The sequence below is a fragment of the Colossoma macropomum genome, unplaced genomic scaffold, assembly GCF_904425465.1.
Source record: "Colossoma macropomum unplaced genomic scaffold, Colossoma_macropomum, whole genome shotgun sequence".
In the NCBI taxonomy this organism is placed as follows: domain Eukaryota; kingdom Metazoa; phylum Chordata; class Actinopteri; order Characiformes; family Serrasalmidae; genus Colossoma; species Colossoma macropomum.
This window is the reverse complement of record NW_023495456.1, coordinates 520,339-664,517: the sequence shown is the minus strand read 5'-3', so window position 1 is coordinate 664,517 and position 144,179 is coordinate 520,339. Positions and strand designations below refer to the sequence as shown.

The following is a 144,179-nucleotide window of genomic DNA, read 5'->3' as shown; positions in this document are numbered from 1 at the left end:
CCATTTCACACCAAACCACTCTGAATCACTCTGTTTACATCTCACACACTGGATTCTGCAGAGATTCTGGGTTCCACCTTACTTGCGTAAAATATTCTATAACCTATAAAATCATTCAAACATTTGTGTAAAGGGGCCTAAAACATGATCCCTTCTGTGTCAAACCTTAAATATCCAGGAGATGGAGACGCCTTTAGTGTAGCTCACAACATATCCGAGCATAATCTACTGTTGTGCTAATTTAGCCATTACCAAATTACTACTTGATGTGTTACGGTAAAAACCATCACTCACGCTGTGGTTGTGCTACAACTGTTTGTACTGGGGAGACATTTTCCAAACACTTATGAATCCCTGTTTGATTCCTCATTTTCTGATCACACCCTTTGTGGCTTTGATTCACTAGTTAAAATAACATCCCTTAGGAATGAGGGCCGATTCCACAGCAGTGGTTCTATGACACATAACCAAGTCACTGCGTTTATGAGCTGACCAGTAACCAACAGTATATGACATCTATGCCAAAAAATGACATTAATACTGCAGTTGCAGGCAAAAGTGTGGTCAAATTTTATGGTTTTATGAGGTGAAAATAACATTTCTGCACATTTAAATGCAGTATTACTGTGTATTTGCTACATTTAGAATATTGGTGGAAAAAAATTAAAACAATATGTAATAAAAATTCAAAAACATTAGCAGAAAAAATGGCATATTTAAGTGTGTTCCCTGTAGAGGATGTGTTAACTTATTTTCACTTAGAAAATCCACAACAACATGTAATTTGATGTGTGTTCAGCTGAATGACAGTGGACAGAAGAACAATCAGCAGAAGAACGATGGCAGATTCATTACTCACGTACAGTCAAAACAGAGTTGAGCACTTTTGTTCACAAGGAAATGATGTAAAATGATCTCATTAATCTCGTAAAAATATATTAGAAGATTACTGTAAAGGTCTACATCACTGAAGGGTTAACTGAAGTGTTTTTGCATCGTGGTTTATTGGCTGAACTGATGTCTTGTGGATATTTGTTACTGAGCATATTAAGGCTCTGGGCCTCACAAATTTTAATTGGAAACCACTGGACTACTTTAATAAGGGAATCGTAGAATACAGGCCCGATAGCAACTGCTGGAAATTAAATAAATAAATAATTTAATTAAATAAAGATAGAAAATCTGCATATTCATCTAGCTCAGAGCACAAAAGTTTGCACTTGTGAGAAATTTGGCTCTGTTCATTGTGTAAAAAATGAGAAGGAACAGTGCACTTTGCTATTATAATAACTAATAAAAAAGTGTTTCTTTTTTTCTCCATCCATCTCAGGCTTGTGCGGCAATCAGCATCATCAAGCACAACGACAGACACAGCAAGTGATTTTCTGCCGGTTTGTCCTGAGTAATCCACTGGACAATAATCCACTCTCCTAATATTGTAATCTGTGAATATTTCTTCTATAATCTTGTATAACCAGAAATAAAACAGGCTTCATGGAGATGAGAGTCCTCGAGTACCTTCAGTAAAAACATCTATGGTTGCTATACAACCTGAAAGAACCTTACAAGGGCTCCCGTGTGGTGCAGCCGTCTAAGCCAGGGATCGCCAACATGCAGCTCCGGAGCAACAAGTGGCTCGTTTACTGCCCTGTTGCTCCACAGCTGAATTAGATTAGTAGGTAAAAATAAAATAATCCTCCTTTACAGTAAAATAAAGCTCTGCTGATCGTTCAACACAGTTTAACAATAAATGATCTTAAACTCTGGAGTTAATGTAGAACTGCTAATAGATCTTTCCCACAGTCACTGTGTTGTCACATCTGGCTGTAAATAGTAACTTATCGAACGTCCCCTGCACCGTTTAACAGCACAGCAATGGAGGGTGGCCAGTTTTTAGCCTCCCTCAAAAATTTTTTCTTCAGCCTCAGTGTGGTAGAGCAGTTTGTGTGTTTGGTAGCTCCTCCAAAATGGACAGAAAGGCTAGTTTGACTTTGCCAAAGTGTCGCGCAAAACTTTTTGTATGACCCTGCACGTCTGTGGACGCTTTGTGGACCTCATGGGCAGCCCGGCAAACAGAGTAGACTGAGGTAGATGACTGTGCCGCACATCTGAAACTGCCACGTTCAGATGGAGGAACATATTCAGCAAAAACATGTGCCTGAATTGTGAGCCACCAAGCAAAGTTTATTTATATAGTGCTTTTTACAACAGGTGTTGTCACAAAGCAGCTTTACAGAAAAATCCAGATCCGAGCCCCCATGAGCGTCGCCAATGGCAACAGTGGCAAGGAAAAACTCCCTAAGAGTAAGAGGACGAAACACTGAGAGGAACCAAGACTCAAAAGGGGAACCCATCCTCTTCTGGTCGACACCGAATAGCAAACAGTGTTACAATAAAATATTAGAATACAAAACAGGGAAAAATAGGCGGAGCAACGGTTAATTAGATTAGTTTTCGTTTATGCAGCAGCAGCATCGGGAGGGTCAGTTCGTGAGGGTGAGATTTGCACAGTGTTGTACAGCATGAAGCTCAATGGTGGTCAAGCCGGTCCAGAAGGCTGGCGAGCAGTGGCACCTGATCAAGGCAGAAGAAGCAACAGCATCAGACGCACAGGATGGGCAGCTGTTCAACTCGGCAAAGAAGGGAAAAACACAGAGAGTCAGTTCTGTAAAGAGCAGATTACAGTGTTGCAGTGTTACAGATTAGTGTTACAGTGTTACAGATTACAGTGTTAAGTGTTGCAGATTACAGTGTTAACAGTGTTACAGATTACAGTGTTAAGTGTTACAGATTACAGTGTTAACAGTGTTACAGATTACAGTGTTAAGTGTTGCAGATTACAGTGTTAACAGTGTTACAGATTACAGTGTTCACAGTGTTAGATTACAGTGTTAAGTGTTGCAGATTACAGTGTTAACAGTGTTACAGATTACAGTGTTACAGTGTTACAGATTACAGTGTTACAGATTACAGTGTTACAGATTACAGTGTTAGTGTTACAGATTACCGTGTTACAGTGTTACAGATTACAGTGTTAACAGTGTTGCAGATTACAGTGTTACAGATTACAGTGTTACAGTGTTACAGATTACAGTGTTATGTGAGAAAGTTTTGCGAGGTACAGAAGGAGCTGAGTGGCTATTTATGTTTAACAGATTTGCACTTACTCTGCTTCAGTTCGGAGAAAAATTCCACCAGGTTTAATTAGGTGTCCTAAACAACACAACTAGCAAAGAGACACAGCGTCGTATTTCTACATTACAGTAAACTTACCACCAAGCTACCAGTAGTGACGAGTCTTTTTTTCAGGGCTTTTTAAGAAGCCTCTGTGATGACCACCTCCAGGATTGTACATACGCCAGTGAATAAGCATTTGTCTTGGAGCTGAGGAGCATTTTTAATCACAGATGTGGGTGAATCTGTCCTGCCGTACGGGCCACGTTCACTCTCCAGTTCAGTTCTGTTTAATGCTACTATTTACTCTTCTGCATTAATGAACACGGAAGTGTGGAAATGGTCTGTTTACCAGCATTTAACCCTGAGGATCGGCGCCCAGACTGCTGGTCACCATAACAACAGACGACAGTCTCACCTAGCTAGTAGCTAACTTCTCGTTTGCCAGCCTCTCATTCAAATTGTCCCATTCCACCTTAAATGGTGCAACAGTGACATTCTGGCGCCTCAGCCCCATTTAAGGTGGAACGGGAATATTATAACAAGAAGCTGGTGAATGAGAAGCGACTTCAGCCTCGTAAAAAGTCAAACGCTGAGAGACATTTTACAAGAAAATATTCCACTTTTGGAAAAGTTTCCTGCTGGAGATGAGAGAAAAGCAGCTATAGCTGAGCTAAAGATTAAAGCAGAGCAAAGTAAGTCTGTGTCTTCGATACTAATACATCAGCACAGACTGAGACATATTTACAGCCAAGATGGTAAAATGTTGTGGCTCCCAAAATGGCTCTTCTTAACATTTGGCATGGTTTTCATTGATTCGCACCCTCATGTGCACCTGGTACACTATGGTTTCATCACAGGTTCCTCTGAAATGAAGGTGTTAATAGTGAGTTTGTGCTGCAGTAACAGCCTCTACTCTTCTGGGAGGGCTTTACGCTAGATGTTGGAACATTGCTGTGAGCATTTGATTGAGTTTTACTGAGGTCAGGTACTGATGTTGAATGGTTTTCTGGATCACAACTCATCCCATAGGTATTGGATGGAGCTCCATCACTCCAATGCTGGGAGTCTTTATACCCCTCTAGCTGATGGGCATGGTGACCTCTGGTTCAGAGGATTCCATTTTATTGGTCAAAGCTTTTCTATGGAGATTAGACAAGATGTGTCAGCACCTTAAAGTAGCTGAATTCACTCATTAGAAAGACTGTCTGAATATACAGTGTAGGTGTATCTGATGAAATGGCCAGGGAGTGTAGGGCAACTCGATGTAACTCAGTGTAAAACTCTTGTCAAATCTATTTAATTTCAGACTTTACTTGTACAAGTAGATATAAATATACAGTGCTTTGTAAAAGTCAGAGACCACCTTTCATACTTAATTTCCAGTCAAAACAGCCAATAAGTACAAGTTATTTATTTTCCCAGAGATATTTTTGAGAATATAAGATCATCCACCTACATAAAGAAAGAGAAAGTCAAGGAGAAAAAACAGAGTTTCCAAAACTGGACTTTAAAATTTTATTAAAAGCTACAGAGAAAGTGTTCCTCCTAACAACCACCTGGAAGACCAGTTAGACACCAAAACTGCCCACATCAGATAAACAGCACTTAAAGCTTTCATCTCTGAGAGAGAGGAGAAAATCAAGCTGCTTCAGATCTGAAAACATCCACAGGTGTTTCTGTCCATCCTTCCACTGTGAGAAGACGACTCAGCGCTGTGGGTCTGAAAGGATGTGTAGCTGATCAAGAAGAACCTCACTGAGAAAAGGAGACGGACACATCAAACAAAGAAGCTGAACGATGGACTGACCACCCCAGAGTCCAGACCTCAACACCACTGAATGTGTTTGATTACTTCAGAAAATGATCAACCAGCTTCTAAGACTGAACTTTGGAGGTGTGTCTGCAGATTCTTTGAGGAGCTGAAAGAGAGTCTCCTGAAAAGAATGGAAGCTGGAATAAAGGGAAAGAGAGACACACTGACTAGAGTTGAGATGAAGGGCGGTCAGTGCTGTAAGTACATATTTAGGAGTCTTCGTCATTAGAGATGTCAGACAGCCAGTAAAGCTGCCTGAATGTGAGTGTTAGACATTTTGCTCTCTCTCTCTCTCTCTCTCTCTCTCTCTCTCTCTCTCTCTCTCTCTCTCTGTGTCTATCTATCTTTCAGCAGGCCGTGTGAAGAGGCTGGAGAGCGGAGATTCTCATCTGTTTGATGGATAATTTGAGTCCAGCGTTTACGATCAGGAGGAGAGAGGAAGAGAAACCTCGCTCTCCCTCTGTTCAGATTCTCACTGCTTTCAGAACGTGTGTGCGTGTGTGTCTTTGAAACCCAAAGGCTTTAAGCTCCTTCAAAAGCAAAGCCATTTGAAGTTCTCCAATAGAAGCCTTTTTATTGTGAATTCTTCCTTTCACTGCACACACACACACACACACACACACACACACACACACACACACACACAAAAACCTTCATATACTGTCACCAGTGATGCACAGAAATGAAATTTCTTGGCTGAAATTCAGGACAGGCTCGGCTGAAAACCGAAAGAAAGATTTATTTATATTTATAATTTGTCATTTTATTTATGTCTTCATTCTCTTTTGCTGTCAAAAAAGATGACTATGGGGTATTAATACATCATTAGACTAAGGTGAATTAAACATCCTGATATTGTTGGCCTGTTACAATCATGAGATTTCATTCCCATCATATACAGTGATAAGAAAACGTACGTGAACCCTTTGGAATTGTCTACATTTATTAATAAAGTTGTCTTAAAATATGGTCTGGTCTTCATCTAAGTTACAATAAATTAACACAAAAAATGATAGATTGTTCTTACCCTGAATACATAACTCAAAGTGTACAACAAAAGCTAATTGGAGTCAAGAGATAGTAAACCAGGGGTCATATTACTGAAACCGCTTAACTCTGAAATCTGACCTGTTTAGTCTCCATGGCGACTTCAGTACGGACACAGCTGCCTAAAAACCATAGAAACGGACCTTAAACAGCAGTGAGGACCCTGTTGGGGTTCATCCTAAAGTTAGGACAGGATTTAGGAGGTTTAGTCCAGTTAGGATGTTTGTGTGATGCTGTTTTCTTATCTGGAGTTCATGATGAGATTATGAAGGTAGGAACTGATATTCTGTAATAGATACTGTCCGAAATTCAGTCCATACTGAAGTCGTCATGGAGACTAAACACATCAGATTTCAGCTGATGTGAACAATGCCTCACAAAAAAGAGATCTCAAAAGACCTACGGTCAATAATTGTTGGTTTGCATTAAGCTGGAAAGGATCAAAGAGTGATTTCAAAGAATTTAGGTGTTCATTAGTCTATAGTTAAACAAACTGCCTATAAATGGAGATGATTTAGTACTGTGTCTGCTCTCCCTAGAAGTGAGCGCCCTGTCAAGATCACTCCTAAGGCACAATGCAGAAAGCTCAATGGAGTAAGAAGCCTGGAGTAACAGCTGAAGGCTTGAAGGAACTTTCCAGCTTAATGCAAACCAACAATTAAAAACTGGTTAACGTCTCTGTGTCCACCATATGAAAAACACTGAACAGGCAGGACACCACGGAGAAAGCTGCCGCTAAAGTTTGCCAAAGAGCGCCATGACACTCCAAAACACTACCGGGAGAACGTTTTATGGACTGATGAAACTATGGCGTAAAAAGGACTGCAACACCAACATGAAAACATGATCCCAGCAGTGAAGCATGGTGGCGGTAGCATCATGGTTTGTGGCCACTTTGCTGCCTCTGGAACTGGACCGGTCCTCATATTCGAGGGAACAATGAATTCCCAAGTTTATTAAAGTATCCTGCAGGATCATGTCAGGGTGGTTGTCTGCTGGCTGAAGACCAGTAGAAGCTGGGTGACGCAGCTGGACCCTAAACATTGAATCTACTACAAAATGGCTTCAAAAAAATAAAATTCACCCAATAGAGATGGTTTGGAATGACCTCGAGAGAACCGTTAACTCCAGAAATATGAAGAATACGGCTGAGCTGAAGCTGTTCTGTAAGGAAGAATGGCCCAACATTCCTCTTGAACGTTGTGCAGATCTGCAGCTACCAGAAGCACTCGCTTGAGGTTATCGCTGCCAAAGGAGGTTCGACCAGTTATTAAATTTGGATTAAGTTTGGTTCACTTTCTTTTTCCACCAGCATTGGTGTAATTATAACACTAAAAAGACATGAAAGATTATAACTGTTTATGTGTTATTAACTTTAGCACGTTGTGTTTGTCTATGCTTGTGACCTAGATAATCACATTTTATGACCAATTCATGCAGAAAACAGGGTCATTCCAAAGGGTTCACATACTTTTTCTTGCAACTGTAAATGATTGCGAATAAAGCAATTATTGTAGGATGCTATAAAAAACTAAGCCTAAAGTGGCCAAATTGGCTGATTAACTTTCTTGCTTTCTATCTTTACCTAGCGGCTAACTGCTTATACATACATGAAACAATACACTGCACTGTTGTATATGCACATAAACTCACACACATACCAGTGGTGGACAGTAATGAAGTAAATGTAATACATTACTGTACTTAAGTAGTTTTTTTGTGTATCTGTACTTTACTGAAGTTTTTCCATTTTTAGTGACTTTTTACTTTCACTCTGCTACATTTCAAAGTCAAATATCTCACTTTTTACTCCTCTACATTATCAGAAATCTGTCGCTCCTTTTGGTTTATGTGTGTATAAAAACGTAACGTCAAAAACAAAAGGAGCGCAAAGTAAGAACACCAATCAGGGCACAGCGGTCACTTTGTTTTGAGCTTGTTTTGACCTGTTGGTCATACCGACCCAGTGCAGCACACGGTTCAACATCAGTGCAGCAGCGTAAAATTTTGGGAGAGTCTATTCAACATAAATGATGAACTAACCTAACTTTGTGTAAACAGACCACAGTATAGAAATATGTACTCATATGCAGTTGTGACTGACGTGTCTTTTTTCTGAATTTATACAAACACATTTCATTTTATAGTAAATTAGTTTTGGCTAGTTTAAGTTTATGAACAGAGACCTACAGATGCAGTTTAGTAAAGGAAACTCATTTGTGAATCTGAGTTTAAAGTTTTTATTAAACTTAAACTTGGAACTAAGTTCAAATAAATCTTAAACTTTGCTTGTTTGTAAAAAGTGATTTCAGAGCCACTCAGTTCTACCTGATGGAAACTGTTTGCCTTCAGTGTTTTGTGCTTATGATAATTTTAATAGACATCAGCGTCACTAATTAATGACATTCTATTAAAAGACTGGTTTACCAAGAGAGACACTGGAGTATTTTCACCTAAAATGAGTTAATGAAGCGAGTCTTGTTATAAAAATGATAATAGGACATCAGAGCCATAATTAATCTTTTAGTACTTTTACTTTCGATACTTAAGTACATTTGAAGGCAAATACTGTTGTACTTTTACTCAAGTGGAGGTCTAAAGGGAGAACGAAAAATGTACCTGCACAGAACCTTTATGTGTAACAGTGTACACATACCTTAGACTAACAGAGGAACAACATTAACAACACAAATGTCCCTTTTTACAGGGAGTGTGCAGCTACCATGAGCCTCTCTGCATAGCCATCTGCATGGCCATGCCTTGCGAGCCTCACAAGGCCATATGCAGCCAGTATTGGGACGCACAATATGTTTCAGTCATACATTTCCTCTATATAGATTATGCATGACTGTGCTTGTATGCAATTAGCGTGTGCTGACTTTGTAACTCTGATTGTGAATGTGACCAGCGCAGTGTGAGCCCAGGATGCTATGTAAACTCAGCCAACAATGTGTCCAATCATCTAATCACACTGATATGAAACTGATGGATAAAGATCTCCATGCTGAAGAAGCCAAACTCGCCTAAACAGAGCAGACTCCATTTACATTCACAAACAGCTGTGTAACATTTTCACTGTATTCACAAAGAGTTTATTACAAATCACCTGTTTATGAACCGCGTCTGCTGGCTGGTTTCTCAGTCAAGAAACATCAGCCATTCATGTAGTTATGTTAGAACTGAAGTTTGGGGGGAGGAGCATGGCTGAAACCCCACCTTCTTCCAATCTAACGCCCTATAAATTTACAGACTCACCTTCGGTTCCTGTGACGAAGTGTTCGCAATCCCCACCTCCACCCATCTCCTCCCTGTCCCTCAGTCCTACATCAGTCCTACTACAGCTATGAGGGGAGGTCTGGTCATCCAGCTACAGGCAGAAGCTGCCCAGAACTCCAGCCCAAGTTCTCAGAGTTCTCCAACCTCCATCAATCAGTCTTCTCTCATACTACCACCACCATGTTGAAGACATGGTCTGAACTCACAAAGTAAATTTAATAAAGCTTAACTTTTATGCCCTGTTCAAACATTTTTTTATTTGATTTGTCATTTCTTTCTTTTTCTTTCTTAGTAAAGTGCTGAAAGCACTGTTGGGTTTGTACAGCCCTGCTTGAAAAACAAGCACAGCTGGTCACCAGCAAAATCAGCATATTGCTGCTGTTGGAATCTCAGTTTTTTCAGCTTTTGACATAATTTGAAATTGCCTGTTGGCCTTTACACTATGTGTTAATTTGTGTGTTAATACTGGACTAAAAGAAACGGCCCAGAATGACTTGGGAAAAGTCTGGTCCCACTGACTTACATTAAAAGTAGAGTGTGTTTTTTCCTTCTCCTGTAAAGTTACCATTGTGGAGACACGAGATACGAGGTTTTGTTCTGACAGCAGCGATATGTTGTGTTTTGAATGCTGGTATGCTGGTCAACCAACATGACAATGCTGGGGTAACCAGCTAAACCAGAACCAGACCAGCATAAACCAGCTTAGACCAGCATAGATCAGTTTAAACCAGATGGAAACGATTGCTGGTCTTTTTCAGCAGGGCAGTTGTTACAAATGTGTTTGGGTTTTTTGAGAGTAACTCAGACGTAAAGTGATGAGTGGTGAGAAGTTTTTACAGAAGTCATCAGTAAAGTAATCCCATTACAGTTTGAGAGGAGTAATTAGTCATTTATAACAGATTACTTTTTGAGTAAATGCCCCAACAATCACACCCAAACACACTAACACAGCACTCATCATCTGGTTACTCCCACCTTAACTTCCTCCACACCACATCACTCTGGTCCAGCCAACACTTCCACACATGTTCCGTTCCAGTCCTCATGCGGTTTCTCTCTCCATCTCTCTCTGTCTCTGTCTCTGTCTCTCTCTCGCTCTCTCTCTCTAATGAAGGGGTGCGGCTGTGGCGTCTCTGGAACGTCAGGAATGCCCTGTTCGGCTGGCGGTGTCCCGCAGGGCTTGATGACGGAGCTCCGGCGGAACGAGGAGGGACAAGGACACGTGGCTGGCAGGAATAATCGTATGTATGTATGAGGGTCCACAGTCCTCCTCCGCATGTCAAATGCAGAACCCGTCACCATTGTTCCTGCAGCACAACTGGAAGCGTATGGCTCGCTCACCACGCCAAGGTTACTGATTTCATTTAAAATGGAGAAACTCAAAGTCTAACCCTCCCTCATTAAAGGCTCGTGCAGGAAGTCTCTTCAAAAGTTTTTAAAGACGTTTAATGATTACTAAAAGAAAAACATCTCAAAGCCACCAAAACGGCCGAGATTCTAAAGAATAAAGGTTCCAAGAAGATAAAAAAGAAAAAGATGAGGAAGAAGATGAATAATAATAAGAAGAAGATGAAAAAGAAAAAGAAGAAGAAGAAGAGGAAGAGGAGGAGGAGGAAGAAGAGGAAGAAGTAGATGAAGAAAAGAAGAAGAAGAAGAGGGAGAGGAGGAGGAAGAAGAAGGGGAGGAGGAGGAAGAAGTAGAGGAAGAAGAAGAAGAAGAAGAAGAAGAAGAAGAGGAGGAGGAAGAAGAAGAAGAGGAAGAAGAAGAGGAGGAGGAGGAGGAAGAAGAAGAGGAAGAGGAGGAGGAAGAAGAAGAAGAGGAGCAGGAGGAGGAGGAAGAAGAGGAGGAAAGAGTAGAAGAAGAAGAAGAAGAAGAGGAGCAGGAGGAGGAGGAAGAAGAAGAAGAGGAGGTTGAGAAGGAAGAAGAAGAGGAAGAAGTAGACGAAGAAAAGAAGAAGAAAACTCACAGTTACATAAATATCAAAGAAGCATTTACATGATTAAAGGGTTCTGCACGGTCAAACGGTTCTTCAGACTGAAGGAGAACGTGTTGAATATATATCTCTATAGGAAACCTTTTTGAAAAGGGTTCTATACAGCACCCAAAAAGGTTCTGCTCTTTTTACAACATCAAGTTTGTATAGCAGACAAAAACTCTTTTTTGGTGCTGTAAAGAACCATTTCTAGGTAGACCCATATACAGCACACTCTCCATCAATCTGGAGAACCGTTTCGCCACGCAAAGAACCATTTAATCATGCAAACTATTCTTTGAGTATATAGTTCCACACAGAACCATTATCTTTACTAAAGAACCCTTGAAGAACCATCTATGTACACATATAGAAACTGAGCAAGATCAGCTCAGTATATGGTCACAGTTACACTCGTAATAATGAATAAAGGTGCCATAAATGGTTCTTTAAAGGGGAAGTCCACTGTGTTTTCAAAATTCTTTTTAAAAATGTATTTACATAACATAATAGTAGTGTATGTTACATAACTCTTTTTGACGGGTTCCCCTTTCGAGTCCTGGTTCCTGTAAAGGGTTCTTCCTCATGATCTCAGAGTCTTTCTTCTTGCTACTGTCACTCTTGATCTGCTCGTTTAGACTTTGGACCTGAATTTCTGCAGAGCTGCTTTGTGACTACAGCAGCTGTAAACAGTGCTATACAAGCACATTTTGAATTAAACTGTTCCTTATAGAAAGAAGGGCGTTCTCCAAGGTTCTCAAGGTTTTTCAAATAACACACTGGTAGGACAATCCGGACACTGGTAGGACAGCCCGGAGAACCCTTCAAAGATCATGCGGGAACTTCGTCTTCAGTAATTTTAAATGCATTGCGCAGTATAGTGAGGCCTTTGCTCAGGTTTCTAAATGGTTCTTGGTGTGCATGTATGGGTTCTAGGAAAAATCTTACTATATAGAAGCTCTATATTACGTGCATGGTTCTATGAACTTTAAAAAAGGCACATCTTGTTTCTAAAAATCTTTTTAAAGAGGAATTCTAAAGATTTTTTTTTTAAATCTGCATAATTTAACAGTGAAGATGTAAACAACAGCATTCAGAGTGGTTTGATGTGCTGCTATAGAGAAACAAGAAGTTCCTTTACAGAACGTTATGGTTTATGCTGCCCGAAGCTTCAGACCTTGTTTTATGATAGGTCTGAGGAACCATTTTGGGCTAAAACCTTTTTTTTAATTCATTCCTGGTGGAGAGGTGCATGCAGGGTATTGCAAGGCAAAGAAAACATATTTACCATTCAGATGTTTCACTGTTTTACTGTTATCAGCAAAGACTCGTGTAGGTTCACTGGTGGTTTTGGATAGTAAATAAAATGTCTATATTTGTGTTGTAGTCATGGCGACCCCTGGTTCCTATCACCACCACTATAAAGAAAAATCAATAAGAGAGTCTATACAGTCATTTCACATCAAACCACCCTAAATGACTTCATATCTTATCCATTTGAACATGAAGAATATTTTAAAAACAGTGGAATTCCCCTTTAGAGAACCGTCTACGGCACCTTTATTTATTTTTGAGAGTATAATTGTGACCATATAGTAGCTGATCTTGCTCAGAGTTTCTATATGTGTACATAGATGGTTCTTCAAGGGTGGAACTGTGGAACTATGAAGACTTATTTACATAATTAAATGTTTCTTTGCATGGTGAAATCATTCTTCAGATTGATGGAGAGTGAGTTGTATGGGGTTCTACACGGATCAGGCATAACATTCTGACCACCACCTTATTTCTATGCTCATTGTCCATTTTATCAGCTCCACTTACTATATAGGTGCACTTTGTAGTTCTACAGTTACAGACTGTAGTCCATCTGTTTCTCTGCATACTATTTGGGTGGTGGATCATTCTCAGCATTGCAGTAACACTGATGTGGTGGTGGTGTGTTAGTGTGTGTTGCGCTAGTGCGAGTGGATCAGACACAGCAGCGCTGCTGGAGTTTTTAAACACTGTGTCCACTCACTGTCCACTCTATTAGACACTCCTACCTCATCAGTCCACCTTGTAGATATAAAGTCAGAGACGATAGCTCATCTGCTGCTTCACAGTTTGTGTTGGTCATCCTCTAGTCCTTCATCAGTGGTCACAGGACGCTGCCCACAGGACGCTGTTGGCTGGATATTTTTGGTTGGTGGACTATTCTCAGTCCAGCAGTGACACTGAGGTGTTTAAAAACTCCAGCAGCACTGCTGTGTCTGATCCACTCAGACCAGCACAACACACACTAACACACCACCACCACGTTAGTGTTACTGCAGTGCTGAGAATGACCCACCACCCAAATAGTACCTGCTCTGTGAGGGTCCATGGGGGTCCTTACCACTGAAGAACAGGGTAAAAGGGGGCTAACAAAGTATCAGAGAAACAGATGGACTACAGTCTGTAACTGTAGAACTACAAAGTGCACCTATATAGTAAGTGGAGCTGATAAAATGGACAATGAGCGTAGAAACAAGGAGGTGGTCAGAATGTTATGCCTGATTAGTGTATATGGAACCTTTTTGGAAATGTAGCTCCAAAATGGGTTCTGCTATTGTATACAAGCTCGACATCGTAACAAAAGAAGAACCTTTTGCATGATTTAAGCACATTCTCCATCAGTCTGAAGAACCATTTCACCATGCAAACGGGTTCTTTGAGTGTTCATGGTTCTACATAGAAACATCCTTTACTAAAGAACCCTTGGCGAACCGTCTTTTGTGAGAGCGCGTTATGTGCGGTGCAGTGGAGGCCGGTATGTTAGAGGTTAATGCGGTTGGGCCCCCTCCGCACTGGCAGGGCACCAGCGTGGGGTGGTAATTGATTCTCTGTGAGCCATTAGTCTTTGAGACAGAGATGCGCCAACGAGGGAGGGTGCTGTCACTTAGAGCCTGGCACGCTGCCAAGCGCATACACATACACACTCCGCACGCAACGCGAGCTAACAAACACACCCACGGTGCTAGCGCTGGCCGTCAAGGTCTGCCGAATGAAGGGCAAACTATTAACATATACGCTAAAGGAGCCTAACGCTCTACCGTCCATACAGACCAGAGCTGCGGGCAGATAGAGAGCAGGACTCCCCCTGATCTGATTAGCGCTAACAAGAGGCTGCAGCTCGGCCTGTATGCTAACGCTAATCTGATAAGTCTGCCTGCGGCGCAGACAGAAGTCAGCGCCATCACACGCTCATCATCACCTGGTGCCATCGTCGCCAGCCCTCTGCCTCGTTAGCACTACCGCTCTCTTTATCATTAGCACTACTTTCTGGAGTCGCTGGATCATCAGTGTCATTACCGACATGCCTGTCGACGTGGCTGACATCACTTCCACTGATGTTGTTGCCATCCATGATCACAGCCAGTGCTGTAACATCTACACTCATTTTACACATGAGATTATATTCAGGGGTGTGTGAGGGAGCTGGGGTGCCAAAATTTTAGGCAGTATATACTTGACAACAGGGACGACATGCAAAGTGACTTGCCTTTATTTATCTGAATTTTTTTTAGTTTGATTTACATCAAACAGTGCATCATGACGTGGCTTAATGTGGGGAAAGACAACAATATACCCACATAAAAATACCCATAACAATATTCCCACATATTAATACCCACAATATGGCCACTTAACTGACACATTAAACCACTGACACACCCTGATTTCTCTGCTCTCCGTCCTTTATAAACTTTATGCAAAGGAGTTGGCTGACATCCAATCAGATTGCTGATGTGTGGCGCAGCAACCAATTGTGTTACACCCAGGTTATATTAATCCACAATTTGAAATGAAAAATAACCCCATGTTATTTTAATCTCATTCTATAAAAAAAAATAGACATAATCCCAGGTTATATTAATCCCACGCTATGAAATGAATTGTAGAAATAACTCCAGGTTATATTAATCTCATTCTATAATAAAACATAGACATAACCCCAGGTTATATTAATCCCATGCTATAACACAAATTGTAGAATTAACTACAAGTTATGTAAAATCTCATTGTATTAAAAAAATAGACATAATCTCAGGTTATATTAATCCTGTGCTATAAAACAAACCATAGAAATAACTTCAGGATATATTAATGCTGTGTTATAAAATGATCCATGGAAATAATATCAGATTATTTTAATTCCATTGTATAAAAAAAACATAAAAATAATCCCAGGTTATATTAATCCCATTAAATAAAACAAACCATAGAAATAGCACCATATTAAATTATTCCCATGCTATAAAATAAAACAGAAACAACTCCAGGTTATTTTATACTGTAAACTCAGTGGGTATTATTATGGGTATTATTATGTGGGTATAACTTGACCTTCCTTCTCTAAACCTAATACGCAAAGAATTTCAAGTGATTTGTGATTCAGACAACCTAATTACTATTTACACTCACATGAGTCATTTAGAACATTAATACTTCTATTAATACCTGTGTTCAAGTGAATTATCACTACAGTCACAGTACTTTCCACTGCTGTAATATTCAGTTCTTATTCATCATCAGACCACAAACTCACAAAACAAGGATAAAAATATTTAGAATATGTTCAAACCACCAGATTTGGTTTATGTGACTAATGAAAAGATATGATTATGATGAGCGCTCTGTCATGACATAGCTTTCTACAGTGCTTCAATCTCTGAAGGAAACTTCTAGCAATTATTTTCTGGTTTTATATATATATATATATATATATATGGTGGTATGAAAAAGTATTTGTCCCTCACCTGTAAATGTATGAGATAAAATGATTAAAGGATTATTGATTATTCCATTTACTAAAGATAAACATGTATTCAAAACCTAAATCACCCAGGTGGAAAGGTAACTGCCCCCTATACCTAATAACTGGTGGTGCCAAGTTACTTAACAACTGCAATCAAACATTTGCAATGACTTGTGATCAGTCTTTCACACCGCTATGGAGAAATTTTGGCCCACTCTGCTTTAGAGAGTTGTTTTAATTTGTCTACACTGGAGGGTTTTGGAGCATTTAAGGTCTTGCCACAGCATCTCAATGGGATTCAGGTCAGGACTTTGACTTGGCCACTCCAAAACCTTCTGAGCCATTCAGAGGTGGACTTGCTTGTGTGCTTCAGATCATTGTCCTGCTGCATAACCCAACTGCACTTGAACCTTAGGTCACAAACTGACAGACAGACATTCTCCTTCGGGATTTTCTGAGAGAGAGCTGAATTCATGGTTCTATCAGTTATGACGAGTCGTCCAGGCAAAGCAGCCCCAGACCATCACCCTACCACCACCATGTTTCACTGTTGGTGTGATGTTCTTATGGTGGAATGCGGCGTTAGCTCTACGCTACATATAACAGGACCCATGTTCCACCTTGGACTCATCAGCCCACAGAATATTATCCCAAAAGTCTTAGGGGTCGTCTAGATTTTTTTTGGCAAATGTGAGTCGAGTCTTTGTGCTCTTTTTGGTCAGCAGTTGTTTGTGCCTTACAGCTCTGCCATGGGTGCCATTTTTGCCCAGCATTTTTCTTACTGTGGAATCGTCCACATTGACCTTAACTGAGACAAGTGAGGCCTGCGGTTCTTTAGATGTTCGTCTGGGCTCTTTTGTGACCTCCTGGATGAGTCTTTGATGCGCTCTTGGTGAAATTTTGGTAGGCTGCCCAATCCTGGGAAGGTTCACCACTGTTCCAAGTCTTTCCATTTGTGGATAATGATTCTCACTGTGGTTCTCCAGAGTCCCAGAGCCTCAGCAATGGCTTTATAACCCTTTCCAGACCAGCAGATTTCACTAAATTTGTTTCACATCTGTATTTGAATCTCTTTAGAACGTGGCATCGTGTGCTGCTTTTTGAGACCTTCTAGTCTGCTTCACATTGCCAGACAGGTTCTATTTAAGTGATGTTTAGATTCAACATGCCTGAGTGTGACTGGTGAAATTAAATCCAATACACAAATGAATTTGGTTAACTGGTTGATTTAGTAGTAATTACTAAATCAGGGGGCAATTACCTTTTTACAGCATTTTTCCTTCAACAAATGAAGTCATCATTTAAAAATAGCATTTTCTGTTTACTTTGGTCGTCATTATCTAATATTAAAATTAGAGTGATGACCTGAAACATTCAAGTGTGACGAATATGCAAAAAATGAGCAAGAAATTAGGAAGGGGACAAATATTTAAAGAGGAATTCACAAATTTTTCAAAATTAATGGTTAAGATGTAAACAGAGTGACTCAGAGTGGTTTGGTTGATTGTAGAGACTCAGATTTCTTTACAGTGATGGTGACAGGAAGCAGGGGTCACTATGTCTACAACATGGTCACAACAATGGTAATATTAAAATATTTGTATAATAGTAAAAGTTAAGTCCTTTGGCGCTGATTTGGCCCAGACCTGGCCCACAACATGCGATACATGTGGCCCATGTGAGGTGAGCGTATGGTAAATGTATTTGGCCCAGATTTGGTCCACAACACACCTGACATCTGGCCTATATAAGGTGAAGCTGAGGTAAAGTCCTTTGGCCCTGATTTGGCCCATGTAAGGTGAACGTGTGGTAAATGTATTTGGCCCAGATTTGGTCCACAACACCTGACATCTGGCCCATATAAAGTGAAGCTGAGGTTAAGTCATTTGGCCCTGATTTGGCCCAGATATGACCCATGCAAGGTGAGCGTATGGAAAATTTATTTGGCCCAGATTTGGTCCACAACACACCTGACATCTGGCCCACATAAGGTGAAGCTGAGGTTAAGTCGTTTGGCCTTGATTAGGCGCAGACATGGTCCATGTAAGGTGAGCGTATGGTAAATTTATTTGTCCTGGATTTGGCCTATATACAGTGGACCTGTGGCTGAGTTAAGGAAGCCAAACTCACCTTGAGTCAACACCATACATCAAGGCCAAATGTGGGCAATAAGAGAACTGCAGATGTGGGCCAAAAATTCATTCAAGGGGTCACCATCTCTACATTTGCTATATTTCAAGCCAAAACATTGTTAAAATGATCATAATGCAGTGTCTCAGACATCATACAGCATGTTTGTAACCGTTTCATGTAAACCTACCATGTAAAAAGGCCTGAAGGGGAAATCCACCAATTTTTCAACACTTCTACCAAATTCAATGATTCAGAGTGGTTTGGTGTGAAATAGTTCAGATGTCTTTACAGTGGTGGTGATAGGAACCAGGGGTCGCCATGACTACAACACAGATATTGACGTTGTATTTACTATCCAGAACCACCAGTGAACCTACACGAGTCTTCTGAGTTTATATGGAATGTTGATGATGGAAAATAGTGGAAAATCTGAAATAATAAGTTTTCTCTGGGGACTATTTTGCCTCACAGCACCCTGCATGTATCCCTCCACCATGAATGGAGGTGTTTTAAAATGATATTTAGGCCAAAATCTTCTCAAACCTTTCATAAAACTGTCTCAGTCATCAGGCAGGGAATTCATAACCATTTCATGTAGTAACTGTCTGTGAGGGAGCTTTTAGAGGTGGACATCTGGTTCCTATCACCACCACTGTCAACAATTCTGTCTCGGTAAGTTTCTCTAGAACGGACCGTTTCACACCAAACCGCTCTGAATGACTCTGTTTACATCTTAACAACGTAATTATGATGCCATTCCTATATGGTGGGAATCACATGTTGCAGACAAAGTCCTTACAATCAAAGATAATGATCACTGTGTTATAGTAACCAGTATATACCGTAACTATAATGTTATAGCATATCGCCGTCACCTTTTCACACCGCTATTATCATCTATTAGCATCACTGTTTCCCTAACAACCCCACCATCACCGCCACTGCCAAGACAATCATAGTCATACCATAGTAACCACGAGCGCTAACATAAGCATCACCTGCGTTAGTGCCTCACTACAGCCGTAAACCTGCTAACAGTGACAACAACACAACTATGTCCCCTGTCCGTCTGTGGATATCATCTGTCATGAGACGGTCAGGCCCGGCGCCCTGTCTATATGTGCGAAAAGAAGAACCGCATGGCCTGTGGCACCCACAGTGATGGCACCGAGAGAGAAAGAGAGAGAGAAAGAGTGAGAGAATGTGAGAGAGAGAGAGAGAGAGAGAGTGGCATCCCTGTCATGCACGTCTGGCACTCTCGCTGCTCATTTGAAGTTGGCCATTAATTGGGCCTGCACTCGTTTCTTTATCTATTTTTGTTTGGCTGTTGACCGACGTGCGCACGGTCCTCGATCGCCCGCGTCTCCGGGTCGACGTGGCTGGCTAATTAAGACTCCAGAGAGCCACTAATTGCCGTTGCGTGCCTCTCGGCGGAGCAAGGGAGACTTCTCTCCCGGCACTGCCGAGAAAAACCAGCGCAGGAATACGGCAGAATTAAAAGGCTTATGTAAGCTTGCGGTGGAACTATTAAACACCAAGCAACTTTTTTTTTTTCGCCTTGTGAGGAACTGCCACTTGATTTAATAGGGCTCATTAAAAGTGCATATCGTACAGAGACTCTCCAAGCTTCTCTCTCTCTCTCTCTGCTACACATACACAAACACAGAGGAGAACAGACTGGTTTGGGCTAATAACAGTAAAGATGGAGGAAAAGTGCTGTACGTTACTTAGGGAGGTAGAACTGGACAACAGAAATGTACAATTAAAAGCTAATTCTACCAATGTTTCCAAGTTCTCTGTTGCTTGAGATGTAAACAAAGTCTTTCAGAGTGGTTTGATGTGAAATGTTAAGTTCTACACTGTTAGAAATAAAGGTTCTGTTCAGGTACATTTTTCGTTCATCAAGGAACAAACAATGTAAATGTTCCCTCAAAGGTCCAACAGTGGTTTTAAGGCCTGATTGTGAACCTTAAATAAGTTTGTCCAGGTGAAAAGTTCGTATTTGTACCTTTTCATAACCGAATGTTTTAAACAGAACAGTAAAATAAAAGCCTGGAGACGAGACGGGGTGTGTGGAGTCAGTACAGCTTAGAACATATCATTTCAGTGGATTATGGTTCAGTTATGTTCCCTGACTAAAGGTACTGAGATGGACCCTTGAGGGTTCCACCCCAATGACAAGAAGGGAACTGACCCAGAGACAGTTTAGTACCTTTATTTCTGTGAAAAGTGTAAAGACTCTACATAACTACACTTCTTTTAGTTTCAAATTATGTCTGGAAAACTGTATTTAAATATAATTACTGCATTTCAGTGAAACTCTTCACTTGATATGACTGCAGATCTGAATACTTGCATTTTTGCACATTTTACTTCACGTTAACAATGTCAGCTGCTAGACTTACTGTATCACCCAAATACTGTATACTGTATATTGCTGCTCTGGTTGCTACCTCAGTGACTGCTATGCTCATATATGCTAGGCTATCTGCTAAGCAGCTAATGTCATAGTGTGTTACATCCTCCTTTGCACAGCTCCACACACTCTCAGTACTGTGAACTGTCTGTGTTCTGTCCTGTATTTATTGTACTTTATACAACAGTTAGCTGATTGGTTGAGGAGCATTCTAACTGTGCTGTTATTTCGCCATAACATCACAGTTTTTTCACAAACACTGTATCACTCTGCTGAGACGCTGTTGCTAAGCAACGACTCTGACAGCCGTTGGAGACGTTCAAGCCATTTGAACGTTTTTACTTCTTACTTTGCCACAAACAGAAAACGGACACTTTTAAGATCACATTTGACCGACAGCCGATTTGGTCAGACTCTGAAGATGAGACGACACTAAATTCCCAAACTGTCATCACCGCTGAGCAGCTTTTCAGTCGGCAGCTGAGACAGAAGAACAGCTGAACAACCTGGAATCAGCCAGAAATGAACCCAACACCATTCGCCAAACTAAATGGGCTGTAAGATGCTTTACAGACCGGCTGGAACAAAACAACATTAATACTGATCTGGCAAAAACTGACAAAACTGAGCTGAACTTGATATTGTGGCAGTTTTATGGCTCAGTCTGATTTGGTCAGACTCTGAAGATCAGACTACACGTTTGGCGAATGGTATTGGGTTCATTTCTGGCTGATTCCAGGTTGTTTAGCTGTTCTTCTGTCACAGCTGCCGACTGAAAAGCTGCTCAGTGGTGATGACAGTTTGGGAATTTAGTGTGAGGAGCTGGAGAACGAACTGCTGGCTGAGTAGCGAGTGGGCGGAGCTCGTTACTCTGACTGTTATGTTTACGACACGTCTTCTTCTGTGAGTTTATTGGCTGGTTGTAAAGCGTCGCTCCAAAAGTGTTTTGCTGCGTCTCGTGGCGACGCTGCTCGCTTATTTCTGGTACCACCGTCTGTTTTCACACATGCACAGACTGAGAAATCCGAAAGAAATCAGAGTAAGAGTTTACACTCGCTGAGAAGTCTGATTACTGTGCTAAAATCCAGCCTCTTTATCAGATTTCTTAATCAGATTTCTCAACCTCTCTCTGTGCTGTTTACACAACCATTAGAATAATCAGATAACTGCAGAAATCAGATTTTGATCAGATTATCGAGTGCATGTAAATGCACTCACTGTTAGCCACGCTAGCATGCTTGGTTGAGCTTTTCCTTTAAACACTTCCAAACTTCAAGCGTGACGTCCAACAAAAAGTCTGCGGAAAGAAGAAGAAGAAAGAAGCGACCAACAAAAAAACAAAAACACAAATCATGGAGAGCTGGAAATGAGACCAACTCATGCAAAACTTCAAACGCTCAGCCTTCAAAGTTCAGCAACATTAGAGGGCTATAGCTCGCTCTCTCTCTCTCTCTCTCTCACACACACACACACACACCCCCACACACACACAGGCAGGCCTGCTTCTCTACATACAGTCTCAGTTTTCCCCCCCAAACTCAGTCATTTTTAGCCTGCACTGCTTCCCAACGCGACTGGATCTTGGGCCCAACAGCTCCACTGCGTCCCTCCACTATCCTTCTTTGAATCTCTCTCATCTCCCAGTGTCTGGGTCTGCAGCGCCAGCCAGCACGGCTTTCACTAGGAGTCTTCTCGCCTCTGAGCAGGAATAATGTGACTGTAACGAGATTTTTAAGGGTTCCTACTATGTAAAAAGGCTTGAAGGGAAAATCCACCGATTTTTCAACATTTCTACCAAATTCAGTCATTAACAATGAGTGCGTATACATGCACTCAATAATCCGATCATAATCTGATTTCTGTAGTTATCCGATTATTCAAATGGTCATGTAAACACCATACTCCGATCTGGAAATCTGATTAAGAAATCAGATAAAAAAGGCTAGATTTTAGCTCAGTAATCAGACTTGTCAGGGCATGTGAACTCTTACTCTGATTTCTTTCGGATTTCTTAGTCTGCGCATGCGCGAGATCAGACGGTGGATGTCGCGAGACGCAGCAACACACTTTTGGAGCGACACTGAAACCAAACACAAAAGAAAGGATTTAAATATTCTTCATCTTCTAGATGATGTATGTTTATATTTTCATGTAAAGTGTTTTAACAAAAAACAGCATGTAGTTTGAGTTTTACAGTATGTTTACGTCTCGTCTTTTTCTCTGAGTTTATTGACTGGTTGCAAAGCAGAAATCTGATTACTGTCGGACTCATGTAGACCCGGAGTTTCCGCATTATCTGATTACTCAAGAGCATGTAAACTTGTTGATTGGATTACTGACAAAATCTGATTTTCTGCAGTTATCGGACTATTATGTGCATATAAACGCACTCATTAAGTGGTTTGGTGTGAAATGGTTCAGATGTCTTTACAGTGGTGTTGATAGGAACCAGGGGTCGCCATGACTACAACACAAATATAGACATTTTATTTACTATCCAGAACCACCAGTGAACCTACACGAGTCTTCTGAGTTTATATGGAATGTTGATGATGGGAAATAGTGGAAAACCTGAAATAATATGTTTTCTTTGGGGACTATTTTGCATCACAACACCCTGCATGTATCCCTCCACCATGAATGGAGTTTAAACTGAAGTTTTAGACCAAAATCATAAAACAGTGTCTCAGACATCAGGCAGTGAATTCATAACCATTTCATGTAGTAACTTTCTGTGAGGGAGCTTTTAGAGGTGGACGTCTGGTTCCTATCACCACCACTGTGAACAGTTCCAAGCATGTCATATTTAGCTGGGCTGGAAACATTTCTTAACAGGGCTGTACCAATGCAGTGTACGTTGCCTCACAACGCCCTGCATGTATCCTTCCACCATGAATGGATTATGAACAAATACATTTTAGGGCACACTGCAAAAAATAGTATCTTATCAAGTAAAATGATCTTAAATCTAGTCAATAAATCTAATATTTCTCCTGTTGAGATTGCTGTTAGCTTAGTTTAAGATTATTTTAACTTATTTCCAAACATTTTTTACTTGTTTTAAGTGCTTTTATTGAGTAAATTTATCTCACTATGTTGGCAGATAATTTTGCTTGTTTTAAGAAACGTGCTTGAAACCAGCAAAATCATCTACCAATATATAGTGAGAGGATTTTTCTTGATAAAATTGCTTAAAACAGGTAAAATGTCTAGGAATAAGCTTAAGATTATAGTATAAAAAGTGCTCAACCATCTCAACTTATGTTAGCAGTGTTTAGCGGCATTAAGCTTTGTTAGCCCCCTTTTACCCTGTTCTTCAGTGGTCAGGACCCCCATGGATCCTCACAGAGCAGGTACTATTTGGGTGGTGGATCATTCTCAGCACTGCAGTAACACTGACGTGGTGGTGGTGTGTTAGTGTGTGTTGCGCTGGTCTGAGCGGATCAGACACAGCAGTGCTGCTGGAGTTTTTAAACACCTCAGTGTCACTGCTGGACTGAGAATAGTCCACCAACCAAAAATATCCAGCCAACAGTGTCCTGTGGGCAGCGTCCTGTGACCACTGATGAAGGACTAGAGGATGACCAACACAAACTGTGGAGCAGCAGATGAGCTATCGTCTCTGACTTTACATCTACAAGGTGGACCGACAAGGTAGGAGTGTCTAATAGAGTGGACAGTGAGTGGACACAGTGTTTAAAAGCTCCAGCAGCGCTGCTGTGTCTGATCCACTTGCACCAGCGCAACACACACTAACACACCACCACCACGTCAGTGTTACTGCAGTGCTGAGAATGATCCACCACCCAAATAGTACCTGCTCTGTGAGGGTCCATGGGGGTCCTGACCACTGAAGAACAGGGTAAAAGGGGGCTAACAAAGTATCAGAGAAACAGATGGACTACAGTCTGTAACTGTAGAACTACAAAGTGACCCTATACAGTAAGTGGAGCTGATAAAATGGACAATGAGCGTAGAAACAAGGAGGTGGTCAGAATGTTATGCCTGATTGGTGTATGTATGAACTGCGATTATAGTTTCCTTATGTCCTTTAAAAAAACATATTTACTCTTCTAAACACTTCCTTGTACAGTATTATGGAGAGACCGTGAGCTTTCTGAGCCCCCCGGATTGGTTCTGGGCAGGTAAGCAGTGAGAGGGAACAGAAGAGAGAGGTTTTGGCTGTGGTCCCTGTGAATAGAGTAGGAGGGGCCGTTACACGAGGGGCTGCAAGTTCGGCTCGCTGGAGCTCAGAATGGGTGTGTAGGGGTCACCCCCGCTTTTGATATCTCTCCCACACGCACATCTACGCACCAACATCCACAAACGGAGAGTCACTACGTACACCCACTCAATTAAACAAAAAAACACTCCAGCCGCCCACACAGGCCGTCTCTCTCACTCTCTGTCTCTCTCTCTGTCTCTCGCCCCAGCACGCGCTCACTTGTCGTGCCCCCTTCACACAAATCAAAGGCAGAACCGTCACCCTCACACTTCTCGTGCTTATTCGTGGACAGGTGCGCTCGCACAGACGCCCACGTGGGGTAAATCAGACGGCTTTCCATCAGCACGCTAATTAAGCGTGGTGACACTCTCGTATCTGATTCAATTACGGAGCTGTAATTGTTCGCATAGGCAGGCACGCACACTTTCACCTATACACCTACTGCCTTTTTCTCTTTCCTCTCTTAAAGCCTAGAAATAGTCACGTCTAATTATGGTACGCTGAGCTGCCAGTTTATTAGGTTGTCACAATCGTGGATCCACTATAGATGTACAGACTGGAGCCCGACTATTGCCGCACCATTTATCTACCTCACCACCAATTTTTCGAAATTTGTTCATAATTTAATGATTAAGTCATTCAGAGTGGTTTGGTGTGAAACGGTTCAGATGTCTTTACAGTGGTGGTGATAGGAACCAGGGGTCGCCATTATCTGATTACTCAAGAGCATGTAAACTTGTTGATTGGATTACTGACAAAATCTGATTTTCTGCAGTTATTGGACTATTACGTGCATATAAACACACTCATTAAGTGTTTGGTGTGAAATGGTTCAGATGTCTTTACAGTGGTGGTGATAGGAACCAGGGGTCGCCATGACTACAACACAGATATAGACATTTTATTTACTATCCAGAACCACCAGTGAACCTACACGAGTCTTCTGAGTTTATATGGAAATGTTGATGATGGAAAATAGTGGAAAATCTGAAATTTCCTTTGGGGACTATTTAGCCTCATAGCACCCTGCATATTATGTATCCCTCCACCATGAATGGATTTTAATGCCATAACCTTCTTAAAACTATCATAAAACAGTGTCTCAGTCATCAGGCAGTGAATTCATAACCATTTCGTGTAGAACTTTCTGTGAGGGAGCTTTTAGAGGTGGATGTCTGGTTCCTATCACCACCACTGTGAACAGTTCTGACTGTAGAATGGAGCATTTAACACCAAACTGCTCTGAATGACTTAGTCATTAAATTATGCAGAGCTTTGCATGTGTGCAGTGTACATATGACTAATCTCGTTGACACTCATGTGTTCAGCTCTGCCGCCAAACATCATATTTAGCTGGGCTGGAAACATTTTTAGCTTGAGGATTTGTGTAACAGGACTGTACCAGTGGGAAACCCAGTGAGGAATCATTTCTGTGATATAAGGCAATAAATATGTGCAATGTTTAGTTTATTTGTTATTTATTATCATTCATATTTTATAGAATCATCATGCTTGCTGTATTTAAACGCTGCAAGTATTGTAGTTAGACTTTTTAAGTATTTGTCCAATTAGAAGTGGAAAAGCTGAGCTCTAATATTCACATTTTGCCTCTGGGCTGTACATCTACTTTTACTCAGCAAGTTCAGCGGCACAAAGGAACATTTTTGGAGGCAGTCTTATTAAATTATATTCTCATTTTGGTCATTCAAAACTAAACAGAAAATCTTTTAGCCCCTGTGGGTTAAATCAGTACGAGCTAATGCTAGAGCTAACGGTTTAGATGAGAGGCAATCATCGTCTTCTGCATGAGGTAAATTATCTTCTGCTTTGTGGAAACAAGTTGGCTTGTCAAGGTAACACTGAGAATGAAGAAATATCTTTTCTAAGTTCAGCTATCCTGGGTAGCCTAGCGACACCAAGTTACTGCAGATTTCCCAGACGCTAAACAGAACCTATTCTAATTGCACAAATACACTGATCAGGCATAACATTCTGACTACCTCCTTGTTTCTATGCTCATTGTCCATCTTATCAGCTCCACTTACTATATAGGTGCACTTTGTAGTTCTACAGTTACAGACTGTAGTCCATCTGTTTCTCTGATACTTTGTTAGCCCCCTTTTACCCTGTTCTTCAGTGGTCAGGACCCCCATGGACCCTCACAGAGCAGGTACTATTTGGGTGGTGTGTCATTCTCAGCACTGCAGTAACACTGACGTGGTGGTGGTGTGTTAGTGTGTGTTGCGCTGGTCTGTGTCCACTCACTGTCCACTCTATTAGACACTCCTACCTTGTCAGTCCACCTTGTAGATGTAAAGTCAGAGACGATAGCTCATCTGCTGCTGCACAGTTTGTGTTGGTCATCCTCTAGTCCTTCATCAGTGGTCACAGGACGCTGCCCACAGGACGCTGTTGGCTGGATATTTTTGCTTGGTGGACTATTCTCAGTCCAGCAGCGCTGCTGTGTCTGATCCACTCAGACCAGCGCAACACACACTAACACACCACCACCACCACGTCAGTGTTACTGCAGTGCTGAGAATGACCCACCACCCAAATAGTACCTGCTCTGTGAGGGTCCATGGGGGTCCTGACCACTGAAGAACAGGGTAAAAGGGGGCTAACAAAGTATCAGAGAAACAGATGGACTACAGTCTGTAACTGTAGAACTACAAAGTGCACCTATATAGTAAGTGGAGCTGATAAGATGGACAATGAGTGTAGAAACAAGGAGGTGGTCAGAATGTTCTGTCCACAAATTCTCATTTTAATTGTCATTTCGTTCCCCCACATAGCCAAGGCCGCCTGGACAAACCAGTACAAAAACTACAAAAGTCGACAAACTTTTTTTCTCAGTGAGGTTCTTCTTGATCAGCTACACATCCTTTCAGACCCACAGCGCTGAGTCGTCTTCTCACAGTGGAAGGATGGACAGAAACACCTGTGGATGTTTTCAGATCTGATCAGCTTGATTTTCTCCTCTCTCTCAGAGATGAAAGCTTTAAGTGCTGTTTATCTGATGGGGGCAGTTTTGGTGTCAACCAGCTCTTCCAGGTGGTTGTTAGGAGACACATTTTCTCTGTAGCTTTTAACCATATTTTAAACTCCAGTTTTCCTATTTCTGATCTTCCCCTTCTTTATGGAAAAGAAAACATCCTCAAAAACATCTCCTGAAAAACGGACGACTTGTAGTTATTGGCTGTTTTGACTGTAAATTATATAAACGCAGGGTGACTCTTGCACAGTGCTGTATATGTACCTACATGTTCCGTGTATACACCCTGTAGCCTGACTGTGTTGAGAAAAGCACACAGCCACACACACACATGCACAGAGAGCCTGGAGCGGGATTTGAGATGCAGACTCCGCCAGTGTCAGAGTGAATAATATTAAAAGTCACATCATGAATAAATCAGCAGACAGAGGACTCACCTCCGCAACGTGACAGAGAGGGAGAGAGAGAAAGCCTGCAGTAACCGAGGGCCAATGTTAGTCTGAGGACACTTACAGTAGCTTCATAAAGGTCACAGCGGCAGGCAGAAGGAGGTTAAACACCGAGGAAACAACAGAGGACAGAAGGAACAAAGGAAGCAGGACACAAATACACCGATCAGGCATAACATTATGACCACCTCCTTGTTTCTACGCTCATTGTCCATTTTATCAGCTCCATTTACTATATAGGTGCACTTTGTAGTTCTACAGTTACAGACTGTAGTCCATCTGTTTCTCTGATACTTTGTTAGCCCCCTTTTAACCTGTTCTTCAGTGGTCAGGACCCCCATGGACCCTCACAGAGCAGGTACTATTTGGGTGGTGGGTCATTCTCAGCACTGCAGTAACACTGACGTGGTGGTGGTGTGTTAGTGTGTGTTGCGCTGGTCTGAGTGGATCAGACTCAGCAGTGCTGCTGGAGTTTTTAAACACCTCAGTGTCGCTGCTGGACTGAGAATAGTCCACCAACCAAAAATATCCAGCCAACAGTGTCCTGTGGGCAGCATCCTGTGACCACTGATGAAGGACTAGAGGATGACCAACACAAACTATGCAGCAGCAGATGAGCTGTCGTCTCTGACTTTACATCTACCAGGTGGACTGACAAGGTAGGAGTGTCTAATAGAGTGGACAGTGAGTGGACACAGTGTTTAAAAGCTCCAGCAGCATTGCTGTGTCTGATCCACTCGTACCAGCACAACACACGCTAACACACCACCACCACGTCAGTGTTACTGCAGTGCTGAGAATGATCCACCACCCAAATAGTACCTGCTCTGTGAGGGTCCATGGGGGTCCTGACCACTGAAGAACAGGGTAAAAGGGGGCTAACAAAGTATCAGAGAAACAGATGGACTACAGTCTGTAACTGTAGAACTACAAAGTGCACCTATATAGTAAGTGGAGCTGATAAAATGGACAACGAGCGTTGAAACAAGGAGGTGGTCAGAATGTTATGTCTGGTCAGTGTACAGTCAGGGAGAAATACACACTGGAAAACAGTGAGTGAATGTTTCTTTCTGTCCTTCTGTGTCCTGGATCACAATGAAGCCACGTCGATGTGGAAAACTCCAGAATATCACAGACAATAACTCTGCGGCGTTCCTTTCGGAAAAGAGCGAAAAGCCCATTGATCCTGACTCCCTTAAAACAAAAGCCAAAGCTGCTGAGCTTCATTCCAAAATGCTGTATATCCATTTGTAATTTTGGCTCGAGCAACTTTTTGAAAAGAATAACCGCTAACAGCTGTGAAAACACAGCTTTCTTTCTCTAATAAACATGATATTTATCATAACATAGCACTGATATCTTTGTATATGTAAAGCTCACTCCTCACAATGTGAAAGAATCAAAAATGCTCTATAATGCGTTATGCAACTCTTCAAATGTTTATGTGCATATCTGGAGTTATTTGCAAATTAAGCTGTAAATCTGTATAATTCAGATATAGTTTTCCAGATGGAAGAATTTGTGTTAATACGTTACCAACTTTTTTGCAGGCAGAATCCCAATCACCATGGATACCAGAAAACCAGAGACAGGCCTAAGACCATAAAATAGGGGGGCTTAGCCACTTAGCCTCTTAGGCCACCTCCCACCCCCCCACAAAGTCTCCAATCCTTCTTTTTCCGACTGAAAGGGTGAAAACTTGGTCTCTGGTGTCCATTTTGTGCTGAAGGAAGACAGAATCATGGCTTCCTGTATGATTTTGTTGGACTGAGGTAAGCGTTACGCTAAGGGTAGCTTGGTTGTATTTATTAGCCTATAGCTCAGTGGCTAGGCTAACAGTCAGAATTGGTTGACACCACAGGGATTCCCGAAGGTCGTACACTGTTAGAAAAGCGAGGTAGTAAACTGTCAGGGGGTGGTTTGGTATCTTTAGTCAGGGAACATAATTGGAACATAATCCATTGCAAATACATTGTTTAGGTGGTACTGACTCCACACAGCCCGTCTCGTCTCCAGCCTTTTTATTTAGCTTTTAATTAGATAAAAAAAAAACAATATTGTCAAATTAGAACAATTATTGTCAACACAACTAAAATATATATATATATATATATATATATATATATATATATATATACACATATATATATATATATATATATATATATATATATATATATATATACATATATATATATATATATACATATATAATGGAACAAAACTTCAAATTTCTAAAACTTTACAGGAGAAGCAAAAACTGTACTTTACTTGTAATGTAAGTCAATGGAACCAGATTTTGGGACATTTCTTTTGGTCCATTCATCATGAAATTTACACACAATGTATGTATATATGTTCAATGTATGTATATATAGCAGCAATGTATGTATATATGTTCAAGAGACGTGTACCTGTTTACTCTGACAAAGACTCTTATTCTGAAGGGCAGGATTCGCCCACTCACTGTACAACAGAAACAACTGTCCTCAGATGCAATTGAGTTCCAACCTGAGCTAATGCTAGAGCTAGCTGTTAGCCTAAAGCCTTGCTTTCTATATGGCGTGGCTGGGCCGACTGCAGCCTTTAACAAAGCACAATCGTTTTTCCTTTCATAGCGGCAAAACGCTACAATATAATACAGGACACTGCTAGAGCTATTTTTATTATTCTTGTTATTATTATTATTTTTGCTTTGCCCCATCTGCTGACGAGGCGTCATAACCGGAGCTGCTGTTTCACTTTGTTGAGAAAACTTCATAAGAACTCCTTTCAGAGCTTTAATGCATTCTAAAGTGCCTGTCGCTGTGAGAGCTGTGCCTGCAGGGTTACAGTCAGCGCTCCACAAACCTATAAACTATACATCTGCTGAAAGCCTTAACAAAGTTTCGCAGGTTTGAAAGAGGCCCAGCGTGCTGACCTACAGGAGGTCATGAACCGGCAGTGTCGCGGTGTGGAGCAGATTGCCGGTGCGGTGATGTGGTATGTAGCGCGGAGGCACACGCTGTAGGTTAATCCAGCCTGCAGGCAAACCATCAAACTTTCACATCTGACGATCAATTATTCAGTTATTCAGCTTGTGGAGGTTCACGCTCAGAGGACAGCACCTCCACGAGAAGGGAAACAAATAGCTCGAGTTTTTAATGTGTGGATGTGCATAACAATAGAAATCTGAAAAAATCTGCCTTTACTGTGGATAATTTCTGGGTGGTAAATGTATAAATTCAATCTAAACATCCTGATCAGTCTGGAATGAAAATTTCCACTTAAGTAAGAATAATTCCACTAAAAGTAAAAGTGTTTTTAAAACCAAAATTAAATTACACAAATGTAATTTATGGTTTCTTAGGTTATCTGCAAAATGCCCTAACTGACCTGTATTGCATATGTGGATCATGTGTTTGGCTGTTATGTAACTTTATTTATGTTAGTTAATTTTTAAAATATCTCATCAAACATTACAACAATTAAAGGGGCATTTAATGTTATATGTCATGTTACACAGTGCTCTCTGGTGCAGCATCGCAGCCCTCAGCCTCGTCAGGTTTTTATCGTTTTTGTGTTTTTGTCCACAAAAAAACAAAGTGCTAGCATAGCTGCTGGTGTAGAGGCTATTAAACAACGTTAGCTATATGGCTAACAGCAGGATAAAAGTATTATTTAAATGACACAGCTCTTACAGGGGAATTCCACCAAAAAGCAGAATTCCACTGATTTTTCAGAATTTCTGTATAATCCAGTGGTTGAGACATAAACAAAGTCATTCACAGGGGTTTGACGTGAAATGATTCATTTGCAGAGAAGTTTCCCGACTCAGATTTCTTTACAGTGGTAGTGAAAGGAACCAGGAGTTATGTTTAATATTGATCATTATGTAAGATTATTAAACATTTTTACTTGTTTTAGGCCATTTTATTGCCAGCCTGACACAAGGCAAAATAACTGATTAACCTTTTCAACTCCTTGAGACCACCTGTGGTTCCAAAACGCACTTCGTCATATTCTTCATAACTTTCATATTTCATAAGCTGCATTCTAAAGGTGGGGGTCGTATGAGAGCTGTAACTGTCTTCTCTCCAGTCAAATAGATGGGTGATGTAATTTTAAGCCCTTATAATAAAAGAAGCTGAACTCACAATTTTTTTTTCTACTGAAAGTCGACCCATTTTTCCACAAATCTGGGCTGTAAACTATAAACAGATGGCGTCTCTTCAGTGATCTGCTCTGTAAACATTATTTTTATAAAATAATACAAAGAGCGTCTAAGATTTTTGGCTTTCAGCAGTAAATTGTAAGCATATAGCAATATGTGTGATCATAAAACACATGTTCTGTTAATTTGAGGGGAGCTTTTACAAAAATAAATAAATAAATAAAATTAAAATTTACATTTATTTCATGCAGTTACTCAGTAATTTGCCTTACGATTTGGTCGTGTAAATTCAGATGGACAAACCAAAATATACCCTGGTCAATAAGAGGTTAAAACAAATGAATGTAAACAGTATTTAGAGTGAATTTTGATGACTCAGATTTCTTTACAGTGGTGGTGATAGGAACCAGGTGTTCTGCTGTTTACAATGCATATATAGCCATTTGATTTACTATCCAAAACCACCAGTGAAACTACACGAGTCTTCTGAGTGTATATGTAATGTTTATAATGATAATAATGGTCAATTGGAAAAACTAAGCCTTCTTTGGGGACTATTTTGCCATAGAACACCCTTCATGTATCCCTCCACCTTAACTGGATTAAAATAAATCGATTAAAACACATTTAAGATCAAAACTTTATCACAAAACTATCATAAAACAGTGTCTCAGACATCAGGCAGTGAATTCATAACCATTTCATGTAGTAACTTTCTGTGAGGGAGCTTTTAGAGGTGGACGTCTGGTTCCTATCACCACCACTGTGAACAGTTCTGACTCTGCAAGTTTCTCTACAACAAAGTATTTCACACCAAACCACTCTGACTGACTTTGTTGACATGTTAACCTTTTAATTATGCATTATCTTTTGAAAAATTGGTGGAGTTCCCCTTTCAATATCTGCCCCAAAGCAGTTGTAGTTTTTCTCTACCCTTAAGATACATCATAGAGGGGGTTTTCCTAGTCTTTAAAACAGACGTTCTCTCTCTAGAACCGTGGGTTCTCATGCTGGAGAGCTACCATTCTGCAAAGTCTAGTTCCAAACACAATTTGCCACATCTGCTCTGGTTAATCAACCTCTTCCCAGGTCCCTGATTGGCTGGATCAGATGTATTAGAGTTAAGAGGGTGGGGCAACTTGTTGGATACAAGTTGGATCTAAATTCTGCAGGAAGGTCAATCTCTAGAATGCGGGTTGGAGGGCACTGCTCTAGAGACTAGCATGGTCACCCATATAGGAGGTGATTGTTTACAATGGGTGAAGCGTTTTTATTTTGGCAAGTCTTCCTTTAAGTTGGACATTAATTAATTTTATCTTGAAATAAAGCAACCTTCATTAAAATATTCACCTTACCTTTACAGCATTTAGCAGATGCTCTCATCCTGAAAGACTTACAAAAGTGCATTTTTAACCCTTGTGTGGTGTTCAGGTCTGTGGCACCCATTTCCAGTGTTTACCAAAATTAAAAATGAAGCGATTTATTATTATTTCAACCTCAGATTCTTGGTCTTTGCTCATTTTCAGTGAAGAACATATAAAATAACCCATTTTCAGTGTCTTCACTCTGTTCACCCCCCACACATTTATATTACACATGTGGTATTTGGTGAATCCACGGGGAATAAAAGTGTGGAGGTGCTGTGTCCTTCACTCTGTTCTCCTCCTACATGGCCTGCTGATAGCATGTGGGTGTCTGTGTGTGTATGTGTTTGTATATGTGCGTGTGTGGCTGGACAATATGGACAGGCTGCTGACTGGCTACAGCTGCTAAAGGAGAACCCTACGCTGGACACTTGTGATATTTTGAACATCTGGTATTTTTACATAAATTGTTATGGCTGTATTGATTTAAATAAACAATATTGTGGTGGGTCCAGCAGACCACTGAGTAACAAACACACCAACACCACACAAGGGTTAAAAATATATCTTTAGCTAGTGCAAATAGTCTGATGAAATCGTTGAGCGAAGATACTGCCACAAACAGGAGTCGGCGCTATTAGGTTCAACTGTGAGACTAAACAGAGCACAGCTGAAAAGGTAAACCCAGAGCTCAGCCTAAATGAGTTATGTCAGACAACACAAGCACACCTGAATCACAAAGCACATCAAAGTGGAATTTACTCTTAGCACACATTACTGCACTTACGATGAAGCCCATGCGGGTCAACCGAAGAACAAGGGTACGACTGACTGTTGGAGAGCGAACCATCAGAGAGGTTAATGAGTTCACTTATCTTGGCATCATAACCGGTGATGGAGGTGCTGAAAAGGACGTTCAGTGCAGGATTGGCAAGACAACAAGCGTGTTCCAGCATCTCAGCCCAGTCTGGTTTGCAGCATTGATCAGCATGGCTGTGAAGATTCGCCTGTACACCACTGTCATCGTTCCAACTGCCATGCACCCCTGCGGAACCTGGAAGATCACAAAAAAACAGCCCAGAAGCTCAGTGTGTTCCATCAGAGGTGTCTGCGGAGGATTTTGGGCATTTCCTACCAGGACCACATTACAAATGAGGAAGTTCTGAAACCAAGCGGCTTTTGTTAGCTGGAAGAAATCGTCACTGAATGCAGGACGCAACTGCCTGGACACATCCTACACTCTCAGAAATAAAGGTAATAAACTGTCACTAGGGCAGTACCCCTCTTGTCACTGGGGTGGAACCTTCAAGGGTACATCTCAGTACAACCTCATTTCCAAAAAAGTCGGGACGGGGGCAACAAAAGCCTGGTAAAGTTGTGTAATGGCTAAAAAAAACACCTGGTTGTTAATTGGCAACATGTTGGTAACATGATTGAGTATAAAAGAGCATCCCAGACAGGCGGAGTCTTTCAGAAGTAAAGATGAGGAGGGGTTTACCACTCTGTGAAAGACTGCACCATCAAATAGTGCAACAATTTAAGAATAACGTTTCTCAACATAAAATAGCAAAGAACTTTTGCTTTTCATCATCTACGGTACAGAATATCATTAAAAGATTCAGAGAATCTGGAGAAATCTCTGTATGTGAGGGACAAGGCCAAAAACCAGTATTAGCTGGCCGTGATCTTTGGGTCCTCAGACAGCACTGCATTAAAAACAGACATGATTCTGTAGTGAAAATCACTGCATGGGCTCAGAAACACTTCTGAAAACCACTGTCTGTGAAAACAGTTCATCAATGCATCGCAAGTTAAAACTCTAAAACGCAAAGAAGAAATCATATATAAACAGGATCCAGAAACACTGCCACCTTCTCTGGGCCTGAGCTCATTTAAAATGGACTGAGAGGAAGTGGAAAAGTGTCCTGTTGTCCGACGAATCAACATTTGAAATTCTTTTAGGAAATCATGGACACTGTGTCCTCCAGGTTAAAGACCACTCAGCTTGTCAGTGCACATTTCAAAAGCCAGTATTCATGATGGTATAGGGGGGCATTAGTGCACACGGTATGGGTGACGAGCACATCTGTGAAGGCACAATTAATGCTGAATGATATGTACATTTTTTGCTGCCATCCAGACGACGTCTTTTTCAGGGAAGGCCTTGATTATTTCAGCAAGACAATGTCAAACCACATTCTACATGTATTACAACAGCATTGCACTGTATTATAAGAGTCCGGGTGCTAAACTGACCTGCCTGCAGTCCAGACCTGACACTGCTGAAAACATTCAGTGCATTATAAAATGAAAAATACGACAAATGAGCCCCTGAACTGATGAGCAGCTGAAATCCTGTATCAAACAAGAACAGAAAACATTTCACTTTCTAAACTACAGCAGTGTCTCCTCAGTTCCCAAACTCTTACAGAGTGTTGATAAAAGAAGAGGTGATGAAACACAGTGGTAAACAGGCCCCCATCCCAACTTTTTTGGAATGTGTTGTTGGCATCAAATTCAAAACGGGCATATATTTTAAAAAACCAATAAAATTTCTCAGTTTCAACATTTGATATGTTGACTTTGTAGTATTTTCCTTTAAAAATATGTTTTACGTGATATGCACATCATTTCATCCTATTTTTATTTACAGTTTTATTGACTCCCCGTCTTGAGATTGACACTCCAATTCCCCCCCCATTTGTTTAAATACATAATTCTTGATTTGCCCACCTAGAACGGCGATCCTAGCACCGCTACTGGGTTAGAGTGTTTGTGCGTAAAGGAAAGTGTCGGGGAGGTTTAAAGTGAAATGTGGAACTGTATTCTTGGAACTGTATAGGTTCCAGCTAACCCTGAGCAGGGAAAGATCTTCATACTTCATTCAGCACATTTCTCATGAACATGATGATGATTGCCACATGATACCATACAGATTTCAAAAAGATGGTTCTTCAAGAGTTCTTTAATAAAAAAAATGGTTTTATATAGAACCATGAACACTCAAAGAACCCTTTGCATGTTTACATGGTTCTTTGCATGATGTTATGGTTCTTCAGATTGATGGAGAATGTGTTGTACATGGCTCAATACAAGACTTTTTAGAAAAAGGTTCTATATATTTGTAACAAGCTTGATAACACAACAATACAAGAACCTTTTTGGTGCTATATAGAATGCATTTCAAAAAAGTGCTATATAGAACTTTTTACAACACATTCTCTATCAATCTGAAGAACACTTTGACGATGCAAATAACAATTTAATCATGCAAAGGGTTCTTTGAGTGTTCTTGGTTCTCTATAGAACCACCTATATAGAACTAAGGAACCCTTGAAGAACCATCTGCGTACACAAATACAAAATCTGAGCAAGATCAGATCACCATATGGTCATAATTGCACTGTTTTTTTTAAAGGGGAATTCCACTTAAATTTCAAAATTTCTGCATAATTAAATGGATGAAAAGTCATTTAGGGCGGTTTGATGTGAAATTGTGATTGTAGAAACATATCGACTCCCTTATTGATCTTTCTTAACAGTGGTGGTGATAGGAACCAGGGGTCGCCATGACTACAACACAAATATAGACATTTTATTTACTATCCAGAACCACCAGTGAACCTACACGAGTCTTCTGAGTTTATATGGAATGTTGATGATGGAAAATAGTGGAAAATCTGAAATGATAGGATTTCTCTGGGGACTATTTTGCCTCACAACACCCTGCATGTATCCCTCCACCATGAATGGTCTGTAAAAATGTGAAAACTGTAAAAATATAGTTTTGTACTGTATTTAACAACACAGTACAATATGTCATTAGAGTAAATAAACATTACAGTGTAAATGCTGTAAATATGAATTGCAGTACAGTTGGAATCTAAAACAAAAGCCATTACTGCTATACAGACTCTACTCCCTCTCACTGCCTCCATCACTCACTGTGGTTCATACTCTGCTTTTGCTCTAACACTTATGACATGCGAGAGAGAGAGCGAGAGAGCGAGAGCGAGAGAGAGAGAGCGAGAGTGGAGAGAGAGCAGACCGCGGCCGTGTATTCATCTATATTTTACAACTCTTTTACTCTTTCATTGACTGTCAGCGTTGTCGGAGCAGACGGCGTGTGCAGACTGCCTGCTGTAGGTCAGCGTGACCTTTCGCTGTTTGCTGTGTCTGATGCTCTTAGTCATATCTCCCCGCTGTACGCTGGCTGAAGAAAGCCGATTCTTACCGGACTCGTGCAGGAAGACTGGCAGGTGTGAAAGCAGTGGGACGTCAGAGGTCTGTGCTGTCAGTCCTGATGCAGGTGATCAGCGTGGCCTTGGATATTAAAAACAACTGCTCCCGTATCATCAGAACTCAAGTCAGGGTTCCTGCGTGGCCAGGTTTTGAAGGTGTGGGGGTGGGGATGCGGGGGTGAGATACAGGACCTCCTGTAAGAGTAAAGAGACCCCCATAAGAAAATCAGAATCACTTTATTTGGCTATGTTTGTTACACATACAAGGAGTTAGTCTTGGTGAATCACACGTGTGGCAGTACTGAGCTGAGGGAAAAGGAAAATAAAATTCAGTAAATAAAATATAGAATAAAGGGTCATAATAAAACACAGCCAGTGTGAAAGAAGCTCAGGAGATGTACATATAAGATGTGTGGATATCTGTGCATATCACTGCTGTCGGACCGAAACCTTGCATCTCCAAAATGGTAACTTTACAGGAGAGGGAAAAAACCTACTTTACCTTTAATGTAAGTCAATGGAACCAGGCGTTTTTCCAAGCAATTTTCGGTCATTTCTTTTTGTCCGTTCATCACGAAATTTACAGACAATGTAAAGGACAACAGGTACTTTCGACTTGTGTCAAAAACTGAAAAATAACAAAAATGGAGATACAAGGTTTTGTTCTGACAGCAGCAATATGCAGATATTCGTGTATGTACGTATGCAGGTCAAGTAGACAAGTACACAAGCTACAAACAGTGTAAATGTTCCCTCGAAGCTCCAACAGTAGTTTTAAGGTCTGATTGTGAACCTTAAATTAAATTAATAAGTTTTTTCCAGGTGAAAAGTTCGTATTTGTACCTTTTCATAACCGAATGTTTTAAACAGAACAGTAAAATAAAAGCCTGGAGACGAGACGGGGTGTGTGGAGTCAGTACAGCTTAGAACATATCATTTCAGTGGATTTCAGTGGACTAAAGGTACAGAGATGGACCCTTGAGGGTTCCACCAGTGACAAGAGGCAGAGACAGTTTAGTACCTTTAAAATATACTGGGAAAACTATTGTATACAGAATATTACATTTGTAAAAATGTACTTGTACAGTAGTGCAAATAAGCATTATACTACAGGAAGAGTTACTGTAACACTTTCAGGGAGGTCTGTTCATTCAGTTTAAGTGTAAAGTGTGAGTGTCCACTGTGGTTAATGAGCTACAGCTCTGAGGAAAAAGCTGTTAGCATGTCTGTCTGTGCTGCTTCTGATGGTCCTGATTCTTCTACCAGAGGGGTGTGTCTGGAAGAGCTGATGTCCAAGATGAGAGGAGTCAGCTGTAGTTTTGCTGGTGCGCTTCATCACCCTGTTGTAGATGGCCTGAAGCGTTGGCAGATACATCTGATGATCCTCTACACCAGGAGTCCAACCCAAATTTTAAGAAGAGCCATTTTGTCTTTTCAGCAAAAATCAGACCTCCTTGGGAGCCACAACATTTCATGTCCATTTTACCATCTTGACTGTAAATGTGTCTCAGTATGTGCTGATGTACTAATATAGGACAAAAAATATAATATAAACGAAAACACAGACTGACTTTGCTCTGCTTTAAGTTTTAGCTCAGCTGTAGCTGCTTTTCTCGCATCTCCAGCAGGAAACCTTTCCTCAAAGTAGAACAGTTTCTTGTAAAATGCCTCTCAATGTTTGATTTTTACGAGGCTGAAGTCGCTTCTCATTCTCCAGCTTCTCGTTCTAGTTTTCCTGTTCCACCTTAAATGGTGCAGCAGGAGAAGCTGGTGAATGAGAATCTTCAGGCTTGTGACTTTTTAGTGTTTGTGAGTTTCTTGTTGCAGGTTAAACATATCAGGAAACCAGCTGAAGTGATTAGAAACACAAATTCATCTCCAAATTATCAATGTTCATCTTAAATCTCTCTCTTTGCCTTTTCATTAGCTGCTATACTAGGCGAGATTGCTGTCTGTGTTGCTATGGTGACCAGCATTTAAAGGGTGAATCAGCAGTTCTACATTAACTCCAGAGTTTAAGATCATTTATTGTTAAACTGTGTTGAACGATCAGCAGAGCTGAACTAAACTTACTGTGGGGGATTTTGAATTGAGGTCTAAGGTGAAATGGGTGCTTTTTGGCATCAGATAGGATCTAAATAGTTTGGCCACTATGTGGTACACTAGCTGGGTACACTTGACCAGGCAGCGCCCGCCTCCCTGGTGTTAAATGCTGCGTTGGCTATTGTTCAGGCAGAATGTCTTTTAAGTGCAATAAAAATATCCTTTTCTCCTCGTAAAACTAGCAAATGAGTTTCGCCGCCTCATTCAGGAGCTGAAACCTCCCAGCATGGCATGTGGATGTGGGCCATTTCCACCAAACATATGGCACTGCTGCCCACTGTCGGCACTGGCAAACTGCATGTGGCCCAAAAGTGTCCCACAATACAGCACAAGGCCCACATGTGTTAAAAGACATCTGAGCCACTTCTGGCACAAATACGGCACTATGTTGGCCTAGGTAACATTTTTAAAATACCATAGTTAACAATCGCTGTCATTCCACAGCGAATGAAAGCAGTAAGTGTGGTTCATGAGGGTTTACGAGCTCTTTCACTCGCAGCTCGGATCTCCATGACTCAGACTGAGCTTTTGGCGAACCAGCAGAAGATCCTCTCGATGTTTGGCAGACGGCTCACCTTGCTGGGACACAGCTGAAGTCCTCAAAAATTGGAACAGTGGGCGAATAAAATGATGCCATATTTACACAGTCAGGAAAATTGTGTTTGACGTGCAAGATATCATCAGATTAAATTACTGATATATGAATAAATCATGCTCAGTGTTCAAAGCCCTTAAAAGCTCGCAACTCGCAATTTACTGCCCCCCCACCCTTTCCAAACTGGAAATTCCAGCTCGGAAAGTTGGGAAGCTCAACTCAGAGTTCAGCATTAGATGTCAAATCAGCATTTCTTCTTTTAAATGAGATCATAGTAGTATTCGCTTTAGGTCCTACAGACACAGTTGGTTATATATTATCGGTGCAGAAGAAGACGTGGAGTCATTTTCTCTTCAGGAAAGTGCTCTTTAAACAGCAGGCAGGGAGGGGAACTGACTCACAGCGAAGCAGGGAAGGTCACCAGTAGCCATAACACACTTAATCACGTAAACACATCTTAAACTAGCAAACAACAACATTACCCATGTGGAAAAATATATATTCCAAATGTGTGTTAAATATATTTGCAAAATGCATTTATTTGTATTTGTTATTATATTTTTCAGTTGTATGTAGTTTTGATGAAGGTTACAGATGTAACTAAATATCCATGAGCTGAATGAACAGCACTGACTTCTGTGATCTGCACTGTCCTTTATATTAACCATGTACGTCTGCAGTCAGACTCTCACACACAATGTATGTCAGATAAACAGGATATCAGATCATAACTGCATTTTCACAGAGTATCAATACCCACAACACTCGCTTCTGTCCTGTTAAAGGATCATTTGATCAGATTTAAAATGAAGATACTGGAACACAAATTCATTTCTAAAGGTATCAGACAGTGAAGAGCATCAGACAGGATTCTGGATATTTGCATACATTTTCAGATGGATTTGATAAACATGTTTACATATATTTATTTTTGAATGGAACATTTCTGTGTGTAATATTTCTCCCATACATTTTAAAATAAATGCATTTTAAAATAAATTTGTTTAGTATGGTAAAATATTCTGAAATACATTTTAGTGGTTGGAATATATTTCAGCCTGGACTGAAATGTATTTGACATGTATTTCATATATACGAAAATACATGTCCATATATTTTTTCCATAAGGGTAACAAACAACAAATGTCCTTACTTACAAATGTCACCACTTAATTATCTCATTCCCACGCCTTACTAAGTCGTGGCCACGTATTAGGATATTGTCCCCACGTGTTAATAAGGCATGGCCACACATTATTTTTACGTATCGCTGTTGTCGGAAGAAAACTTTGTATCTCCAAAATGGTAACTTTACAGGAGAAGGAAAAAACCTACTTTACTTTTAATGGAAGTCAATGGAACCAGACTTTTTTCCAAGTCATTTTGGGTCGTTTCTTTTGATCCATTCATCATGAAATTTACACACAATGTAAAAAGCAGGCATTTTCAACAAAATGTCAAAAATGGAGATACGAGGTTTTCTTCCAACAACAGTGATATACAGGTTGTCAGCAGGGCTCTGTAGTTTTGAAAGGGGTAAATACATCACTAACATTAACCCTCCTGTTATGGTGCTGGTCAAGTTGACCTGTTTCAAAGTTTAAAAATATAAAAAATATATTTTTAATGATTTTGGGGGTGTGAAACTCTTTCTGCTGGACTTGAAGAGAAGTTGTACTGCTTGTATTAATCAACAGAAAATTTCTCAAATGTTGAAGAAGTCTAAATAAGAATAAATAAAACGAACGTGTTGAATGTCTCATTTTTGTGTAGAGAAAAAACAGTTTGAAAATATTTTTTTCATGAAAAATGAGTGAATTATTATAAGTAAACTACGGTCTGTAATGGATGAAAAACTTACACTAAATATTGATTAATTGGTGATTGTTAAGATAATGTTTACAGAGAAAAATATGTTTTAAACTACTGTCATATGGTTAAACATGCATCGTATCAACTTGACCCAGGAACATTATTGCTGTTACTTATAGCTGAACATAACAGGAGGATTAAGGTCACAAAATCACTCACATCATTAACTTCTTGATAACAATACTCATTTCAGAGTGGCGTTATTGTTTCTTCCCACTTTGTAGTTCGAACACACAGGGCCTGTTTACACCTCGTATCAACATGCCTTTTCAGTGATCAGATCACATTCAGACTTGACTGCATGAAAGGTCGAGTGTAAACACCCTCAGGACGCACAGGGATCACTTAGACCAGGGGTTCTCAACCTTTTCCACCCCAAGGCCCACCTGTGTATAATGTTTATATAACTATAAAGCATAGCGGCCCATAAAAAAATGAAAATCTTTTTTTTTTTAAATTGAAAAACCTGTGAGAAAGATCAGATTGTCCATTTCAGTTCAATCACAGAAACCAAAATTTGCAGTTATGTTGAAAAACATACGTTTAAAAACCTTATATATGCAGGGATGTCAAGAAAGGGGGGAAAAAGCAAAAAAGGTAGATGTAGATGTGGACCATGATTTGGAGCTGCAGTCAATCGCGTTTTCACTGAAAGCACCCAGTGTCTGTTTGGTCAGGAGTGTCTTTAGGTTTGAGGGGTTTTAGTACCTAATTTGAAGTAAATCCCACTCCACTCAGGGGGCTTCTGGACTACCGTCGCCACAAACTTCAATAAAAATTACTTGATTACTTACTTGACCTCTGCTTCTTTGCCACTGGTTTATCAAAGTGAGTTTAGCTGTTTGGGTCGCTGGTGTTCGGCCAGAAATCTTTGCTGTTATTTTAAGGCTCGTCTGTTGTTTTTATCAGCTGCAGCTCGAGCTGCAAGAACGATATGAGAGCAATGAGAGTCTGTAAAGAGTCAGACGTTAAAACAGGCGGATTATGCTGACAGTAAAGCGCTGATGTGCTGATAGAAGAAGAGGAAAGCCAGCTCTGTTAATGAATTCCTTCATTTAATCATAAAATGCGTCCCACCAGCCATGAACTGAACAGGGTTCGGTCTGAATCAGATTGAGACTCACAGGTTTTGCCGGACCATTTCAGCTGTTTGATGCAGACCTGAATATGGGAGCGCTAATGTGTCAAAACGGAACTACTGCGAACTACTGCCTCCCCCTGAGTTCAGGCCCGCGGACCACTACAGGGTGCTTCACGGCCCACTGGTGGCCCGTGGCCCACAGGCTGAGAAACCCTGACTTAGACCGCATTTGGAGGTTCAGAGACAGATCATGACCACATTTTTGACATCTGTATAAAATTACTTTTGTGGAAATGTGTCTGCTGACTAGCAGCTGAGAGGATAAACAAAGAAACCAAAAACAGAGGATACAGGATTCTTCTTGCACTGTGTTGATGAAAGTGTCCAGTCCGAGCTTGTTGACTCAAAAAAAAAGGAAAACGGAAATGTGGATGTGCTTTTTAGGTAGGGGAAGTAAAATCGGATCTCATCTGGTCACACCAGGGATACGTTTTAGTAAAAAGTGTAAATATAATGTTGATATGATCTGGACATGAAATGTTCTGCGGTGCATAAACTTTCCCACCTGTCAAATCCTCTGTCTCTATATCTGTGTCTGTATCTTTGTGATGATCCAGCTCAGAAATCCAGTTCAGACAGTTCCTGAATCTGTAGAGTCGCCCTTTCCATTCCATCTTATCTCGAGATCATACGAGACTCACATCCGGAGTTATGAGCCTATGAAGAGGGGCTGAGATACACGTCATCTGCCTCTCACCGTGTGGAGCTGGTGGATTGGTGTGTCCGTCTACATTCTGTGTGAAACTGATGGTAACACTGTTTGGAGCAGTCCTTTGTAGATGATTAATAAACTCTTAATATATTATTAGTAACACATCAACAACAGATCAGTGAAGTAGCAGTGGTGAAGCATCTGAATACACTGAAGTAAATATCTTGTAGATGTTCTGTTGATACATTACTTACATTAAGTAGATGTTTTGTTAATATATTACTTCCATTACTAAAAACCTAACCTTACCAATCTTACCCAACACCTAACCTTCACCCTGGCCTTAACCCTAACCTAACCTTAACCTCAACCCAAAGCCTAATCCTAACCCTCATATGCTTTCAACATGTTACTGAGAGTCCATTGAGTGTTTATTTAATCTAAAACGACCACTCAAAATAAAGTGTCACCAAACTGACCAATGGACACTCAGGAAATCACTAAGGACTGACCATCACGCCGGAAAACCTTCATTCTTCATTCAGTCCACATCGGAGACTCATGTGAAACGGCGTGCAGAGAGTTTACAGCTGCTGAAGCTGCTGCAGCGGTTTTGGAAAGTAGTGATGAAGATAACGGAGCATTTAGATATGAAACATATGAGGATCATGTGATATGAAGAGCCTTTAGAGGAGAGTTTAAGAAGATATGAACAAATTGAGAAAATGAATCAGACACCAGAGGGTTACTGCAAGGTGTGAACAGGATCACAGAGGCTGAAAATGATTTAATTCCAATCTCTGACTTCCCACTTCCGAGTTCAACTGAATATTAGTTCTCAGCCCTCACCCTCCCAGTTTGGTGCCACACAGGGAAACTTGTGAGTTGTTGGGAATTGTCAGCAAAATCATGCAAAAAATCATGTAAAAATCATGGCATTGTTTTGATGCCCTGTATTTAAAATAAAGGGGTCACTAAAACATTTAAAAAGCACAGTTTGTCTTTCTAATGTAAAAGGTTATACAAAATAGAATAGAAAACAAATTAACTGATAATCCAGAAAAAGAGTGGGATGTTTAATATGTTTTTTTTTTTATGTGATGGACTCAATCATTCACCTCTTATTCACCTTTTTGAGTCGTTTTGAAGTCTCGAGGCTTTGCTGGATCTGAGCAGGCCCTCTCAGAAGAAGCCTTCTGAAAGCTGCATGTGAGATGCTACCTTGATCAGAACAGAGGAGCTGGCTGCAGGGCGGTGTATGCGCAGTGACGAGCGAGGCAAATTAATTACTGCTGGGGAGCAGGAGAATGGGCACCTGCCTCGGGGGTACGGCTCCCTAAACCAGCGAAGTCCGCCACGTGACCAGCTAGCAGACCCGCCTGCGGCACTTAGCAGCACATGAAAGTGTAATGAGATGTCTATCGCTTCGCTTTAGACGTCTCTCTCTCTCTCTGAGCTGGACCACGACGGCAGTCTGCTGGTGATATGATGGTGTGAATGTCTTGGGAATAGCAGGATGCTGGAAAAAGCTCTGCTGAAGGAGACGGATCACTGTGGTTAGAGGTCTGCTGCCCTTCCCAGGCCGGACAAAGTATCGGGTTTTGGGCCAGGCTCGGGCCGATTTTACACGTACAACATTGGGCTGGAGTCCTGGTTCGTTTTCTAATGAATGATTTTAGTTTAGATCAGTTTAATTTTAGTTTAGGCCTTGTTCAGACTGCCAGCCCAAATCCGATTATTGTTATATCCAGATCATATCCAGATTGCTTTTTGATAATCTGGGCAGCCAAAAAATCACATTAAATCCAATTTTTGCAAATCAAACCCAAACCACATTTTGGGGGTGGTTTGAAATGCAGTTCCAGTCATATTTTAACAGATGTGTCTCAGTCTGGACGCTCTGGACACTAAAATCGGATTTCAAAGTGCCCTTTGCGTCACTCACAGCACGACAAACAACAACAATGTCAAATCCAGAGTGATGAAGTGCTGAGATTCCAGAAGAGCTCCAAAGATTCATGATTATGAAGAGAATTCTGAAGAGTTTGGAGGGCGAGATGATGCTCCTCCGTCTCTCCTGCATCCACGTTTGAAATCCACGTCACCAGCGTAGCCACGTAGTTACTGAGGTCCGATGTCGTTACTATGGCAACCCATGCAGATAAACTGGTGATGTCTGGACACACAAATCTGTGGGCTACATAAAAACAGCTTCCATTCTTTTCAGGAGACTCACTTTCAGCTCCTCAAAGAATCTGCAGACACACCTCCAAAGTTCAGTCTTAGAAGCTGGTTGATCATTTTCTGAAGTAATCAAACACATTCAGTGGTGTTGAGGTCTGGACTCTGGGGCGGTCAGTCCATCGTTCAGCTTCTTTGTTTGATGCGTCCGTCTCCTTTTCTCAGTGAGGTTCTTCTTGATCAGCTACACATCCTTTCCGACCCACAGCGCTGAGTCGTCTTCTCACAGTGGAAGGATGGACAGAAACACCTGTGGATGTTTTCAGATCTGAAGCAGCTTGATTTTCTCCTCTCTCTCAGAGATGAAAGCTTTAAGTGCTGTTAATCTGTAGCAGTTCTGGTGGTCTATCACTTCTCTCGCCTGGTTGGATTGGGTCAGGTTCAGACTTAGCTATAAGTGTGAATTTCACACTGTTTCTGCTGCAGTGTAAATGACCCTCGCATGGCCAATCCCTTCATTCACCAGCGCACAGATTATCCTAAGAGTGGATCATCGCAGGCAGCATAAAAATGCCATATTGCTTTCTGAAGACTGATAGAGGATGAAAAATAGCTCTGTCCATCGCTGGAGCTGTGATGCATCGACAGCCGTTACTGAACCACAAATCAGTAATCTCGAGATGGTGATTAGGCCCATCAGTCACTCAGTTCTGACTCAGGATGTAAAGAGCTCGAACCGACTGTAAAAAACGAGCTTTGGGTGACAGATGCAGCTCGCGACTGTCACCGCTCTGCCTTTTGTAACATGACTGCACTCTCTTCATCTTCAAAATAACAGTGCAATTCACCTGCTTTTGCCGGCTGTTGTCAGAATCTATTGCCCCGCATCCGACAACTTTGCAGATTAAAGTCTCCTTTTGAAGACGTGCTGTTCTTTGCTGGCTGATGATTTTTTTTCTTTTTTTTTTTTAATGAAAGCTGCAGTGCGCCGAGTTCAGCTTTCGTGAGATCTTGATGTGACTCGAACCGTCACGCACACAAACGCACACTTCCGTGATTGACAGGAATGTTAACACATAAGCTATTATTAACACCATCAAACCTACACAGCCTGAGACGCACTTACTCACCCTCAAACACGGAGAGAGAGAGAGCAAGAGAGAAAGAGAGAATGATCGAGTAAGGGACACTAATAGCCTTCGCTTGCAGTGATGCTCATGAACAGAGACTAAATAATCCACCTGTTTTTTTTTTTATTTTTATAAAAAGGTCATTTCTTTTTTGATTCATGTTCAATTCGACCAGGGCGCTGAAATTAATCCACGTATTGGCATTCACATACTTCAGAGCAGGTTTGTCAAACAGAGAACTTAATTCACCCGTTGAGATTGACTTTATTTGATTTGTGGTGGACAGACAGAGAAAAAGACGCATCAAATTGACTAAATATGATATCACTTGTTCAATATACACCCTTAAACGTGCACAAAACGGCTCTGTGAAGCGATTAATCTATTTTGGTTCTCTTTCACTCGATCTTGTTAACCCTCTGGGGTCTGGGATGCCCTCGATTTGTTCATCTCTTCTTAAACTCCCCTTTAAAGGCTCTTCATATAACATGATCCTCATATGTTTCATATCTAAATGCTCCGTTATCTTCATCACTACTTTCCAAAACCGCTGCAGCAGCTTCAGCAGCTGTAAACTCTCTGCAGGCCATTTCACATGAGCCTCTGATGTGGACTGAATGAAGAATGAAGGTTTTCTGGCGTGCTGGTCAGTTCTTAGTGATTTCCTGAGTGTCCATTGGTCAGTTTCACACGGAATGTAGACGGACACACCAATCCTCCAGTTCCACACAGTGAGAGGCAGATGACGTGTATCTCAGCCCTTCTTCATAGGCTCATAACTCCGGATGTGAGTCTCGTATGATCTCGTGATAAGATGGAATGGAAAGGGCGACTCTACAGATTCAGGAAGTGTTTGAACTGGATTCTGAGCTGGATCATCACAAAGATACAGACACAGATATAGAGACAGAGAATTTCACACACGGCTGAGTTTGTGAACCTCAGAGGGTTAAAAAGCCACAAAATGAATAGACTGAGGTTTTTCTAGGACTGTATATCTAAGCCAAAAAACATTTAGAGACCTTTATATGTGATCTTATTAAATCTCCATTTAAATGGCTGACTGCACGTGTATGACCTAGAACTTTCCCTCGTGTCTCAAACAGTCCTCTGATTGGCTGAGACTCTGAGTGCTGATAATCAGAAATTCACAGCTAAATACACATATAAAACAACTCAAAATGTAGTCACACTTATAAAACTGAGGCTAAAGGCTAGCCATGTGGTGTTTGCATGCTTCTGAGCTGAGCGAGTGGGGGAGGGGTCAAAAAAATGCAGTGTCCCAATCCACTACACTTTCCCTCTTTCCCTCAAAATCACACAAACAGGCCCTAAAACACATTTTAACAGATAAATAACAATACATATGATAAATATCATTGTAAATGAATACTATCTAGCTCTGTCTTTCAGTTTACATTGATTTTGAGTATTAAAAATATCTGATATTAAATATGCAACTCAATTTGTAATTAAAAATAAAGCCTGTCTTGCGGTGTATCAGAGTTTTAGCACTCAGCATGAATCCAAGAGCGCAGAAACTCAATAAAAGACATGGCTGCCTTATGCTAATTGTTTATTTTTACTCCTCATAATAAACAATAGAATGAATCACCATCAAAATTCTTGCACTTTCAGCTCACAGACACTCCAGACTAACAATTTCTGAAAAGGTTTCCTGATTGCAACTTGTTTTCAAGATCTCTATAAGCAAAAAATAGCTAAATTTTGCAGGCACCAGGTATATTTTTGATCAGAAATTACCCAAATTCATAAAGATATCAAATTTCTTTTAGCATTTACATGTCAAACAATGGCATATCTCTGTAGCCAAGGGTCTCCTGAAAATAACAACATAAAGCATGTGTCTCAAAAATTCTAGAGTTTTCAGGGTTAGGTCTGACGAGATTGCCTTCATAACATCAGCAGGATATGCCCACACAAAGTTCAGCAGTAGAAATGTCTTTGAAAAGACCAAAATGAAAAGACTGCAAATAAAGGCTGATTGTGTCTATTTGTCTGAGATGGAGAAAAGCCTTTTCCAAGGCCCTGTGACTCCACAACTAGAACCATATTGTTCAAATGAAGAAAGTATGGAGGTGGAGTGAATCTTCCCAGGGGTGGCTGTCTTGCCAAAACCTCAACAGCAAGGCGTAAACCCATCCAAGAAGCAACAATAGAAACCTGCGGGTGCTGGAGAGTTCTCATCAGACCAGCATTGAAAAAAAGGCACAACAGTGCACAAGAAACAATCACTGATGTAGAATTTGAGTGTCTTGCAAAACAGCCACATAGCCTTCAGTAGTTCTGAATCCATTTCCTCTTTTGATGGATACTCTCTTTGTTAAGCAGACTCTTTGTTTGATCTGGGCAAAACAGAAAACTGAACATAGCTTTCAACAGTATGATAAAAGTGTTGGTTAGTCTCGCCGGGGCAGAGTTCTGCGTATCGTCAGGTAGTCTGGAGTGTTTCATAGCTTAACATGGCAAAGAACCACCTACTTTGACAGGTAGAGACCTTTTGACTCACATGCAAAATATCCAACCCGCCGTTTTTGTGTGATGGAGCAGTCGATTCTCAAAGCGGTGCTGCAACAAAAACACACCCACAAGAAACAAATCGGTTCATACATCAGCAAACACTCAAACATATATAGCTTAAGAGCTTCTAAATGCTTCAGAGGAAACTCTAGAAGATGTTTTGACCCTCAGAGAAAACAGTGTTTGGGATATCTTGTTGCAATTCTTGTTTTGTTAACCTTTTCAGGTTGATGAAGTTGTAGACGACATCAAAGGATGTTGTCCATAAAGGAATAAATCTTGGGAACGCTGCATGCTAGAGACTTAGTTTTATATTTTCCTGGAAGGAGAGTGTTTTGTCATTTCAGTGAGAGCTCCAGTACGATAGAATCCCTTTCAGGAGCTTTGTAATCCAGACTTGAACTGCACTGTGTTTTTAGAGACTTTATAAAATAAATCCATAATGACAAATCCTTCACTGAATGTCTTCTGTGATTATTTATCTATTTCTCCATGCTGAAAAGAGTTATTGCTGTTGTTAGAAGGGCTGTTAGCCATCTGTTGACACCTTGGATCAAGTCTGTTGACCAATCAGAGGCTGTGTTCCTGACTTGTCAACCAATCAGACGCTGTGTTCCTGACTTTTCGACCAATCAGAGGCTGTGTTCCTGACTTGTCAACCAATCAGATGCTGTGTTCCTGACTTGTCGACCAATGAGAGGTGGAATTCCTGACTTGTTGACCAATCAGAGGTTGTGTTCCTGACTTGTCAACCAATGAGAGGTGGAATTCCTGACTTGTTGACCAATCAGAGGCTGTGTTCCTGACTTGCCAAACACTCAGAGGCTGTGTTCCTGACTTGCCAACCAATCAGAGGCTCAGTTCCTGATTGTCAACCAATCAGAGGCTGTTTCTGACTTGTCGACCAATCAGAGGCTGCATTTCTGACTTGTTGGCCAATCAGAGGTTGTGTTCCTGACTTGCCAACCACTCAGAGGCTGTGTTCCTGACTTTTCAACCAATCAGAGGCTGTGCCCCTGACTCGTCAACAAGTCAGAGGCTGTGTTCCTGACTTGCCAAACCAATCGAAGACTTGTTGATGGAACAACGCTCTCCTTCCAGGATAATAAATGTAAGTTCCCAGCATGCAGTGTTCCCAAGATGTTTATTCTTTTAGGTATGGCGTCCTTTGATGTCACATACGACATCATTGACCTGAGAGGCTTAACTTAGCATTAACAGTTCAGTTAACTTAAAATGTTAAGGTGACCTGAACGCCAACTTTTTTAAGTTAAAACCCCAATTTTTACAGAGTGTGTTTAACAACAATAGTGTAAAGCACTCTGCTATGCATTCATCTGACTAAATGTGACTAAAACTACAAATCCCAGCAGTCCACTCTCTACACTGTATCATAGCATGATTTTTGGTGAAAATCTTCTGAGTTTCACAGTAGGCCAAATTTAGGCAACACAAGTCCTATAGGTGGGCTTGAAAATCTTTTAAATATGATATTTTTATAATCAGTGGCTTCCTAAAAACAGTTTAAATGGAAAAATGTAAATAGAATCAATGCTTGGATTGCTGACGGTTAAAACTGTGATGTTGTGAACAAACTTTTTTCATTTCAGTGACTGAATTTACACCTATAAACACATACTTCCCTCTGCCAGACGATGGTGTGAGCTATATTTGGAACCTATTAGCTGCAGTTACGAATGAAGTCATTTAGTTATTTTCATCTTGTAACTTTAATCTTAAATTCTCGTTTCCTGTGGGCAAATTTCCTTCTCTATTTGTAGATTGTACAGTGAGAGGAAGCAAGTCTTCACTTTTGTTTTTGTTATTTTATAAACCTCCATAAGACAAATGCTTCTTAAAAATGAATCCTTCAGACACTACATTAAAACATTCATACATGTCAACGTTAAAAGAAATCAAGCTCTACATATTAATGCAACAAAAATAAAAACGTTCTTGTAAATTCCACCTGATGTCATTAGAAAGGGCATTGGAGAACTGCGGGTTGTGCGTATGAGCCCAAGAAAACTGCACCCACAGTGAAGTATGAAGGTGGGAGCATCATGATACGGAGCTGCTTCGATGCAAACAGTACTGAGGCATTAAACACCATCAAAGGGGACATGAACGGTGTGATGTACTGAGAGATCATAGAGGAGAATTTAATCTCATCAGCCAAGAAACTGAAAAGACGGATGTTTCAACAAGACAACAAGTCCAAACACACAGGTAAATAACTCCAGACTGGTTCCTAAAGAAGGTGAGAAGAGTGCCAATCTCCTCATTTGAATCCCATTGAAAATGTACTACAGCTACAACAGCTTACCATTGTTCAAGTACACTATATGGACAGAAGTATAGTAACACCTAGAAGAGCTTTTCTGACCTTCCATTCTAAATCCATAGGCATTAATATGGAGTTGCCCCCCTTTGCAGCTCTAACAGCTTCCACTCTTCTGGGAAGCTTCTACAAGATGTTGGAGTGAGTCTGTGGGAATTTTTGCCCATTCATCCAGAAGAGCATCTGTGAGATCAGACACTGATGTTGGACGAGAGGGCCTGGATCTCAATCTTCGTTCTAGTTCATCCCAAAGGTGTTGGATGGGGTTGAGGTCAGGGCTCTGTGAGGGCCAGTCAAGTTCTTCCACACCAAACTCACCCAGTCAGGCCTTTATGGAGCTGCTTTGTGCACTGGGGCTCAGTCATGCTGGAACAGAAAAGGTTCTTCCCCAAACTGTTCACACAAAGTTCAAAGTGTACAATTGTCCAAAATGTCTTGTTCTGCTGAAGCATTAAGGTTTCCCTTCACTGGAACTAAGGGTTCTAGACCAACCCCTGAAAAACAGCCCCATAGCATCATCCCTCCTCCACCAAACTCTACAGCTGGCACAGTGCAGTCAGGCAGGTAACGTTCTCCTGGGATTCGCCAAACCCAGACTCGTCCATCAGACTGACAGATAGAGAAGCTGATCACTGGTCACTCCACAGAAGGTTTCCACTGCTCCAGAGTTCAGTGGTGGTGCTGTACACCCCTTCATGCATTGTGCTCGGTGATGTAAGGCTTCATGCAGCTGTTCGGCCATGGAAACCCTGCCATGAAGCTCCCGGTGCAGTTTCTGTGCTGATGTTGATGCCAGAGGAGGTTTGAACTCTGCAGTTATTGATCAGCAGAGCGTTGGTGTCTTTTATACTCTATGCTCCTCAGAGCTCAGCGACCCTCTCTGGAACTTTACGTGGTCTGACACTTACTTACTTACTGACTACTGAGTAGCTATGGTTCCTAAACGCCTCCACTTTTCAATAATACCACTCATAGTTGATCATGGAAAATCTAGGAGGGAGGAAATTTCGCAAACTGAAGGTGGAATCTTGTTACAGCACCATGCTTGAATTCAGTGAGCTCTTTAGACCCATTCCTTCACTAATGTGTGTAAAGGCAGACTGAATGGCTAGCTGCTTGATTTCATACACCTGTGGCAATGAGACAGCACCTGAATTCAGTGATCAAGAGGTGTGTCCCAATACTTTTGTTCATATAGTGTACTAATGTTATTCATTTATGGTGTCTGAATACTTTTTGTCTATTCATTTAGTTTTTCATCACATTTTTGCTTGTGCTTGTGAAAACATTCTCTTTTGTTCATCTTTAAAAGATATTGAGAGTGGATTTATACACACACACATTTTCTAAGCCGCTTATCCTTCTGGGTCACGGAAGATGCACATAAAGCACATTAAATAACAAAAACTAAAGTGTCTGAATATGTGTTTTCCCTCACTGTATATCCTGTATGCTTTATGTTTCTTGTGTTCTAAGTATTATTGCTTCCACCTTTCAGTACATGCCAAGACAATCAATTTTCTGATCATGTTTCTGAATTTGGCCAGTTGCTCAGGAAAAATGTTCTATGAATAAATTTAGATATGATCCCAGATGAGATGAACCTGAAATCAATTCATGCTTAAATATGTATAAACATTAGAGGTCTTATTTTCAAAAGTGACATAAGCATTACAATTTAGTCTGACATGCTCAAAGCCTCGAAACAGCCATCAGGCAGGAACACAGCGACCCAGACCAGCAGTTATCACCAGCGCTATGTGTGAAGGAGGTGCGAATGAGTCAACACTCACCATCTACCTACTGTTATTGTGCCCCTCAGCAGAGCACTTAACCTCCACGCGCTCCAGTCGTGCAGCAGCATTGCTGACCCACAGCTCTGACCCCTCGTTCTGTCTGTTTAGATTAGAGGTAGTGATATGCAGAACGGTATAGTTCCAGTGTACCTGTGCGCATCTGCTGGAACTTCACTCTGGGGCAAATACTGGAAAACCAAAGTTTAATTTAGAAGCAAATACAGTTGCTGAGAAAACATACAGAGAATCGGTCAGTGAGTGGGCTTCTGTGACAGCAGTGCTGTCCCATGTAGGATTTAAGGTAGAGTGATGATCAGTCTGGAGTGATTTATGGCTATTTGGTGGGAGGAGTACAGCCATATGTAAAAGTTTGGGCACTCCTGGTCAAATGAAGTGTTTTGTTGACTTTCTAAGTGAAAATAAGTTGACACATCCTCTACGGAGAACACATTTCAGCATTTTCTGCAAAATTTCTATTTATTGTCTTATTTATTTTAACATATTGGAAAAAAAATATGATACAAAATGTGTCAGAACTTTTGCACAGGCCACTTTTTCACCTAGTTTTCCCCAGTATGTTAAATTCAGTAAATAAACAGTAATTGTGCATTAAAATGGCAGACGTGTGTCTCTGTAGAGAACAGGTAAACTTAATTACATTTAGAAAATCAACAAAATATGTCATCTGACCAGGTGGGAGAGGTACTGACCACCTTTTATTTTATTGGTTCCCCATTTGTTTTACATTTTTCTAACTAAACATGTTTTACATTGCCTCATCTGGAACATTACATGCATACAGCTGCAAAACCTTGTATCTCCAAAATATCCTTAAATATTCTGCATTTGATTAAAAGGTTAAGATGTAAACAAAGTCATTCAGAGTGGATTGATGTTCTAAAGTCAGAATTGTTCACAAAAGCTCCCTCATGGAAAGTTATTACATGAAAAGGTTATGAAAACACTGTCTGATGTCTGAGACATTGTTTTATGATAGTTTTGAGAAGATTTTGGCCTTAAAATCGATTAATGGGGGAGATACATGTAGGGTGTCGTGAGGCAAAATATTTCCCAAAAAAATGTATTATTTCAGATTTATCACTATTTTCCCATCATCAACATTCCATATAAACTCTGAAGACACGTGTAGGTTCACTGGTGGTTTTGGATAGTTTCGGCTCAAGGAAGGCCTGTATTATTTGAAGTCACCACCCAATACCTGCTTTATCTAATCAATACTTCATTATGTTAAATCAGGTGCTGCTGATGGAATTGAACAGAGCTGCATGCTGGCTGGAGGCGTCCAGAGAAACTAGTCAAACTAGCTCACAAGAGATCTACTCCTGTGAAAGTCTTGTTACTCTTTATTGTATCTGTGTTTTTGTGAGCTTATTCTAATGATAAATGCACAAATGTGTACTGTAAAAAAATAAATTATTTTAAACATTGGACCTCGTTCACCAACCATTCTTAAGAAGAAATTTCTTCTTAAAACCCACTTACGCAGTTCTGACGAAGACTCTGACTCACCAGTGTTTTCTTATTTGGGGTTGGTTCTCAGGTAAGAACAGAATCTACAAACACTCAAGAGCACAAAGGTGAGAACAGTTCTGCGCTTTAAGAACACGTCATGAATCCGATGTGGACTTTTTCTTAGGACCTTTATCAAGAACACACTTAAGAGCAAACATAGGAAGATATTGGCGAATGAGGCCCACTGTGCTTAGACTTTTGCACAGTGCTTTACAGAAATTATATATCGCTGCCTCGTATCTCCAAAATGAGTGCATTTGCATGCACCTAATAATCCGATAACTGCAGAAAATTAGATTTAGTCAGTAATCCGATCAATGTGTTGATTAATCAGATAATGGGAAACTCCAGGTCTACATGAGTCACACAGTAATCAGATTTCTGCTATACATCCAGCCAATAAACTCACAGAAAAAGACGTAAACGTAATGTAGAAAAACATTGCGCTACTTTACCTGAAAATATGAACATACATCACCTAGAAGATGAAGAATATTTAAATCTTTCATTTTGTCGAGAATGTAGTCGGTTTCAGCGCCGCTCCAAAAGTGTTTTGCTGCGTCCCGCGGCGACGCTGCTCGCTTATTTCTGGTACCACCGTCTGTTTTCACACATGCACAGACTGAGAAATCTGAAAGAAATCAGAGTAAGAGTTTACACTCTCTGAGAAATCTGATTACTGAGCTAAAATCCAGCCTCTTTATCAGATTTCTTTATCAGATTTCTAGATCTGATAGAGTGTGCTGTTTACATGACCATTTGAATAATCAGATAACTGCAGAAATCAGATTATGATCAGATTATTGAGTGCATGTAAATGCACTCAATGAGAACTTTACAGGAGCAGGAAAAAACATACTTTACTTTTAATGCAAGTCAATGTAACCACACTTTTCTCTAAGTCAATTTGGGCTGTTTCTTTTTGTTCAAGTCAAGTCAAATTCTTTTTAAGGGCGTTGCCGCAAAGCAGCTTTACAGAAAAATCCAGGTCTGAGCCCCCATGAGCGTCGCCAATGGCGACAGTGGCAAGGAAAAACTCACTAAGAGTAAGAGGAAGAATCCTTGAGAGGAACCAAGACTCAGAAGGGGAACCCATCCTCTTCTAGTCGACACCGGAGAGAAAACAGCATTAAAAAAAATATTAAAATACAGAAAAACAGGTGAAGCAATGGTTATAATAAAGATAATTAATAGTTTGAGTCTGTGCAGCAGCAGCAGCATCATCATGTAATTTACACACAATGTAAAGCGCAATAAGCATTTTCAAATTACGTCAGAAAGTGAAGAACGACAAAAATGAAGACACTAGGTTTTGTTTGGACAGCAGCGAAATATTTAATTGAATTCTTCTTCATTAAAGAAATCTAATTAATATCACCTCAGTGGCGTTCATTAAAGATAAAAGTTTTTCAAAGTCACAGTTCTGGGGATGAAGGCTGTCGTTATGACAGTGACGAGCTGTGCGGTGAGTGTCAGTGCTGCTTGTGTCTGGTGTAGAAGTGTGTGAGGCTTAGTGTGAGTTTCACCTCTGTGTGCGGTGCGTTGGTGTACGGGAGGACTGTGAGATATGAAAGCGAATTTGGACGTCTTAACAAGCTCTTAATTGCAGCTTCTCTCGGCGGCTGGTGGCGTGCGTAAATGGCTCTCCCCTGGGAGCCCCCTGATCCACTTTCTGATCTGGCAGATCCATCGCCGAGAGGCCTGATCAAAACCAGCGTTGCGGCCTAGATGCTTCAAACACCCGGGACCCCAGCCGGCAGGGGACTGCGCGCTCCTCACTGAAGCCGAGTTAGAATTGTTGAATTGATGCACAAGAAATGTTTTATTTGCTGGGGAGTTGTTGAGGAGGGGAGAGAGCGAGAGAGAGAGAGAGAGAGAGAGAGGGAAATAAAGAGATAGCGAGAGTGTTGAGGGCCACATGAATAGATAATGATTATTCCTGATGTGGGCAGGCAGCACGCTGACGGCAGTTGTGTCCCACATACGAGGCTCCAAACGACCTCCACCCACGTTCGGCGTGTTACGAAACCCCTTTGATATTATTCATGATAGCCGGCCCGAGGGAGTACACAACACAGACCGGCTATTACCAGCACTGTCATCCGGATCCTGTAGTTACTCGGGAAATAAGATCAGCTCGCTGCTTCAGCCTTGCTGTCCCCAGCTGGCCTGGAGATACGGCCTTAACCGGGGTCAGAGGTCAGGGTGGAACAAAAAAATCGGTTTATCATCAGCTTAGATACAGTACCACAGGTCATATCTTAATTTCATACGTAAATCTAATGTAGTCCAAGCATTCATTCATACGGAGTCACAAGAATAACAACAAATATTTCTTCGCTGTTGAAAACCTCATTATTTTTTTGAACTGTAACTTTATAGAAGAAGGAAAACTTCTTAACTGTTGATGTAAATTAATGTAAAAAGATTTTATTCCTGCTCATTTTGGACCTTTTCTGTTGGCCCAGTCATCACACAAGCGTCACACAATGTAACTGGCAGCTTATGAAAATAAAAAACACAAAAACATTTTAATTAAATTTTCAAGATTTTCTCTGACAGTAATGTACAATATTGTAACACTCACCTTACACAAGGTATGTCATACTAACAGAGCTCTAAGCCTGAGCCACGTCCTGCCTCCTGAGCCATCAGCCCGCCACACTCCGCTGCTCTTTCTCAGCATAAACAGTCAAAATCAAAGGTTAGCTCCACCTTTAGAAAAGGATTTGTTCACACAGCAGGTAAAAGTGGCCCAAATCTGATCTTTTCTCCATGTGAGACACAGATGTGTGTCTGTGTGTCAGTGTGAACAGATAAACACACTGAATCTGACATTTTCAATTCCGATTTGAGACGCTTTCATATGTGGTGCTGAAATCCGATCTGTATCAGGTTTGCAGCAGTGCGACTCAGTCTGAACAGCCAGATCGGAATTCATGTGACTTTTACGTGAATCCAGCACATCATTCATCAGAATTTCGCACTGCTGAGACTCAAACATTTGGCTGATGTTTCTGTACAAAAATTAGAAGAGACTCATCCAAAACCCTCTGTGTTCGAAGAGGAACGCGGCCGCAGGAGAACGAGGCTGCAGCATCAAAGAACAGATAAAAGTCTGAAAGCAAAGTTTAAAGAATCCGAGGACGCGAACCAAAGAAGTGACCGCGCCCTTTTTACGGCTCCAACACATTCTGGGTGATGAGCCCAGCTGTCAGTCAGTGGAGCTTCATGATGGCTCCTGTGATGCTGGTGAAGATGAAGCTGATCCTCCGGGAGCGACTGGCGTTCGTTGGCGGTCATGATTGTTTACCTCTGGATGAGCCGTGAAGCAGCGTGACGCTCTGTTCTTTAGTGCATTTGGGTCAGTTTAGGAGCTGATCTGTTCAGACTGATGATACAGATCACATTTAGAAGATAATCTGAACAGCCAAACAAAACAATCAGATTTGGGCCACTTTTATCTGCTATGTGAACGGAGCCTAAGAGTCCTTCCAGAAACAAACACACAAAATAATCAACCTAAATTACACAAACTCATTTTCTGAACTCATATACAGCTTTTAAGTTGGCCAAATTACTGTTCTTTGTTTTATTATCATACATTTTTAATACAGTTTTCACGGCTCACAATTTTCGAGCTAGAACAATGAAACTCAGGATCTTAGAGCCTATATAGGAATAGTGTGCTTGTGCTTTTGAGACCGATTACATATACATTTTTATACAGCATTTGTTTTAAACATATTTTTATCCTGTACACTCATAAAAAGATGGTTCTTCAAGGGTTCTTTAGTAAAGAAAATGCTTTTATATAGGACCATGAACACTCAAAGAAGCCTTTGTATGTTCTTTGCATCGCTAAAGAGTTCTTCAGATTGATGAAGCATGTGCTGTAGATGGTTCTATATAGCACCCAAAAGGTTTCTGCTATTGTTATGATGTCAAGCTTGTAACAATAGAAGAACCCTTTTGGTTGCTATGTAGAACCCTTTTAAACAATGTTGTATATGGAACCATCTGCAGCATATTCTCCATTAATCTGAAGAACCACTTCATGATGCAAATAACTTCATGCAAAGGGTTCTTTGAGTTTTCATAGTTTATATATAAAACCATTTTCTTTACTAAAGAACCCTTGAAGAACCATCTTTTTAAAGAGTGTAGGAAACAAAGGGTGGAAAACTTTCAGTAAAGAAAGAGTTCTGACATAGATCTGCCGCCGCTGTGTAACATTCCTAACAACCAACCAGAACCTGCCTAGACAATAACTCATACTCACAGTGAGTGATGTATCTAGAACTTCCAGAAGGACCAGAGTGATGTTTTTCTAAACCCATTGTAAATCAGATCAATTGAGTCCTCTGTCACTTCCTAATTATGGTGGTAGTTAATCTAACAGGTAAGGCCTTCAGTCCAGCTCCTGAAGTCCTAACCAATGGGAGAGCAGCTCAGCTGCATCTACCTAGATACCACAGAGAGTGATTGGACTATTTTCCATTAGGTGTTTCAAGAATTTAAATCTTTTGTTTCCATATATATATATATATATTAGTTTTTCCAGGTTTTTTTTATTTGCTAATTCATAACTATACGTTGTGGAGTTGTTGAGTGTTTCAAAAATGTATTCCTATTGCTTCCAAACAATATACAACAATGAAATGAGAGTAGTATGATGGTTCTATTAAATAAGAATAAAAAATTACAGACACCTTTTTAAGTTCCCAGAACTAATGAGGAGGTCTCTGAAGGCCTAGAAGACCCTGAGGGTTCCTAACTATGCTGTTAGTCAATCTAACATGTAAGGCCTTCAGTCCAGCTCCTGAAGTCCTAACCAATGGGAGAGCAGCTCAGCTGTATCTACCTAGATACCACAGAGAGATCAATCCTGATTGGATAGTTTTCCATTGGGCATTTTAAAAAATTAGACCAAAACATAACAGTGAAATTAGAGTAGCATGATGGTTCTATTAACTAAGAATTAAAAATTACAGACATCGTTTTTAGTGTCCAGAGCCCATGAGGCCATCTTTGAAGGCCTAGAAGACCCTGAGGGTCGTATTATTTGGGGTGGTGGATCGTTCTCGTGGTGTACCTCTGGTATTCTACCTGTAAATCTCAGTGAACACTGTAAATCAGAAGAGCCTCAGGTAACTAAATTACATTCTCTCATTATGTCCTATCAAAGTGCTCCGCGTGCGGCTATGGCGGCTTGTTAACCTGCGTCCTTCACGCCAGACAATGCAGGAGCGATGTTCCAGCGCCGTTTGTGCCATCCCGTGCAATTTGCTTCATTTAAAATAAATGCTGACTTCCCATAAGCCGTTCCCTTTTGAACTTAATTCTCCACATGCCGATTCTTCCATTCATGCTGGATGGATTTGAATGTAAAAAGCCGATACGTGGTATAGGGAATGAGAATGAGCGTATGATTATGAATAATGCAGTTATTTTCACAACACGGCACGGAGGGGAAAAAGGAGGCCTTAAGAGCTAAAAAAGAATTTGTGAATAGAATATATTATGGACTAGATATAGCAATGCAAGCCGGGTGTCTGCGTGTTGTGTGTGGGGGGGGGGGACCCTGTCACCATGCTGTCACCTCCTCTGCCAGAATAAATCCATCAAACGCTGAAATAAATCGGGCTGCACTGATTTGCATGACTACAGTGAAATAAGCTTGGCTCGCTAGCGCATGCCGCTAAGACAAATCCGCGCGCTCTCCAAATAAAAGTGCGCCACCGATCCAGAAGCTTCCTTTGTCTGAGAGTAATGGGCGCGAGCGGCGGCGCGAGCTCACGTGCGGACGCGACGGGCTGACGTTATTGTTTCACCGTAATGGGAATCGAGTGAGCAGTTTGAGGCGTTAGCAGAGCTGACTGGAGATCAGGTTTCATTTCCGCAGCCTTCCGGTCCAGCAGCAGCGCCGCTGACCTCAACCGGAAGGGCTGCAGGGAACACGTGCGTTTAGGGGTCAGAGTAGAGCTGCAGGGACACAGCCAGGTGTAGGGGGGGAAGCAAGGTGTGGAAAAGAGGAGCAGATGCTGTGGCTGCTGTTTACATCTCTCTGTCTCTCTCTCTCTCTCTCTCTCTCTCTCTCTCTCTCTTTCTCTCCTGTCTGTATTTCTTTCTCTTCAACGCTCGTCCATTCTCGTTTTTCTCTCTCACTCTCTGTTTCTCTCACTCACTCGCTTTCTCTTTCTCTTTCTCTCTTTCTCCCATCTGGCTTTCTCTTACATGCTCTTCCATTCTCTTTCTCTCTTTTTCTCATCTCTTGCTCCTTCTCCTTAATTTCTCTCTCTCTCTCTTTCTCTTCTTTCTTCTGCTCTTATATTCTCTCCCTCCTTTCTGTTTGTCTCTCTCTCTCTCTTCTCTCTCCATATCTGTCTCTCTTTCTCTTCCATGCTCTTCCATTCTCGTTTCTCTTTCTCACTCTTTTTTCTCATCTCTTGCTCCTTTTCCTTAATCTCTCTCTCTTTCTCTCTCCTATCTGTATTTCTTTCTCTTCAATGCTCTTCCATTCTTGTTTTTCTCTCTCACTTTTTTCTCATCTCTTGCTCCTTCTCTTTAATTTCTCTCTCTTTCTCTTTTCCTTTCTCTTTTGCTTTTTCTTTATTTTCTTTCTTTTTCTGCTCTTATATTCTCTCCCCCCTCTCTTTCTGTTTGTCTCTCTCCCACTCACTAGCTCTCTGTCTTTTTCTCATCCGTCTTTCTCTTCCATGCTATTGTCTTTCTCTTTCTCTTCTTCTCCTCTCTTGCTCTTTCTCTTTACTCTCTCTCTCTCTCTGTATCTCTCTCTTTCTCCTATCTGTATTTCTTTCTCTTCAACGCTCTTCAATTCTCATTTTTTTCTCTGTTGATCTTTTTTCTCTTCTCTTGCTTTCTCTCTTTCTCTCGCTTTCTCTTTCTCTTCTTTCTTTTGCTTTTATATTCTCTCCCTCCTTTCTCTCTCTCTCTCTCTCTCTCTCTCTCTCTTCTCTCTCCATATCTGTCTCTCTTTCTCTTCCATGCTCTTCCATTCGCATTTCTCTTTCTCATTCTCTTTTTTCTCATCTCTTGCTCCTTCTCTTTAATTTCTCTTTCTCTCTTTCTCTCTCTTGCTTTCTCTTTCTTTTCTCTTTTGCCCTTATATTATCTTCCCAATGCCTTTTCCCATCTGTCTTTCTCTTCCATGCTCTTCCATTGTCTTTCTCTTTCTCTTCTTCTCCTCTCTTGCTCCTTGTCTTTAATCACTCTCTCTTTCTCTCACTCATTGGTTTTCTCTTTATATTCTCTCCCCCTCTCTTTCTGTTTGTCTCTCTCCCTGTCTCCCATCTGTCTTTCTCTTCCATTCTCTTTCTCTTTTTCTTTTTCTCACCTCTTTCTCCTTCTCTTTAATTTCTCTCTCTTTTTCTCTTCTTTCTATTGCTATCATATTCTCTCCCCCGTCTTTCTGTTTGTCTCTCTTCCACCCCCTATTTCTGGCTCTCTCTCTCCCTGTCTTTCTTTCTCTTTCTTGCTGCTCTGTTCTCTTTCTCTCCTCCTCTCTTGCTTCTCTGCATTTCTCTTCAATTCTTCTTTCCCTTTACTTTCTCTTGCTGTCTTTTTCTCGTTTCTTACTCTTCATCTTATTTCTCTCCCCCTTTCTGTTTTTTCCTCTCTCACTTCCTCTGTCGCTATCATTGTTGCTCTTTCTCTCTTTTTCTCTCTCCCTCTCTCTAGCTCCCTATATCTCCCTCTCTATCTCTCTCCTTTTGTCTGTTTTTTTCTGTACCTCTTCTGCTCTCGTTGCCTCTCTTACCATCTCCTCGCTTACTATCTCTCTCTCTTTTGCTTCTTCTCTCTCTCTCTCACTGTGTCTCTCTTTTCTCTCTCCCTCGCTCACTTTGTCTCTCTCTCTTTCTTTTTTCTTTCTTTTTGGTGCTGACTTTCTCTTTTGCTATGTCTGTGTCCTCTCTTGCTCTCTCTGTCACTGTCTCGCTCACTCTCTCTTTTCTCTCTCTCTCTCTTTCTATTTCACCACTTCTTTATCCTGTCTTTCTCTTTTTCTGGCTCCCACATTTACCAGCTTTCTTTCTTTCTTTCTTTCTTTCTTTCTTTCTTTCTTTCTTTCTTTCTCTCTCTCTGTCTCTCTCTCTGTCTGTCTGAGGGCAGCAGTAACTGAGGGGGGCAGAGTTGATTAGAGGTGCACCAGTGTGTGAGTGAGTGTGTGTGTGTGTCCATGCGTGTAAGAGGACCTCCTCTGTGTGTGTGTGTGTGTGTGTGTGTGTGTGTGTGTGTGTGTGAGCAGTATGGAGCTGCAGATGTATTCAGTCCCTCGGTGAGAATGTTTCCACAGGGACAAAGACAGCTGTGGTGCAGCATCAGGACCGTTAACGAGCCTTATCACATACACGCGCACACACACACACACACACACACACACACACACACACACACATACACACACACACACACACACACATTCAAATGATAGCATACAGACTAACACTGTATATAATACTGTGAGGACGTCAGAAACCTGTATATATGTATAATTATTAGAAGCGACAACACTGTGTCACTCTTTACCTTTATTCCATTCTTCTCAGGAGCCTCACTTTCAGTTTCTCAAAGAAATCTGCAGACACGCCTCCAAAGTTCAGTATTAGAAGTTGGTTTAGCGTAGAGGTGCTCCGTTCTGGTCCTGGAGATCTTCCTGCAGAGTTTATCTCCAACCCAAATCTAGCACACCTGATCCAGGTAATAAAAGACTTCAGATGCATTTGAAGACAGGTGTGTTGGATTTTAACTCTCCAGGGCGGTAGATCTCCAGGTCCAGGATTGAGCAACCCCGGTTTAGCATTTTCTGCTTCATTCAATCCAAGTAATCCAAACACATTCAGTGGTGTTGAGGTCTGGACTCTGGGGTGGTCAGTCCATCGTTCAGCTTCTTTGTTTGATGTGTCCATCTCCTTTTCTCAGTGAGGTTCTTCTTGACAGCTACACATCCTTTCAGACCCACAGCGCTGAGTCGTCTTCTCACAGTGGAAGGATGGACAGAAACACCTGTGGATGTTTTCAGATCTGAAGCAGCTTGATTTTCTCCTCTCTTCATCTTCTGCATTTGTTCATCTCTCCTTAAACTCTCCTTTAAAGGCTCTTCATATAACATGATCCTCATATGTTTCATATCTAAACGCTCCGTTATCTTCATCACTACTTTCCAAAACCGCTGCAGCAGCTTCAGCAGCTGTAAACTCTCTGCAGGCCATTTCACATGAGTCTCTGATGTGGACTGAATGAAGAATGAAGGGTTTCCGGCGTGATGGTCAGTGCTTAGTGATTTCCTGAGTGTCCATTGGTCAGTTTCACACAGAATGTAGACGGACACACCAATCCACCAGTTCCACACGGTGAGAGGCAGATGACGTGTATCTCAGCCCCTCTTCATAGGCTCATAACTCCGGATGTGAGTCTCGTATGATCTCGTGATAAGATGGAATGGAAAGGGCGACTCTACAGATTCAGGAAGTGTTTGAACTGGATTTCTGTGCTGGATCATCACAAAGATACAGACACACATATAGAAACACTGAACTTGGTGGTTTTGGTGTCTACCAGGTCTTCCAGGTGGTTGCTAGGAGTCCCATTTTCTCCAGTTGTTGGAAACTCCTGTTTTGCTTCACTCTAACTTTGTCCTTTTTTGTGCAAGTGGATTATTTTATATATAATCTTCTCAGATATATATCTTTAAAAATAAATAACATGTATTTAATGTCCTTTTTGGCTGAGGAGTGCTCTCTGACATTTGCAGAGTACATTTTGTTTGTGCCCACAGCTGCCTGAGTATAATTTCACAACCATAAAACACTCACGCACACACACACACACACACATCCAGAAATTCAAAGTAGCAAAACGAAATATTGTCTCTTTTGTTTTATTTTACAGTCACCAGATGAGCAGATACATCATTTAAAAAAAGAAATAAAACTGATATTTGCTCGTCAAAAATTATTATCCAATTTTTCTCCATACAGATCTTTGTACAGAATGAAACAGGTCAAATGTAATAGCATCGTGATTCCGTAATAAAGACGACAGGGGTCCGAGGATTCGCCCACAGCAGACCCATCTTTTATACCCAATAAATATAAACGGTTTAATCATACTGTTGTTAGCCAGGCATAGTGGATAACCAGGGTACGATCTGAATGGATTTCCATAGTCATTTCAGATACATCACTGTGCCACACACACACACACACACACACCCTCATACACACACCCACACACACAAAAAGCTCAACACAGAAGCAGACAAGGGGCCAGGGACCAAATCACAGAGAAACATAAAGAAAGAGCATGAAAGAGAGAAGGCAGATGTAGATAGGCTTCATTGTCCTGGATGGTAGAGAAAAAGAGGGCGAGAGACATAGAGAAACAGACAGAGAGAGAGAGAAATAGGTGGCTATCTGATCGGAGAGCTGCAGAGAGGCACTTGACATTTGGCCTGATTCAAACAGCTTTGCTCTGCTCTGCTCTGATGGAAAAGACTCTTGCTCTCTTCCCTCTCTCTCTCGCTCTCTCTCTCTCCCTCTCTCTCTCTCTCTCTCTCTCTCTCTCTCTCTATCCGAGCTCATTTTTTTCCTCACTGGCAACCTATTGCTCTCCTTTTCAACTCATTCACTTTCCAATCCGCCTCTCTCTGTCAGCCTATCGATCAATCTCCTCTCCGCTCGTCCCTCTTTTTTCTCTCTCGCTCTCTCCCCATCTACTTTTTGCCTCATATCAGAATTGGACTGGATCAGGAGGGGCCAGCGTCCAAACAGAATGAAGGCCGGGGTGGGGGTGGGGGTGTGAAACGACCGCCTTTTTATTTGTTCTTTTTTTTCTACACCATTACAAAACATCCATAAAAAAAAAAAGATGAAAGAGAAGGAAAGATGCACTGTATGTCCAATAGTATCCCCTTCTAATGAGATTTCAGCAATTTTAGGGTCGCAAAAGGTGCTCAATTGAACGCACGTAGCTTGTGTAATCTCCATAGAAAAGCATTGCCGATAGAATGGGATGCTTTGGAGCAGCCACACCTGAGCCTGAGGTCGCCTAAGGTGGGCTAAAGGGGAATAAAGCCCCCCAGCATTGGGCTGTAGAGCAGCAGACCTGCGTTTTCTGGAATGCTTTTGGGATGGTCCAGAAGACGAGCAGGCGTCTACAAGCTTTTGGACATATAGTGGCCAGATCCCGACACTTGGAGGTCTCACTGGATGAGCAAGATTCGAGCTCACATCCGCATCAGTGTTGTGTTGCGTCCCGAAGATGAAAATAAAGCAAAAATAAACACAAATCATCACTCTTGGTGGGCACTTAATTACTTCTATCTCCCCGCCAGCGTAATCACCGGATGAAGAGGATATGATAGGAGCGGAGCCTGCGAAAGGGAGATAGCACCCGTTTTCTATCTGCTGATTGTGCTAATCAGCGTGCAATTCACTAGTGTAAACTTTGAAGGCGGCGCGTCGTAGCTGTTCTCCGAAGCCGGCCTGGATGAGTCGTGTCGTCTTTTGGCAATGCTAGCTACACCCAAATTACTTTATTACACTGGTACAACATTAAGTCATTAAAGTTCTATTCCCCAAATTCCAGCTCTTGTATTAAATTAGGATTGATAGTGCACAGTTAATGAGGGCTAACGAGGCTTCAGGATTGATAAATCAGCATTGATTATCTAAAGTAACACTGCATAGTCTAATGATAATGCAATATGCTAATGTAGCTGAACAGGGAGGGTTGAGCTCCCGAGGTTGCCACAGTGCGGTCGGCCTCGCTCAGGAAGCGTGCTAGCCTCGGATCGTTCCTTATCTCATTACAGGGAAAGCTACATAAATCCACAGAATGGGGAGAAAGGGCCACGGTGGGAATATTTGCATTATGCTCTACCTCTCTCGCCCTTTCCTCCCGCTTTCTCTCTCCCTCCCTGCTCACCATCGTCATCTCCCCATTTGCTGCAGAGTGACTTTAATCATCACTGTAGCCAAAACACATTAAACTGGCGTGTCTGGGTAAAGGAAAAAAAAAAACGTGCGCCCTTCATGCCACATTCGATTTGCGGAAGTGATGCATAGCTGGTGCATTACTTTGGAGATTAAACAGGAGATGCTGAATAGCAATGGAGTGAGTCTGATGGATGACTGTCCTAGCCCACGAGAAAGGGACGTCCAGCGGACCTCCATGGGTAGACGAATGTACACTGACCCAAGCGACACTGAAACACGCACTCGCACGCACATACACTCTCAAAGTGTCCAACACATTCCTGACCAACATGAACACAACACTGCCTGACAGCACAGATATTTACTTCTCCATCCTGTATTCAAGTTAGAAAGAAAAAAAAAAACAACACCAACGCTATTTTTTTTTTTTGATCTGGAAGGATAACAGAGTCGTTTGCATACATTAAACCCAGGCCAGCGGACAATTCGATTCCCCCCAGGTTGCAGGGTGGCCGATACTGCATCTGAATGAATGGAGATGGATGTAAAGTGCTTGAGAGCTTTTTGACCAGAGGGAGATGAAGGTGATGGATAGAGAACAAACTGAAGGACAGGAGAGAGGACAGCACTGGGTTTGAAGGGACGCCATTACACTAATCCACAGCAGAGAAACACAAAGAGAGGGAGAGGGGAGGGAAATCTACGTCCAAAATGACTGCACTGACACCATCAACTGTACGTCCTTAAAACGACGTTTTTGTCCTGTTTGGCTCTCTGAGCAAAGGTATATCACAGTCATATCAGTCCTGACCTGATCAGCACCCTCTTGCAAGGCTCTATGGGTGAAGTTTTCTCGTTAGTGTCTTTGTCCCCCTCCCAGACACAGTAACTTTACCCAGGCACCCAGCTCTGGCTGTTATGTGACTGTGGGGGTCCTGCGAAAACCCCCATACCCATTCCCAGGCCAATCCCCATGCCGACACCCTGCGAAAGCGATCCGTCGTAGTTGTAGTCCATTCCCTCGGTAGAGCCCATGAAGTCGTTGAGGAGAATAGATTCCACATCACAGTCCAGACTGCCATGATGGACATCCATCTCCATCTCTGGCTGCTGGAGTCGGCTCGCAGGAGGCTGGTGGTGGCCAGGATGGTGGCTGCTGTGGTAATTCGAATTCTGGGAAGGGTGGTGGTAGTACCCTTGCCAAGGTTCCGTCATGCCCTGGTGGTGATGAGCGCCTGGGTAGGGCTGGTGGCGGGGTTGAGGCGCGGAGGCCAGGTGACAGGGGTCCTGGGGCACATCCATGACGCTGGCAGGATTAGGGGGCAGGGAAGTGGACGGTAGGTGGGCACGAGGGCCGTAAAGATTGGAGGATTTGTGGTTGTAGGGTTGCAGCATATCACTGTTGACCCTGGGAGAGAGGGATGACTGTCTGTGCTGCATATGGCTGTGCATGTGGTTTGCATTCGGGCTGGGGTCAAGCTTATGGTTGTGCTCGTGAGGTTGGCCGTAGTCATGTCTGGGGTGGTGCTTGGCTCCGTGGTTGTAGTCGAGACTTGGGTGGTGCTTGCTGGAATTGTGGTTGTGATGGAGGCTTGAGTTCTGCTCATGGTCATTGTGAAGGCCTTGATTGGGATTGGGATTCTGGCTGTGATTGTGACCGCGGTTCTGATTGTGGCCGTGAGAGTGTACGGCACTGTTAGACTGCGACATTAGAGAATGGGATGTCCCTCCTTGCCCCACCACCAAGTCCTTCCCACAGTACTGTGGCCCGCCAGCTAACAGGCTCTCCAGAGCATTGTTCTCTGAGTAAGCCCTTAGAGAGTGCTGGAAGCTGGTTGGCTTGTTTTCCTGGATGGTCTGCATGGGGGCATGGTGCCTTAGCATGCCCATTGAAGCCTGACCATAGACAGTCCCACAGTAGGAGGTCTCCCCTTTGGGTGCTGGGCCATAATGGTACCCATTGCATTTGAGCTGTGGCGGCTGAGAGAAGCCTTCTTCCAAGCTGATGGCTCCTGTGAGATCTGCCAACTGGGGGAGCTCCACGGAAGGACAGTGGCCCCCAGTGCCCAGGGCAGGTGATCTGGTACTGGTGGGGCTTGGATAGAGATGCGGGGAAGCCGAACATGACAGCCCTCCCTCTTCTGGTTCATCTGGCTCTGCTTCAGCCATGATAGGTGACAGACAGCCACTCAGCGTGGATGCGGAAGAGCTGGTTCTGGAGTGGAGGTCCGTCCAGGCATCAAACTCCTCGCTCCCAACCCCCAAGCCCCCCTTCCCAGCTGGGCTACCATGCTCCGGGGATCCCTGTATCCCTGGTCCGGCGCCGAGCCCTCGGCCCATCCCCCCAGCTCTCTTGCGGCTGATACGACCTCGGCTCTTCAGGTACTTGGTGCCGTTGTCCATGGAGGCGGCTCGCCGGCGAGGGCCTTTGCCCATCTTTCCACCTTCTGGGTTCAGCATCCACCAGGAACTCTTGCCCGTTCCCTCATTCTGCACACGGATGAACCTAGTGTGCAGGGACAGGTTATGGCGAATGGAGTTCTGTGGAGACAATAATAGGGGAGGGAAGAAGGACAAAAGCAGATTGTTAAACATCTCATAGAATAATACAGAAAAACATGTGCATTACAACTCCCAGCCTATTCAGGGGGAACATTAGATAAGACTTCAGAATGATAAGACTTGGACACTTGGTACTTCTGTAAATTTATGGAGGAACTACACTCTTGAAAATAAGGGTGCCAAAAAGTAGTGATGCTACAGAACAGGCATCTTCAAATCTGGACCTTACATCCATTTTTTTTCTGGTTCTGGACTTTTGCTGCAAAATTAATAGTGGCTACTCAAAATCCAACAGCGGAAAATGATTCAAGGTTAGGATTTGAAGCCTTTTGCTACAAAAGGACCACATCTAATTCCCTGAAGAACGTTGTAATAGCTGGTTTCTTAAAAGGATTACACAGGTTGTAACCACTTATCCATGTTCATTTTTGTCAGACTGATCAAAACATCCTTAAAAAAGGGGTTCTTCCAAGGTTCTCAACTACAGTGGTTATATATAGAACCGTGGGCATTCCAAGAACCATCAGACTGCATGGGTAAATGGTTAAATGGAAAACCCATTATATATGGTTCTTATGTAGGTTTCCACTGTTGTTCTCTTTGTGCTAAGTGTGTAAAGTAAGTCAAAGGTATATTTATCCATTATGCATCTTGCACTGGTGATCATTGAAGACGACTCTCATCTCCTGTCTAAATATACAGGAATCATTCGGCGGCAGCTTATCATTCAGAATGAATGCCTGTTCTGGTAAAGCCTGGCAGGCACTGCGAAGCTGCGTGGTGCAGAGAGGGCTGCTCGGGCAGATCGATACGGCAGGCAGTCCTGCTCCTCCACGCTGCACGCTTTCTCTCTCTGACTCACACCACAGCCGACCGAGCCGTGCACACACACACCACAGCCCGCACATCAAACCGTCGCCAAGGTTACCCAAATGAATCACACGTGGCAACATGATCGCAGACGCCCCTATCGATTGCAGGCCTTCGAATAGTAGGGGAAGCCAGTGAGGGAGGCGAGAAAGAGAGAGAAAAAGCGCGAGAGAGAGAGAGAGAGAGAGAGAGAGAGAGAGAGAGAGAGAGAGAGAGAGAGCAGGCGTGATTCTGGCACACTCAATGTGCTGGAAGAACACCAGAACAAAGAAAACAGAAAAGGAGGGGGGGCTATTTTCAATGCCAAGAGAAAGCATATTTAGATCAGAAGGACAGATGCAGTAGATAAATGTGGCTCTTCAGTTTGAAATACATGGCAATACATTCAATTCTGGACAATTGAATAGACCATTTTGATAATTGATAATTATTGATATTTGAATATGTCTATTACATTAGTACATCTCTTTTTATTATTCTGAAGCTTCAACACATTTCAGCAAAGAATTAAAAATAGAACAATGATTGCTAATATATGGTTTAAAAGCTGGTTTTATTAAGCTGGTAGTTTCTTGAAGACTCGCTGCAAATATGCAATGTAAATAATGTATTGCAGATGACTTTCCATAGCAGAAATGACACAATGCAATTTGGCAGACTAGTGACATATAATCAAATGAGTTGAATGCAACTTTGTTTTTTAATTGCCTCATGTAACAAGTTGCACAGAAATGAAATTGCCTGCAACTCTTAACAGGCAACTAGTTGCATGAAAGTTTCACAGGGTAAAGCCGGTCTAAGTGTGTGCTAGAAACCCAAATAAAAAGCATTTCTGTTCCAAGATGCTTCCTTGTCCCATTGTAGTTACAAGGTATCGTATTTAAGGAGAATGAGCGCTTCGTTGTTTGTTTGGAAGAACCAACCAAAAAGGGCTATTTTCAATGCCAAGAGAAAGCATATTTAAATCAGAAGGACAGATGCAGTAGATAAATGTGGCTCTTTGGTTTGCAATATATGCTGATTTTGGATAATTAAATAGACCATAATTACTACATTTGTGACAGTGATAAAGTGATAAGTGATAATTATTAATATTTGAATGTGTTTGTCAAATTAGTGTGTGTCTTTTTATTATCAACAGAACAATGATTGCTAATATATGGCTAAAAAGCTGGTTTTATTAAGCTGGTAGTTTCTTGAAGACTCAAAGACAATAAAAATGCTGCAAATATGCAAATATGAATAACATGTCGTAGATAACTTTCTAAAGTGAAAATGACACAATGCATTAAAAAATACACCCTGATAATTTGGCTGACTAGTGCCATATGATCGAATAAGTTGCATGCAACTTTGTTTTTGAACTGCCTCATGTAACAGGTTGTGCAGAAGTTAAATTGCATGCAACTCATAACATGCAACCAGTTGCATCAAAGTTTCACAGTGTAAAGCCAGCCTATGTGTGTGCTAGCAACCCAAATAAACAGCATTTCTGTTTCTAGATGCTTCCTTTTCCAACATCACATTCATAACATCGTGGTTAGGGTATCGTATTTAAAGAGAATGAGAACTTGGGTGTTGGTTCAGAAGTACCAACAGCTATACAAAGCCTGTAAAATGCTGTTTGTGCCTGCCTAATTAAGATTTCAGGTATATTCCATGCACTGGCTGTGCTTTCATGCAAAGACCTTTGCCAGTCTGATTAAATACATTCTGATTATAGATTAAGACTGCTGTGTTTATATTCTCACTCTACTCAACAATCGGATGGAAAATCTCTGTTTACATGCTCACTACAAGCAATCCGATACATGATTACACGAGTAGAGAACTGCTTAGTGTAGACGTTACCATGACAACCAGCATCACGTGAGTCCAGTCAGAGTGAGATGAGCAGCAGTGAGCAGTGCTTGTGTTTTTAATTGCTTTAAAATTATGTCAGACACAGGAAAACGTCCTTCACATGTCCTTATTAAAGAAGGCCGAGAGGAAGACGTCGTGTTCTGAGACACATAAGCTGGACGTCCGTCCCACCGCCGTCTTTTAAAGACCAGAGCATAAACTTCGTCTCCTCTGCAGACCAGTTTCTGCTCCGCCATGTTGAACGGTATAAACTTTTACTATGACGCGACGAACATGATCAGAACGGACTTAAACTTTCCGATAGGGAATGTAATCGGATACAGGTGTTTATGCGAATATTATTCTTCTTTTTAACGGATTATTTACAGGATTACCCACCTCGATCAGTCGAATAGAAACTGTATTCCGAATGGCCTCAATCGGACTAGACTATTCTGATTGAGATGTTTACATAGATGTACTCTATTCCAATTGAGCTATTAGTTTGATTATTAATGGATTATTAGGCTGCATGTAAGTCAGTGTAAAGACAAGCTACTTTTTTGTGTATTCTTTATATCCTAGAGGTAACAGATCAGCCCCTCATGCTTTATCTTCTTGCCCATACTGTAAAGTAATACTGCAATCTCTATATGTAGCAATATAACTGCCGTATGACATTTATGACACATCATAAAGCCTTAACGACTGGCTAGAGTGACAGGGGAGCTTCTTCTGACATACATTCCAGGCTGACTGGCAGCTCAGAACTGAATGATGTATCTCTTTCACTTCTCTGCAAGCGTGTGTGGATGTGTTACGGAACCCTGCTTTGTTCCTGCTATATCACGTTCTATGTTTTACATACGATTCAGGAAGTTTAACTGATCTGTATCCAGCTCACTATGTCTGTCGCACATCTCCAAACACCATATTCAGGCACATTACAGGCTTCTGACTCCCTCTCTATGAACAACAAGTCATAAGTGTCTCCCATAGCTGCAGCCAATCGCTCTGCATTATTAATATCCACAGTTCATGACGCTGCTGAAGTGGACATCGCAATTATTCTGCTAATAAAACTCTCCGTCCTGCAACACTTGTGGGTAACCACAGCTCTGCCCAGTGAGCAATAGACATTTAAAAGCAGCTGGACACTTAAAGTCAGTGGAAGGTTTGTTTAAGTCGCCGTCAGGATGTAAAAGAACGATTATCAGCATTTTTCAGCTTCACGTCCATCTGCCACATCAGTATCGCCCTGCTGATTATCACGGACAGTAATTTGTCACAACTGAACATCCATTGACTCAAAACTCACTTATAGTACTCTCTTAAAAGAGACGGTTCTTCAAGAGTTCTTTAGTAAAGAAAGTGGTTCTATATAGAACCGTGAACACCCAAAGAACCCTTTGCATGATTAAAGGGTTTATTGTGTCATGAATGCGTTCTTCAGATTAATGTAGAATGTGCTGTTTATAGTTTTCTATAGAACCTTTTTAAAAGGGTACTATATACCACCAAAACGGGTTCTGCTATTGTCACGATTTTAAGCGTGTAACCATAGAAGAACCCTTTTTGTCGCTATATAGCACCATTTTCGAAAAGGTTCCATATAGAACCATCTAGAGCACTTTTCCTATCAATCTGAAGAACACTTTCATGGAAAGGGTTCTTTGAGTGTTCATGGTTCTATATAGAACCATTTTCTTTATGAAATGGTTCTACAGATTGATGCCGTATGTGTTGTATGTGGTTTATACAATATGCTAATATAAAAAGGGTTCTATACAGGACCAAAACGGGTTCTGCTATTCTGACCATAGAAGAATCCTTTTTGGTGCTATATAGACCCATCTTCAAAAAAGATTCCAAATAGAACCATCTACAGCACTTTTTCTATGAATCTGAAGAACACTTTCATAATCTAATCATGCATAGGGTTCTTGGAGTGTTCATGGTTCTATATAGAACCATTTTCCTTATTAAAGAACCCTTCAAGAACCATCTACACTCTTAAAAAAGAAGCTTCCTTAAGGATTCTTTAGAAGCATCTGTGCATGGAGAATGTGTTGTATATGGTTCTTTGTAGAACCTTTATGAAAAGGGTTCTGTTCAGCACCAGAAAGGGTTCTGCTACTGTTAAAAGCCTGACATTGTATATTTTTACATACTGTTCCTTTAAATTGCGTAACTCAAAACAGAAGAGACGTCATATTTGGCTTGTTGGTTTCAGAACACTGATTTCTCATCCTGAGCTCAACGTTTCTCACTTTATCAGTACAGACTGGTCGAGTTGATTGTTTACATACAACATTAACTCTAAAACGTTCTGATTGTTCAAGGCCTCAATTAACACGAGACCACAGGAATGTTTAATGGTGATAGTAAAACTCTAATCACGTTCTGTTAAACATAATTAGGTTAATCAAAGCCAGAATCGTAGGGAGATGCTTTATTAGACTGGCTATAGGCGGTTTCTGCAGTCACTGATATGCATTTTCCAATGTCGTTAAGTCAGGCCACAATATCTGACTGATATCATTGCATAATGAGCATTTTAATCACTGAGGAAATCAAGCATGAGATTTGTGGTGTACAGTCACAGCACAACCCCCACATGAGCGGACTGGAAATATCTCAGTCTGGGGTCACCTTGCTGGAGTGAACCTTAAAGCAAACAGTGTAGGAACACACAGTATATGGATATAAATATATACGCGAATATACATAGACGTGTGTGCAAAACAGAAGATTTCACTGTTTCTGCTGTTTATTTGTGCTTAATAAATGTGCATTAACAGTGTTAAATAATGCACTGTCGACAAAGCACTGTTTCAATACAATCATCAGAGTCTGTTTGATTTCTCACCATATTAAAAGGGGAATTCCACCAATCTTTCAAAATCCCTCCCTAACTCAGTGTGTGAGACGTAATCAGAGAGATTCAGAGTGGTTTGGTGTGAAATGGTTCAGATGTCTATACAGTGGTGGTGATAGGAACCAGGGGTCGCCATGACTACAACACAAATATAGACATTTTATTTACTATCCAGAACCACCAGTGAACCTACACGAGTCTTCTGAGTTTATATGGAATGTTGATGATGGAAAAAAGTGGAAAATCAGAAAAAAATCTGTTTTCTTGGGGGACTATATGGCCTTGGAACACCCAGCATGTATCCCTTCACCATGACTGGACTGAATAAACTGGTAACACTTTACTGAAGGGCAGCGTTCATATGGCTACACACACCTACATAAACTTTAAGGCTGATTCCAACAAGCGTCAGGTGTCATAAAGGCTTTTGTCCATTTTTGAATTAATTTGACCTCAGCTAGTGTTAATCTCTATTTTTTTTTCTCAGGGGTTTTTATGTGTAATGTTGATAATGGTAAAAAAAAGTAGTAAATATGAAAAAATAACTTTTCTTCTCGTACAATATGCGGACTCACAATGCCCTGCATGTATCCCTCCACCATGATTAGTTTAAAAAAAAAGTTTTAGGCCAGGTTATGTAAAAAATTGTCATAAAACAATCGGTACGTTCCAATCGGGAGGCAGCTGTCTAAGTAGGCAGCATTCTAAGGCAGCATTTGCGCACTCCTGAGAGAAGGCTGTCCCATTCGGAAGGCAGCATAAGGCAGTTGTCTTCTAAGGTGTCTTATTTTGACCGAATCTGAAGGCAGCATCACATGTATCCTTCTCAGCGAAGGCAGACCCACAATACTGTTCACCTGCCGAGAGTTCTTTCGCTTCGGTTTGATAAACATGGCTGACGAAGGAGCCATTTCTGCTGAGTGAAGAGTTTAGAAATGTGAGTTATTTCTTCACTTCTGTCTTTACTGTTAGATTGATTGTTGTATTTGTGTAAAGGATTGAACATATTTGTGCTTGAAGGTCTCTAGAAACGGATCCTGTGGTTAAATTTAGGCAGTTCGCTTGTCTAACGCGACCTGACAGACGAGACTGTTCTTGGCTGTTCACTGTTCAGTAGCACTTTTTAATGTAATTAATTATCAATTTAATTCTATACTCAGATCTTTTTCTAACTAACTAGCATTACAGACCCGGAGAGGCGCTGGCTGAGGGGCTGAGGAACAGAAGCTGTTACCAGGAGAAAACTACACAGACATCAGGCACCGTATTCATAACCATTTCATGATCCCCACCACTGTGAACAATTCTGACTCGGCGCATTTCATAACAAACCACTCTGAACGACTTTATTTACATCTGAGCCATTTAATTATGCAGAAATTTAGCTCCTTAAAATGAAGCGCCTCCAACATCCCCTCGACTGACAGACTCACACAGGGCCCAGGCCTGGTTTTACTGTAAGAGGCACACAGGAAGGTGTTAGGTTTGGCACTCTGCCTTTGTTCTAAGCACACTTCGGCAAGCGGAGCCGGGCAGACTGGCAAACGCATCCTGTGCGCTGAGATCTGTGTAAGTCAGTAATTTAGCGCTTCGCACCTCGATCTCTATCATCTCGCCCCGCACTCATTCATCCCTTTTTCCCTCCGTATCTCCCCCATCTGTTTATCACTTTCACGCTCCCAATATCGCTTATGGGTTTTTTTTTCATTCACCTATTCGCAAATGGGGAAACAAAACCGCGCAGAAAGAAAAACAAAACGCACGCTGGTGTCCAAGCACGTCTGTAATCTGCTGCCCACCCCGTGGCTCCTCTTTGGAGAAAGCAGCCTCTTGTTTTGCACAGTGATTCGGAAAACCATTACGGCTGATATTAGCGAATGGATATCAGGCACTCAGGTGAGCCAATTATCTTGACGAGATGGAGAGCCAGGCTGGAGATCAGCTCGAAGCTGGGCTGATCTCCGAGAGCATGCTGCTCTTCAACAGGCCCCCCGCCTCCCCGTCTCCCGGGAGTTCTGAAGGGCTGATTCTCCAGCCCGCTCCGACGGGGCGAAAAAACGTGCCACTTTGACTCCGCTCCTTTTCAAAGCGGGCAGAAATTGGATAAGCGAGGTGTATTTATGTTCTCTGGCCCCCCTCCAAGGAGCTTCTATTCTCTGCCAGCGGCTCCGCCAAATGACACAAGCCCCCATGCTGGTGTAATAGCCCGATGTTGTGCAGCCACGGCAGGCAAGGGGCCGACTTAATCAAAGCCAAATGGAGCGGCGGCGTCGAGAGCGAGGGCTCCGACGAACGGTCCACGTCAGCCGATGCGAAAGCGGCGCTCTGACAGCTACGGAGGGTAACCATGACGACTGCGTTTAACGTTAAGGGGGGGAAGGCAGGGAAAAAGAGGAGGGTTAGGATTGCAAAATAAAAAAAAAGAGGCAGATGCTGTTTGATGCTGCAGGTAACTCCAAACAGGCTTTCATCTCTGACTGTCAGACGACTCACACCAACTCACAAGGGAGCTTCAATCATCGGCAGTCACAGCGCCGCAGGAGCTGTCTCTGAGGACTGGTGATTAGCAAGTCAAGTATAAGCCGCATGACTCTCTCCGTGACTACCACTAGCCTGCCAGAGCGTGAGGCAGCGTCGCCGTCAAGCCGCCGAAACGCCCGCGAAAATCCCCCCGCAACATGAGTCGACAAATGAGCTTGTTGTTCGAAAACCTCGAAAACCTCGTCGTGTTCCTCAGATGTGATTAAACTTGAACCCCGACAAGCCGGAAATCTGTGCTTAGACATCGCCAGGCTCGACTCAGTGCCCTTGTCTCCACCCTCTAATGCTGCAGGAGAGTGATGGGTAGAATATCTGACTGCTCTTAAAAAGGCTCCTCTTGTTATCCTTAAGTCTCAACTCAGGCCATGAAAACTACGTGATTGAAGAGCCTCTCAAATCAAGCATGTTTTGCGCTAAGTGCGCTAAATGTCGCACGGTACCTGGAAATTCCTTAACTACCTGAAAACCAGGAAAACCTGGAAATTCATTAACTGCATTTCCAGTGATGGAAAACACCCAGAAGATAGGAACGTTGATAAAATGTCTTGTAAATGTTAAAAAAGTCCTGTAAAGTGTAAAGTTGGACCATTAAGACACAAAGATTGCATATTTTAGCATTTTTAGCTGCTAATGCCAAATTTGAGTGTCCACTCATACTTACACTCTTAAAAAAACATGGCTCTTCAAGAGTTCTTTGGTAAATGGTTCTATATAGAACCATAAACACTCAAAGAACCCTTTGTGTGATTAAAGAGTTCTTTGGTTCTTCAGATTGCAGATTGCAGAGTGCTGTAGATGGTTCTATACAAAATCTTTTTGGAAAGCGTTCTATATAGCACCAAAAAGGGTTCTGCTTTCGTGAAAATGTCAAGCCTGTAACAATAGCAGAACCCTTTTTGACGCTATATAGAACCCTTGAAAAAAAATTCTACATAGAACCATCTAGCACATTCTCAATCAATTTGAAGAACCCTTTCACCATGCAAAGAAACAATTAATTATGCAAAGGGTTCCTTGAGTGTGCATGGTTCTATATAGAACTCTTTTGAACACGCCAGCTTCTAACATTCACTTCTAATATTTTAGTAGAACTTGTGATTAATGGTGATTGGTGGTGAGTGTGTCAGTAAGGGGTCAGAAAGCAGGCTACTACAACCAAAACGACTACTACATTTGACAAAGTTTGCTGGTTTACGTGGGATATTTTGGTGAGGTTGCCAGTCTTATGATTATGCAGCAGTGTTAGCTTGCAGGTAGAAATATTCAGGAGAAAAAATGTACGAAGGACAAAGCGAATCAGCTTTGCTGTTCATTTTTGTCTCACAGACAAAACCAGCTTTGACCCAGAGTTCCTAATACGGCATGTCACTGAAGCAAAGTGACAACACGATGTCGGAGGTTTATGCCAGCCTTCAGCCAATCAGTGCAAATGTGCCAAACTTAATTTTTTGGTGGTTCTGCACCCTTAAAAAAGGTGCCAAAAAGGCTCTTTGAGATGCTTTTGGTTCCCTAAAGAACCATGATTTAAAGGAGAGTGTGAAGAATCTTTAAAGGTACACATTATGCTTATAGTTCTGTGCCAGTTGAAGGGTTCTTCTTTAAACTTTTATGCTATGTGGAGGTTCTTTAACACCTTACCAATCTTTGGGCCCAAAGTTTTATTATACCCTTCTATAACCTAAGAAAAGCTCCATTGTTTTGCACTGAAGTCCCTGTAGTTAATGGATAAAAATGATTCCCTGAGAAAACGGTTCTTCCAAAGCATCATGCAAAGAACCCTTTTTTTGGCACGTTAATACTTCAAGTGTACTACATCTCGTTAAATTTCCCACTGTGAGCAAACTACACTGCTAGCACACTGCGGAAGTGCTCGATTTGAGACGGAGGGTGAGTCTGGCTTTGCTCAATCACAGTGCGGCTTGTGGTGAGGTTCTGGAAATAGCACTGTGGCTCCACGTTTGACCCAGACACCTTGTGGGTCTCGTCTGAGTCAGTGACTGGCTGGCCCTGCCGTCCGCTCCCCTCCCCTCGCCTCCCTCCCTCACACATGCAGCAAAATCCCCAGGGTTGAATTAACTCTTCCAGAGTTCATTTGGGTCCAGCTGGGCTTAAATGAACGCTGTAGGTGTTAATTCAGCTCTGGCGATTTTTGCTGCATGCACACGTACTCACATCCGCCCACGCACACACTCACCAATTTGTCCTCAGGAAGCACACACGCACACACTCATACGACCACACGCACCCATCTACCCAGAGAAATGTGGCAATCATGCTTAATCCCACTCCAGCCAGGGTAATCCCAGAAAATCTGGGGCTAATCCTGGTTAAATCTGGCCGCTCCGCGCCTGGGTGTCACCCCTGGAACTGCCGTAAAGCATTGGGGATTGGAGGGATCATATGCTGGCCAGGCGGGAGGTAAGCAGAGAGCCATGATGGTCATAATGATCGGCGGCGCAGAGCTATTACCGAGAATCAAAAACAGGGCTTCCAAACGTGGCTCTTACCTGCTATTAGACTCGACAAATGGAGGCTTTAAATTGCAGGAGCCTCTTAAGGTAGAGGACATGATGAAGTTTAGACCACATGGAGGTACATCAGCCTCTCATTCTGCCCACTGCCTGGTGACAATTAGACTTCCCATCATCCACCCTCGTGTTTTCGTGTCTGCAGGCTCTGCCCATGTCAAGTCATGAAAACCTTCTTTAACATGGAAAGTTCTGCTTTTTACAGCTTTCCCAACCAACCGAATTCAAACCAACGTGAGGAGGAAAGGGAGTTCACTTATTAGCTTGAGGCAGCGGTTAGCTAGTGGTCTGATATACAGTTGAAGGGGAATTCTGAGATATGTATAGTTCATGAGGCTCTAGGGTCACTGAGTTCATTACGAAAACAATCCCTTTTGTAGCAAAATCTCACATCTCCAAAATGGTAAATTCATAGGAGAAGGAGAATGACGTAATTTTTCTGAGAGATTTGGGGCCGTTTATGTTGGTCCATTCGTCATGTAATGTTCACACAATGTAAAGAACAGCTGAAGTTTCAAAACATTCTGTTTGATATGTTTTTACACTGTTTTGAAGGAGAATAAGCTCTGAAACGATCATCTCCAGGCTAAAGTGAAGCTTTGACACTGTGGAAAGCTGATGCTTCTGATTTTTTGTCCACATTGTATCTAGATGATGGACGACCAAGGTTTGATTCCTTGATCCAAACCCCACCCCAAAAAAGTCAAAGCAAAAGTTTTATATATAATTTTTTGGTCACACCTTATTTGGATGGTCCCCTATAGATGCTCTACAGATACTTATATTATTGACAAACTTTCTGGTGTTAGTTAATTATCAACAACATTAAGGTTAGGGTTAGAAGTAGGAATAGGTTCTGTCTTGAGGTTAGGTTTAGGGTTGGGTTTAAGGTTAGGGACAGATTTACTAGAATCTTCACACGCAACTTCAAGGTCAGTTGCATTTAATAGATATTTAGGTGAAAGTTAGTAGAAAATAGACTGAGCATCTACAGTGGACCATCCAAATAAGGTGTTACCAGTTTTTTTTTTATTCTGTAGTTGGACAGAGTAGTTTGAAATGGTTGAAGTGATGGTTGAAAACTGAATCCACTGTAATAATAGTATTCAGTAATGTATTTCATAACACATACAAAAGCTATTAGACTGCATTCAGGATCTAGTCATAGTTCCTCACTATTTTCATCATGCAATTTTTTTGTTAATCATTTGAGTGAAGTTCTGAAAACCCTAACATTTTGCTGTTATATATTTGCTATTCATTTCACCCACAGTCTACTGAGTAGCACCACTGCCTGCCTCATGAACTAAACCCACAATTCATGTGACTTTAAAATGGGTAGCTATACAATGTTCAGTTAACTCAGTAACACTGAGATTAATAACTGATCACATTGATTTATCAGTCTACTCAGGCTTTAGCAGAGCTCAGTAACGCTGAGATTAATAACTGATCACATTGATTTATCAGTCTACTCAGGCTTTAGCAGAGCTCAGTAACGCTGAGATTAATAACCGATCACATCGATTTATCAGTCTACTCAGGCTTTAGCAGAGCTCAGTAACGCTGAGATTAATAACCGATCACATTGATTTATCAGTCTACTCAGGCTTTAGCAGAGCTCAGTAACGCTGAGATTAATAACCGATCACATTGATTTATCAGTCTACTCAGGCTTTAGCAGAGCTCAGTAACACTGAGATTAATAACAAACCATCAAATTGATCAATGTTAGAGGTTGGTTGATCATTTTCTGAAGTAATCCAAACATATTCAGTATGATGTTGAGGTCTGGACAGCTTTGGTGTCTACCACGTCTTGCAGGTGGTTATTAGGAGTCTCAATTTCTCTGTAGCTTTTCAGAACCTCCTGTTATTTTTCAATTTGACCTTCTCTTTTCTTTTGCAGGTGGATTATCTAACATCTAGTCTCCTCAGAAACATCTGACAAATGAATATCTTGTACTTAATGGCTTATTTGTCTTGAAACTGAATAAACGCCAGGTGTTCTCTTTTGTACAGTACTGTAATAATAGTAGCTTATAGCCTATATGCAGTACATCAGAGTGAATTCCGACTGTCTGGTGCTGAAGGGGAAGTGATTGCGGTGAACGGGAGGTCTCTCACTGATGCCTCCATGTATTATGCATGGGTTGCAACGCGTGGCTGGATTGTTTCCGTATTCCTGTAAAAAGCATTGCGCCTTGCTCTCTGCTTTACATTTTAAGGAGTGCTCTAATTTACAGAGGACTCTCCTTGGAGCATTCAAGGCAGCCCTCGATTTTACATTCCGCTCAGTGCTCCATTCGACGCGGTCCGGAACGTTCCTCCCCGAGTGTTCTGGGGATTGTTCTGTGGAGGGAGCTAGCAGGACTGGAAAAGCTGTTTGCAGCCCTGCTCGACCATTATTTATTAATCCATTTCACACAGCCAGCAGTCATTATGCACGGCCCTGTCAATGGGTATCTCTCTCTGCCGCACATTTATTTGATAATAAGCACAAGTGGGGTAGGAGATAAAAGCGCTGACTGCGTTCATTGTGGAGGAAAGGCAGGAGAGAGAGAGGGAGAGAGAGAGAGAGAGATAGAGTGAGAGAGACAAGGCACTCTCCTGCAGGCGGGGAGAGTTAAAATGAGAGCTGTGTGGGAAAGGGGGCTCGTCTGCTAAGCCTGTCTGGAGGCAATCGATGGAAATTAGCCAACGCTAAAGATGCACTTCCTGTGAATGATGTCACGGGCGGCGCTTGTCTGTTTGAGGGGAAATAAAAAACTCGCAGCCATGCGGATTAATAGGGCCGGGAAGGTGCGATGGCAGCGATTTGAAAGTGGGGGGTTGGAAGGATGCAGAAAGAAAAGTGCAACAGCAAGAAAACTCAAGTAGGCTAAATATATGGCAGTTCTAGAGCTACACACACACACACACACACACACACACGTATATATACACCATAGCTGTCATATCACAGGGATATTCCACTGTTTTCTCAAAAATTCTGCATAATTCAGCAGTTCAGATATCCAGAGTGGTTTGGTGTGAAATGGTTCAGATGTCTTTACAGTGGTGGTGATAGGAACCAGGGGTCACCATGACTACAACACAGATATAGACATTTTATTTACTATCCAGAACCACCAGAGAACCTACACCAGTCTTCTGAGTTTATATGGAATGTTGATGATGGAAAATAGTGGAAAATCTGAAATAATAATAATAAAATAATAAAAAAGAAATTTTCTTTGGGGACTATTTTGCCTCACAACGCCCTGCATGTATCCCTCCACCATGGATGGACTTCCTAATGGACTTTTAGAGGTGGACATCTGGTTCCTCTTACCACCACTGTGAACAATTCTGACTCTAGAACTGTTGATGATGTAAAATATTTGACCTTTTCACATTTTTTACACCATTTGAAAATACCAGCTACTCTTTACATTGCATGGACATTTCATGATGAATGGCTTAATAGAAATGATTCACAATTACTCAAAATAAAATCTTTTGGTAGCGTACATTAAAGTTAGGAATGTTTTCTTTTCCTGTTTTATTATTTTACATTATATATATAATGTAGCGCAAGTTATTCATTGTGAGTCACTCTCTCCCTTTATTCCAGCTTCCATTCTTTTCAGGAGCCTCTCTTTCAGTTCCTCAAAGAATCTGCAGACACACCTCCAAAGTTCAGTCTTAGAAGCTGGTTGATGATTTTCTGAAGTAATCAAACACATTCAGTGGTGTTGAGGTCTGGACTCTGGGGTGGTCAGTCCATCGTTCAGCTTCTTTGTTTGATGTGTCCGTCTCCTTTTCTCAGTGAGGCTCTTCTTGATCAGCTACACATCCTTTCAGACCCACAGCGCTGAGTCGTCTTCTCACAGTGGAAGGATGGACAGAAACACCTGTGGATGTTTTCAGATCTGAAGCAGCTTGATTTTCTCCTCTCTCTCAGAGATGAAAGCTTTAAGTGCTGTTTATCTGATGGGGGCAGTTTTGGGGTCTACGAGCTCTTCCAGGTGGTTGTTAGGAGCCACATTTTCTCTGTAGCTTTTAATCATTTTAATGTTTTTTGAGGATTATATCATCTTTTTTCACAGTACTGTACATACCATGTTAATTTTCTTGTACCTTAGTAGCCTCCTACTTATTTAAGGTCACCTCTGTAAGCCCTTACCATTAGCCCTATTATCTATTACTGTAATAACCATTATTACAGAGATGAAAATTGCTGAAAATTGGAAAATTTGATAAGTGCACTCTTGCACTAACAGCCACTCTTCCTTGAACATACAGCAGAGACAATACAGATAATGCTCAGGCAACAGAAGGCCTTTTCTCCCCGCCTCGCTCTCCATGGAGCCGTCACCACCCAGGGGAGACGGAGAGGAAGGAAGGAGGGCAGCGTCTGAAGCTTCAGCCCAACCTGAGGAAGGTGGCAGGGCCAGGCGGAGGAGGGCTGGCAGGGGCCCTGGGGGCCTGGAAGTGGGAGCAGGCTGCTATAGAGCTCCGTCCCCTTGGACCACACTCTAATTGGAGCTGCTGACCAAGCCAGGCCTCGCTCCCTGGGAGAAGGGAGAGCGCCTGAGGGAGGGAGGGAAAGAGCCGGAGATGGACGGAGTAGGGGAAAAAGGAGGGGGAGAGGAGGTTTAAAAATAGAGCAGGCAGATTAAGGAGCATCTGAGAGCGGAGCAGGGGATCGGAAAATCCGCCCCGCATGCCAGCGCGGCCCCTGAGGGCACCTCGGCCAAAACTTCCACAGCCCAGCGACTGGCACGCTAAAGCCTAGCTCAGCCGCCCCCGAGCATGAGTCCAGCCGGGTGTCCCGCAGCACGACGCCCACACTGAAGCCTACAATACGAAGCTCATTCTCTAACAGACCCTAACTGGAGTGACCACATATTGTTTTCAATCACTGCTACATAAAATCCCTTCATCCATAAGCAAAGTGTACTTATATGGTATTATATTACTATCAGACTGTAACTGGGTTATACATACATACATATATTACATATGTTACAATACATACATATCAGTATTCTATCTCCTGTGTACCTGCATCTCATTGATCTACCCCAGACTCACATATGGAAAGTGTACAACTGTACATATCATAGCTTTTATTTCATAACTTGTATTACTGTACAAAAACTGTATGTTGGAATTGGTGCAATACATTAATGTGTATATTGTGTATATGTGTATATATTTAGAGTCTAATGTGTGTGTGTGTGTGTGTATGTATATATATTTTCACTCACCTTTGCACCTGTGTAAATGTGATGTGACAATAACCGTGATTTGATTTGATTTGATTTGAAGAGGATGTTTAGTTTTCCAATGTTCATCATTCTATTTACATTACATTAAAAACATTATTTTCCCCATACTGTTAATCTCTATTCGGCCTCTGTCTAAGCCTCTGTCTCTTAGAGCTCCTGTGTCTTTTTGAAAATGCGACATTATTTTTTTTGCCCTTTTTGCAAACATTCGCAGGCGACATGAACTCACTACACCAGTCTCTGTTGTCTCTGTGGTTGGCATAGCAACAGCCGAGGACGGTTGTTTCTCAACGACAAACATCACAAGGTTTGTCTTCTGCTTCTGCTCTGCATCTATAAAAGCAGCTCAAACTGAGTTAAAGACATCCGAGCTGTGCAAAAACACGCATCTCATCAGTTTCATCTCCTGACTGAGGTCCTGCTTTCACTTTTCCAAAATGAGCCCACCCAATAGCCCCCTTTGCCCTTCTTGTGAGGAGCAAGGAATATCTTGTCACTTGAAGACATTCTGCTGGTTGTTATGTTTTTGGGTAACACTTTTGATGAAGTCTGCTACATAGCATTGCAATAAACATGTCAGGACTTTTCATGACAGATTACATAGAGTAATCTAACAGTGTCATGTTATCATTACTGGTAATTGTCATGACAGATGTCATAAAGTCTGACAGCTAACAACATTACATTCAGCAAAAAGTAGCATGTGACATCAAACATTGTAGCATCAGTCATGATAATTACCACCACTAGTAACACCACACTGTTATATGACAACTCCTGACAGCATATGACATCTGCAATGATGTTTATGGCATGGTTATGTCAATATTATGTAGCTGGGTTCACAACAAGTCGAATTCTCAATAAATAAATAAATAACTCAGAATTCATAATGATTTATAATAATACCTTGTTTAAATACATCTTGTTGAATTACATCTTTTAAAAGACACGTAATTTGAAAGTGACTCTAAAATTTGCAGTTGAAGTCACTTTGCCAGTGGCCGTGAGCGAGGCTGGACTGGAAGACTGACACTGAAAAAATCCTCCATTTTGGCGCCATTAGCAAGCAACCATAAACAGTAAAAACACAAATCATTCATAAAAATTACCAGATAATTTTGTACTATGTGAGCACATACTCCTGCACAACAAGCTGTACCAAAAACTGTAAATATCTAACGTGGTGTGTAGCAGTGCTTAGCCAAGCAGCTAACATCGCAGTTAGCAAGCTGTCTAATTCACCATAAACAGTAAAAATGCAAAAGTACAGATAATCCTTCCATCTAGTACCTTCTGATGACTGACCACACCTCATACACAGTCTCTCTCTGTCCTGTGTGTTTATTGATAACTAGTGAGGTTGATAACTAGTGATTTTGTGCTTCTACCATTTTTGATCTTTAGTCCTGCTATATGAAGCCCCGCCCCTTCAGAGATCAACACAGCTAAAGCAGTAGTGCTACTGGATGAGGGATTCGCATGTCAAAGTTCACCAAAGTTGAACTTGATGCAAAGTTTCACACGCAAAGTTGACTCACTCCAGCGGTCTGCAACGACAAATTCCATGAAACTGAATGTAATTCCGCTCGTGAATATTTCCTCTGAAAGGAAATGACTGGACTGTATGGAATGTTTCACTACACGTGGCATGAATATCTTACTCTTCTTGCTTCAGCACTGCCTCAAATGCCCTGAAATCAAAGATCTGAAATCACAGATTTTGAATAGGCTTTTTTTAAATTGTGTTTGTCTGTAATTAAAGAGGTTAAGGAGGTTAAGCAAGAGCTTCGGCCAGATGGAACCATTTAGGCACAGTTTCGTTGCATATGGACAATGGGAAGTCCCGCGATTAGTCAGCGCTACACAGCTGCCACTTATAATTCGCATAAAGTTTAAAGCAGCTTTTTTTTTGCTGTGCCATGAGTTAAATTCTTGCTGCTTCCACAATCAACGCACATTTTTTCACTACAGACTGTTGAAACTGAAGGTGAGGAAAATTTCAGACAGTGAATTTGCACGCAGAGGGCACGTAGCGTTAATGCGAAGCAATCAAGTTACATTACTTTAAGGCTCCACTATGTATGTTTTGGGGATTTGGAGACCCCTGTGGTGGAAATGTGTAATTGCATATTCCCAAAGAACAGTCTGAAAACAGCTGCTACAGTGAAACTGCATTAACAGTAGGATTTAAAGCTCAGTGTCGCTACGGCAACCAAAAATACTACTTGTTTCCGTTGAGCTCTTTCTCTGTCACGCAGGGTTGCCAGATTTCCTGCTTGGACTACTTTTTAAAGTAACTGCAAAGTACGGCAACCCGTTCTGTTTCTGAAAGCAGCAGAGCTGCAAGAAAGTAAACACAGCCGCACACCGTGACCACGGCAACAATCCAGAACGTAGAACTTCGAGTTTCTATCCAATCAGAGTGCGAGACAGCGTCTGCGCCCCCTCAAAATTTTGAATGTAAGCAAGAAGATCTGCGTCTCTTTTACGTCACTTTTTGTCGAGCGATGCTTGTCGCCTAGACTATAAACTGGCCTTAAGGTTGATACTGAGATGATTTGAGGCCTAAACATCCAGCTGGACCTTCTTTTTTGGGCCTGTGTGTGACGTTAGTACATAAAAACATACGATGTGGTGTGAAAAACTCCCGACTCGACTCCTCTGACTTTTAAATGATTATTTCAGGCTTCACAGGACTCGCAGCAGCGCACGCTCACCGTATTTTAGCCTGTTTATATTCTCCTCACTCTGTAATGACGGTCCTTGCGATTTTAACAAAAAATCTAACACAGTGCAGCTTTAAAATCGTAATCGTTCGGATTAACAGATCACAGATAGTAAGTAATCAGTAATCTGTACTGGAATCCATTTTTCAGCAGCCCTGATTATTCTAAAGCACTCATCACCTGTTAAAACCCATTCTGTCAGTGCCAAGACGGTGACACCAGCTATCCTTTGTCACAAAGTCGTCCTCTGTCCTAGGCAGAGCTTGCACAATTAATTAGCAAATCATTAATTAAGTCATGCTTCGATTCTTTCAGTTTGAGGGCGTGGAGTGAGCTGATCGCTTTAATCAAGAGCAAACAGATGAGGAAGCACACGCGCATGATTCTTAATTAAAGCGGGTGGCTAGATTAATGCGTTTTATGCCATACGTCGAGATTAGACTCAAGTTCGCGCGAAAGGACAAAGGCTCGCTGTGTACAAGGGCGCTCGGAATATTTTTTGTGGGGTGTTTTTTTGTTGTTGTTGTCGGGATGCGGGGCGGCGAAGTCGAGCGCGCGATAAAAAAGGATGCCTTCACTGCTCACGCTGTTCTTTATAATCACACGTAGCACACAAAGATGCACTCAGACGCACACTCTCGTGCTCCGCTAGCCTGGCACACGGGGCCCGCTCATTACAACAATGCCAAGCTACCAGTTGCTAAGGAGACCTGTGGGAGAGGGAGGGTTCCTGTTGCTATGGCAGCAAGCCTGCTTCCTGCCAACTGTCTTTCCCCATGAGACCTGACCGTAGTAAGCAGAGAAAAGGAGTGAGAGAAAGAAAGGGATACAGAGAGAAGAATGGAGGAGCGAGCGAGGGAGAGTGAGCGAGTATGTGTGTGTGTGTGTGGTGTGTAAGAGGGGGTTATGGGTAAGAGATGTTGAAAGGGAAAGAGTTTATAAAGAGGGTGGCAGGCAGGGGAGGGGAGGGGATGGAGGAGGAGGGGTGGTAGACAAACCGAAGAAAGAAAGGAGAAGCAGGAGAGAGAATGCGCTGTGAAAATGTGACGGAGCGAAAGGGGGAACGGCGGAGGGAAAGGCTACGTGAACAAGATCGAGAGCACCATTTTCCGCAGACGTTCCCACAGGGGGGCCGCTCGCGGCGCGCCACTTTGTGCCAGTTCTGGCAGTGAATGAACAAGATGGCCGATTGCCGCCACCGACAGTTCAGAGTGTGTCCGCTCGCTGCCCTGAGGTGACCCGCCAGCAATGGTGTAGTCCAGTCTGAAGGACTCAGGGATGGACTGGCCATCAGGAGAACCAGGACAAATCCTTTCCAATGAAGTCCTATATAAAATGAATGGAGACCAATGGACAAACGGCGTTTGCTGGGTCAATATATCTAGACACGTTAGTGACCCACTGCTTTTTCACTGTGTCAGGCAAACGCTTCTGCCCTCAGAGCAGCATAATGATAACAACCAGGAGAGTTAAACCGTGAAGGCTACACTCTTAAAAAAGATGCTTCTTTTAGGGTTCTTTAGTAAAGAAAATGTTTCTATATGTAACCGTAAACACGCAAAGAACCCTTTGCATGATTATATCATGAAAGGGTTTTTCAGACTGATGGAGAATGTGTACATGCTTCTATATAGAAAGATTTTGAGAATGGTTCTTTATAGCACCGCAAAAAGGTTCAGTAACACTTTCTATGAATGTTGTGTTTGTAAACATCTATAAACACATTTATAACATGTTATAATGTGTTCATAAGGCATTATAAACATGGTTATAAACATTTATAAAAATGAATTACACTGAATTACACTTTATAGCCATGTTTATTATACATTATGAATTGTTATTATAATGCATTGTAAATAGTGTTAATAATATGTTATAATGTCAGTGCCAAAGAAGTCAGTCCCAGCTTGGAGAGCGGAAAGTAAAGACAAATACCAAGCTAACGGTGGTGAACATTACCTTTCCCACATTGGCTAAAACACTGATGGCAGCTCTAGTTTAAACTCTGACATTTGAAGCCTGTAATGTGCTTTACTGTGAATGTTTTAGTGTTTCAGTAAATCCTTCAGTAAATACTTCAACTTGAAGCCTCACTCTGAACACTGGAGGAGGCTTTAGTACAGTACGCTTCACTTTACTTAGAGTGGACAAATACCACTTATGAGCTCTTATAATTTGTTATGATCAGTACTTATAATGTATTATGATAACAATTCATAATGCATAATAAACATGGCTATAACATATAATGCATTTTTATAAATATTTATAGCCATGTTTATAATGTCTTATGAATGCATTATAACATGTTATGAATGTGTTTATAGATGCTTACAAAGGTGACATTCATAGAAAGTGTTACCGAAGGTTCTTCTGTTGTAACAAGCTTGTATCTAAACAATAGCAGCCCTTTTTGGTGACGATTTTGGGAATGGTTCTATATAGAAGCATATACAACACATTCTCCATCAATCTGAAGAACCTTTCAAGATGCAAAGTACCCTTTAATTATGCTAAGGGTTCTTTGCATGTTTACCGCTGTATATAGAACCATTTTCTTTACTAAAGAACCCCTGAAGAACCATTGTGTTAAGAGTGTAGCTGGAGAGAGAGTTAATTAAGTCTATTTGTACACTAAAGCTACAAATGGCATTGGCTATTTACCAAGCTAGCTAACTAGCAGTCTCAGCCAAGCTACATTCTTGAAAAAGATGGTTCTTTAAGGGTTCTTTGGTAAAGACAGTGGTTCTAGAACCATAAACACTCAAAAAACATGTGCATGCTTAAATGGATCTCGCCTGGTGAAAATGGTTCTTCAGATTGATGGAGAATGTGTTCTAAATAGTTACAGCACCAAAAAGGGTTACAAACTTAACAACGTAACAATAGCAGAATGCTTTTTGCTGCTATATAGAACCATTTTCAAAAAAAGGTTCTGGTTGCATTTGCATCTGCACTCTTAAAAAGTTGGTTCTTCAAGTGTTCTTTAGTAAAGAAAACTGTAACTATGATGGCAAGCTTAGTCTTGTGGTGGTGGTAGTCAGGGGGCTTGTGGTTTTTGGCGGTTGTGTTGGGGGGATCACGGTGGTTGTGGGAGTGGGCTGGTTTAGACAAAAGTCCAGGGCTAAATTTAGTTCCCCGCCCAGCCCAAGAAAGACTGGGTATACAGTGAGCAGACACATGCATAGACCCTAGGAAGGCCTGAGCTCCTGCTCTTTGGCCATCAGGCTGGACGAGTGCAGACGGAGAGTGAAGTCCAGTGTTGTCACCTCAGCAACGCCTGATTTTTTACTAAATTCAGCAAACAGGTATCTGTGCTCATGATGCAGTTTAAGGAATCATCGTGATTGGTTCCTTGTTGTGCTGTTCTACGGATACCACCACTGCATACTCATAAACACATGTCCACAAGTCCAACCTGGCCTAATCACATGGCCATGTACCACATATGAATCTGGGGATGTATTGCAGAAACATCTTAACTCTGAAATCTGATCTGTTTAGTCTCCATGACGACTCAGTTTAGGACAGTATCTATTCCAGAATAACAGTTCCTACCTTCATAATCTCATCATGAACTCCAGATAAGAAAACAGCAGCACACAAACATCCTAACTAGACTAAACCTCCTAAATCCTGTCCTAACTTTAGGATGAACCCCAACAGGGTCCTCACTTCTGTTTAAGGTCCGTTTCTATGGTTTTTAGGCAGCTGTGTCAGCAGCATAGTTCACTACCAGCATAATGAGCTCCATTTATTCCTACTGTAAAACGCTGCTTTCACTGTGAGATGATTTTCTTTTCCAACTCTGCGTTTTAAAGATCTCAGACGCTGCAGACTCGATCTCCACCGCTCCTCTGATCACCTTCGTGTGTTAATGTTGATGATGAAATATTACAGTGATGGTGGTGAATAATGAGGAGACGGAGCTGAACGTGTGTCTGTTTATTAGGAGGAGTAACGTTAGCGCGCTCGGCTAAAGCGTTTGGGAAATGGAGACTGAAACTGGGGAGCGGCGACGCTCTGATAAACAGCAGGGGGCGCTCTCACAGTGTTCACTACTTACAGTTTATCACACTTTAGTTTTGTTTGACCTTTTTTATATCAGTAACTGGAGCTGTCTGGCTCACTGATATGATTATTTTGATTGTGTGTTTACGTTTCAGCTGTTCGGGTATGGTTGGTTGCTAGGTAACAGACATGACAGTTGATTGTTGGCTTGAAGCGAGTAGGGTAAGATTTCCTAACTTGAGATAAGATGCTGTACGATAAGATAAGATTTCTAAATTAAGATCTGATTTTTTGTACTACGAATTTCTGAAAAATCTTATCTTGACCTGTCAGATCTTAACTTAAGACGAAAAGATAGAAAGTTCTTGTAATTCGGACCCTCTTTGATAGCTAGACGATAGTGGACCACTATCGGCAAGGCTGGCAGTCCACTAGTGTTTTGCAAGATTAAGTGACCCTTATTAGTCCCACAATGGGGAAATTTCACCTCCGCATTTTGACCCATCTGTGCAGTGAAACACCACATACACACTAGTGAACACACACACTAGGGGGCAGTGAGCACACTTGCCCGGAGCAGTGGGCAGCACCTATTCACGGTGCCCAGGGAGCAGTTGGGGGTTAGGTGGGAGTCAGGGCTGGTTCCCTAACCTCCAGCCCATGACTGCCCATGACTTCTGAGCGGCTCATCGGTGTTTAAGCAGAGTTTTAGACGAAATCCCACTTTTCATCGCTCATTTTCCCTCACAGTCCTATTTATTGATTTTTCCTTCCTTCCTTTCTTTAGATATACTTTGTAAATTAGTTTAGTAAATAATTTTAATTCAGCACAGAGTCAACAACATTTGTAAAAATAATTTTACACCAGGCCGAGTCTGTTAAAAACTAGTTCAAAATCTGTTAAAACTAGTTCAAGCTTGTATGCAGGACAATAATCTGGGTGGTCCGACGGGGGACCAGCAGTAGCAAACAGTCAGCGGGGGGCTGACCTTATCAAGCCAGCGAACCGATATATGCTCATTGTCTTGGCTGCTGAAGGAGCACATACGAAAGTGGTAAAAATACGAATTTTTAAGAAAATAAAGCAGTTTTTTGTGTCACATTTGTCAAAAAACTATCAACCATGTAGCATAACACCATCACTACACTCGATTAGAATCAATCAATCAATCAATCAACCTTTATTTTACTCAGAATACATTGAGGGAAACCCTCATTTACCATGTAGCTGAGTAATACAGGGATCAGGGATTGAGAAGTTATACTGTAATAAAACAAATCAAATGTTATAATTCAATAATAAAAATCATCAAAGTAAAATTTTAAAATAATTATTATTAAAATTTAATAATAAGAATAAACTGTTAACTGTTAACTCAGTAAACGATTAAAATGAGAATCACGACATCGGCACATTACCTCACACCACGTGTTACGGTTTGCGTACGTGGCAGCGTGAGGATGCAGCCAGACACAGAAGCGATGCTCTCAGACAGAATCAGTGCTGCTTATAAAAACATTTAGGCCTACTGATAAAAGGAGAGAGCGAGACAGTGAGAGAGAGACAGTGAGAGAGAGAGAGGGATGGCATTGATCAGGGCACTGAGGAGGGCCTGCAGAGGAGGGTCAAATGAGGAGAGCGCAGAGAGAGAGGAGAGCGGAGAGAGAGAGAGCGTGAGCTTCCCCTGTCTCGAGTTTAAATGGGCTTTTTGGCTGCCGTCTGAGCAGAATTGGTTCCGTCCTCTCCCTGTGTGACGTTCTTTATTGGTTACAGTTCTTTTGACACAATCGTTTAAAGGAGAGACGGGGAGGAGTACTGACACACACTCCACAAATCTGCCTGACCCCATAAAGTGGGCTGGGGGGGAGGGGGGGGGGTGAATATGAGACAATGGAGCGTTTCCCTCCCTTTCACCAAAACACACACACACATATAGATTAGCACACTTGTTTTTATACAATGTCAGGACAAGGAGTCATAAATCTGTCCGATATAGCGTATATATGTAAGTGCCTGCATGTAGTAATAATCTATCCCATGCTGTCACTGTCGGAGCAAAACACAGTATTTCTGTTTTTGTCATTTTTTTCCAGAATTTGAAACTGCCCTTTACATTTTGTCGAAATGTGATGACAAATGGACAAATAGACATGATCCAGAATCATCAGTTTGACATTCATCTACATAAAAATAATTTAGGAATGTGTTTTCTCTTATTAAGTTAGTTTTTTGGAGTTAAGGTTTAGCAGACAGCGACGATATCTACTATAAACATGTAAGCGCCTATATTTAAAAATAGTATGACCCATTGACTCATAATGTATATACATTATATGCATAAATACATGATAATAATGTAGCCTCTATATATAGCTGTTGGAACAAAACCTCGCTTTTCAGTTTTTGACCTAATTTGAAGGTCCCCGTTGTCCTTTATATTGTGTGTAAATTTCATTATGAAGAAACCAACAGAAATGACCCAAAATGGCTTGGAAAAAAAGTCTGGTTCCATTGACTTACATTAAAAGTAGAGTATGTTTTTTCCTTCTCCTGTAAAATTACCATTTTGGAGAACTTCAGTTTTGGAAAGCCGTATTTTTTCACTCTCCCTGTCTCGTTATTGCCTCTTTCTCCATCTCTTTCCAGCACAGAGTACGTGTACAGTGTTGAGTCCTGTACACAGATGTAAACCCGCGCTGACACTAAGCCGGCCGTGTGCATATGCATGAGTAAGCATGCTCGTCCTGCGTGTTCACTGTAACTAAATAATAAAAAAAATTCTAAGCCTAATCCCAACCTTAACTTTAGTAACCTTAATAACCACAACCAGGCTCCACTGTCAGGGCTATTCTGTTGGTCTTGTAGGTTAGTCTCTGTTTTTTCCTATAAAATGAGGCCATCTTTGTCCAAAAGATGCATGAAAACAAGTCCACAAACACACACAGACATTTTGCAGTCTCTGCGTATGCTGTGACTGTTGTGGTCCCTAAGAGGATGCGCCTCTCTCTCTCTCTCTCTCTCTCTCTCTCTTTCTTGGGCTCTCTCTCTCTCTCTGCACGTCTGTTTCTCATTCGGAGGGAATGTGGCGTCTGTCTCGTTCTCACAGTCTCAGGAAAAGGCGGCAGGACTCTACGGCTCATCTGCTTTCGTATATAAAACACACGGAGAGACACGGGCTTTATTGACTTATTCATGCATGGGTTTATTTCAGGGACAGAACACACTCCTGTCTGCCCATCTCACACACTCCACACCCAGCCCCCCATTAAAACACACGTGCCCACTTGTTTTCATACCTTGGTAGTACATGGGGTTATACATATGTATTAAGTATATGTAATATCGTATATATAGTAACCTGACTCATATGCCCTACATATATATAAGTACCTATACGTAAGAATAGTATGTTCCATATTTACTGCATACAAGTAAATACCCATATGTAAATGTGTCCCATATGTATTACATATATGGTCAATCTTGCACGTCCATTTTTATCATTTTTTTTTTTTACATAATCTGAAAAATCCAGTTAGTCCGTACCACTTTGGAGGTACGACAGCGACAATATGCATGTATCTACACGTAGAAGCACTAAACCTAAATCTAATCTTTGCCTTGGTAGCCAAAAAGAAATGCTCTTTTAGTTATATAGCACTTTAGAAAGTCTGGGCTAGTTTATTGGACCCTGTATTGTAGGTTAAATCCCAGGTTTTGTCCCGAAAATATACAAAAACAAACACAGATAAACACACCCCGGTAGAGCACTGAGATTTTAGGGTTCATTTGGGGTCTTTCGGTTCTTGGCTCAGTCCTCCTTCTTCCACAGCTCTCTCTCTCTCTCTCCTTTCCACCTTCTTTCCCCTTCATCTCCCCCTTTTCCTTTCACTCCCTATCTCTCTTTCTCTCTCGTACTCTTTTTCCTTCTTCCTCCCTCTCCCTCCTTCTCTCCGGTCTGTACTGGGAGGTGGGGGAGGCGGTAGAAGAGAAGGTAGGCCCACATTTCCTGGAACAAAGACAGCCCAATTAAGTCAGTTTGAGTTAAGGTCTGCACGGCAGACAGAGGGGAGGAGAGAGAGAACGAGGGAAGGAGAGAGAGATCGCGAGCGAGGAGTATGGGGAGAGAAGCAGAGGACTCAAACGAAAGAGGAAGAGGAAAACGAGAGGAAGAGGAGAAGAAGAGCCCGAGCGACTTTGTAGAGGGAGAGAGAGGCGACTCGTCCCTCCTCGATAGGAGACCTATGAAATATTAATAACTGCTCCAGCCATCCACTTCAGAGGCCCATGCTAAAACTTAGTGTCTAATGAGACACTGCTCATGAATTGCTAATGAAGATGCTGGAATGTGTGTGTTTGGTGTGTATGTGTATGTGTGTGTGTGTTGTGGAAGGGGGAGGGGTCATTTGGGTGCGAGGGGGGGTGTGGGGTTCAGAGGAATGTGAAGTCTTTGAGAACTTTATGGAGAACTTCATTTAAAAGAGAGAAAACTAAGCGAGCCCACTCCCTCCCGCCCCGCAGCACGCTAATGCAGCACACACATGCAACCGCACAGCACATACGCACCACGGGCCTATAATGTCATATCATTATATACATTATCTGCAATCCTGTACACCCACACAGCATGACAATCTTCCTCATGGATCCCCTTCCTGTAGGGTGTGTCGCTATTTCAGGACCGAATCGGTGGCACAAAACTTTGGGCCTCATTTGACCGTTCGTAAACCTCCATTTCATTATGTTGCCTCAGGGCAACAAACTCATTTTCCTCACTTTACAATAACATAATACATATTATTATACATTATACACAGGGTTAACAATAAAGGGAAGAGTTTGAGTCAATAAAAAGCATGTACGTGGTCAAACTATTTCTTATTGGGCATATTTAAACCTTTTATTTAACATTCAGTATATTTTTTTTTGTTATGAGAATTTGCAGAAATATGTTTGTTGCCTAGGAGCAACACTGCATGACAGTAGAATGGATTTGGCCAGTCACAAGACAGGTCTTACCACTTCAGTGAACACGGCTCTATATCATTTCTTCCCATTGCTCTTCCCACAATGTTGCCTCAAGGCAACATACCCCAAAAGGACCCCTGCACACATTTTTTAATGTTTTAAAATTTAATAATCGGGTCTGAAAAAATAAATCAAAGCCCAATTTATGCAAGAAAAGTGAATTGAATATTTGTTTTTTAAATTGCTCTCATAATGCGTGCAGTAGTAGTTCTTCTTAAAACACTCTTACACAGTTTTGACGAAGATTCTGACTCACCGATGTTCTCTTATCTGGGATTTGTTCTTAGATAAGAACAGAATCTACACACTCAAGAGCACAAAGATGAGAACAGTTCTGCGCTTTAAGAACACGTCATGAACGTAGACTTTTTCTTAGGACCTTTCTCAAGAACACACTTAAGAACAAACTGATTTGTGAATGAGGCAATCGCAAAGGGAGAGAACCAGTCATGGCCAGACTGAATGCTAGTAAAATGTTCCTAGCAAAAAAAAGCCAATTGACTTGAATGGGAAATGCAAAATTAGCTTCTGGTTGCATTTTTGTCTACATTCTTATAAAATATGGTTCTTCAAGTGTTCTTTAGTAAAGAAAATGAGCACTCGAAGAACCATTTGAATGCTTAAATGGTTCTTTGCATGTTGAAAGGGTTGAATTGATGGAGAGTGTGTTGTATATGATTCTATATAGTACCAAAAAGGGTTCTGCTATTGTGCACAATGCCATTTCACCATGCAAAGAACCATTTAACTCCTTAAATGGACCAGCGGGCCCAAAGTTTTATTACACACTTCTATAAGCTAAGAATAGCTCAGCCAGTTTGCACTGAAGTCCCTGTAGTTACTAATTTATAAGCTTTAGTATGTGATAAGACTGAGATTTTAATAGGTTAAGCATGCAAATGGTTCTTTGAGTGTTCATGATTCTACATAGAACCACTATCTTTATATACAACCGTTGAAGAACCGTCTTTTTAAAGTGTAGGTGAACCCTGGACTTTGAAAGCATGAGCTAATAGAAAAGACGAGGGCGGAGCTGTAGTCTCTTATTCTTGACTCAGTATAAAGCTGCTTGTTGCTTGCAGTTGTGAAAAAAACAAAGCTACAAACTACTTTGCCGGCTTCCATGAGCTGATCTCTAAACTACGTTCCCTCCAAAATCATGTCTTGCCAGGGCTGACCATCGTCACCTACTCTTTTATCCTACCACAAAGAAAATAATGAGACGAAAGTTCCTTTTTATGCTATTGGAATTGCTGAAATTATCATTCCTGACCAAAAAGTTCCTCATAATGTGTAGCTATAATTGTAAGTGAAATATTTGGGAACAATTTTAATACCTGAGTTTTCGTCATGGCAGAAGAAAAGATGTTTTTAGCACTTGATGTTGGTTAATTCTTTATTTTTCTAGATGCAGCTTACTTATAGTTATGGTTAGGCCCAGTTGTATGCAAATGTTTGAGCACCCTGGCCAAATTACATGTTTTGTTGATTTTCTCAATGATAATCAGTGAACAGATCCTCTACAGGGAACTTAAATATGGCATTTTCTGTTAATTCTAGTGTGCAATTTCTAATTATTTGCTGACTTATACTAAAATAAAAATATTATATGCTATGAAGCGTCAAAGTTAACTCAATAATGAATGATGTTAACATGATAAAGTATTAATGTAATTGTTTTGATACTGTTTACGCATTTTCCTACTTTGACCTATTCGTAATAATGCGGCTGAATCCCAGCTCAGCGCTGTCTGTAGCTCAAAAGAATCAATGATTAACCTGTCAATCAAACACAGCCTCCACTGTAACATGAATCTACAAGCTGTATGAACGAGAGCTAGAGGCTACAATCACAGAGGAGTTGAACCATTGATTGTATATGATGTATATGATGTACATTTAGTGGTGGGAACGTGCAGCCACTGTTGCTCTCGCTGGACGTCGGTGATGAAAAAAACATTATTGAATAATTTTCTTATAAATATTTGGGTTTTATTTTAGATGATAACCTGTCTTTTAAATTGCATGTTGAACAATTGATAAAGAAGTTAAAGTTGGGATTTTATTTTACGACCAGTTTCTGGCACAGAAAAATAGCTGAAGCTCCTTTTTTACCTAATTTAGATTATGGTGATATTTTTTATAGGTATACTTCAAAGACAGCATCGCGTTCACTGGACTCGGTTTCTCATTCAACGTTAAGATTTATAACAGGTGCTAAATATTCAACTCATCACTGTGAGCTTTATGAACTGGTTGGCCTTCATTTTCAGTGCAAGGACAAATTTATTGGATAATTTTTGTCTATAAAGAAATTATTGATCAGCTTCCTTCATATCTGTCTGCATTCATATCAACAAACAAGTCTCGGTGCAATTTACGTTCTAATATGTATATTCAGCTGGATGTTCCGATAGTACGGTCTGAATATGGCAGCTTTTAGTTACAGAGCTCCATCTGTGTGGACTGATCTGCAGAATGATTTGAAATTGGATCAGTTTATTTCCTTGAGTGCTTTTAAGAGAACTGTTAACCGTATCATTCTGTTTGTTCTTGTTTTTTAATTTGGTTTTGTTTTGTGGGCTCACTTGTAACAGGAATTTTTAATCTCAGTGTGATCACCCTGCTTAAATAACAGCAAAATAAAAAATAAAAGGGTAACTATAACAACATGCATTTCATTTTAAATGGAAAAAGTCTTTCTGTCAGCTAAAATGTCCACAAATAGTACAGAAGTGATTATCTCAGTTGTTTGACAGCTCTAACATTTCTACAATGGAAGGAAAAGTTAGCAAGATATCAAGAATTGATCCGTCTGGCAATTCAAGCCAAAAAGGCTTTGCTAACAAATTTACAAACCACAGAAATGTGTAAGACGTGTAATTACAACTTTGCAAATGTGAAAAATGCCACTTTACGTTCCCTCCAAACTTCCGTCTTGCCAGGGCTGACCATGGTCAACTAATCTTTTATCCCACAACAAAGAAAACAATGAGACAAAAGTCTGGTATTACCTGCTAAAGAATGAAGCTAATGTTGCCTTTTTATGCAATTAGAATCACTGGAATTATCATTCCCAGCAAAAAAGATGCGTATAATAAATGGCTATAATTACAAGTGATATTTTTAAGAACAAACAAATGCCCCTGTTTGATGAGCACGTGAGGCCAGCCAGCATACGTTACTGTGAACGCTAATCCAGAACAGCTCTGAGCTTCTCAGACCAGGTTTGGGAGCCGAGCGGAAGAATGAAAGCGGTGCAGATGGAGTGTGAAGTGGAGGCCAGATTAACAGTGGCACGGCTGAGCGAGCCTCTCTTACCGACCTTCTTTCCAACCTCAGCCGTGGAAACACAGCTCAGATGGCAGCGGGAAGCAGAGGTTAGGAGGAGCACCGGGAGGCACTGTAAATCGGAGTGTGCGGCGGGATGATTGGAAGTGATTCCTCACATTACGCCACTTTTAGTTTCTAACGTGCGCAGTAGTGCTGGAGTAATTGGGACATATACCGAATACGCAGGACGAGCATGCTTACTCATGCATATGCACACGGCCGGCTTAGTGTCAGCGCGGGTTTACATCTGTGTACAGGACTCAGACAGCACTGTACATGTACTGTGTGCTGGAAAGAGATGGAGAAAGAGGCAATAACGAGACAGGGAGAGTGAAAAAATAAGAGCTTCCACAACTGGAGTTTAAAAAATGATAAAAAGCTATAAAGAAAATGTGTCTCCTAACAACCACCTGGAAGACCCTGGTAGACCCTCAAAACTTCCCCCAATCAGATAAACAGCACTTAAAGCTTTCATCTCTGAGAGAGAGGAGAAAATCAAGCTGCTTCAGATCTGAAAACATCCACAGGTGTTTCTGTCCATCCTTCCACTGTGAGAAGACGACTCAGCGCTGTGGGTCTGAAAGGATGTGTAGCTGTCAAGAAGAACCTCACTGAGAAAAGGAGACGAACACATCAAACAAAGAAGCTGAACGATGGACTGACCACCCCAGAGTCCAGACCTCAACACCACTGAATGTGTTTGATTACTTCAGAAAATGATCAACCAGCTTCTAAGACTGAACTGTGGAGGTGTGTCTGCAGATTCTTTGAGGAGCTGAAAGTGAGTCTCCTGAAAAGAATGGAAGCTGGAATAAAGAGAAAGAGTGACTCACTGACTCACACAGCTGAGATTAGATGTAGTTGCTGAAGCTTATATACATAAAAGACTTGTACTGTACTGAACGGCCATATTGACTGAAAAAATGAATAATATAGTAATAATATAAGTAGAGAGAAAGAGAGAGAGAGAGAAAGAGAGAGAGAGAGAGAGCAGCATTAGGATCTGCCTCTCTGGGTATATGTCTATGTGTAGGCACACGTGTGTGTGTGTGTGTGTGTGTGTGTGTGTGTGTGTGTGTGTGTGTGTGTGTGTGTTTACGGCTGAGTGGCGCTGTCAGTGAATATCACTCAGCTGAACCACAGCGGAGCACATCATTAACACAGACACACACAGAGAGAGAGAGAGAGAGAGAGAGAGAGAGAGAGAGGTAAAAGATAAGAGAGAGAAAGAGGAAAGAGAAAAAAATAGAATGAAAGAAAAAAACAGAAAAAGGGAGAGAGAGAGAGAAAATAAGTGAAGAATAAAAAAGAAAGAAAGAAGGAAGGAATGAAAGAAAGTAAGTGATAAAAAGAAAGAAAAAGAGTAAAAGGAGAGGCATATAAAGACGGTGAGACAGAAAAAGTAAAAGAGAAAGAAGAAGAGAAAGAGCACAGATTAAAAAGAGACAGAAAGAGTGGACAACGAAAGAGTGAGAGAGAGAGAGGGAGAGGGAGAGGGAGAGAGAGAGAGAGAGAGAGAATCATGCAGTGTTTTCCTTCACAGCTATCACACAAATTCTCAGACTGAGAAAGTGAAAAGGACAGCTTCAAAGGATGACAGGTGAGATTACAGAGCGAGGGAGAGAGAGGGAGAGACAGAGAGGGAGAGAAAGAGGGAGAGAAAGAGGGAGAGAGACTGAGACTACAGAGAGAGAGAGAGAAAGCGAGAGAGAGAGAAAGAGAGAGAGAGAGAGAGAGAGACTACAGAGAGAGAGAGAGAGAGAGAGAGAGAGAGAGACTACGGTGCAGGGTTCATCCAGGGTTGTGTGTGGTCTCTGTGAGTCAGTAGTCACATGGGCAGCATACTAAACACGGCGTGGCCGGCGTCCTGACCCATTTTCATCAAACTGACACATGAATCCAGCTCAGCTGCCAACTTCTGTCTCCACCTCCCACTGACAACCCCACCTCCTCATCCTACTGATATCCCCACCTCCTCCTCCCACTGACAACCCCACCTCCACCTCCTGCTGATATCCCCACCTCCTCCTCTCACTGACATCTCCACCTCCTCCTCCCACTGACAACCCCACCTCCACCTTCCACTGACAACCCCACCTCCACCTCCCACTGACAACCCCACCTCCTCCTCTCACTGACATCCCCACCTCCTCCTCCACCCCCAAAATCAACCCCACCTCCTCCTCCACCCCCAAAATCAACCCCACCTCCTCCAACTAACAACCCCCCCTCCTCCTCCACCACCTCCCAAATCAACTCCTCCTCCTCCTCCCTCAAACCAACCCCCCCTCCAACCCCAAACCAACCTCTCCTCCCCCTCCACCACCTCCCAAACACCTCCTCATATACCCCTCCAAACCAACCTCTCCTCCCCCTCCACCACCTCCCAAACACCTCCTCCTATACCCCTCCAAACCAACCTCTCCTCCTCCTCCACCCAAAACCAACCCCATTTTTTCCATGTATATTTGGACCATTTCTATTGGCTTGTTTATCATAAAATGTTAACACAATGCAAAGGGTAACTGTAGTTGTCAAATTATGTAATAATAATAATAATAACCATGATGCATTATTACTACACTGGTCTAGCTTGGATTTTAAATGTTCCCTGCTCTGTATATGTGTGTGTGTGTGTGTGTGTGTGTGTGTGTGTGTGTGTGGATCAGGTTCCACGATGAGGTGTATGCATGTAATTAGTAATATCCCTTGTACACCTCGCACTGTGTTGCTGTTCTGCGGTGGTGCTGAGAGTAGAACAGTGTGTGCGGTATGAGCAGAGGCAGTGTGTGTGGTGGTGCGGGCAGTAGAGAGTATCCTGCACTGCACACTCAATGAAGGCTGCATTAATCATTGCCATTCTCCTGTCTATGATTACAGCTCATCCATCTCAGTTTGCCCAGCGCTCTGATGAGGGAGAGTCTCGTGAACGTCTGATTAAAAACGTAAGTACCTCATAACACAGGCGCACGCTGGCTCTCCGGCTGAATCTCCTGCTACAGGGCTATACGTGCACTCAGTTGCCTGTATGGTTTTAATACTAATGGAAACTTTCCAGGAAATAAAGTAACCCTGTAATGTAAGTTTATGGAAAATGGTTTTATTCCAGGTAATTGGGTCATTTCTGTCGGTTCACTCAGCATGAAATGTGCACAACGCTGACAGTAATAATCTATATGGATACAGTACTGCGTCAGAGATTGTCCTTACGTTGATTTAATTTCCAGTCAAAACAACCATTAAATACAAGTTACGCATTTTTCAGGAGACATTTCTGAGAACATTACTTATTAAATAATCTACTTGCACAAGGAAGGAGAAAGTCAAGAACCTGGTAGACCCTCAAAACTGCCCCCATCAGATAAACAGCACTTAAAGCTTTCATCTCTGAGAGAGAGGAGAAAATCAAGCTGCTTCAGATCTGAAAACATCCACAGGTGTTTCTGTCCATCCTTCCACTGTGAGAAGACGACTCAGCGCTCTGGGTCTGAAAGGATGTGTAGCTGTCAAGAAGAACCTCACTGAGAAAAGGAGACGGACACATCAAACAAAGAAGCTGAACAATGGACTGACCACCCCAGAGTCCAGACCTCAGCACCACTGAATGTGTTTGATTACTTCAGAAAATCATCAACCAGCTTCTAAGACTGATAGATAGATAGATAGGTAGATAGATAGATAGGTAGATAGATATATAGATAGATAGATAGGTAGATAGATAGATAGATAGATAGATAGTCTCCAGCATTTCTTCTGAAACGAACTTCATTAAAAGTGACTTTGTCCACCAACCAAAAATATCCAGCCAACAGCGTCCTGTGGGCAGCGTCCTGTGACCACTGATGAAGGACTAGAGGATGACCAACACAAACTGTGCAGCAGCAGATGAGCTATCGTCTCTGACTTTACATCTACAAGGTGGACTGACAAGGGAGGAGTGTCTAATAGAGTGGACAGTGAGTGGACACAGTGTTTAAAAACTCCAGCAGCACTGCTGTGTCTGATCCACTCAGACCAGCGCAACACACACTAACACACCACCACCACGTCAGTTTTACTGCAGTGCTGAGAATGATCCACCATCCAAATAGTACCTGCTCTGTGAGGGTCCATGGGGGTCCTGACCACTGAAGAACAGGGTAAAAGGGGGCTAACAAAGTATCAGAGAAACAGATGGACTACAGTCTGTAACTGTAGAACTACAGAGTGAAACTACATATTTATATATATATGGTGAGTTGGTCTGTGTGTGTGTGTGTGCTGACATGGTTACCATGTATGTAGCAGTGTGTAGTGTGTGAGAAGAAGGCGGAGCTCGTTGGTGTGTGTGGTGTGGTGTGTGTGTGTGTGTATGAAGCATCAGTGAAGCATCATGGCTGTAATTAAGGTGGAATCAGAGTGAGATGTGCACCGTCGTGATAATGAGCCTCGTCTGAATTATTAACTAGATCTGCATCCCCTGGACATGCAGTCCCATCAGGCTCAACTCACAACCACGCACACACACACACACACACACACACACACACACACACACACACACTGGCTTTATGTGTGTCTGAAATCACCATCTAAAGCACTACAGCATCATAAAACGGCAAATCTTCGGTTTTCTCCTCCTCAACAGTGACTTCACAGGAGAAAAGAGCTCTGATCACTGCTTATGGATGTGAAAGCAGGACAATAAAAACTACAGCAGGAAAACTTAAATGCCATTTAACTCTGGACAGCAAACAAAACAAATAGATGAATCCTTGACCAAATCAGGCCTCACCTCTCAGATAATGGAACTGAAGCTTCATTCAGACACATTCTGAGAAGAACCGATTCACTGTGTGGCGTTCAGGTCTGTGAGATCCATTTTTCAATGTTTACCAAAATAAAAAATTATGTGATTTATTATTATTTCAACCTCAGATTCTTGGTCTTTGCTCATTTTCAGTGAAGAACATATAAAATAACCCATTTTCAGTGTCTTTACTCTGTTCACCCCCCACACACTTATATTACACATGTGGTGTTGGGCTGAACCCACGGGGAGTAACAGTGTGGAGGTGCTGTGTCCTTCACTCTGTTCTCCTTCTACATGGCCTGCTGTTAGTGTGTGTGTGTGTGTGTGTGTGTGTCGGGGTGTCTGTGTGTGTGTATGTGTTTGTATATGTGTGTGTGAGGGTGGACAACATGGACAGGCTGCTGACTGGCTACAGCTGCTAAAGGAGAACCCTACGCTGGACACTTGTGATATTTTAAACATCGGGGTACTTTTACATAAATTGTTATGGCTGTATTGATTTAAATAAACAATAATGTGGTGGGTCCAGCAGACCACTGAGTAACAAACACATCAACACCACACAAGGGTTAATAAAATGTGTAAGATTTGCTTTTCAAAATTTCTGGCTGTTTGTTTGTCGTGAAATATTCTGACCTCTTAGAAGTCACAGTTATTGTTGGCCACTAGAAAAGCATTGTGCAATTTTTAGGACAAACAAATGGTGATTAATCAGCCTTCACTACTATGGATGGGCCGAAGGGTCAAACTAGAAAAATGTGTTAATGACTTTTAAAAAATCCGTGGTGTTAATTTATTGTGTTAATTTTGCAGCCATAGAAATTTCAAATGAATTATTTCTGACTTATATCTCATTAAATAAGCAGAGAAGTTGTGTGAAAAGTGTTGATTCTAAACTTTTAAACCATAACACACTTGTGCTTGTTAGTAGAAAAAAAATATTAAATTATGACTTGAATTTGATTAAAAGTTATTGCAGTTTCTAGGAAAGATGACCATCTTTTACACGTGTGCCATGTTTTTGTCATTTTTTGGCATCGAGAGAAATAGAAAAAAGTCAAAAGTGCTGCATCAAAGCAGGCCAAAGTCAAATGTAAATGTACTTAATGATGTAACTATGTAATAACTATGTAATTACATTGAATAAACATAAAACAACACTAGCTCTGCACTCCTAAAGGGTTAAGACTGCAGTAGACAAAACCAGATGAGCTCTGCACCTCACTGCCTCCATCTCTTCCCACCGTTTTAATGGGACCGTGTGGGGAACATGAGCACACCTGCAGCCCTCGGGCCTGCCGAGGGTCCAGGCATCTTTTCCCCACTCAGGGCCCGTGTCCAAAACCCCCTCTGTCTGCGAGAGAAGGCTTCTGCTTCTGGCGTTCGCTCGCTCTGGAATTTCCGCCTTCACTGCTTGCTCAACAGACACTTTTCTCGTCCACCCTTCGACTTCTCTGCTCCAAACATGAGGAATCCAACAGGTCCGATAGAGGAAGATACTGAAAGTTGTCGCTCATTTCATGCAGAAGTAAAGCACATTTCAGAGAGCTGAGTGACGTGCAGCAGGTGCCAGGTTGAATCTTTGTTGCAGTGGTTCTACTGGGTGCACTTATCAGCTAGTATTACAAAAGCATGATATAATTGGATGTGAACCATTTCTCACTCATAACTCACTGACATTTATTATTATTTAAACTAAATGAAAAGTTATTGTTTTATAAAGGCTCCTAAAAATGAAGGTGCCAGTTCTTTGCACGATGCCATAGAAAACCCCTTTTGGTTCCCTACACTGTTAGAAATAAAGGTTCTGTTCAGGTACATTTTTCGTTCATCAAGGTACAAACAGTGTAAATGTTCCCTCGAAGCTCCAACAGTGGTTTTAAGGTCTGATTGTGAACCTTAAATAAGTTTTTCCAGGTGAAAAGTTCGTATTTGTACCTTTTCATAACCGAATGTTTTAAACAGAACAGTAAAATAAAAGCCTGGAGACGAGACGGGGTGTGTGGAGTCAGTACAGCTTAGAACATATCATTTCAGTGGATTATGGTTCAGTTATGTTCCCTGACTAAAGGTACTGAGATGGACCCTTGAAGGAACCACCCCAGTGACAAGAGGAGGACTACCCCAGTGACAGTTTAATAACTGTTCACAACTGGACCTTGTGAACAGGATTTGGATTAGGGTCAGGGTTAAAGTTCACAAACAATTAATAGATAATGTGAATTATTTTTTTTTCTTGACCCCTTAAATGGCCAAATCTTTATTACACACTTCTATAATCTAAGAATAGACCAGCCAGTTTGCATTGAAGTCCCTGTAGTTATTGAATAATAAGGCTTAGTATGTAATAAGCCTCAGATTTTAAAGGGTTAAATGTGGGTTAAATGTAAGGTAAACATCTACAAAGCATGTTAAGTGGGCTGTACAAACAAAGTGTTACCAAATACCAAGCCTTATTAAATTGGTACAGAACCCTTATATTAGGTGAAGCCTTCTTCTTTAAGCCTTTAAAGGGTTCTTCACACTTACAAATCTCTTTTTCAAACATGGTTCTTTTGGGAATCAAAAGAGGTTCTTCAATGGTCGCATTGAAAGAACTCTATGAGGCACATTTTATGTGATTAAGAGTTACTTTCTCACGATGTTTGTCATTTATTGACATCAAATAGAAAAGTGCAGATTTGAATCGGTCAATAATGAATGGAAATTTAATGGAAATGTAATTGTGTAACTAACTATGTAATTACATATGTAACTACTATGCAATTACACAATTACATTTAATTAGTACAGCAAAACTATAGCAATAATTTTCAAATTCTAAGGGTTAAACTGCATGGCAAAAAGATGACCTGTAGAGGAGAGCTATATTGTACCATCCTTACAATCCCTTACTGTGACACATCAGAATGACCTCAATCCCCTATCGCTCTATCCCATTCTCCCTTTCACTGCATCAAAAGCTGAACTTTTAGACAAAGTACAAGTACACTGTACTCTCTCCAACCAGAAACCCACATTCTCATCTGGGTTTCAACAAATCCATGCCTGGGCACCTCTGTGCCAAGCCAAATGCCCATAAAGCTCTCTATCCGTCTGCTGTACTGTTGTCAAGATGATGCCAACAGTGTTCTCTCAAGCTGTGGGAGCTTTGGATTGAAATTTATTGCACCCTTCACTTCCTGTAGTGTATTACAGTCTGTCAGAGTGACTGTGTGGATCAAATGAACATTATAGAGGCTTTTTAAATGAAACAGTAGAAGCCATATCGCCCCCTACACTTCCTGTAGTGTATTACAGTCTGTCAGAGTGACTGTGTGGATCATATGAACATTATAGAGGCTTTTTAAATGAAACAGTAGAAGCCATATCGCCCCCTACACTTCCTGTAGTGTATAACAGTCTGTCAGAGTGACTGTGTGGATAATATGAACATTATAGAGGCTTTTTAAATGAAACAGTAGAAGCCATATCGCCCCCTACACTTCCTGTAGTGTATTACAGTCTGTCAGAGTGACTGTGTGGATCATATGAACATTATAGAGGCTTTTTAAATGAAACAGTAGAAGCCATATCGCCCCCTACATTTCCTGTAGTGTATTACAGTCTGTCAGAGTGACTGTGTTGATCATATGAACATTATAGAGGCTTTATAAATGAAACAGTAGAAGCCATATCGCCCCCTACACTTCCTGTAGTGTATTACAGTCTGTCAGAGTGACTGTGTGGATCATATGAACATTATAGAGCGCTTTGTTCATAATCAATGTCGTTGTTACAAGCATACAGTATGAGAGGGTGGGACACAACCTAACACATTTTGAGTAACCTAATGCCCCTTTCAGCACCGTGACCCAGAACTTTTCCACACAGAAATATACAGCTGCTCCAACTCGGATGATCCAAATATGATCCGATTTGGTTGGATGGGACATTCCCCAGACTTTATCCTGCCAGTCCCCTAGAACAAAGCCCAGGTAATGTCTGAGTAAACCCATGTGTGAACAGAGCAGGTCATTTTCCGGAGAATTCACAGTGGAGGTGTGGCATCTTCATGCATGCTGTGTAGCCGCTTGCCTGTATGTTCCTTTCCACGTCTTTGTTGATATTGCGGATACATCCAAATACATATAGTATTATTATTGATGTAAAAATCACCATAAATGAGTCGGTAGCCTCGTCTGCAGGCACTGCCCTTCACCTAAACCACCCGGAACAGGTCCTGTAGTGAGAACGCGCCTGACACTGAGTGTGTTTACAAATAACAATCCGATAACTGCAGAAAACGTGTTTACATGCACTTCAGTAATCAGATAATGAGGAAACTCCAGGTCTACATGAGTCAGGCAGTAATCAGATTTCTGCTTTGTAACCAGCCAATAAACTCACAGAAGAAGACGTGATGTAAACACAGTGTAAAACTTGAACTTCATGCCACGTTTTTTTTTAAACATCGAACCACTTTACCTGAAAATATGAACACACATCATCTACACTGTAATTTTGTTTTAACTCAACTAAATTAAGACTTATTACATAAAACTCAGTATATCCCACATATTGCTCAACAATTTTAAGTTAAGGCAACGTTTTTGATGATTTTGTACACCCAATTGGCATTTTTGAGTTGAATTAACTTATTGCTATTTAGTTTAGTCTGTTGCTATGGCAACTTTGAAACCCCACATTCAAAACATGACGACATTTCTGTTGGCTTTATTAGTTTCTTTCTCATTAAAGTTGCTGAACAAATGTGTGAAACTGAGTGAAGTTAAGCAAGCTGTGAAATATTATTACATGTTTGTTTTGTTAACACAATCTTATTAGATAAAACATATATTTCTTTCCCATTGGCTCCTGGCTCCATCTATTTGCATATTGAGTTTCTTTCTCTTTGTTTTACTCAATGTCAGCATGCTTTCAATCCACCCAGGCTGCCTTTCTTCGGGCATGTGTTTTTTTGTTTTTTTTTTATATATGTTTTACTTAGCTGTCTGATGTTCTGTTGTTGGCTAAGAATGAAAGTTATCGTTTTCTTTGCTAATAAATAGATGTTTGTTTTGGTCAGTGACCACGTTCACAGTAAAGTGTAATCCTTCGGTGTTTAGCAAGGTGGCACCTGAATAGAAAAAAGTTCTTAAGTGCCTAATGAAACAAATGGTCATATCCCAATTTCAAGACATTAAAATAATTAGAATTTAAGAATTGCACAAACGTAGCCTAACTCAAAAATCATAGTTATTCTAACTCAAGTTTTCATTACACATTACTTAATTTTTTTAAGGCAACTGGTTTCCTCAAATTTTCCGGTATCCGGGCTTACAGTGTAGAAGATGAAGAACATTCAAATCCTTCATTTCGTGTTTGGTTTCAGCGCCTCTCCAAAAGTGTTTTGCTGTGTCATGTGACATCCACGTCTGATCTCGCGCATGCGCAGACTGAGAAATCAGATAGAAATCAGAATAAGCGTTTACATACACTGAGAAATCTGATTACTGAGCTAATATCCGGCCTCTTTAACGGATTTCTTAATTGGATTTCTAGATCGGAGTATGTTGTTTACATGACCATTTGAATTATGATCGGATTATTGAGTGCAAGCGTTCTTTAGTAAAGGTAATAGAGTACTATAAAGAACCAACTGCATGGAAGAATCCCTTTAAACAGATCTATATCCAACACATTCTCCATCAATCTGAAGAACAATTTCACCATGCAAAGAACCATTTAAACATGCAAATGGTTCTACATATGTGTTTAAAAAAAAAATTACAGCTACTGAAGAACCATCTTTTTAAGTGTACGTTTGAATGTATATGGGGGAATATGAAGTTGTCTCATCATTTTCTTTGGGGGTTTTAGTTGTAACGGCGTGTGAAACTAACTCCGCCATGTGTCTCGCTTTCCCCAGTGGAGTACTCAGATTTCTGGGGACTTACTGTAACTGGTCTCCTAAGCAGTTTCCAGTACAAGCTAATATTTCTGCACTAATTATTTTACACATTTAATCCTATTCTTCCGCTTCCTCTGCGTTTCTTCATCCTATTCAATTATATACATGGCCCTGCAGGAGCTGCGTACTTGACTTGTGAAAGTGTTAGCGAACGCGATGCCGTTACGTGTGAATAGCTGTGCAGCAGGCATGTGTAGGTAATTGCTGTGTGAAATAAGCTCCTAGCAGAGGTGAGAGTGTGGAGAGAGAGAGGTCATTGGAGCAGAAGCTCAAATGTGAAAAGATGGAAACAATAGAGGAAGATAGAAGGGAAGACGACCTTGTTATCTGCCAGCGCAGTAGCCCTTTGACCTGGACTGGGAGTAACTACAGAGACTCATCACGGGTTCGTTTAAGGTTACATCTGGAAGGCTCTGGCAGTCGTATGGAGGAAAAAGCTGAACGAGGACAGCTCGGTTTCATTGTCTTCCAGAGGTGATGTCCTCTATGGAAAATGGCAGACAATCAGAAAGAGAAGGAGGACCAAAGAGACTTCCTTTACTTACATCCACCGTACATATGGAAAAAATAAAAGAAGGTGGGCTCCTGAGCCTCAGGCTGGGCAGTTTTCACTTACTTAAGAACAAAGGAGCTCTGTAATGCTCTATAGCATTCCTATGAGCCACACAGTCACTCTGACAGACTGTAATACACTACAGGAAGTGTAGGGGGCGATATGGCTTCTACTGTTTCATTTTAAAAGCCTCTATAATGTTCATATGATCCACACAGTCACTCTGACAGACTGTAATACACTACAGGAAGTGTAGGGGGCGATATGGCTTCTGTTGTATTGTTGCGCTGTGTTGGACAGAACTTTGAATGACGGCGGTTCTGTGCTAAACCACATGATGGTCTGATTAGTGTACTCAGTTAATCCACTACAGAAATGGCTCTTTATTGCAGCCCTGATTTTAACACTGAGCTTTAAAATTTACTGACCACTCGAGCAGCTCGTCCGCCCTGTCTGCTCTCCCTCTCGGTCAGCCTGTGTGAGAGTGCTGTCCATTCCCCGGCCTGACCTACCGACACACTGACGCTATAATCCCAGCCTTCCCGGAAAACAGCGGTATTAATAGTGGTCAGTCGATGCTACAGGCTGCGGCCGACAGACTGGACGTCTGAGCCAGAGAGGGCGAGAGAGACGATGTCCGTGGGCAGAGTTTACACTACCAGCTCTCAGACAGGATTACAGCACATCACTTTAATACTCTCTCTCTCTCTCTCTTTTCTCCTTTAACTCTCTCTCTCTTCCTTTCCTCCTTTAACTCTCTCTCTCCTTTTTTACCTTTAACTCTCTCTCTCTCTCTTTTCTCCTTTAACTCTCTCTCTCTCTTCCTTTCCTCCTTTAACTCTCTCTCCCTTTTTTCCTTTAACTCTCTCTCTCTCTCTGTCTGTCTCTCTTTTCTCCTTTAACTCTCTCTCTCTTCCTTTCCTCCTTTAACTCTCTCTCCCTTTTTTCCTTTAACTCTCTCTCTGTCTCTCTTTTCTCCTTTAACTCTCTCTTTCTCTGTCTGTCTCTCTTTTCTCCTTTAACTCTCTCTCTCTCTAACTTTAACTCTCTCTCTCCATTTCCTCCTTTAACTCTCTCTCTCCTCCTTTCCTTCTTTAACTCTCTCTCTCTCTTCCTTTCCTCCTTTAACTCTCTCTCTCCCTTTTTTCCTTTAACTCTCTCTCTTTCCTCCTTTAACTCTCTCTCTCCGTTTCTTCCTTTAACTCTCTCTCTCCCTTTCCTCCTTTAACTCTCTCTCTCTCCCTTTCCTCCTTTAAGTCTTTCTCTCTTCCTTTCTTCCTTAAACTCTCTCTCTCTTCCTTTCCTCCTATAACTCTGTCTCTCTCTCTCTCCCTTTCCTCCTTTAACTTCCTCTCTCTCCCTTTCCTCCTTTAACTCCCTCTCTCTCTCCCTTTCCTCCTTTAACTCTCTCTCTTCCTTTCTTCCTTAAAGTCTCTCTTCCTTTCCTCCTTTAACTCTCTCTCTCTTTCTTCCTTTAACTCTCTCTCTCTCTCTTCCTTTCCTCCTTTAACTCTCTCTCTCTTCGTTTTCCTCTTTTTTCTCTCTTCTCTCCTTGTCTTTCTACATCTCCCATTTTTGTCCTTTGTTTTCCCTCATTTGTTTATTCTTTCTCTCCCATTTTCTCTTCTTCTATCTCCCTTACTTGCTCTTATCCCATTTTCATTCTCTCTCTCTCCCTCTCTCTCTCCCTCTCCCTCAGTCTTCAACTCTGCCTGTAGTCTGTAGTAGAGAGAGAGAGAAGCGGGAAATAAAGAGGGAAAACACAGAGAGACAGGGAGACAGAAAGAAAGAGAGAATGAAAGAGAGAGAGAGAGAGAGAGATGGAAATAGAAATAAACTGAAAGAAAAAAGAGTAAGAGAGGAGAGTGAAATAGAATTAAAGTGATAAAAAAGAGCGACAGGAAGAAAGAGAAAGAAAGGGAAAGAAAAAGAGAGCAAAAAAGAGAGAGAGAGTGAGTGAGTGACGGAAAGAAAGAGGGGGATAGAAATAAAATGAGAAAAAAATAGAGGGAGGGAAAGAGAAAGAAAAATGAAAAAATAGAGTGAATGAGAGAGGAATGAAAAAGAGAGAGACAAGAGGGAGTTTTGTTCATTTACTTTTTTTAAGTTTACTATTACACTGTGTGTGTGTGTGCATATGTGTGTGTCTGTGCGTATGTGTGTGTGTGTGTCTGTGCGTATGTGTGTGTGTGCGTGTGTGTGCGTATGTGTGTGTGTGTCTGTGCGTATGTGTGTGTGTGTGTGTGTGTGTCCGTGTGTGTGCGTATGTGTGTGTGTGTCTGTGCGTATGTGTGTGTGTGTGTCTGTGCGTATGTGTGTGTGTGTGTGTGTGTCCGTGTGTGTGCGTATGTGTGTGTGTGTGTCTGTGCGTATGTGTGTGTGTGTCTGTGCGTATGTGTGTGTGTGTGTCTGTGCGTATGTGTGTGTGTGTGTGTCCGTGTGTGTGCGTATGTGTGTGTGTGTGTCTGTGCGTATGTGTGTGTGTGTGTGTCTGTGCGTATGTGTGTGTGTGTCTGTACGTATGTGTGTGTGTCTGTGCGTATGTGTGTGCGTACGTATGTGTGTGTGTGTGTCTGTGCGTATGTGTGTGTGTACGTGTGTGTGTGTCTGTGCGTATGTGTGTGTTTGTGTGTGCGTGTGCGTATGTGTGTGTGTGTATGTGTGCGCGTAAGTGTGTGTGCGTATGTGGGTGTGTGTCTGTGCGTATGTGTGTGTGTGCGTGTGTGTGTGCGTATGTGTGTATGTGCGTATGTGTGTGTGTGCATGTGTGTGTGTCTGTGCGTATGTGTGCGTGTGTGTGCGTATGTGTGTGTGTGTGTGTCTGTGCGTATGTGTGTGTGTGCGTGTGTGTGCGTATGTGTGTGTGCGTGTGTGTGCGTATGTGTGCGTATGTGTGCGTGTGTGTGTATGTGCGTATGTGTGTGTGTGCGTGTGTGTGCGTATGTGTGTGTGTCTGTGCGTATGTGTGTGTGTGCGTGTGTGTGCGTATGTGTGTGTGTGTGTCTGTGCGTATGTGTGTGTGTGTGTGTGTGTGTGTGTGTGTTCGTATGTGTGTGTGTGTGTGTGTGTGTGTCCGTGTGTGTGCGTATGTGTGTGTGTGTGTGTCTGTTCGTATGTGCGTGTGTGTGTGTGTGTCTGTGCGTATGTGTGTGTGTGTGTGTGAATTAAAAGCACATTAAAGATCCGATGCCAACTGCTCCAGAGGCCAACATGTGCGAGCGTGTGAGTCTGTTTTCCACAACCTTATTTTGATTGAAACAACTTGGTTTTATTTTTGCCTTCCTCTCCCCCTGCCAACCGCCAACCAATCAGAGCCCTCGCCCTGCTGCAAAGCCCCATGGGAGCGTATGAGTGACACCCAGCTGTAGATCTCCGGGCAGCACAAACAAGTCCTGAGGAATTAAGCCAGATTTAAATCCAGTTTAGCGCTATGAGCTTAAGATTAGCGCGGCCCGGCTTCATCCCGGGGGGCTTCACAGACAACAATCTTGTTGTGGTAAATATCTCATCTAGTGATATTAAATTCCGACAACGAGCAAAACAACAAACCAGCAATGCTGTTGGTCTCATAAACTGACAGCATGTTGACATTAAAGGGCCCAAACCCTCAATTTAACTTGGAATTTATTTCAACTCTGAAATCCACATCTGATTTAATTCATTTGGAAGTGAGAATTTCCCAGCATCACACCACAGGCTGTTTTTGTTACTGTGCTTTTAAGAGTGATATATTTAAATGAGCTCTGTTCTGATTGGCTGCCCATATTCAAATTGGCTGCCTTTATATGAATATAGGAAAACACTCATTATAACTTCTAAACTGCTGTGTATGGAAGACCGGAGAGGCCATGAGCTGTTGCTACAATTTTCGGGATTGTTATCTTGAGATAACAAGATAAGTAACTTGTCATTTCAAGAAAACAACTTTCCTATCTTGAGGTAAGATAAACAGCTTGAGATCACAAGATAATTCACTCGTTATCTTAAGTTAACAACCTTCATTATCTCAAGATAACAAGATAAGTAACTTGTTATTTCAAGATAACAATTGAGAAAATTATAACTACCTCATGGCCTCTCTGGACTTCCGTTTAATAGAGCTATGAGCTGTTGCTATAACTTTCTAGATGGTTATCTTGAGATAACAAGACAAGTAACTTGTTATTTCAAGATAACAACTTTGTTATCTTGAGATCACAAGATAAGTAACTTGTTATTTCAAGATAACAACTTTGTTATCTTGAGATCACAAGATAATTAGCTCATTATCTTGAAATAACAACTTTTGTTATCTTGGGATAACAAAATAATTAACTCATTATCTCAAAATAACAATCCGGAAAATTATAAATACCTCATGGCCTCTCTGGACTTCTGTAGCTGTGGGCTAAATAGGCAGTTATATATAAATGCATTAGTTTTTGTGACATCACAAAAGCAAATTAATTTAAAGCAGCCTGTTTTTGCAGTGTAACATATATAGACTACATGGAGTTCTGAGATGTTTACAATGTTTACATACTACATCAAACTCTTCTTTCAAAAGGAGCATGCGGACATCCAGTTTTCCATGATATGGGCCCTTTAAATACATGAATCGTGCTCTCTTTATGTAACTGATTCATGTAAAACGGACACAAATGAATGAAAATACATCTTAACCCAGGGGTCACTTTCTGGGTTTGTTCATATCTGTTTAAACTCTCCTTTAAAGGCTTTTCATATAATATGATCCTCATATGTTTCACATCAAAACTCTCTGCACGCCATTTCACATGAGTCTCTGATGTGGACTGAATTAAGAATGAAGGGTTTCCAGCATGATGGTCAGTCCTTAGTGATTTCCTGAGTGTCCATTGGTCAGTTTCACACAGAATGTAGACGGACACACCAATCCACCAGTTCCACACGGTGAGAGGCAGATGACGTGTATCTCAGCCCCTCTTCATAGGCTCATAACTCCGGATGTGAGTCTCGTATGATCTCGTGATGAGATGGAATGGAAAGGGCGACTCTACAGATTCAGGAAGTGTTTGAACTGGATTTCTGAGCTGGATCATCACAAAGACACAGACACAGATATAGAAACAGAGAATTTGATGTGCGGGTTAATATAATGCAGTGTTCATATGCTAAATCTACTACTTGATGGAATTGAAAAGTCTGGAAATAATAGATAATGGCAAAGAGATGGTGTATAATCTCCACAGAGAAGCACTGGCCAGTAGAATGGGACACTCTGGACCAGCCTGAGGTCACCTAAGGCGGGCTAGAGGGGTGTATAAAGCCCCCCAGCATTGGGCTGTGGAGCAGTGGAGCTGCGTTCTCTGGAGTGATGGAGCTCCATCCAATACCTTTGGGATGAGTTGGAGTGAACCAGAACTGACCATCCAACATCAGTACCTGACCTCACGAATGCTCAATCAAATCCTCACAGCAATGTTCAACATCTAGAGGCCTTCCCAGAAGAGTAGAGGCTGTTACTGCAGCACAAACTCACTATTAACACCTTCATTTCAGGAGAAACGCTGGAGTCTACAGGATTGTGGACAGTGCTGTGTAAAAGCATCAGTTTAAAGTGTTTTTAGTGTTTGTGATCTCAGTGGTTTTGTAGGCAGAGAGCTGTTTAACGTGCCCTCAAACAATATAGCCTGCAATAAAATATCTATTACTTACCCTCTTCAGGTACTAACGACATTCCATATTTAACTACGGCCTCGTAAACGGCCAGACTCGAGCGAATCGCCCTATAAAACCCCACGACGCCCAGAGAGGAGTTCAGTACAGACTGGAGAGGCGTCTGATTTCAGGAAATGTTTTCAATCAGGCTCAAATCTGCTGGGAGGAAAACGCGGCTCGTCACTGCCAGCCTGACACACACGCTGCTCACTCACTCACAGCCCAACACAGAGAGAGAGATCTCTGACAAAACGGGGGAAAACAGCATTCGGAGAAAAATTAAATCAGAACAGCTGAAAAATCAGAGTTCAAACCACTGACACTGACGCTGTATCACATACTGAGATAGATAGATAGATAGATAGATAGATAGATAGATAGATAGATAGATAGATGGATAGATAGATAGAAGCAACGGAGACAGAATGAGAGCTAGAGAGAAAAAGAAAGAGAAAACAAAGTAAGAGAAAGTAAGACAGATTAAAAAAAGCAAAAGAAAGAAAGAAAGAAAATATGAAATGAGATAAAGAGGATAAGTGAGATATAGAGATAGAGAGAGACATGTAGTGAGAGGGAGAGAAATAGAGAGTGAGAGAGAAATAGAGAGAGAGAGAGAGAGAGAGAGAGAGAGAGAGAGAGAGAGAGAGAGAGTGAGAAAGAAATACAGAGTGAGAGAAGAGGAAGAAGAAGAAGAAGAAGACGAAGAAGAAAGGGGGAGAGAGAGAGAGAGAGAGAGAGAGAGAGAGAGAGAGAGAGAGACAGAGAGAGAAGGAAGGGAGAGAGAGAGAATAAAGGGAGAGAGAGAGAATAAAGAGAGAGAGAGGAGAAGAAAGGGAGAGAGAGAGAGAGAGAGAGAGAGAGAGAGAGAGAGAGAGAGAGAGAGAGAGAGAGAGTGATCCTGTATCATGTGCACTCATCCCGCCACAATGTAAAACTGTAAACTCATTAAACTCTGCTGAGCGCGTGCCACAGGCTGCTCGGAGAGAAACACGCCCTCCTCCGGCTCGCGGTGACTTCATTTGCATTTATGTCTCTCCAAGTATTCAAGTGTTCACTTTCTGCGGTCTGTTCGATTTATGTAACATCTCTCTCTCTCTCTCTCTCTCTCTCTGTCTCTGTCTCTGTCTCTCTCTCTCTCTCTCTCGGGAGGCGGGTTCGTGCTCTGTGTGTGTGTGTGTGTGTGTGTGTGTGTGTGTGTGTGTGTGTGTGTGTGTTTTCCAGTCCAGACAGGCGGCCCTGGAGTCCGTCTCGTGGCCTTACTGACCGGACACCCTCGTGTCCCCGGGGTGACCCCCCCCCACTCCCTCCAACCCGCACACCTCACACCGCGCACGAGCCCCTAGGAGAAGCGTCATCAATTGCCCGGTTTGCCCCTCACTGCTGCGCACACACACACGCACTCACACACACACACACACACACACATACACACACACAATAACAGCGCGGATTCTCCACGACATGCAGGCGGGCATGCCGCGAGCTCCCGGTGCAACGAACCCAGTGACCTCCTTCCCCACCCCCCGTCCCAACAATCACTCCCCCCTCCCGGTGCTGGTCGCTGTTCATCGCGCTGTAAACCCCATCACGACTCGAGGGCGTCGTGTTGAGCGCGAGCTGCTGAACGGCGGACACAACAAAGGGCGTTTTTACTACCAGATCCCCCGGACCCGTCACGCACGAGCCTTTCCCCGCATCCCCGCAGCGTGGCAATGCAAGAAGCGCGTGAGCGCGGGTCTTACCTTCCAGCCGGCCGAGCTGTTGCTGTCCCCTTTATCCTTGAAATACGGCACGAAGCGCACCATCCAGTCGTAGATCTGCGAGAGCGTGAGCCGCTTCTCGGGCGTGCTCTCGATGGCGCGCGTGATCAGGTCCGCGTACGACTGGTTGCCCCACGCGTTCCGCCGCGACGACTTGGCTTTGCGCAGCTGGCCGGCCACGTCGAGCGCGGCGGACAGGCAGGCGGGCGCCGGCGCGCCGGCAGGGTGCTTGAGCTCGAGCTCGAGCGGCGCGCCCCCGCCGGCCCTCTCAGCGCGGCACGCGGGCGCGTCGTGCGGCTCCGCTTTCAGGCGCGCTTTCGCGTGAGACCCGACAACTCCCACTACTCCTGCTCCCGCGGTTCCTCCTCCTCCTCCGTCCGGACACGGCGGCGGTGGCGGCGGCCAGGTGCAGGCGCGCGGACGGGCGCGCGCCTCGCTGTGGTCCACGGCGTCGCGTCCAACCTGATGCGCCTCCATACCGCTGTGCTCCATCATCATCAGCATTGGGAGAGAGGAAGGGGGGGGGGCAATCAAGGTCAACAAGGGGGATAAAAAAAAACAAAACAAAAAAAAATTAAAATAAAAAACAGAGCGCGCGCTTAGCGGGAGAAAAAAAATAAAGCAATAGTAAAAATCCACCAGCGAGGTCTCGAGACAGCGAGCGCGAGTCTTATCGTCTGTCTGGTCTGGAGTCTCTCACCAAACAAACGGCGGCGAGAGCAGCATTCGTGCCGCGCGGATGACTGTCAGAAGGGAGCGCGCGAGCGCGGCCCGCGCCAGTCTCTCTGCCATCACGCCAAACACAGTTCCTTTCACCGAGCGTCCACCGTGCCAGTGCGTGCGCGAGAGGAGAGGAGGAGAGGAGATATGGGGGTGGGGGGTGTGTGTCACACGCCCATCACCGTGCCACGTTCAGTCAGCAGCACTCCGCTCGGCTTCCTCGCGCGCAGCAACAGTTGACCAGCTCCTCAATCTGAGCACGAGGGAAAAAGAGAAGAGAGAGAGAGAGAGAGAGAGAGAGAGAGAGAGAGAGAGAGAGAGAGAGAGAGAGAGAGAGCGCTCTTTATTTTCCCTCGCGCCGCTCCCCCCACCTCTCAGATTTTGTCACCGGATTCGCGCCGCGCGAGCGCTCTCTGGACTGATAGTAGCTACAGCAGCAGCAGCACGCGCCTTTAAAAAATAAATAAATAAATAAAATAACATAACAAAATAATAGTTATAATAATAATAATAATAATAATAATAATAATAATAGTAAATCAGAATTCTTCTCTGTGGCACATTGTGTTCGATCTTTTATCATGAATGAAAATTCTCTTATTTATTTATTTATTTATGTTGAATGATGAAATAAAGCTGAATATTTATTACCTCCCGCGCGCAACAGCTCGCGCGCTCACCGGACGTCCAAGTGGCAGATGAGGAGGTGGAGAAGCGCTGCTATCAGACCCACTGCCCGCTGAACAAGGACAATTAAAAATAATTAGAATTACAACCTAATGGTTTTGCTTTCTAACGGGAACTGGCTTAATGGTTAGCACTTGAGACCACTAGTTACCTGTGGGACACCATTAGATCCCATCAGGCAACCATCACAAGAGTTTAGAATCAGCCACTGGTCACCTGCGAAAGCAGGGGGGTCCAACTGAACCACTGAAAGGGCCGTATTAAAAAATCTCAACTAATCTGTGGACCAACTGTGTTTTCATTTCTTTTTTACTCAACATTTTGCCCTGAACTGAACGGACCATTGTTTACTCAAAATATGCCAAAACTAAAACAGCAAAACAGGCACTGAATATGTATTTAATTTATTCTAAATAAAAATAAATAGTTTTAAAACTGCCTGTTTGCTTGAACGAGACACCAGGCATCTTTTCTTTTTTGTGTGACCGCTGACCCATAGACTGTTGTTGGGGGTAAGAACACACATTACGTTGCAGTGCATGCTGGGGACTGTAGTGCATCTCAGGGTGAAACAGGCGAATAAGAATAGAAAATTAAAATAATATTGCAGGTCGAATGGGACTGTGTCACCGGCCTGACAGAGCCCCAGGCCTTGTGTTTGACACATGGGTGCTAAACCATTAGGATCCTCTACACCGATATCCAAAAACACATAAAAACACATTACAAAACCATCAGGAACCAACAGAAACACTTTCTATGGGTTTTTTAGTAAGGTGGAGAGCTGAGAGCAGAGTCAGTACCTCTGGAGCAGCTCGGCTGTAGAGACACCTGTAGGAGAGATTTACCCAGAAAATAACATTTCAAAATAAAACTATTTAAAATAACGAGTGGGGAATTTTAAAAAGGGACGTCAACAACAACGACAACAATGACAACAACAGCAACAACAACAACGACAGAAACAGCAACAACAATGACACAATGACAACAACAACAACAGAAACAACAGAAACAACAACAACAACATCAAAAACAATGACAGCAACAACAACGTCAACAACATTGACAACAACATTGACAACAACAACATCAACAACAATGACACAATGACAACAGAAATAACAAAAATGACAACAACAACAACAACAATGACATCAACAACAACGACAACAATGACAACAACAATGACAGAAACAACAACGTCGACAACAATGACAACAACAACAGCAACAATGACAACAATGACATCAACAACTATGACAACAACAGCAACAACAATGACAACAACAACAACAGTAACGATAACAATGACAACAACAACAACACCAAAGGAACTACAGCTCAGGCAAATATGTGCTTTAGCCACACATTAAAAACACATTTGATCCACACACTTAAAAAAGATGAGATGGTTCTTCAGGGGTTCTTAGTAAAGAAAGTGGTTCTATATTGAACCATAAATGTTTCTTGTATTTGTAAAACCTTTTTAGTGCTATAGAACCATCTATAGCACATTCTCCATCCATCAATCTAAAGAACCACTTAACCATGCAAAGAACCCTTTAATCACGCAAAGGGTTCTCTGAGTGTTCGTGGTGTCATATAGAACCATTTTCTGTACTAAAGAACCCTTGAAGAACCATCTTTTTTAAGAGTGTAGACATATTTCATATACACACATTTTCCTTCTTTTTTTTTTACTCTCAGAGAAGGTTCCCAACCTGTTGTGCTAACTTAGGCTGACCAGCATGTCACACACTGAAAGAAGATGGTTATTCAATGGTTCTTTAATAAAGGGAATTGTTCTATTTAGAACCATGAGTTCTACATAAAGCTAACCTGTTGAAAATAATAATAATAAGGTTCTTGGTGGTGTCCAGTAGCCAGTAATAGTATCTCATGGTATCTTGTGTTTTCCTGATGGGGTTCTATCACAGTGTAAAGCAATCTAATGGTTCCCAGGAGTTCTCGGACTGGTTCCAGATGCAATTGATAGTTTTGCAATGTGATCTAAAGGTGTCCTACAGCCATTGGCTTAACTAGAGAACCCGTGAACAAGCATCTTTTTCAAGAGTGTATATAGAACACACCAAAAAGGGTTCTTCTATTGTTACAAGCATGATATTGTAACAACAGAACCTTTTTTTAAAAAAGGTTCTATAAAGAACTATTTACAGCACATTCTCCATCAATCTGAAGAACGATTTCACTACGCAACAAACCATTTAAGCATGCAAATGGTTCTATATAGTACTCATGGTTCTAAATGGATCCATGAGTACTATTACTAAAGAAGACTTGAAGAAGAACCATCTCTTTAAAGTGTGGTGCTTTACTGGCAGGACTGTAGTTATAGGAAGTTCAATGCTGCTAAAGCATAATAACAACAGCAGTAATAACAAAATTAACAGCAGCAACAAAAACAGCCACAACAACAATAATAGAAATGTAACACACTTTATCCTTTGTTTTGTTTTTCATTTATATTTCCTTCCTTTTTTCTAGATGATGCTGTCGCAGTAATGGAAGGTTGACATATGGCTGAACAGCATGCTAACATGCTAGCACCCATAGATATACATACCTAGATGCCGTGTTGGGTCCAGCCAGGCACCCTGCAGTTTAAGAAAGATACCGTCCAAAATTACACTATTTCCAGAATGTTGCTCTCAGAAAGTGGGACGGGATTATATAACGGAGGGAACGCAGTGATCCACACTCATGTCTGTGTGATGTGTATAGTTTGTGTGATGTTTGTGTAGATATGGCCGTGTGGTTAATGAGGTTGAAAGAACCTGTTGATGTGATTGTTTTTCCTCTGGTTTTATATTAAGCTTATTTCATTTAATCGTCTATTCAGGGGGTCTTAACTCTATGTAGTAGTTATTCATTTACAATGATGGTTAAAGCTTTGTAGCTGGGTAAATTACAGCATTCCTTAATCCGTGTAGATATTCATAATAGATTAACGTTAGCACCTTCTTACACAGAGCTGAAGTTAGCTTCTTATGTGCCAGCTTCTTGTTCGAACAAGAAGCTGGCAAATAGGAAGCCAACTTCAGCTTCGTCTTTCTGTGTATTAAGATTAGAAGTGATTCACACACTGATGGATTTGCTGATTGTGTTTCTATTCACGCTAAACTCACGTCAGGTGCAGACTGAATACTTCTCTGCTGGTCTGGACGGCTAATTATCACGATCAGTTATTAAAGAGATAAAAGCTGCCGAGAGCAGATCCGAGCAGGCCAGATTAATCTCTGTCTGAGGATTATAACTAAACAGATTTGGTGAAAATCGGTTGAGTAATAAGGAAGTTGTGGCCGATTTAATCCTGAGACTCATCGTCTCTCAATACAAGTGAATCTGTTCACAAGCGAATCTTGACCTCTCCAACATGGCGGACGCGCAGCTGTATCACCTCAGATAGAGAACAACAGACAACACGGCATCTAGGAATGTATATCTATGCTAACACCTCAGTGCACTGCGAAATAACTTCCTGCAAAACATCCTGCTTCTTTTTGGGTATTACGGTGTATGAAGTATAACTATGCTAATAATGTTATAACGCTTGTCAAAGCATAATAACATTATTATTAATACCAAAATTAATAGCAACAGGCTAAAAGCAACAACAAAGAAACAACGTCGTGATATTGAAATACTTTTTCTTTCTCTTTTCCCTCACATAAGGGAACATTTCCAACCTTATGCCCTGAGGGCAGGTTGTTGTGGCTGACTAGCATGCTAACATGCTAACACCTCAGCGCACCACCTCTTTCTGTCTTATTTACGACTCTTTCCATGACAAAAAACACTCTGAGAAAAAGATTCAGGGACTGTAGTTCAATTCAAAATAGCTTTTTCCTTTTTACATGACTGTTCATAAAGTGTAATATTGCCAAAGTATCATGTCATTATTAGTAATAACAAGATTAATAGCAATAGGCTAACACCAACAATGTTTAGAGGCAAATGATTCCAGTAAGACCTTCAGTGAGGCCTTAAAAACGCAGTTTGTCTTTTCTTATATTTTCTACTTCCTCTTTCCTCACATGAGAGAATGTTTCCAACCTGTTGCACTGATGGAAGGTTGACATATGGCTGACCAGCATGCTAACATGCTAACACCTCAGTGCACTTTCATCATGCCTGAAGCAACTTGTCTTGATTATGACTCTTCCTATTAAATAAAACACTGTGAGAAAAAAGATTTAGTTCAAGATAGATTTTTTGACATGATCGTATATGAAGTACAAAAGTACACCATATCGCTGTTGTTGGAAGAAAACCTTGTATCTCCAAATTAGTAACTTTACAGGAGAAGGAAAAAACATACTTTATTTTTAATGTAAGTTAATGGAAACAGACTTTTTTCCAAGTCATTTTGGGTCGTTTCTTTTAGTCCATTCATCATGGAATTTACACACAATGTAAAGGGACAAAAATGGAGATACAAGCTTTTCTTCCATGATAATGAGCATTAATAGTAATAACAAAATTACTAGCAATGGGCTACAACAACAAAGATATTGTAATGTTTAAACCCAAGTGATATGTACATCAGCGCGGCATTAAATAAATGTGACCTTTTGTTATGTTTGGAATGACCTTTTCTTTCTCTTTTTCCTCACATGAAGTACAAAACTGCCAATGCATAAGATGATTATTAATAATAACAAAATAGCCGTATGCCAACACCAACGATGTTCAGATGTACATTGATCAGGCATAACATTATGACCACCTCCTTGTTTCTACGCTCATTGTCCATTTTATCAGCTCCACTTACTATATAGGTGCACTTTGTAGTTCTACAGTTACAGACTGTAGTCCATCTGTTTCTCTGATACTTTGTTAGCCCCCTTTTACCCTGTTCTTCAGTGGTCAGGACCCCCATGGACCCTCACAGAGCAGGTACTATTTGGGTGGTGGATCATTCTCAGCACTGCAGTAACACTGACATGGTGGTGGTGTGTTGGTGTGTGTTGTGCTGGTACGAGTGGATCAGACACAGCAGTGCTGCTGGAGATTTTAAACACCTCAGTGTCACTGCTGGACTGAGAATAGTCCACCAACCAAAAATATCCAGCCAACAGCGTCCTGTGGGCAGCGTCCTGTGACCACTGATGAAGGATTAGAGGATGACCAACACAAACTGTGCAGCAGCAGATGAGCTATCGTCTCTGACTTTACATCTGCAAGGTGGACCGACAAGGTAGGAGTGTCTAATAGAGTGGACAGTGAGTGGACACAGTGTTTAAAAACTCCAGCAGCACTGCTGTGTCTGATCCACTCGTACCAGCGCAACACACACTAACACACCACCACCACGTCAGTGTTACTGCAGTGCTGAGAATGATCCACCACCTGCTCTGTGAGGGTCCATGGGGGTCCTGACCACTGAAGAAGGTTCTATACAGAACCTTTTTGAAAATGATTCTATATAGCACCAAAAATGGTTGCTATTGCTATTGTTTGGATATCAAGCTTGCAACAGTAGGACCCTTTTTGGTTCTATATAGAACCATATACAACACATTCGCCATCCATCTGAAGAAGCGTTTATGCATGCAAGTGGTTCTATACAGAACTCATGGTTCTAAATACAGCATTCCTTTTACCAAAGAGCCTTTGAAGAACCATCTTTATAAGAGTGAACCTCGTATTTTAGAACCATGAGTTTTATATGGAACCATATACGTGCTTAGATGGTTCCTTGCATGTTGAAATGGTTCTTCAGATTAATGAAGAACGTGGTGTATATGGTTCTACATAGAGGTTTTCTGAAAATGGTTCTATATATCCTCAAAATACGTTCTGCTATTGTTACGATGTGAAGCTTGTAACAACAGAAGAATCCTTTTTGGTGCTTCATACCAATTCTCCATCAATCTGTAGAACCATTTCACTGTGCAAAGAACCATTTAGCATGCAAATGTTTCCATACAGAACCTATGGTTCTAAATGAAGAACCATCTTTTTAAGAATTTACTTCATATACTTTAGAAACATGAGTTCTACATAGAACCATATGCATGCTTAAATGGTTGTTCCGATTGATGGAGAATGTGGTGTATATGGTTCTACAAAGAAGTTTTCTGAATATGGTTCTGTATAGCACCAAAAATGGTTCTTCTATTATTATTTTATCGAGCTTGTAACAATAGAAGAACCCTTTTTGGTGCCTTTTCAAAAAACATTCTCCATCAGTCTGTAGAACTACTTCACCATGCAAAGAACCATTGAAGCATACAAATGGTGCTCTGCGGAACTCATTGTTCTAAACAGAACCATTCCCTTTACTAAAGAAGCCTGAGTTCTGTATAGAACCATTTCATGTTTAAATGGTTCCTCAGGCTGAAGAAGAATGTGCTGTATAAGCGTCTATGTAGAAGTTTTTGAAGTGGTTCTATATAGCACCAAAAAGGTTCTGTTATTGTTATAATGTCAAGTTTGTCACAACAAAAGAATCCTTATTGGTGCTACATACACATTCTCCATCAATCCGTAGAACCATCTCACCATGCAAAGAAGTTGCATTTAAGCATGCAAACGGTTCCATACAGAACTCATGGTTCTAAATAGAGCATTCCTTTTACCAAAGAGCCCTTGAGGAACCATCTTTTATAAGAATTGACTTCATGTACTTTAGAACCATGAGTTCTATATAGAAAAAACTTCTCAGATTGATGGAGAACGTGCTGTATATGGTTCTGCGTAGATGTTTTTATTATTTTTTGAATGGTTCTATATAGCACCAAAAAAGGTTCTACTATTGTTACGATGTCAAGCTTGTGGCAACAGAAGGACCCTTTTTTAGTTATAAAGAGAACCATATACAACACATTCTCCATCAATCTGTAGAACCATTTCACCATGCAAAGAACCATTTCAACATGCAAATGGTTCCATACAGAACTCATGGTTCTAAATAGAGCATTCCTTTTACCAAAGAGACCTTGAAGAATGATCTTTTATAAGAGGACTTCATGTACTTTAGAACCATGAGTTCTATATAGAAAAAGTCTTCTCAGATTGATGGAGAACGTGCTGTATATGGTTCTGCGTAGATGTTTTTATTATTATTTAAATGGTTCTATATAGCACCAAAAAAGGTTCTACTATTGTTACGATGTCAAGCTTGTAACAACAGAAGAATCCTATTTGGTGCTACATACACATTCTCCATCAATCTGTAGAACCATCTCACCATGCAAAGAACCATTTAAATAGAACCACTGCCCTTACAAAAGAGTCCCTGAATCAAAAACACCGCCAACAGTAATAATTAGCAGATGAAGTTTATGGATGCACTTTGTTTTTAATTAAGAGGGTCAGTGGAATAGCAGGGAGCATCGCTCTGGCCTCCGGGAGGCTCTTCAGCGCCAGATCCGTCTGCCAGAAGAGCTGTGGTCGGGACGGAGGGGCGTGGAGGAGACGCAACACACAGACTGACACATTTTCTGTGGAGACGAACCTTTGGCAAGCGATTTAACGTGTCGCGTTCTCGCGCCTATTCACGAGCGCGGTGGGCGGGGCGCTCGTGAATGTCACGTTCAACAGGAGCCCGTGTCCTCCCCATGTGTGACAGGCTGATAAACTGGCCGAGAAAAGAGAGGGGGGGAGGGGAGAGGGGGGATTCCGAGCCATTGGTTTTGAGCGTGGGGGAGAGGTGGGCGGGGCTTCATCGCTCTCCCCTCCAATCAGTGCCGCTCCGCAGCGTTAATTGGCTGCTCGCTGGCATGAGTGGGGCGTGAACCATCTCGCGTGCATCAAAGCCGTAACAACGCCTTTTTCTTTGGGCGGAAAATCCCCCCGGTGGTGACGTCACGGGCGACTATTGACAGCCGGTCGTCAATGGCAACCGAGTCCTCAAATGCTCCGCGGTGGAAAAAAGGCTTTTCATCGCGGTTAAATAGAGCTTTTACACAAGATAAGAATGAGGGAAAGAAAGAGAAACGAAGAGGAGCGAGAGAGAGAGAGACAGAGAGAAAAAGGTAGAGGGAGGACAGAGGAAAAGAGAGAGAGAAAGGTAGGGAGAGGACAGAGAGAAAAAAGGTAGGGAGGATAGAGGAAGAGAGAAAAAGAGAGAGCAAGAGAGTGAGAAAGGTAGAAATATGATAGAGATAGAGGAGAAGAGAGAGAGAGAGAAAATAGAGAAAGAGCAGAGAGAGGACAGAAGAAGAGAGAGTAAGAGAAAGAAAGGGAAAAGTAGAAGATAGAGGAGAGAGAACAGAGGCAAAGGGAGAGAGAGAGATAGAGGGAGGATAGAGGAAAAGAAAAACAGAAAGGTAGAGCGAGAGAGAGAGAGAGAGAGAGAGAGAGAGAGAGAGAGAGAGAGGAGATAGAGAGGTAGAGAGAGGACAAAGGAAAAAAGAGAGAAAGGTAGGGAGGATGCAGGAAGAGAAAGAGGAAAAGAGAGAGAGAAAGAGAGAGCGGTAGAGAGAGGACAGAGGAAAAGAAAGGTAGGGAGAGACTATAGAGAGAGAAGGGGGAAAGAGAGAGAGAGGTACAGAGAGAAAGGAAAAAAGAAAGACAGGTAGGCAGGATGGCGGAAGAAAGACACAATAGAGCAAAAGAGAGAGAGAAAGAGAGAGCGGTAGAGAGAGGACAGAGGAAAAGAAAGAGAAAAAGGTACGGAGAGAACAGAGAGAGAGAACAAAAAAGTGAGAAAGGTAGAGAGAGGATAGAGACAGAGGAAAAGAGGTGAGAAAGAGAAGGAAAAAGAGAAAGAGCGAGAGAGAGGGGAAGAGATAGAGAGAAAGATAGAGAGAGGATAAAGGAATGGGGGAAAGAACGAGAGAGAGAGTGGAAAAAAAGAGAGAGAACATATTAATGTCAAAACTTATCAATATATGATTAGTTTGCTAATTAGTATAAGCATAATTATAGTCATTAATGTGTTTGTTATTGTTGTAGTTCTTGTTATGTTCATTGTTATTACTACTGTTATAAAGCTTTGGCAATACTGTTCTTCTCACAGTCACGCTAGTAAGGCTATTCTGAACTGAAATGAACTGAGAGAGAGAGAGAGAGAGAGAGGAGGGAGAGAGAGAGAGAGAGAGAGAGAGAGAGAGGAGGGAGAGAGAGAGAGAGAGAGAGAGAGAGAGAGAGAGAGAGAGAGAGGTTGTAAATGAGAACAAAACAGCGCTCTAATTCAGAACACATGGGGCTGCGGTTTTGGAGGGGAGATTTTTATGCACCACAGTGAAGTTGTAACAGGCAGCAGGAGTGACTCCCAGCCTGAGGAATGAAAACACTGTGGATTTAGCGCTCCAGTGTGTTTCCCTTCACTCTGATGGCGCCCAGGTCAACGTCATTACACCCCGCAGTGCTTGTAGGCTGTAGTAGTGGATCCCTTTTAATGGAACTATTAATGCTAATGAGAAAGGAGGAGAAACAGAGTAAATCTGAAGGTGAGGGTAGATTCACTCATTCATTCACTGTCTCTGTATACTCCTCAGCCCTGGGATACACCTGCTTAAGGAGCCCATATCATTTAAAACTGTATTAATCTCAGTGAGCTCTGCTAAAGCCTGAGTAGACTGATAAATCAATGTGGTCAGTTATCAAGTCAAGTCAAGTCAAGTCAGCTTTATTGTCAATACTACAATATGTACAGGACATACAGAGTATTGAAATTGCGTTACTCTCAGACCCCATGGTGTAGCAATAACATTAAATAGAAAGTAAACAGGAAAAGTGAATTTAAATAGACACTAAATAAACACTAAACACTAATCGTAAAAATAAGCACAAATTAAAATATATATATATATATATATATATATATAATAATAAATAAAATTTGAATAATAAATATATGTATATATATAAATATAGATCTTGAAAATTAACACGAAGTGACATGAGGCACAACAGATTAAGATCTGTGGGTATAAATAGTGCAAATATAAACAGTAGTGCTATTGGAATGAGCTTATGGAGCAGTTAAAGTGATGAGTGCGTAACAGTCCCTGAGAAGGTCAGAGTTCAGTATTGGGGGAGTGGGGATCAGGAACCCGTGTATGGGTCCAAAACTCTGTGTGTGGGGGGGCGCAGAAGGGGCGAGGGGGGGCAAAGTAGGGAGAGAGTTCAGCGTCCTGACAGCCTGGTGGATGAAGCTGTCCCCCAGTCTGCTGGTCCTGGCCCGGAGACTCCGCAGTCTCCTCCCTGATGGCAGCAGGCTGAAGAAGGTGTGTAGTGGGTGAGTGGGATCACCTGCCATGCTGAGGGCTTTTCGGGTGAGACGTGAGCTGTATATCTCTTGGAGGGAGGGGAGGGAGGTGCCAACGATCTTCTCAGCTGCTGTCACGATGCGCTGGAGTGTCTTGCGGCAGGACACGGTGCAGGCGCCATACCACAAGGTGATGCAGCTGGTCAGGATACTCTCGATGGTACCTCTGTAGAAGGTGCACAAGATGGGGGCTGGGGCTCTGGCTCTTCTCAGTTTGCAGAGGAAGTAGAGTCGCTGATGAGCCCTTCTGGCCAGTGATGCTGTGTTGTTGGCCCAGGAGAGGTCCTCTGTGATGTGCACACCCAAGAACTTAGTGCTGTTCACCCTCTCCACAGCAGCACCGTTAATTGTCAGCGGAGCATGCTGGGTGCACGTTCTCCTGAAGTCCACAACGATCTCCTTCGTCTTCTCAATGTTCAGATGGAGATTGTTGTGTCTACACCACAAGTCCAGGCGGCTCACCTCGCTCCTGTAGTTTGTCTCATCGTTGTTGCTGATGAGACCCACCACAGTCGTGTCGTCCGCGAACTTGATGAAGAGGTTGGAGCTGTGTGATGGTGTGCACTTAATCTCAGTGTTATTGAGCTCTGCTAAAGCCTGAGTAGACTGATAAATCAATGTGGTCAGTTATTAATCTCAGTGTTACTGAGCTCTGCTAAAGCCTGAGTAGACTGATAAATCAATGTGGTCAGTTATTAATCTCAGTGTTACTGAGCTCTGCTAAAGCCTGAGTAGACTGATAAATCAATGTGATCAGTTATTAATCTCAGTGTTACTGAGCTCTGCTAAAGCCTGAGTAGACTGATAAATCAATGTGAACAGTTATTAATCTGTTATTGAGCTCTGCTAAAGCCTGAGTAGACTGATAAATCAATGTGATCAGTTATTAATCTCAGTATAACTGAGCTCTGCTAAAGCCTGAGTAGACTGATAAACCAATGTGATCGGTTGTTAATCTCAGTGTTACTGAGCTCTGCTGAAGCCTGAGTAGACAGTCTTTAGCCCAGAGGATGCAGTGTCTATAATTTCCAAAAAGAATTTCAAATGTTGATTCATTAAACCACAGGACACTTTTCCACTTCCCCTCAGTCCATTTTAAATGAGCTCAGGCCCAGAGAAGGTGGCAGTGTTTCTGGATCCTGTTTATATATGGTTTCTTTTTTGCATGGTAAAGTTTTAACTTGCATTTGTGGATGCAGCGACAAACTGTGTTCACAGACAGTGGTTTTTAGAGGTGTTGCTGAGGCCATGCAGTGACTTTACTACAGAATTGTCTGGTTTTTTAATGCTGTGTTACCTGAGGGCCTGAAGTCACAGCCAACCGATATAGATTTTTGGCCTTGTTCCTTACATACAGAGATTTCTCCAGATTCTCTGAATCTTTTAATGTTATTATGTACTGTAGAGGATGAAATCTCCAAATTCTTTGCTATTTTACATTGAGAAATGTTACTGTTGCACGGCATGTTGCCCACACAGTCTTTCACAGAGTGGTGAGCCCCTCCCCGTCTTTACTTATGAAAGACTCGGCTTCTCTGGGATGCTTTTTTATATGCAATCGTGTTACTGACCTGTTACCAATTAACCACCAGGTGTTTTTTTTAGCATTACACAACTTACCAGCCTTTTGTTGCTCCCAACATTTTTGAAATGTGCTGCTGCCATCAAAAATATAAAATATAAATAAATGAAATTCTCAATTTCAGCATTTGATATGTTGCCTTTGTATTATTTAAAATGAAATATAGCATTTAAGTGATTTGCACATCATTGCATTCTGTTTTTATTTATCTTGCCAGCGTCCCAACTTTTTTGGAAACAGTGTTGTAACTGAAAATGACATAAATACTCACTTTACCGTCAAAATCGCAAGATCTTGTTATTGGTATATGGTGAATTGTTTGCTTAGTTAATGAGACGGCAGTGGGATTATGGAAGCAGCAGTGGACCAAAGCAGGCGTTGAGAGCCTAATTAATGTTGAGAATTTTCAAAGTGTGAATTTTTCAAGAAACTTAAGCAATTAACAGACAAATTTCACAAAGAAAACTACCACCAGTAAAAGTGAGGAACAGTGTGAATTAAATACCAGTTACAACAGTAGAGTTTCTCCCATCTGTCTTACCAACATGTACTCAAAATGTACTCTGGGTACAATACTTTTTATGTACTGTAACGGAATACATTACTGAATGCATTTAGGACAGTGTATTCAGTATTTAGCTAGCTTCTTTTTCAAAATATTCTGTCCATCCCTGGCCCCTACCTGACTACCTTTTTGGGGTGGTCAGTGATTTTCACAGCAGGATACACAAGGCCTATGCAGCACCACAACAGCAGCACATTAACCACAGTGATGGGGATGTCACCTCTGTAAGCGTATTTTTTCCCTATTGAGACAACAATAGCAAGATTAGGCGCATGTTAACGAGATCACAGTTAACATAAACCCAACAACTAACACAACACTCCCTTATAAAGCATGCATCCACTCTTAAAATCAACATATTTACCCCAGTGAAGATGACAAATTAAAAACAGAAAGCTGAAATGTAGATAAAGTCAGAAAAAAGCAGCTTAAAAATCCAAACCCTCCAGCATCCTAGGCTAAAGCATACTACCGCAGTGGGTGTTTTTCATTTATATCTTACCTCTGTTGACAATTCGCAGATCATTGCTGACAAGCATGAATCAAATATTGTCTTTCAATCTGCTGACATTTTATATTTGGCATTGAAAATGGGCGTCTTCTACAGATCCCCCAGGCCATGTTTTGAATATCTTGAGCTTCATATTCAAAATGTGTGCACAGAAACACTAGATCACTGCTAACAACCTGAAAACTGGTAATGGAGGATTGTGTAATGTTTACCAAGCAGTGACTGCAGGAGAAAATGAAGAGGACATTTAGGAAAGACACGGAGAACATTGGGATTATAATCGGCCTTAACGGCCTTAATGACAAATTATCCTGCTGTGCCACTAGTAAAGTTTCCACCAGAGGTCAAAACAGCTGTTTTTTTTCTCATAATTGCTCACAGGGACTCCCTAGTGGTTCGGGCCCCTGGGCACTTACAACCCACTGGACGATCCAGGCCTGGTCAAAACGTACTGTTCACTACCAAGTCCATGCAATCTATGGAAATGATGCTGAGAAAACACTCCGTTTTGAATTGTTTCTGATCTCAAAAAAGCCAACTAATTCAAATACAATCAATGAAAAGAAAATGAAACCGTGCTGTTGTTGGCTTTAATAGTTTTTTCGCCTAATGGCATTTTAGCATTATTGCAGCCATGCCCTGTGACACACATGACCGGTGTGAAAGGCTACACTGATTAATATAGGAGTGTATTGCGTACAGCATGGCATGCTGTTACGATCCAGTCTAGGGTCAGGCCCCAACAGAGAATTAAACTACTAACTAAACCTGAAAAGAGGAAGAAACAAAAATACAAAAGCTACCCTTACTCCCTACACTGTTAGAAATAAAGGTTCTGTGCAGGTACAATTTTCGTTCATCAAGGTACAAACAGTGTAAATGTTCCCTCAAAGCTCCAACAGTGGTTTTAAGGTCTGGTTGTGAACCATAAATAAGTGTTTCCAGGTGAAAAGTTCGTATTTGTACCTTTTCATAACCGAATGTTTTAAACAGAACAGTAAAATAAAAGCCTGGAGACGAGACGGGGTGTGTGGAGTCAGTACAGCTTAGAACATATCATTCAGTGGATTATGGTTCAGTTATGTTCCCTGACTAAAGGTACTGAGATGGAACCCTTGAGGTTTCCACCCCAGTGACAGGAGGGGAATCTCCTGTCACTGGGGTCTAGTCCGATTGAGGCCATTCGGAATACAATGTCTATCCAACTGATCGAGGTGGGTAATCCTGTAAATAATCCGTTAAACAGAGGAATAATACCAGTGTAAACGCCTGTATCTGATTACATTCCCTATCGGAAAGTTTAAGTCCATTCTGATCATGTTCGTCACGTCATAGTGAAAGTTTATACTGTTCAACATGCCGGAGCAGAAACTGGTCTGCAGAGGAGACGAAGTTTATGCTCTGAGCTTTAAAAGACGGCAGTGCACTGCAAAAAACGTGAAATGATCTTAAATCTTGTCAATATATATCTAACATTTCCTATTTTGAGATGGTTGTGCACTTATTATAAGATTATCTGGATTATTTCCAGAAATTAAAAAAAAAACAAGCAAGCAACGTAGCTAATTAGCCAAACTAGATGCTTTAAAGGGACATAAACTGACCAAAAAGACCATTAAATCATTAATCATGGTTATTATAAACAGTTCCATCTGTCTCTCGAGCAGGTGAGAAATGAAGTAGAACTAAAACTGTAAGTTTAGTTGGTTCATGTTTGGGTCAGTTCTCTTTTGCAATGAGAAAGAACCCTAATAAATATAAATGCTTTTTCATTAAACCCTCTGTTGAGTGTGTGTGTGCCACTTCACAATCATAATAACAAGAATTAACCACACAAATCTGGAAAGATCAGTGCAGTGCTACTTTGCATTTTACACGGAAGAAAATATTCCACTGTTGTGACGTAACACTGATTTGTCCTGTTCAGCAGTTTAGCCCCGCCCACTCATACTGAAGTTGGAAAGAGTGTTTCAGCTCTGAGTGCTTTTTGAATGAGGCACAATACAAGGCAGCCAATCAGAATAGAGCTCATTTAGAGCTCATGTGTCTTAAAGGCACAGTAACAAAAACAGCCTGTTTAATTCTAAAGGTTAAAGAGAGGTTGAAAAAACTGGCCATGTAAAAATGAATCATGACCATTTTTAGTACATAAAGCCACAAAAACATTATAAATAGACTTTAAAGGAAAACATAAAATAAGTAGAAAACGCAGGATACGGGCCCTTTAAGAGTGCAGCTGGGGTTCATGTGTTCGAGGCCCAGCTGTGCAGTGAGCAATGCATGTCCAAGGCTTACAGGGGACACTGTTGTGAGAGGCAGTCACAAGGTGGAGTCGAGTGCACCTGAGCTTCAGGTGTGTGAGGACAGAAGAGGTCACAGGCCTCTTCATCGAATCACACACACTGCATGTCCAAAAGTATTTCAGCTGCTCTGAGATGACAGCCCCTTAGAAAAGCTCTGCCAGTAGAATGGGGGCGCTCTGGAGAAGCCGCATATAAGCCTATGTCACCATGCCTGTGGGCTAGAGGGGTATAAAGCCCCCCAGCATTGAGCTGTGGAGCAGTGGATCTGTGTTCTCTGGAGTGATGGAGCTCCATCCAATACCTTTGGGATGAGTTGGAGTGACCCAGAACTGACCATCCAACATCAGTACCTGACCTCACTAATGCTCAATCAAATCCTCACAGCAATGTTCCAACATCTACACTCTTAAAAAAAGGTGGTTCTTCAAGGGTTCTTTAGTAAAGAAAGACAATGGTTCTATATAGAACCATGAACACTCAAAGAACCATTTGCTTGTTTAAATGATTGATGGAGAATGTGTTGCATATGGTTCTATGTAGCACCAAAAAGCGTTCTTCTATTTTTAGGATGTCAAGCTTGTAACAATGGCAGAACCCTTTTCAGTGCTTTATAGAACCCTTTTCAAAAAGGGTCTATATAGAACCATCTACAACACATGCTCCATCAATCTGAAGAACAATTTCATGATGCAAAGACCTCTTGAAGCATACAATTGGTTCTTTGAGTATTCATGATTCTATACAGAACCATTGTCTCTACTAAAGAACCTTTGAAGAACCATCTTTTGTGGAGTATAAAACCTTTCCAGAAGAGTAGAGGCTGTTACAGCAGCACAGACTCCCTATTAACAGCCCTGTTCTGTTGAAAACATCTTAAATCTTGTCAATATATTTCATGTTTCTCATTATGAATGCAGAGAAATTTCTTGTTTCAAGACATAATGTGGATTTTTTCAAGAAATTGCAATTATCGTCCAGTAGTATATGACAATTTCAAGAGGTAAAGTGACTTAGTCAGAAATGTCTAGAAATTAATTAAATGATCTTGTATAAATATTTTTCAATCTCAAATTGAGAAATGTTAGATATGTTGACTAAACTTAAGTTTTCACTTGCTGAGATTCAACTTCTGCAGTGTCAGTTTTCCCCTGACTCCCCTCATCAACAAGCTGCTTTTGCTCACAGAACTGGCGTTCATGTTGAGTTTATGCATTGGGCTGCTGCCTCTTGATTGGCTGATTTGGTAATTGCATGGCTGAGCAGTTGTATAAGTGTTTCTAATAAGGTGGCTGGTGAGTGTAAATAAAAGAAAACGACAGAAAATAATGAAAATAGGAAAGAACTTGGAGATTTCATCATCTACAGTACATAATAACATTAAAAGATTCAGAGAATCTGAAGAAATCTCTTTATGTAAGGAACAAGGCCAAAAATTAATATCAGTTGGCTGTGACTTCAGGCCTCCTGGCTAAAGACCACTCAGCTTGTTATCAGTACACAGTCCTAAAGCCAGTATTCATGATGGAGAGGAGCATTAGTGCACATGGCATGGGTGACGTGCACATCTGTGAAGGCACTTTGATGCTGAATGATATATACATGTTTTGGCAACATATGCTGCCATCCAGACGACGTCTTTTTCAGGGAAGGCCTTGATTATTTCAACATACATACATACATACATACATCATCTAAACCGCTTATGCTTCTGGGTCGCGGTGGGGTGCTGGAGCCTATCCCAGCTGTCATTGGGCGGAAGGCAGGATACACCCTGGACGGGTCGCCAATCCATCGCAGATTATTTCAACAAGACAATGTCAAACTACATTCTGCATGAATTACAACAGCATTGCTCTGTATTAAAAGAGTCTGGGTGCTAAACTGACCTGCCTGCAGTCCAGACCGGTCACCACTGAAAACATTTGATGCAATGAAAAATACCACAAAGGAGACCCTGAACTGATGAGCAGCTGAAATCCTGTATGAAACAAGAACAGAAAAATATTTCACTTTCTAAACTACAGCAGCGTCTCCTCAGTTCACAAACACTTACAGAGTGTTGATAAAAGAAGAGGTGATGAAACACAGTGGTCAACAGGCCCCCGTCCCAACTTTTTTGGAATGTGTTGTTGGCATCAAATTCAACATTTGAAATGTTGTCTTTGTAGTATTTTCTTTTAAAAATATATGGTTTACATGATTTGCATATCATTACATTCTATTTTTATTTACATTCAGCACTGCATCCCAACCTTTTTGGAAAATGGGATTGTAATTATTTTGCTGCTTTTACAAAATATGCTTGAAACAAGCAAAAGTATCTGCCAGTATAACGAGATGCTGCATTTTACACAGTAAAATTACTTCAAACAAGTAAAAACACCTTGAAATAAGCGGAATTAATTTACAATATTCATACAACCATCTCAACATGAGAAGTATCAGATATGTAGACTGGATTTAAGATGTTTTCCCTTGCTGAGATATCAGTTTTGTCATGTATATTTGACAATGCTGGGTTTTTTATATTGAGCACTGTTATAGCAATGCAAGCTGAGGCAGACATTCAATTGGCAGAGCGCATTTAAGTCAGTCCTTGCAAGTTACTGTATGAATTTACTATACCAACGTAGACGCCAACAAGCCAAGAGAACTGATCCACACCCTCACACACACCTGCTGAAGGTGGGGCGGGACCTGTCGTACCTGCCTCTACCAGTTTGAGGTGTTACTGTTCTGTTTATGAGATGGTTTTAATGCTTCTTCTGCCTCGCGACTCACCCTCAGGGCTGTTTTAAGTCACTTAACATCCTGACAGTCTACATTGTCAAAAATGGCTCATCAGCTCAACCTAAAAATGACTTCATGTAGAAATAAGCAATTAAACTAGTTTTATTCAACTCAAAAATTACACTGATTAAAATAATCTTTCACAGTATTTATTTAGGTTTAATAAAACTAGTTAATTTACTTGTTACCACATGAAGTAATTTTTTTAGGTTGATCTGATGAACCATTTTCAGAGTAACTATATTATCCATAACATACATAACGTATATACATGTATAACATATAAAACCTACCTCACATCACCCATAACCATCTGTCCATCATCCAGACATCGTCGCTATCACCTCTTCCACTGTCCTCAAGCCAAATTTCGCTGCCAAGCTTCACAAGGCTGCTTCTTTCATTGTCTTCCTCGACAGTCCTGCAGCTCAGTTTACACCGCCGTTTGTCTTTGAGTTTGTGGTACTTCCATTCTCCTACAGGTCACTGGTCAGTGCTATCCCACTTCTGACACCAGTGTGGTGTTGGTGTAAAAGACGACACATGAAACATTGCACTTCGAGCAAACCCTTTTTTTATTAAACATAGCAGCAGGGGAGAACTGCTGTGCTGGCCAAGATAGCAGGCAGGTCCCTTCTAACCACCCATTTCTACACCAGGGTAGACAGTAACCCCCCTTCAAACCCCCCCTTTAAACATAAGCCAGTAGAAGCACACTACAATATCTTACACTGTAGAAAATGTCTCATCAGATTAACCTAAAAAATGACTTAATGTAGTAACAAGCAATTGAACTGGTTTTATTCAACTTAAAAATTACATTTATTCAAAGTATTGTTCAAATTATTTATGTAGGTTGAACGAATTAATCTGCTTGTTACCACATGAAGTAATTTTTTAGGTTGATCTGATGAGCCATTTTTCATAGTAAACATGTATCATCCAAACCATAACCCACGTCATCCATAACATATAACATGTATAACATATATAACATACCTCACCCATAACCATCATCAACACATCCCCGGTGTCGCCTCTTTCGCTGTCTTCCAGCCAGGTTTTGCTGCCAAGCTTTGCCGTGCTGCTTCTTCCTACACATTCCTTAGCCGGTTTTGGTTAACTCTGCCGTTTGTCTTTGAGTTTGTGGTAGTTCCATTCTCCTCTAGGTCACTGGGCGGTGCTATCCCACTTCTGACACCAGTGTGGTGTCTGTGTAGAAGAAGACACAGGAAACACTGCACTACAAGTGAATGCTCTTTTATTAAACACAGCAGCAGAGGAGAACCGCAGTGCTGAAACAGCTGAGATAGCAGGCAGGTTGCTTCTAACCACACATTTCTACACCAGGGTAAACAATAACCCCCCCCCCTTCAAACACGAACCAGTAGCGAGAAGCTACAATATCTTACCTCTGATAACAGTTCGCAGATCACTTCCAATAAGGATGATGCAACTTTTTTCTTTACCTCAGAATGACATTTTATATTTGGCTTTGGAAATGGGCGTCTTCTACTCCTCGACTTTACAGACCCCCTAAACTGTACCTTAAAATACACTGATGGCTTTGTAAGGTCAGACAGCGCCAAAAGAAAATAGATCCACTCTGTCAGCAGCTACAAATTTCACATCAAACCCCTCTGAATGACTTTGTTTACATCTTAATGATTTTATTATGCATCAACATCTTGACAAATCAGTGAAATTCCTCTGCAGTAACAGCCTCTGCTCTTCTGGAAAGGCTTTACACCAGATGTTGGAACATTTCTGTGAAGATTTGATTGAGCAATAGTGAGGTCAGGTACTGACGTTGGATGGTCAGTTCTGGATCACTCCAACTCATCCCAAAGGTATTGGATGGAGCTCCATCAGTCCAGAGAATGCAGCTCCACTGCTCCACAATGCTGTCTGGATGCTTTTGGACACGTTATGCCCCTTCTTCATTCTCTCAGCTGCTCTCTCTCTCTCTCTCTCTCTCTCTCATCTGACTTTCATCTTGATTATTTTCCCTCCCTCTATCTACTTAATTAGCTCGTTGCCTCTTTTCTGTTTGCTCCTATTGTTTGTTGTGTCTCTCACTTCTTCCATTTCGATCTGTGGTTCCTTTCTCTGAGTCTGACTCCTCCCCCCGCCCCCCGTCCTCTATATTCCACTCTATAATATCTTTCTGATGTGTCCCAGCTTTCCCTCTCACTCTCTCTGGCATTACATGCGTTTGAGTTGTTTATCTGAGCGAAGAGGCTGATTGAGGAGAGAGAGAGAGAGAGAGAGAGAGAGAGAGAGAGAGCGCTGGGCGTTCCAGTGCCGGCAGGGCTGATGGTCATCCCAGGAATGTGCCTCTTCCACAGACCTGGACCATCGCCAAACCATGTGGCCTCTCAAAGTCACAGAGAGAGAGAGAGAGAATCAGACAGAGACAAAGGGAAAGAAAGAGAGAAGGAGAAAGAGTGAGAGATAAGAAAGCAAGTTAGCAAGAGAAGATACAGAGAGAAATAGAGGGGAGAGTAAGAGAGACAGAAACAGAGAGAACGAGAGATAGAGAAAGAGAGAGACAAGAGAGTAAGCAAGAAGAGACACGTAAAGAGAAGAAAGAGAAAGAAATAGAAGGAAAGAGAAGAGAGAGAAAGAGAGAACAAGAAATAGAGGGGAGAGAGTAGGAGAGAACGAGTGAGAGAGAGAGAGAAAGCAAATGAGATAGAGACAATCAAAATCTGAGACAAAAATACTGTGAAACTCTTAAACATTATAAACATACAATCCAAATAAAAAAAACAAAATCACACAAACAAAACTCTGAGAGAAACAGAAGATTCTGTTAAACAAAATCAGTTCTGGGAGATGTGGAATAACTTGAGCACAACAAAACCACAAGACATACCTATACAAAACAGCCACATTTGGAAAAAAAACATTTTGAAAATCTTTACAAAGAAATCTCTCAAAAAGACGTAAATTCCAATCACAGTCTGGTCACGCAAAAATTACAGTCGCTTGAATGCACAATCAAAGACAACCAAAACCCGCTCGATTATCCAATAACTCAAGAAGAATTGGCTCAAAAACTCAAATCATTAAAACCTAAAAAGGCTTGTGGCCCTGACAGCATAAGAAATGAAATGCTGAAAAACAGCACTCCTGAGCTGCAGGGGGCAGTGCTCAAATTATTCAACCTCGTCCTGAGTTCAGGCTGTTTTCCTGACATCTGGAGCCGAGGACTTCTAACCCCGATCCATAAGAGTGGAGATAAATTGGACCCTAACAATTTCAGAGGCATCTCTGTGAGCAGTAACCTGGGGAAAGTGTTTAATAGCATTTTAAATCACAGAATTCTGACTTTCCTTAACGAACACAATGTCCTGAGCAAGAATCAGATTGGCTTCCTTCCAAATCACAGAACTACCGACCACATTTACACCCTACACACCTTAATTAATCAACACGTACACCAAACAAAAAATGGAAAGTTTTTTGCCTGTTTTGTAGATTTCAAGAAGGCATTTGATTCTATTTGGCATGAAGGGCTTTATTATAAACTTCTACAGAGCACTGTGGGGGGTAAAGCTTATGATACCATCAAATCAATGTATTCGGGAAACAAATGTGCGATAAGAATTGGAGACAAACGTACAGAATTCTTCACTCAGAAAAGAGGAGTGAGGCAGGGCTGCAGCCTGAGTCCAACACTGTTCAACATCTACATTAATGAGTTAGCGGCGCAGCTGGAACAGTCTGCAGCTCCTGGACTCGCTCTACAGGATGAGGAGGTGAAGCTCCTCCTCTACGCAGATGACCTGGTGCTGCTGTCTCCAAGTGCAGAGGGGCTACAGCAGCACCTGGACCTGCTGGAGCAGTACTGCCAGAACTGGGCCCTGGCAGTAAACCTGAAGAAGACAAAAGTTATGATCTTCCAGAAAAGGCCCAGGTGTCAGGAACACAGGTACCGGTTCACTCTGGGCAGCACCGCCCTGGAGCACGCGATGCAGTACACTTACCTCGGCCTCATCGTCACTGCGTCCGGGAGTTTCAGTGCGGCAGTGAATGCACTAAAGGAAAAAGCTGGCAGAGCGCTGAACGCAATCAGGAGGAGACTCTACAGTATCGACATTCCCATCTCAGTCTGGTGTAAAGTGTTTGATAGTGTGATCCAGCCCACTGCGCTGTATGGGGGTGAGGTGTGGGGTCCACTCAGTGAGCACGGCTACACTAGATGGGACAAGCATCCAACAGAAGCCCTGCATGCAGAATTCTGCAGAACGATCCTGAAAGTCCAAAGAAAAACACCAACCAATGCATGCAGGGCAGAATTAGGCTGATTTCCTCTGTTAATAAACATTCAAAAAAGATCTCCACATTTCTGGATGCACCTGAAGACGAGTCCCAGAGAAACGCTGCAGTTTAAGGTGCTACAGACCCAAGAACTGAACCCTGAGAAGAGCTCCCTCAGTCAGCTGGTTCTGAGGCTTATTAACCCTCTAACAGCTCCGAACACACAGCAGCCTCGCTCCAGCACTGCTTTACAGCCCAGACTAAACATCAATCACACCATCAGAAACA

General features: G+C 41.7%; 1 protein-coding gene across 1 annotated transcript; it reads right to left on the bottom strand.

The window, feature by feature from the left end:
• Positions 1 to 68,031: 68,031 nt before the first annotated feature.
• Positions 68,032 to 120,728, bottom strand: foxo6b (forkhead box O6 b). Its single transcript, XM_036562604.1, has 2 exons — positions 120,207 to 120,728; positions 68,032 to 70,427 (listed from the first exon to the last, which is right to left on the bottom strand). Exons 1-2 carry the CDS (start codon positions 120,726 to 120,728, stop codon positions 68,778 to 68,780), a joined length of 2,172 nt encoding a protein of 723 aa, XP_036418497.1. The 3' UTR covers positions 68,032 to 68,777.
• Between the last annotated feature and the right edge of the window lie 23,451 nt (positions 120,729 to 144,179).

Excerpts from the sequence above, each read along its gene's own strand:
- foxo6b (XM_036562604.1), bottom strand. The coding sequence starts at position 120,728 with ATGCTGATGATGATGGAGCACAGCGGTATGGAGGCGCATCAGGTTGGA. Across the intron at positions 70,428-120,206 it reads ACAGCTCGGCCGGCTGGAAG|AACTCCATTCGCCATAACCT; the intron begins GTAAGACCCGCG and ends TTGTCTCCACAG.